Here is a 110,570-nt window from a genome sequence, read left to right as displayed (position 1 = left end):
GGGCAGCTCCCCACCACCACCTACTGTTCCTCCAGCCTGGCCCAGCCCTGCCTGGGGAGGGGGATCTCAGTCCATGTGGTGGTGCATCTCTGGTGCAAGCACCAGGAGCCAGCCTGGCTGCCCCCAGATCATTCCATACAGGCTCCTAACGAGTCCTGACCGGGTGCTTTCATCACAACTGCCCTGGTCTGGATTCAAACAGGGAAACGAGAGGGGAAGGGCTCCGTACCCAAAGGGATTGTCAGCCACCTAGTGTGCTAAGTGGCTTTGGAAATCTGCCCCCACCCCCTTCCCACGTCTAGATGACAATGGAGTGGCTGGGGTGGGTGCATGTGAGACAGACAGACCACTGCCCCCTAGTGGATGGAGTTGGAACTGCCCCCACCTGGTGGCGGCCCCACACTGATTCACCATAGCCCAGGGCAGGGCCTGTGCTAGGGGAGCAAGAGTGTCTGTGCTCCAGCCCTGCTGCAGCTGTGACATTCCCCTTGCCCTGCTGTGCCACACAGGGACAACCCTGGGGGCCACAGATTGGTTCCAGTCTCTCTGTGTTCCTGCGTGGCCAGTACCTAAGCACCATGGCCCATTCCCACCCCCTGAGCCTGCATCCCTTGGTGTGGGGGGAGGTGTGTACCTGAGATTCCCCAGAGTGTGGAGTTCACACTGTGGGCCCAGAGAGCAGGGCTCCAGCTCAGAAATCTCTGGGGGAGCCCGGCTTCCTGGGGGAACGTCAGTGCCCAATCCCAGCCTGGCTGCCCCTGCCCTGCGCAGGCCCCGGTGCCCAATCCCAGCCTGGCTGCCCCTGCCCTGCGCAGGCCCCGGTGCCCAATCCCAGCCTGGCTGCCCTTCCCTGGGCAGGCCCCGGTGCCCAATCCCAGCCTGGCTCCCCCTGCCCTGCACAGGCCCCGGTGCCCAATCCCAGCCTGGCTGCCCTTCCCTGGGCAGGCCCCGGTGCCCAATCCCAGCCTGGCTGCCCTTCCCTGCGCAGGCCCCAGTGCCCAATCCCAGCCTGGCTCCCCCTGTCCTGCGCAGGCCCCAGTGCCCAATCCCAGCCTGGCTCCCCCTGCCCTGCGCAGGCCCCGGTGCCCAATCCCCGCCTGGCTCCCCCTGCCCTGCGCAGGCCCCGGTGCCCAATCCCAGCCTGGCTCCCCCTGCCCTGCGCAGGCCCCGGTGCCCAATCCCAGCCTGGCTCCCCCTGCCCTGCGCAGGCCCCGGTGCCCAATCCCAGCCTGGCTCCCCCTGCCCTGGGTAAGTCCCAGTGCCCGGCCCAGCCTGGGCTGGGGGAACTGAACCAGTCTGACCTCATTCCTGAGCCGGGGAGGGAGTTCCCGGAGTTTCACACTCTATGAGCCAAGAGCAACGGAAGTTCAGTGCCAGTGGGTGCTGGACTCTGCCAGGTGCAGGAGGCTGGGATGGGGGGACTGAAAGCCCATGACTGGAGACAGCCAAATACCCCTCTCTCAGACTGCCAGGCTTGGCCTGGCACTGCCCCCAGTCCAGCTTCCCACAAGGGTCTGTGACTGGGGAGTGCCCAGGGGACAAGCAGGGCCGACTTCTCAGCCCTAGGACATTAAGGTAATGGGTGTCGGGCAAGGCTTTCCACCCCTCAGACTGGGCTGAGTTTGAACGGGAGTCTGCGAGCCCCAGAATGTGTGTGTGTGTGTCACCCCCGGAGACTGTGTGTGAGCCCGTGTGTGTGTGTCAGCCCCAGTGTGTGTGTGTGTCAGCCCCAGTGTGTTACCTCTCAGGGGCTACTCAGGACACACTGTCCCCATGTGCCCAAGGTCCTCTCCCTGGCTGCTCTCACCTCCCTCACCCTCCAGCTGCTCCCCTGTCCCTTTACCCCCCCACCCCAACTACTCTCCCCCACCCTTCCCTGCTGCTCCTGGCCTTCACTCCTTGAAGTTCAAAGTTCAAATTCCACCCAGGCTGTGAAATAAATCAATCTGAATCTGTCTGTGCGGACGCTGCTGGGGAGGGAGCAGAGTCCTAGCCTGCGGGGAGCCTGGGAGCCAGCCCCCCACCTGCTCCCAGCTACACACCCCCAACCCACACCATCGGTGAGTGGGCACATGGGATGTGGGGGGGGTGGCAGCTATGCTGAGGGGCTGGGGTGGCACAGGGTCTTCACCTGTGTTTCCATGCGTCACGAAGGGACAGAGACAGGGAGCTGGAGCTAATGTCCCCTCTTGATTCAGGGCCAGCCAGGCAAGGTCCCCGGGTCTTCACACCAATGGGGGCCCCCTGGCTGGGCTCAATACTGCTCAGGAGAGTGAGGGACTGGGGCCAACGTGAGTGAGCAGCTGGGGAGACGGATAAGGCAGGTCTCTGGCAGGGAGAGGGGGCTTTGAACAAGTGATTGCAGGGGAATCATGAGAGCTCCGCAGCTGCCCCTGCCCCACTGCAACCGGGGGAGCCACCCAGCCCCAGCCTCAGGCCTTCAGCCTCCTCCCTGCCCCCTTTGTCCCCCTCTGGGTGCCGATCTCTGCCTGGTCCCCCCAGCCCTGGACAGCTGCCCATTTCTAATGAACTTTGCCTTCTCCAGGCTGGCTAATCTCCCCCCACGCTGAGTTAACTTCCCCGGCTCAGGCCCCGGACTGACCCTGTCGGGGAGGCGACCACGGGGCCAGCTCCTCACAGCCAGGCAGGTCACCTTGGCTCCCAGAGCAGCCTGCTTCCCCTTGACGAGGGGGCAGGCAGGGGGACCAAGCGCAACAGGCCCTGGGGTGACACCCTCACGCAGGGCATCAAGAGGTTGGGCTCCTCCTGACTCCAGCAGGGCAGGGCAGGTCCAGCCCGAGACACAAAACCTGCCCCTGTGGGGCAGGCACAGAGTGTTGCACACACACTGCAGTGATGCCTGGCTTGGGCTAGGAGGGAACTTGAACCCAGGTCAGCCAGGTCCTAGGCAAGTGCTCTACCCACTGGGCTAGTGTGAACAAAACAGCTGCTGTTGCTGCCCCTCCTCCTTGGATGCTTTGCTGTGGAGCGAGGCACCTGCCTCCCTCATTCTCACCAGAAAGGCCCGAGGCGCCAGGCGCCATGCGAGGGGCTCCTGGGTGACTCGCTAGCAGCTGAGCACCTCCTTGCAGCCAGGGCTTAGGTGCTTAGCTCGGTGAGGGGGCGGGGCTTAGCTCACACCCCTCCGGTCGGCATCTCCCATTGGCTGACTTAGGCGGTTCCCCCCAGTGTGCTGGAGTGTGGGTGGCAGCAGTGACAGATGCCCCTCCCCCCCTTCAGTGTACGGGAGCCCAGGCCCCTGGCTCTGGCTGTGTGGGTCACAGTGTCAGGCCCCTCTCGCCCCATTCAGTGTATGGGAGCCCAGGCCCCTGGCTCTGGCTGTGTGGGTCACAGTGTCAGGTGCCCCTCCCCATTCAGTGTGCTGTGTGGGTCACAGTGTCAGGCACCTCTCGCCCCATTCAGTGTATGGGAGCCCAGGCCCCTAGCTCTGGCTGTGTGGGTCGCAGTGTCAGGCATCTCTCGCCCCATTTAGTGTATGGGAGCCCAGGCCCCTAGCTCTGGCTGTGTGGGTCACAGTGTCAGGTGCCCCTCCCCCCATTCAGTGTACGGGAGCCCAGGCCCCTGGCTCTGGCTGTGTGGGTCACAGTGTCAGGTGCCCCTCCCCCCATTCAGTGTACGGGAGCCCAGGCCCCTGGCTCTGGCTGTGTGGGTCACAGTGTCAGGCCCCTCTCGCCCCATTCAGTGTACGGGAGCCCAGGCCCCTGGCTCTGGCTGTGTGGGTCGCAGTGTCAGGCGCCCCTCCCCCCATTCAGTGTACGGGAGCCCAGGCCCCTGGCTCTGGCTGTGTGGGTCACAGTGTCAGGTGCCCCTCCCCCCATTCAGTGTACGGGAGCCCAGGCCCCTGGCTGTGTGGGTCGCAGGGTGTTCCTGTGATTTGCTAAGTGCTTAAAAGTTAGTGCTGCCCCAGGCTCAGCATCACAGCATCTCAGCCCCTCTTGGGGCTCCCTACCCATCTGTAAAGTGAGGAGCAAACATCCCCACTCCCCAGGGGCTGAGAGGAGACAACCCATGAACCATTGTGATGGGGCTTGGATATAGCAGTGAGCAGGACCAGCTATGTACTGAGAGAGCTAGGTCACTAGGTAGCTAGAGGGATAGATGGGGGTCTACGGGGTTAGAAGGGTGTGGGGGGATAGATGGGTATGTATGGGGACAGAAGGGGGTGTATCGGGATAGATGGGGCTGTATGGGGATACATACTGGGGTGTATGGGGATAATAGAGGGGTGTATGGGGATAGATCAGGGGTGGGCAAATTTTTTGGCCTGAGGGCCACATCAGGGTTGCAAAACTGTATGGAGGGCCGGGTAGGGAAGGCTGTGCCTCCCCAAACAGCCTGGCCCCCGCCCTCTATCCGACCCCTCCCACTTCCCACCCCTGACTGCCCCCCTCAGAACCCCTCAACCCCCCCGTTCCTTGTCCCCTGACCACCCCCTCCTGGGACCCCTCACCCCTCATCCAACCCCCAGGACCCCACCCCATATCCAACCCCCGGCTCCTGACTGCTCTGACCCCTATCCACACCCCGCCCCTGACAGGCCCCGGGACTCCCATGCTTATCCAACCCCCAGTTCCCACTCCCCGATCGCCCCCCCGAACCTCTGCCCCATCCAACTGTCCCCTGCTCCCTGTCCCCTGACTGCCCCCTGGGACCTCCTGCCCCTTAATCCAACCCCCTGGCCCCCACTCCCTAACCATGACACGCTGCCGCACTGCCCTGCAGGAGCGCACCGCTCTGCTTGCCCAGAGTGCTGCCCACGTGGCAGCGTGGCTGCGGGGGAGGGGAGACAGCGGGGGAGGGGCCGGGGGCTAGCCTCCCCGGCCGGGAACTCAAGGGCCGGACAGGACGGCCCAGCAGGCCGAATGTGGCCTGCAGGCCATAGTTTGCCCACCTCTGGGATAGATGGTGGGGTGTGTGTATGGGGATAGAAAGGGGATGTATGGGGGAGATGGGGATAGATGGTGGGTGTATGGGGATAGAAGAGGGTATATGGGGATAGATGGAGAGTATGGGGATAGCCAGAGGGATGTCTGACGATAGATGGGGGTGTCTGGGGATAGCCAGAGGGGTGTATGGGGATAGAAGAGGGTGTATGGGGATAGATGGGGTGTCTGGGGATAGCCAGAGGGGTGTATGGGGATAGATGGGGGTGTATGAGGATAGAAGAGGGTGTATGGGGATAGATGGGGGGTATGGGGATAGCCAGAGGGGGGTATGGGGGTAGCTGGGGTGTATGGGGATAGGCAGAGGGGTGCATGGGTGTAGCTGGGGGACAAAAGATTGATTCCCTGCAGAACATGCTCAGCTGTGGGAGGGGGAGCTGGCCACTAGCCAGGCTCATGCGTTGGCAGCAGTGTTCCAGAGGCAGCAACACACAGTGCACTGGGGCTGCACTGCAGAGGTGGGGGCCGGTGGAGCTGCCGGAGGGTAACTGGGGGCAGAGAAATGCTGTAACTGAGAGTGTTGCTCCCTGCTGGCACGTCCTGCCTGTTCTGTAGCCCCCGTGGCGGGAGATGGCCCTTGAGAGGCCCAGGTTCACTTGGTAGAAGATCCCCCACGGGTAGGTGACAGGCGGTGGGGCCATCTGACCACTGCCATCTGCTGCCTCCCTTGCTGGCGTTGGCACAGTTCCGGTGACTCCCGGCCCAGTGGCACAGAGGAAAGCTCCCCCTAGCATGCTGCGGGGCATGGGGGATGGGCTCCCTGGCCCAGCGGGTGGGGGATGGGCTCCCTGGCCCAGCTCCCAGGGACCCTGGCAAATGCTGGACGCAGTCCTAGTAGAACTTGATACGGGGTCTCCCCAAACCCACTCGTCCAGGCTTTGAGAGAAACAACATCCGTGCGTGTGTCTGCACGAATCAGGGGTTATCCTACCACCCATTACCGCAGTACAACCGACAGCAACAGCTAATTTGTCGTGTGACTGCACAATGCCTGCAGGAGCATAAACAACGGGCTCCACTGGGATCTGCGGGGGGGCTGTCCCTCGGGAAGGGAGGGTGGAGGAGGAATGGGGCCCACGGATGGGGAGCCGTCTCCTGGGGGAGGGCCAGGAGACCAGGCTGGACTGGTCCCTATGGAAGGACCACATGGCATGGTCTGACCTGGGCCGTCCCTGTGCTGGAGCCTGGGCCTGTCGCTGACTCTCCTCTCCCCACAGCAGCTTGCCCGTGGGTGCCTGGGGGCCAGGAGCTGCCATGCTCAGCCCCTCTGATAGGGAGAGCAGCAGCAGCAGCAGCGGCAGCCCCAGCGTGCTGAGCCTCGGGGCCGGGAGCAGGGAAGACGGGGAGCCAGAGGGAGAGGAGAAAATCTGTGCCGTGTGCGGCGACCGAGCCACCGGCTACCACTTCCATGTCATGACCTGTGAGGGCTGCAAGGGCTTCTTCAGGTGAGAGCCCCCCTGGCGCCATCGTCCTGCCAACCTCCAACCCCCTGTCCTGGGCCTTTCCGTCCCATGGGGCTGGCAAGGGTAAACACTGCCTCCTATTGGCGCTGCGCAGGCAGGGCACTGCCCTGGGTCACACCCAACACCCCTCAGAACAGGGAGGGTTAGGGTGGGGGGGGTGTGCACTCGTGTGTGTGGGTGTGCACAGGGTATGTGTAGTGTGTAATGGTGTTCTTATGTGCTTGTGTTGGGGGGAGGTGTGCAATGAGATGTGGGTGCGTGGAGGGGTTTGACCGATATTGCAACCGCATGCAGCGCCTCAGGGGACCGTGCTGGATCCAGTTTATGAATGGTTGCTGTAGCTTTGTGCCCAGGGATTGGAGCAGCTCCATGGGGGAAGGTTACCCAGGAACTAAAAACAGCGGTGGGGGGAGGTGATTCCTACAGCCCCGCGACTGTAAACAGCTCTGGAGAGGCACCTCCCTGGGGTGGTTTGCAGAGACTGGTTTAGGCCAGGGCAGTCACAGAGGACAAAGGAAGAGGGTGCGTTGTAAAGGCTGGTTCGGGTCTGGCTGGAAAGGCAGCCGGCCAAGCAAGCCTGCCTGGTTAGTGCATGTGCACAGCTCTTTCTCCCCGTTACCCTTCCTCTGGGATGCTTTTGTCCTTCAGATACATGCGCTCTGCTGGGGAAGGGCTGCGGGGGTCACTGGTAACACTGTCTTTGGAGAGGAAGCCTGATGCGGGTGCTGCCTTGCTGGGGATTTCACATTGTAAGGCAGGGGGCTGCCGTCTTAAAGCGCTGCTCAGGACGGAGTGAGCCGGGTCTCGGCCCACGTGAGGTGATGGGCTGGGAGCTGGAAGCCTCAAGAAGGTGCCCTCGAGGGGCCACAAAGGGGGAATACAGGTGCAGTTACCCTCAACTGTGACGGGATGGAATGTGCAAGGTGTGTGTGTGTGTAAACTGGTGTGTCTATAAGGGATGTGTGAGTAGGTTGTGGATGTGCATATTCAGGGTGCGCATTGGGATGTCTATGTGGGTGTGTACAGGGTGTGTCTGTGCGGGGGGGGGTATGAGGGGAGTGTGCGTTTGTGATGTGGGGGTGTCCGTATACTGGGGTGTGCAGGAGTGTGTTGTGCACTGGCGTGTGTATATCGGGAGTGCACATTGGGATGTATATGTGGGTGTGTACACAGGTATGCGTATGCATTGGGGGAGGGCATGTGTGCATAGCATGTCTGTGCGTTGGGATGTGGGGGTGTGTGTGTGCGGTGTGTGTTTGTGTGCACACAGGCAATGCCCTGGCTCAGTGGCTGTTGTGTCCAGCCCTCATGGCAGCTGCCCAGTGGCTGTGCCGTCCTGTGGCTCAGAGCCGGCCATGTGCTCGTCTCCACGAGCGGTTGCTGCTGCCAACCCCAGGTTTATCTCAGCTGATGCCCAGGCGAGTACAGCCGTGGCAGTGACGCAGGGTGCAGCTGCGATGCTCTGCCAGGCGCGACTCCCATCCCAGAGTTTCAGGGAGCTGGAGCTAATACCCCTCTTGATTCAGGGCCAGCCAGGTGAGGTCCCCGGGTCTTCACCCTGAACTGGGGGGCCTCACCTGCTGCCTCCTGCAGCTGCCAGCCTGAGACACGTGCCAGGCCTGATGGGCAGCAGCATCCCTGCACAGCTAACCAGGGTAACTCCCTGCTGCACAGTACTGCCGGGACCTGACACCCACACAGCACTCCCTACTGTGCCTCCACCCTGCTCCCTGCAGCACAGTGCCAGCTGGCTGTGCAAGGCGAGTGCCCCTTCTGCTCCCTGCAGCACCGTGCCCCCAGTGCCATGCTGAGCTACTTGCACCATTTCCTGCAGCATGCTGCACATTTCTTTGGGGTCTCCCATCCCTCTGCCCCAGAGTGACTCTGTTTCATTGTGAGGCTTATTCTCAGAGAAAGGTGTTGGGGTTTCAGGGCTTTGGGGCATTTTTAATGCTTGTGGCTTCTCCTCCATGCAGGGAAGAAACAGTTCTAGACACCCTGGTTCAGCCAGATGGGCTTGTCCTGGGCATTGCAACTGACCGGGACAACCAATGCCTGAGATGGCTACTGGGGACAGGGCCCAACGCCTCTTCACCATGGCTTCTTGCAGCACCATTTACCACTCAGTGTGCGTGTGTGTGTGCGCGCGCGCAGGCATAGCCATCTGTCTGTTTGTGTGTGCTGGAATAACCATCTGTGTGTGTGACAGCAAGCATAGGAGGTGTGGGCCTACCCATCTGCATAGGGGGCAGATCTCAGGGAGGGGGCAGAGAGCTGGCACAGCCCGACATGTTGGCATGTTACATGTCTGTGTTGCTCAGTGCCTGGGCCAGCACCTCTCACCCAGGCACACAGGGGAAGCGTAGCTGGGACGGTTTGGTGGAGAGGAAGTCAGGAGCCGGCTCCCCCAGCTCTATCCCACAATGCAGTGCCTTGCAGCTGGAAATGACCCAGAAGCCCCTGCTCCTAGCAAGGGTGCTGGGCATTGGGTTGGGCGTCCCTGTACCTGGATGGGAGGGGAGCAGGAGCAGCAAGCTGTGTTGTGCCTGGGAGGGATGCAATGCTGCATGGAGCAGGCTGGGGATGAAGCCTACAGAAGGCTGGGAGGGGATGGCGGGTTGCTGAGGAGTGCCGGGGCCGCCTGCCTGAGTTGCTCTCAGCCTTGCGGTGCCAAGTTCCAACAGGTTGCTCGCTTGGGGCTCTCACTGTGGCGGGGAGGGGAGGGTCTCCGTCCCTTTCCCAAGGCAGGGGGAGTGTCTCCTGCCCCCCAAACCCTGCCCCTCTTTTGCAGAAGGTCGATCAGCAAGAGCGTGTGCTTCACCTGCCCCTTCTCCCGCAACTGTACCATCACCAAAGCCAAGCGCCGGCAGTGCCAAGCCTGCCGCCTCCAGAAGTGCCTGGCCGTGGGCATGAGGAAGGACAGTAAGTAAGGGCTCGGCTCCCCACCCTCCTGCAGCTGGTGTCTGGCCCTGGGGAGGTTGGCAGGGGAAGTGCAAGGTCTGCTCTCCCCAGGACATCGGCACTCAGGGATATCTGTGCTGCAGCCTTGTCAGCCTGGGGGTGCTCCTCACTGGGCTCAGGCACCTTCTATTGATGAACTCCCCAGCAAGGGGGAAGCCAGGCTAGAGGGGTGCAGGGCTGGTGCTGTGTGGGGATCACAGCTAGCAGGGTGCTGGGCTGGTGCCGTGCAGGGGGTCCCAGCTGGCAGGGCCCTGGGCTGGGCTGGTTCCGTGCAGGGGGTCCCAGCTGGCAGGGCGCTGGGCTGGTGCCGTGCAGGGGGTCCCGGCTGGCAGGGCCCTGGGCTGGGCTGGTGCCGTGCAGGGGGTCCCGGCTGGCAGGGCCCTGGGCTGGGCTGGTGCCGTGCAGGGGGTCCCAGCTGGCAGGGCCCTGGGCTGGGCTGGTGCCGTGTGAGGTGTTCCAGGTCACTGTTGCCTAGTACTCGCCCCTTGTTGCCCCGCAGCAGCATCCCTGCTGGTAACAGCAGAGCCACCCAGCCACTCGCTGCTGCATCCGCTCTGTCCCCATCCCCACCAGCACCTGGCAGGCAGGGAGAAGAGGATCAAGCCATCAGTAATGTGGGGGCACGCAGGGCCCTTGGAGTGTCACCCAGAGGAGTAGCCCCTGTGTCGCTGGGTGCTGGGCAGATAACCTGCTGGGGGGACTGGGCAGACAGCTCGTCGGGGGACTGCGTGGATAGCTCGCTGCGGGGGCTGGGCAGATAGCTCGCTGGGGGCTGGGTGGATAGCTCGCTGGGGGCTGGGTGGATAGCTCCCTGGGGGGTCTGGGGGCTGCGTGGATAGCTCGCTGGGGGGGCTGGGTGGATAGCTCCCTGGGGGGGCTGGGCAGATAGCTCCCTGGGGGGGCTGGGGGCTGCGTGGATAGCTCGCTGGGGGGCAGGGACTGCGTGGATAGCTCGCTGGGGGCTGGGTGGATAGCTTGCTGGGGGGGCTGGGGGCTGCATGGATAGCTCACTGGGGGGGCTGGGGGCTGCGTGGATAGCTCGCTGGGCTGCTTTGTGCTTTCCCTGTGGAGCAGCCAAGGTCTCTGATTTGCAGCGAGTATCCGCTGTCTGAATCCAGTAATGGCTCTGGACAGTCTGCCTGCCTGGCCCCGAGCCCCCTGCCCGTGCAGCCCCAGCTCAGAGAAGGTGGCTGGTGCCCCTGATGTGTCTGGTGGGGGCAGCATTGGCCTCCTGGAGAACTGTCCTGTAGCACTGGGGGATGGGCGGGGGGAGCTCCTGGTGGAAGTGACTCTCCTGTCCTTACTCCGGTCACTCCTGAGCACCTGGCTCACACACGCTGCCTGCAAATGCCAGGAGCACCCAGGTTTGTAAGGCCACAAGGCCACACCCCTTCTTCCGGGACTCCCAGTGCCCCAGCATGCTGCAGTTTAAACACATCAGGGGCACCTGCTGAGAGCTGGAACCCAGGAGTCTGGACTCCCAGGCACCTGCTCTGCCCACTAGACCCCTCTCCGTCCCAGAGCCAGGAAGAGAACCCTGGCAGCCTAGTTTCAGCCTCCCTTTTTACCCACTAGACTCCTGTCCTTTTCTGGCTGACAGCAGGGGCTGGTTGGGGTTTCTTCCTGGCTCTAGGATGAACCCAGGAGTCCTGACTCAGCCCTGCTCCTCCACCACTCTCCCCTCTAGACCCCTCTCCAGCCCAGAGCTGGGATTAGAACGCAGGAGGCCTGGCTCCCAGTCCCTGCTCTCCCACTAGGCCCCGCTCCCTTCAGCTGGTTTGGTCATGGAGCAAAGGCAGATAGTGGAGGCCACGGCCGGGGCAGCGCCATATTGAGCTCCTCAGGCTCTCGGGCGGGGCTGAGGGAGAGGAAGCTGGGAGGCGTCTGTCAGCGTGGGCCTGGGGAGCTGTTGCTGGGGCCAAGCCCCTCACCCCTGCCTCTTGGCCCGGCAGTGATCATGTCAGAGGAGGCTCTGCAGATGCGCCGGGTCCTGCGGAAGCAGAGGAAGCAGGAGCGGGAGCCGGCGGGGGAGCCGGCAGAGCTGACAGAGGAGCAGGAGCAGCTCATCAGCATCCTCATCGAGGCCCACAAGAGGCACTTCGACTCCGGCTTCTCCCAGTTCGTGCATTGCCGGGTAAGAGCCTCAACCCCGGCACCCCCTGCAGGCACCAGGGCAGCCACTGCCCCCCCCCGAGCCACACCCCCGCTGGAACCAGCCCCCCCATACACCAACCCAGCTCATCCCAGCCGTCCTCCCGCCTCGCAGGCACTGGGGCAGCCACTGCCCCCCGAGCCACACCCCCGCTGGAACCAGCCCCCCCCCAACCCCATTGGGCTGGCCACACCCCCACTGGACTCACACCCCGCACACTGATCCAGCTCAACCCCAGCCTCTGCCTGCCCTGCCCCATCAGGAGAGCCTAGGCAAGTAGGGGGGTGGGGGCTGTTCAGGCCCTTCCCCGCTGCTGGTTGGAAGCAAAACAGCTGGGGCAGAACAGCTGCCATTGGCTACCTGAGTCACATGCTGGGATTCCTGCTCCCTGATTGGATCGGGCTGGTTACTGGGCCATGCCCTTGCCAGGGGCAGGTTTCACACCTGCCAGGGCTTGAGTCTGTTCTCTCCATAGGGTGCTCGCCTGTCCCCCCACCCCATCCCTCCTGCCCCCCAGCCCCTCCCTCCACTCCTGCCTCCCCAGCCCACCTCTTCCCCAGTACTCTGCCCCACCCCACCCTATCCCTCCCTCCTGCCCCCAGGCCCTCCACCTCCCCTCTTCCCCCTCCCTCCTGCCCCCCAGCCCACCTCTCCCCCAGTGCTCTGCCCCACCCCAGCCCCTCTGCCTCACCCCTCCTTCCTGCCCCCCAGCCCACCTCTGCCCCACCCCACCTCTCCCTCCCCTCTGCCCCACCCTTCCTTGCCTCCAGCCCCACATCCCCTCCCTGCCACCCCACCCCAACCCGCCCTCCAGTCCACATCCCCTACCACTACCCCATCCCAGCCAGGGGTGGGCTCAGGCTGCCCTGGGCAGAGCCTGCCTGCAATTCCTGTCTGTGGGAAGGGAAGACGAACAGAGACACGGCCTGGACTGCTCTGATCCCAGCAGGGCTCCCAACCCTGCCGGAGCAGCCACGCGTCTGCACTGTCCTTGCTCCGGCCCAACTGCGCCTGCATCTGCAGTGTCTGTACTTGTGGATCCTGGGCATGCGGTTCTGACCCCCAGGTCCCAGCTCAGCCCCAAGGGGGTGGGGATTGGGGCAGGTGTACCCAGCAGTCCAAAGCTCAGCTGTATGGCAGGGCAATGCACCAGGGGCTCGCCACACCCCAGAGCCAGCCGCCTCTCCACAGGGCCAGGGCCACTGACACCAGCAGCATTAAGGTTCTGACTGGGGCCTCTGTCTCCCCAGCCCCCGGTGCGATTGTACATCCACAGCCTGAGCCCTCAGAGCCCCCAGGAGCCCAGGGTTCCCCATGTCCTGCAGGGGCTCTCCCAGCCTGAGGAGGGCGGCCCTCTGGCCCCCTTGCAGAGCCTGCCAGGGGACATGCTGCCTGATGTCTTCTCCATGCTGCCCCACTTCGCTGACCTCAGCACGGTCCTCATCCAGCAAGTGATCAAATTCGCCAAGGAGATCCCAGCCTTCAGGTCAGCACGGCTGGGCTCCCGCACCCCGGGGACACGGGTGGGCGTGGGGGGCAGCTGGGGTCAGGTGGCTCAAACTGCCTGGCTGGAGGGGGAGTGGGAAACGGGAGCTGAGACCCTGAGAGTGACAGGCCCAGCTCAGCACGGCTAGCACCTGCTTTACCCCGCTCCTACCCCCTGCACCTCCGATAGCCCCACCTTGCTGCATCCCTCCTGTACCCCTCGGCCCTGCCCTGCCGCATCCCCGCTCCCCCACCCCCTCAGCCCTGCCCTGCCGCATCCCTCCTGCACCCCTCAGCCCTGCCCTGCCCTGCCGCATCCCTGGTCCCCCACCCCCCCTCAGCCCCGCCCTGCCGCATCCCTCCTGTACCCCTCAGCCCTGCCCTGCGGCATCCCTGCTCTCGCACCCCCTCAGCCCTGCCCTGCCGCATCCCTCCTGCATCCCTCAGCCCTGCCCTGCGGCATCCCTGCTCTCGCACCCCCCTCAGCCCTGCCCTGCGGCATCCCTGCTCTCGCACCCCCCTCAGCCCTGCCCTGCGGCATCCCTGCTCTCGCACCCCCTCAGCCCTGCCCTGCGGCATCCCTCCTGCACCCCTCAGCCCTGCCCTGCGGCATTCCTTCACTCGGACCCCCCTCAGCCCTGCCCTGCCGCATCCCTCCTGCACCCCTCAGCCCTGCCCTGCCACAGCCCGCCTGCGCCCGCCCCCCCCGCAGCCCTGCCCGGCCACGTCCCTGCTCTCGCACCCCCCGCAGCCCTGCCCTGCCCGGCCGCATCCCTGACCCCCTGCACTCCCCAGCCCCACCCTGCCGCATCCCTGCTGCCTCCTGCACCCCCAGCCCTGCCCTGCTACATTCATGCTCCCTCCCCCCACCTCCAAGCCCTGCCCTGCCTCATCCCTGAGGTCCCCAGTCCCTGCTCCCCCTGTACCCCAGTGTACCCCCACCCCCCCGAAGCCCGCTAAGCCCAGCCCCCGCAGGGTCCCTCCCCCTCCCCCATTTTGCACATGGCCTATGGCCCTGGGCTGCTCTGTGCAGCTGCTCCTGGCCTGGCTCCCCGGCCTGCTCTCATGCTCTCTCTTGCTCTCTCCGGGAAGGAGTTTGCCGATCGATGACCAGATCTCGCTTCTCAAAGGCGCCACTTTGGAGATCTGCCAGATCCAGTTCAACACAGTCTTCAACGAGGAGACCAAGGCCTGGGAGTGCGGCCAGCACTGCTACACCATCCAAGACGGCGCCCTGGGTGAGTCCCTCTGGCGCAAGGGGCTGGCCCAACTCGCCCGCGTTCTCTCTGCTCCTAGCCCCCAGTGTCCCCCACAGGGGCTCCCACGGCCCGGGCTAGGGGAGTCCTGGAAGGGAACGTGGGCTGCCCTGCCCAGAATCCCCTGACAAGAACCGTGGTTCCCCCTGCGCCCCATCGCAGCGCTGTGCCCTTGCCTATGGGGAACCCACCCCCAGGCTGGCAGGAGGGGCTGGAATAGAGACTGACACAGCTACAGCCCTGCACCGCACAGCGCCAAGCAGTGATTGGCTGAGCACCGACACTGTGGAAATGCTACACGTGCAGCCCCCGAGGAACTCGCTGCCGCAGGACATACGGGGCACAGGATCGCTGCCCGCTGCGACGTGGGTGAGATCAGGTGGTCCGAGGACGTTTCCCAGGGCAGGGCCAGGCTAGGAGCCCTGGGGCCCGTCTCCCAGGCAGAGGTGGCAGAGCCACACTCAGTCTTGGTGTGCTGTGAGATGCCTGCTTCTCTCTGCGCTTCCCGGGCTGGGAGGCTGCAGTCCCCGAGGAGCCGGGCCTTCGCCGTCCTGTCCTGTCCTGCAGTGTAATGCACCTCTCCTAGCCGCCCCCCCCCCCGACTTCCCCGGGCCCTGGCATGCTGGCAGCTGAGCTCAGAGCCGTGGCCCCACTGGGGAGCCCTGGGCCAGCCAGCGCAGCTCCCCCATCACCCCCCATCTCTGTCTCCAGCCGGGTTCCAGCAGATCTACCTGGAGCCGCTGCTCAAGTTCCACATCAGTCTGAGGAAACTGAGGCTGCACGAAGCTGAATATGTCCTGCTGCTGGCCATCGCCCTGTTCTCACCTGGTGAGCCCTCCCCCAGCCCCCACCACGGGCTCCGAGCCCTCCCCCCCCGAACCTGGCCACCACGATGGGCACTGAGCTCCCCAGCCCCCACCACGGGCTCCGAGGCCCCAACCTGGCCACCACGATAGGCACTGAGCTCCCCAGCCCCACCACGGGCTCCAAGGCCCCTCCCCCAACCTGGCAACCACGATGGGCACTGAGCTCCCCAGCCCCCACCACGGGCTCGAGCCCCAGAACCTGGCCACCACGATGGGCACTGAGCTCCCCCGCCCCCACCACGGGCTCCGAGCCCCACCTCCCCGAACCTGGCCACCACGATGGGCACTGAGCTCCCAGCCCCACCACGGGCTCCAGGCCCCGAACCTGGCCACCACAATGGGCACTGAGCCCCCGCATCTCCCTCAGGCTCGAGCCCCCACAACTTGCCGCACACACCGGCCCCCACCACGGGCTCTGAGCCCCCACAAACCTGTCCCCACCATGGGCACTGACCCCCGGCCGGCCCCCACCATGGGCATTGAGCTCCCCTGCCCAGCCCCCACCATGGGCACCAAGCACCTTCCCAGCCTGAAGGGCTCAGAGCCCCCCCAGCCTTTACTGCAGACCCTGAGCTCCTACCCAGCCCCAAAACAGGCACTGAGTCCCATATCCAGCCTCCCATCCTGCTCCTCCTATGGGCACTAACAAGGTGGGGTGCCGAGCCCCCTGCCCAGCCCTCCCGCCCTGCACCACCCCAGTGGGCCAGTGCGATGGCACATACGGGCATATCCATGGCCCCATCATTTGACCAGTGGAAGTCACCGTGCCTGTGAGCAGGGGGTGGGCACTGAGCCCCCGCAACCCCAGGGCTTGCTCTGTCTGCACAACAGGGTAACTCCCGCCCCTGGGCTTCCTGCACTGAGCCCCCACATACACGCAGGTGCCCCCGACCCCAGGGTACATGGCCCCTGCTCTGCCTGCACACTCATGCCAGGGCTGCCTTCCCCCAGACCACCCTGGCATCACCCAGCGCCACACGGTCGACCAGCTGCAGGAGAAGATGGCCCTGACGCTGAAGAGCTACATTGACCAACGGCACCCGCTGCCCGAAGGCAGGTGAGCAAGGGACCCCCTGTCCTGGGTCCACAGGCTGGGTGCCACCTCCCGGCTTTTTACCAGTCCTTGGGGGTGCCAGTCAGTGTGCCAGACCCCCCACCTCTGAGACTGAGCCCCAGGCCCCCTGCTCCACCCTGGGAGCTCTGCCCAGCTGGTCCAGCTGAGCCAGGCTCCTGGGCACCTTCCTCAGGGAGCTGGGCACCTCGGCAACACCCAGAGCCTCTTCCAGCCAGAGCAGGTTTATTGGTACCCTGGAGCATGGAACGGGGAGGCCTTAGGTAGCCCAGAGCGACCCAGGGGAAGAGACAGGCCACGTGGGCCAGCACCAGGCTCTGCTCCCTGTGCCTGTGTGTGACCCCGGGCCCAGTTCTTCTTCCCAGTCACCTCCTGCTGTCTCCCCCATTGTCTTCCTGCTGAGTTCACGCCTCCACTGCCTGCTGGGAGCCACTCACTGACAATGGCAGGGGTTTCCATTGTCTCTCCAGGGTCCCAGCCAGCCCTTAATTACCCACCTATGTCACCCCAGGCAGCTTCCTCATGGCTCGTGCTCTTTACATTCAGGGCAGAGCAACACCACGCCTGGAGGGAAACTGAGGCACATAGTGGAATTATAAAAATTTTACCAAAATTCCCATATTCTTCCCCTCTCAACCCTTCAAGGGCAGGTGAGTGAGAGCCCCTCACTAGCTTGCCTAGCAAAGCTGGGGCAGGAGGGGGCTGCTGGTGGGAACAGGGCCCAAAGCACTGAGCAGCCCAGCAGGGGGCGCTCACTACCATGGCCCAGAGAAGGGTGGGGAGAGCCCTTCCTGGAGCCTAGCCAGGTACCTGGCCCATCTCTGGGATGTCTGGGTGGGCTTTATCCTCACTCAGCCCCGGGAGAGATCTTCCCCCTGTAGGGCTGGGGACTGAGGGATTTGGAGGGCAGATGAGGGGACCTAGGGCCCTGATGCAGGGTCACGTGGCTGAGCTGGGAATTGAACCCAGCTGTCCTGGGGCCCAGCCACATGCCCCGCCCGCTAGCCCTTGCAGTGTCCCGCTGGTGGGGTGGGATCAGAGCGAGCCCGTGTGTCCTGGGCCCAGCGGGTGCAGCGAGCAGCCCAGGGAGGGAGGCCAGAGGCAAAGCCTCTGCCCATTGCCTGGATGTCCAGGCTCTCCCGGGAGCCGGGGGCAGCTGGCACCTGCAGGGGTCACACTGATATGTGGGGGCAGCGGGAGCTGAGCCCTGGCGGGGGCTCCAGGGTGTGCTGAGGCCAGGGGCCCAGGGCCACAGGGACTGATTGCTCAGAGCTCCTGTGCCCTTGGCGCCATGTTCCCCAGGGACCCGGGACCTGGCAGTGACACCCACCCATTCAGCGGGCTGGGAGGCAGCAGGCAGCCAGAGATGGCCAGGGCCAGGGCAGAGGGTCCCACCGTGCCCTCTGGGGCTAGGGAGCAGAGCTGAGCGCTCGGGAGGTCCAGGCAGAGAGGATTGTGGGAACCGTCACTGTGAGGTGGCTGGGTTCACTACATCGCCGATGGCTCCGGTCTCCCCAAGCGCCTGCACCCCCAGGGGTCTGGCCGCGCTACCTTCTCCTCTTGGGGGGGATCCCCCCCCCTCAGCCCGGAGCCCTAGGTCCCAGCAGGCCCCACTGGGGCCGGCCCCTGCTGCCACCCCCCTCCGGGAGCTGTGACCGGGGATTGCTAGGGCCATCAGAGCTTCCTTAGCAGAACCCAGCAGAGAAACGGACCCTAAACCATGGAAGAGTCTGTGCAGGCCTGTGTTGCACAGAGATCTGGGGCAGCCCTGGCTTGCTGCACCCCGCCCCCCAAATCTGGGGGAGATGGGGCAGCCCTGGCTTGCCCTCTCCCTCCCCTCCCTCCAGCCCTGAGTCTGGGGGAGCTGGGGCAGGCCTGGCTTGTCCCCTAGTCCTGAGGCTGTGGGAGCTTATTCCTGTGCAGTCCCTCGCAAGGTCCTGTCTCTGTGCTCTGAGCCGCTCCAAAGCGCTGGGGGTGGTTCTCATGCCCAGCTCTGGAGTCTCTCTCCCAGGAGTCAGTCCCCCAGCTGCTCCCCCAGGACAGGGAAAACTTTGACCGCTCTGTGATCAGACACTGCACCCCGATGCAGCCACACACATCCATGCCCAGCACCCGGAAATCTCACACACACACACACACACACCTACTTACACTTGCACTCTACACACACATACACACATCACACAGCTACTTACTCTTGCACTCACAACTTAACACAACTGTACAGACACACACACACACACACATATCACAGCCACTTAAGAGTACATCTCCCATGGCCATCTGTGTGCAGCTGTTCACATGACACACCCTGCAACTTGTGTAACCCTCTTGGCAGGTGGAGCCGGCAGCAACCAGGGCTGGGTTCAATATCTAGGGGTTTCTTTTCAACAATAGAACATAGAACCAGCTCGAACCCCCACCCAGTATCACCACCCCATGGTCACCTTTACTTCCCCACTTACAAGCACAGAGTCTGTGTGTAGAAAAGAAACTTTTAATGACCGGAGGAAAGTCACCCGGCATTAAGTAGGGAAAATGCCACAAGCAGGATTCATAACCATAAAACTGGGAGCAGGACACTCACCCCAGAGTGTGTGGGGCAGAGCCTTCCACCTCATGTCCTTGAGTTCTACAACCAACAGTTCCTTTTCTGTGCCCCACTCTGCTCCCTCCCCAGACCCCACTCACAGGGGTGTTGTCCCTGGTCAGTGAGGACTCAGGGTTCAGAGGGGCATCTTGCTGCTCTGCTATCAGCCGCTTCTGCCAGCTACCAAACTGCTGCCATCTGCCTCTCTGCTGTGACCTCTGTAGGTTAGTCCCATAGTGATTTTTTAGCTCTCAGCAGGCTGGGTAGAAACACTGCTCCACCCTAAGGGATGTCTGCTCTTCTTGGGTACTTAAAATAACAAAAGGCTCCTAATGGAGCCTAGTGAGCTCTGTCTTTGAACACTGAGGAGAAACACCAGACCATAAACCCTTAAGAAGACACCGCATCTCCTAGCTAAAACACCTGGCCTCACCCCTCTGACTTTCCCAGGGCTCAGGCCTTCCAGCCCCTGGCTTAGCGAGTTCCTTTCAGCTGAGGGTGACCTCTCCATCGGGACAAGCTCAGCACAGTTCTGCTCCCCTTTAGTCATACAATGAAGATAACAACATTGACCAACAACATTTCACTAGGTAACCCAACACCAGCCACAGCTGGTCACTTGGAGCTCCACAACTCTCTGCTGGACACCTACGCACAGTAGGTGTGTCCATGGAAATACAGTTTGCTCCTGAAGTCTTTCCCCCTCCCCAGCTAGCAGTCAGGGGAGGGCTCATTCAGACCCTGCTTACACTTGTGTGCACAAGGCCTTATCACTACTAGCCAGCCCCCGCTCTGCCCCAGCCAGCCAGAGGTTGCTTTGCCTTTGGGCAGCTGGAAGCAAAAGGGCCCTTGTCAGGGGGTGGGGTGGGGGGTCGCTCTCCCTAGCTAGGGAAGGGGTGGGCTCAGCCTGGGAGCCCCTCTCCCCAGTGGGGCCAGCCAGCTCCCACCCAAGGGGCAGCTGCTTAGCCCAAGGGTTTTCAGTCTAGCCTCCTGCCCCTCTGTGTTCCAGCCACATGCACCTCCTGTGAAACAGCCCTTTGGGGTGGGGGGATGGGAGTCGGGTCAGGACTCCTGAGCTCTAGTTCCAGCTCTGGAGGGGAGGGGGGGTCTAGTGGGTTCATAGCAGAGGGGATGGGAGTCAGGGCTCCTAGGTTCTGTTCCTGACCCTGTGCATAGATAGGTCCTGTCCCCCTCACGTGCCTCAGTTTCCCCTATCTCCTACCCAGGCTGTGTGGAATGGAGTCCTGGGGGGGGGGCAGGGGGGGAGCTGTTTCTGGCATGGCGCAGAGCCACTGCTGGGGCAGGCAGGCGCCATGGCCACAGGCGGGGCTGACACTCAGCTCCTTCTGCCCCAGGCTCCTCTACGCAAAACTGCTCTTGCTGCTGACCGAGCTGCGGACGCTCAAGGTGGAGAACACACGGCAGATCCTGCACATCCAGGACCTGACCGCCATGACGCCGCTGCTCTCCGAGATCATCAGCTAGAGCCCGGAGTCAGGACCTGCTGGCTGCCCCCCTGGCTGGGGCCAGGATCCCCCTGGACCAGGGGCCCCCTCGCTGGGGTGGGTACCCTACTGGACAGGGCCTCCCTTCACTGGGGCTGGGACCCCACTGGACCAGGGTCCCCCTCACCGGGGCCAGGACCCCACTGGACCGGGTCCCCCCTGTCACTGGGGCTAGGACCTCACTGGACCAGGGTCCCACCTTGCTGGGGCCAGGACCCTACTGGACTGGGAACCTTCCCCCCAGCTACTTTCCAGGCCCGTCTGCTGCCCCCCAGGAGCTCCAGGACTCCTCGGCTGAGCCCTGCTGCCGGACCCAGCTGCCCGAGCCTGTTGCTCCTGGCTCGTTGCTCCTCTCCCCTCCACTCAGCGACTCCAACCCGCTCTCAGCTCCGGGGGCCTGGGCCGGCTGTGGCTCTGAGGAATCAAAGCCGACCCCTTGGCTCAGCTGCGCCCCTGCCCAGGGACACGGCTGAAACGGGCCAGAACCAGCCTGCGTCTGGACCAGATACGAGCCTGACGTGTGAGCCCAGGCAGGCCCAGATGCTGGATGCTGCAGCCAGGCAGGGGTGGGGCTGGGCATGTGGCCATTCGGTTCCACCTGCGGCCTCGGGGGCTCTAGCCCATCTGCCCAGCGTCACCTTGGGCCAGCGGCTGCACCAGAGCCTAGCCAGGCCCAGCGCTGCGAGCAGGAGCACTGGGTATGGCTGAGAGTGAGACACCAGGTGGGAAGGGGAGTCACACCCACGAGTGGGGCAGGCCCTGTGATTCTCCAGGGCCTGCTCTGGGCCCAGCAGGCAGCATGGGGCTGCCCACTGCCGCTCACATGCCTGGAGCAGCACCCAGCCCAGGATGTGCCAGCACCTGCAGCCAGCCTGGCAAGAGAGCCTGGCACAAGGCCTGCATCCCCCAGCCCTGTGTGGGGCCTGCCCCCCGGTCCAGAGCCTGTGCCTTGGCACTGCCCCACCCCAGCACTGCCTCCCGCCCCATACAGAGCCTACCTCCCTTCGTACAGGGCCTGGCCCTCAGCCCTGCCCCATTCCACAGGGAATGCCCCCCTCAGTCCTGCCCCCCCAATTCAGGGCCTGCCCCTTGACCCTGCCCCACCCTAGCACAGGATCGGCGCCCTCCCAGCCCGCTGGCCACACAGGATTGACCCTTTTAAACAGGGAAACTGAGGCACCAAGCAGTGCTGTGACTTGAGCCTCTGGCTGTTGGGTTCTCAGCCTGGCTCTGCTCCCAGGGGCCGTGGCTCTAGCTGCCAGGAGCCCAAAAGTGCTGCCAGCGTAGCCGAGAGGGGCCCAGCCGGGGGGCCAAGGAGATCGTGCCCACTTGCCCGGCTGCCCTTGTAGGGTGGACAAGGGCTTATTGGCTGGGTCCCTCGTGGCCCTGGACATGGGGAGGGTGTTTGTTTGAGGCCTGTCGCTGGAGTTGTGAGTGCTCAGCGTAGGCCAGTGCCCAGGGGCCCTGGGGTCAGAGGGCACAGAGCCCAGGTGTCCTACCTGTCCCAGGTGCGGCCGTTTACTCCAGCGAGACGCTCCCAGTGGGGGGGGGGGGGCAGCGCCAGCTTTACCCGGGCCTCAATACCCCCCCTTCACCGTGCGCGGCGATGTTGTGTCACCCCAGCCGCAGGCACTTTCCCCTCCCTCGGCCACGCACACCTGGGCCACAGCTCCATGGCTGTGTCTGGGGGCTCCCGAGGGGCTGGGCTGCGGGCAGGGTGGGCAGGGACGTGGCACTGTGGCTCCTGGGGGCATAGCTCGGGGGGGCACATGAGGGGTTGGGCTGCTGGGGGTGGGGGTAGGGCCATGGTGCCTGGGACACGTCTGTCACTAGCACACTTTAGGGGCCAAATTAAAGCCTCATTTATTTATTCACTCTCCTTGTATCTCTAATGGGGGGCAGCCCCCCCATCGCTCCCAGGGCCCACCTACACCTGACAGCCACTCCTGTGGGGCAGTGACTTGGTGCAAGCCAGGCGCCTGCTTGGGGGGCACGGGTGGGGGAGGCATTGAAAATATGGTCTACTCCTGGCACACTATCAGGCCCCCCACCCAGTGCAGGGTCATTCTCCCCATTCTACAGGGAGAAACTGAGGCACGGGAACGGGACCTGCCCAAGGGCACCCACAGAGACAGTGGGAGGGGAACCCAGGTGTCCTGGCTCCCTGGGCCAGGATTCAATTGGTCTGTTAGTGTCACGGTCTCCCCCCACACCCACTCCCAGGGCCAGGGACACCCTCCTCACCCCCAACTCTGTCTCCTTCCCTCCTCAGTTCCAAGGCCTCCCTCTCCGTAAGCACCTTTCCCTGGCAGCTTCCCCACCCCCACTGGCTCGCTGTCCTTGGTCACTGCCCTCCTGATTTCTGTCCCTGACCCCCCCTGCTCTCCCCTCCCACTCCCCTCCAGTCACTGACGCCCACCCAGCTCCACTCTGCTGAGCCCAGGCTGCCTCGCCAAGGTGCCGGATGCTGGTCCCAGAGCCAGGCCTGCAGGGGCTGCCGTTTGGCCCTGGGGGAAGGAAGCCCGAGACATTGAGCAGAGCCCGGCCCTGCCCCTGGGCAGCTCTTGAGCCAGTCAGGGCAGGAGGGGAGCGCAAGTAGTGCCCAGCTGGCAGGGGTGCATGCTGGGCGCCATGTGGCTGTGCAGTGGGGTGGGGTTGTGGTTGTGTGGCGTTGTGCAGCTGGAGGGGGGGTCCATGGATGTGTGTGTAGTGGGGGGGTTATCCTGTGGCGGGGGGGCTGGCACTGTCCCTGCCATGCCCGGCTCCCTCCCAGCCTGGGCACTGGCCAGCTGCATGTGACAGCTTCTCCCCAGGGCAGCCGGGCCCAGCTCCCTCCCAGGGGGCTGGGCTGGCTCCGTCTGCTTCCACCCACGTGCACAGCCGGGCACTCGCCCAGCAATTGCCCATGGGGACACACACCGGGGCCCTGGCCCTGGGTTCACTGCCCCCGCAACACACACACACAAAGTGGGCACACAGCCCAGGCTGGAGGGAGCCAATGCTGCCGCCTGCCACTGGGGGCCAGCCGTGCCAGCTGAGCCATGGTGCCTGGTGCAGCTGGAGCGGGATGTGGGGACAAGGCCTTCCCCGGCATCCGGTGGGGATGTAGGAGGCCACGCAGGTGGGAGCTGGGGCACGTGGCCAGGGCGTGACCAACACATGGCCAGGAGCAAGGGTCAGAGTGAGTGAGCCCAGGAGCATTGCAGGTGTGTGTCTGTGGGTGGGTGTTAATGGCAGGGTGTGTGTGTGTGAGGATTTGTGTGTGTGTGTCAGGGTGGGTGGGTGTGCTAGTGGCAAGATGTGTGTCTGTGTGTGTGATAGTTACAGGGTGTATGTGTGATAGTGGTAGGGGGTGTGGGTGTGTGTTAACAGCAGGGTATGTGTGTGTTAGTGGCAGTCTGTGAGTGGGTGGGTGTTAATTGCAGGGTGTGTGTGTGTTAGTGGCAGGCTGTGTCTGTGTATGTCAGGGTGGGTCTGTGGGAGGGTGTTAATTGCAGGGTGTGTGTGTGTTACTGGCAGGCTGTGTCTGTGGGTTAATGGCAGGGTTTGTGTGTGTGTGTGTGTGTCAATATCTCTGTGTGTCACTTAGAGGTGGGTGAATTTTTTTCAGCTGACTAGTTGACCTGAGTCTATCTGGTAATTCACTGTGACCTCACCAGCCAGTTATGGCTAAAATACTTGGGGGGGGGGGGCAGGAAGATAGGGGCCAGTTACACACCAGGGTGGAACCTCCCTTACAGCCAGCAGTTAGTGCACTTACCTGGGGTGGAGGGAGCCAGGTTCAATCCCCCTGCCTGGTGGGGAAAAGGGCTTTGGGTTTCACCCCTCCCAGGTGAGGGCTCCTCTTGCCACTCTGCATAAATCAGAGAGTCCTTGGGCCAGGGACACTAGCCAGGTGGGGGGTTGTGTGTGCGCGGGTGGGCACAAGGAGACCAACATTCATGTCCCTGCTCCAATGACTTTGTGTCGATGTGGCAGTGTGTGCTGCATGTCTGTGTCCATGCACAATGCGTGTTGTGGGGTCAAGTGCAGTGTGTGTTGTGTGTACTGTCTCCATGTGCATGGTGTGTGACGCTGCTGTTTGCTGGGCCTGTCCCGTGGGTACCTGGTATGTCACCAGTGAGTACTGGCCATGGGGAGCACTAGCCTTCCTGGCAGCTGCCTCCCCCATGGACGTGGCCGTGTCCCTGCCAGCCCGTTGGCAGTGGGACAAGAGGCCTGGTGCCTTCTCCCCTGGGCTGAAGCCTCGTGCAGATGCTCCCTCCCCCTGTGCACGTGCTGCTGCCTTAGAGTGGGGCTGAGCAGCGGGCACTGCCCCCAGCTGCAAGCTGGGGCCTCCCTATTGGTTCCCATGGTCTCTGGAGCTCAGCGGCGGCTCCAAGCATGTGCCTGGGGCGGCAAGCGGCAGGGGGTGCCCTGCCGGTCCCTGCAAGGGCAGCAGTCAGGCAGCCTTCGGCGACACGCCTGCAGGAGGTCCACTGGTCCCGCGGATTCGGTGGCAATTCGGCGGCGGGTACGCCGAAGCCGCAGGACCGGTGGACCTCCCACAGGCAAGCCGCCAAAGCCGCAGGACCGGTGGACCACCCGCAGGCAAGCCGCCGAATCCGCAGGACCGAAGGCTGCCTGACTGCCGTGCTTGGGGCAGCAGAAAAGCTAGAGCCACCCCTGCTGGAGCTGGGTAAATCCCAGGGGATGCCCTGCAGGCATTGGGGGAACGTGTTCAGCTCCCACTCGCTCGTCACCAGTTGTGGCTCCAAACAGCCAACTTCTGGGCTGAGATCAGCTGGGGCCCGAGGGGGCAGAGGCTCTGCCAACCCCACAGAGGCCTATCAGTGAGGTCCCAGCCCTAGTGCCTGCTGCACCCAGGTGCCACAGGGAGCCAGGCCCTACGGCTACACACAGACATGAGAGCAGAGCAGAGCTCTGCCCCTGCAGGTCACAGGAGCTGCCACGAGGGGCAGAGGCTGGAGCTTAATCCTCCTTTGCAGGGCAATGACCCCGGAGCAAACACTGCAGCAGGGATGCCTGGTCTGGGACACTGGGACAGCGAAAACTGTGCAGCAGCCGCAGGGCACACAAAGTGGGGGTGTTTGACTGGGGCTAAAGATGGAAACAAGAGAGCCAACCCGCTCCCTCCTCCCAAAGCAACCTGCCTCTTGTGGGTGGAGGGGCTGGTTTGGGGGGAGGGGAGAGGAAGGTGGGGAGAAGGGGGGGCTGGTCCCTGGGGAGGGAAATTGGGATTACGAGAAGTACCGCTAAAATGAGCAGTGGTGAGAGAGTTAGCAGCGCTGCTGGCATTTGAGCAGACATCATTAGGTTTCAGAGTTAATGCCTCTTCACCATGAATAGGGCGGGTCACACCGTCCCCAGCACTCTGCATTCAGGCTCCCCTAGGAGCCAGGCAGCCATCTCTGCAGCCATTACCCTCGCGGCACATTTCCAAAGGTTTCTGTGTAACCAGGGCTAAAAAACAGTTTTATATTAAAGCCAAGATTCTGGAGGCCGATTCTGGGCCTAGAGGTGGGGAAGCTATCGGGGAGAAGGTAGCAGCTTCTGGGGTGAGGGGTGGATTCTGGGGGAGGGGAGCAGATTCTGAGGCAAGGGGTGGAAGCAGCTTCTGGGGCAAGGGGTGGATTCTGGGGGAGGAGGGAGCAGATTCTGGGGCAAGGGGTGGATTCTGGGGGAGGAGGGAGCAGATTCTGGGGCAAGGGGTGGATTCCAGGGGAGAAGCAGTTTCTGGCGTGATGGGTGGATTCCGGGGGGGTGGGTGGAGCAGATTCTGGGGTGGGGGGTGGATTTGGGAGGGAAGCAGATTCTGGAAGTGGAAGCAGATTCTGGGGGTGAGGGGCAGATTCCAGGGGGGAAGCAGATTCTGGGGCGAGGGGTGGATTCTGGGGGGTGAAAAGCAGATTCTGGGGTGAAGGGTGGATTCCAGGGGGGAGCAGATTCCAGGGCAAGGGGTGGATTCTGGGGGGTGAAAAGCAGATTCTGGGGTGAAGGGTGGATTCCAGGGGGGAGCAGATTCTGGATTCTGTAGCTGCAGTTCGCCTGGCGTCTTGGCGATGGCTCTACGGTGGAGCCAGGGGGATGTGAAGTGACACCAGGAACAACTCCTATGGGGAAGAATATCAAATTCATTGAAATGCGTGAGAGCTGCTGGGAGCTGAGGGGAAACCTGCCCTCTGGGCCCATGGGGAACCTCACGGACATGCACAACCCTGAAGCTACAGTTGCCCAGGCAGAGTCTATGCCCATCTCATCGCCCTGCCCCTGGCCAGGGCCCTGCAGCGTCTCTCCCCAGCACTGCCAGACGGTGTGATGCCACCACAAGGCTCCAGGCACATCCCCCCCCCCCACATGCTACTTGGCCCCTGTCCCACCCAGCTGGTGAGGTGTCCATGGAGCACAGCTCTGCCAGTACCCAGGGCCCTCAGGGAAGTGGGGCCGAGCCACACGCCAAGGGATTTATGCCCCAAACCCCGCTTGGCTGCCCCCTAACCCTGGTGGCGCTGCTGGGACACAAAGCCAGCAACATGCAGCACCTCACTTCTGCTGAAGCCCTGCTGGACTCACAAACTAGGCGCTCCCCTGCCCAGCCCCCGGCAGAGCACAATCAGGCAGAGTCATTGGTGCAGGGCCTAGACCCACATCCCGGGTGAGTGCCCTGAGCACCGGCCTCATGCTCTCCTGCCCCCAAGAGTTAATTATTGACACCCCGTGGAACAGCTCCAAAGAGCTGGCACGAGCCCTGGCCCAGGATCCGCTGCAGCCTGAGGGTTTGGGCACTCACCAGGGAGGGGGGGAGACCTGCTTTCACCTCCCTGCTCTGAATCAGGTCGAGTGGGGATTTGCCCTTATTAGCAAAGGCCTCAGACCTCAGGGGAAACTGTCTGCCACGTGCCCTGCCTGCCACATGCTAATTGAACGAGCGTGAGTCCATAAACTGCAGCCTACAGTCAGCACCCAGCCTCCCCGGGGCAGGGCCGGAGCTGCACTTGTGGGTAGGGTGCTGTTGGGGCAGGTGAGTGCTGGTGCGGGGGCAGGATGTCCAGGACAGCGCTCTGGGGCTGGCCGGCTGCAGGAGCCTGGGGCAATCCTATCCCTTCCTCTCTGCGCTACAACCATCCTGAAAGCAGAGGGGCGGGGCCAGGAGCAGGTGCGTGGAGCTTGGCCCCTCCCCTCTACTTTTGGTGGGGGGGGGGGGGCGGCACAGGGTGCTGCTCCAGGGGCAGAGACCAGCTGTCCATCAGCACCTGGAGCGGCTCTGCTTAGCCAGGGCCAAATAGCAGGAGCCTCCCCAGCTGCCAGTGCTGCACTGGGCACATACATCCAAGTCCTGCCCCCAGCTGTGCTGCTGAGCTGTAACCCACGGGCAGAATGCGTGTGTGAACCTGCACCTGCACCTCCCTCCACAGGCTGCTGCATGTAGGGGATAACAACCTACTTATGCTGCCAGCGACTGCTTTAGGGGCAGAGGGCCAGGCCTTGGGTCTGCAGCTCCTGAGAGCCACACAGGAAAATTCAGTACATGACCTTGTCATTAAAGAGGCAGCATGCAGGAGCCTGTGTGCGCAAGCCTGGGGCAGGGGGACACCTCACTGCATCAGCCCCCCATGGGCCAGCACTTCCACTGCTACCTTCCAGACCCAGCCACGTTGGTGCTGATAGGGCCTGATGCTGCGTTGCAGAGCCTGTCCTCTGCAGCTCCCCAGTGCAAATCCAGCCCAGCGCAGCAGGGATCAAAGCTGCTTCTCTCCCATGGCTGGCTGGTGGCCACAGTATGCGATGAGTTTGGTGGGTCTCAGCTCCAGCCCCCCACCTCACTGCTGGCCAGGCTCAGTGCAGAGGCCAAGAGCTGCCCAGGCCATGGAGACCTGTCCCCATCCTGGCTGTGCCATGGGGGCAGGGCCACATGGGTATCGGGGGGATGGCCCTGCAGATCCACCAAGGGCCCCACTTTGCAGGGTTTCAAGCCCAGTCCTCCCCAGCCCTGCATCTACCTACTGGTTTCAAGCTGAAATATATTCCATGCAAATTATCAGTGACTATGCAGATTCGCTCACTGGAAATTTGCAATGAGCATCCCTGCTGGGGTCAGACAAAACTAGATAGGCCCTGAGCCCCTCATCTCTGGCCCCCAGCTGGAGCCCTCACACCAACCCTCTGCTCCCTGAGCCCCCATGAATTTTGTTATGTACACCAATATGGAGGTGATGTGTGACACAGCCGGCCCCAAGGCCCCTGGGACAGGCTGAGGGGACCTGGCCCAGCTGCAGGGGAAGGACCAGAAGGGGAAGGTCATTTCCATCCTGCACCAGAGCCTCACTGTGCTCCCCCCCAGCAAGGAGGCTGCACTCTCCTGGCCCAGAAGCCCAGCAGCATTTTGGGGACTAGCTGCAGGTGCGAGGGTTAGGCCAGAGGTGCAGGATGGGTGAGGCCATAAGCCACCAGGGGGTGAACTGGGGGCAAATGGCTCCTTACACAGGATAGTTGACGGGGCCTCTCCAACCCGGACCCTGTGAGATCAGCCAAGGATCCAAGCGCTCAGCCCCACAGGCAGCACTCCCAGCTTGGGGGGCAGGGAGCAAACCTGCAGTACAGGGGGGCGGGGCGTGAGAATCAGAGTCTCTGCTCCAGGCTGGGAGGAAACGTACAACCCCCCTGTTCTATGAGTGGGTTAGTGGTGCTGGGCTCCAGTGCACCTGGTCTCCTGGCTCCGTGGGGTGGGCTGTGCCAGGGGAGGGGGGATGGCGCCCCCAGCTGGATGAGGCTGGAAGGAACAGAAATCGAATGAGTGGGAGAGAGGACAGGGTGGCGGCCAGGCTGGGTTTTATGTGAAGCCCAACAGGAGTGCCCAGCGTGCTGGGGAAAGACGCCTCCCGCCCATGGGGGAGGGGAGGGCAGGGGGGGGTTAAGGTTAACATGGGCATGTGTGGGCAGAGGGGATGTTCTAGGCCCAAGGGGGGGGAATGTGAGCTGTGGGGGGAGCTCCTGCACTGTGCCCAGCCCCCCAGGCATCCCAAGCACATCACCCCCCACTCATGTCCCTGCCCATCCTCCCTGGCCCTGCCAGCTCTCTGGGAAATCACCACGCTTCCTTAGGCTCCTGCCCTTCCAGCCGGCCGAGGAGCACGGTGCAGCCCCAACCGAGATGCCTTGCATGGGCTGGAGCCTACGTGGCGTAGTGCTGCTGCCCTCTAGGGGTAGGCTCAGTGCATCCAGCTGTGTATCCAAGGCCCCATACTGCTCACAGCTCAGGGGGAGTCCCCCTCACTTTTAAAGGTGCTTCATGCAATAACGCCCTGAGCAGTGGGGCAGACCTGGGCATGGAGAGGGTCTCACCCCATCTGTACTTTTCTCACTGAACCTCTCCCAACCTGCAGCAAGGGCTCCTCCGGAAGCAGAGAGCTCCCAGCCCAGCCCTAAACAGCCCTACAGAACTAGCTTGGGGAGCGAGATCCCAGGGAGTATCCAGCCCAGCCAAGCCCCAGCAGAAGCCGGGGGACAGAATAGGGGCAGCAGGATGGAGCAGCTGGGGGTGGTGGGGGGTGTCCGAGTCCTATCCCTCAGCCACTGACTCCAGCCACCCCTCAACTCAAACACTTTAATCAGGTTCCAAGCCATCGTACACGGAGTGAGAACATCAGACAAAGGGGCGGCCCCCCGAACTCCCCCACAGCACAGTGCCCCCCCCCACCCAGGGCACAGAGCAGGAGGAGATGCAGCACCTCCACCGCGCAGCCCCGGGGGGGACTCGGCCAGCTGCCCGGGGAGGGGAGGGAGATGCCCATGTGACGTCCCCTCCCCAGCTCAGCCGCCTGCAGAGAAGGGCTTGGTGGGGGGAGGGGAAGAGGTGCCCCCCAGGGCACCAGGTATCAGATGCCCTCTGAACACAAGAGCAGCCACTCAGGGCAGGCTGAGCTGCAGGCCGGCCCCAGCAGGGCACTGGCTCCATGGCACAAAGGCTCCCTGAGGCAGGAAGGCGGCGGGCAGGCCCCCGCCCCACGCACACGGCTGGGATCCTGCTCCCGCCCGAGCAAACCAGTCAGAATCCACTTGGCGCCAGGCTCTGTCCTGCCCCCACCGGCTGGGGCGAGAGCAGGGAGCCCCGCAAGGGCACTGCCCCCTCAGCCCACGATGACGCTGAAGCCGCAGTGGAAACGGTTCTTCCAGTGGTTGAGGAAGGCGCCCAGGGCCAGGGTGACGGGCAGAGGCGGCAGCTTCTTCTCCAGGACGCCCCCCACGCACCAGTTACTGTCCAGGAGACCTGCAGGGGAAGGGACAGGAGCCACTGGGCAGCTGGACGCATCCCCACCCCCAGCAGCCGAGAGAGACCATGCCCCGGAGCCCAGCCCCCACAGCTCAGACCCCCCTGCCCCCCATTCCCAGCTGGAGAAACCTCGTCTGGGTCCCACACTCATCCTGCTCCACTCCAAAGCCCAGCACAGGGCTGCTCCTGGCCCCGCGTCCTGGGGCTCCGGCCAGCTGCCATGGACTTGTAGCCCCGCTCAGTGCTCAACAATCACAGCATGTCCCGCCCTGGGCAGTGGAGCCTGCTGGGAGCCCCAACAGCGCAGCGGGTGCCTTGGGGCCATGAGCAGATCCCCAGCATGACGTCTGCCTGAGCCTCGGGAACCAGGGCACCGGCTTCTCCTCCCTGATCCCAGCTCCTCTGGGGCCGTTGCTGAATCAGGGGGGCCAAGGGCTGGGAAGCCCAGGCCAGAGGAGCTGCCGATGGAGCAGGAGGCGCCGGCCAGAGTGCAGAGAGCTGGGCTGGGGAGCAGCCAGGCAGCCCTGAGCGCACTTGGGGCACACAGACAGGGAGCTCTCCCGGGGCGAGGCTGCATGTCAATCAGCTGCTGCCCCCTGGCAGTCTCTGGGCCAAGTCACAGGGCAGCTGGCTGCAGTCTCCACCCCTTGTGCTCCCAGCACTCAGTGCAGTTGGGGGTTGGCCCCACACAGCCAGATCTGTGCTCCGCTCCTGCAGGAGAAAACCCTGCCTCAGGCATCCTTGGGGAGAGAGCAGCGCTGGCTTGGGAACACGGCCTTTCCCCTCTAGGGGGCGCCAGCTCCAATCCAGCCCAAGGGCAAAGGGATTGACATGGGGGATATGGGGCCTTTCTCCTCTAGGGGGCGCTGGCTCTGATCTGGCCCCAGGGAAAGGGAAGTGACTGGTGACAGGCTTTTCCCCTCTGGGGGCACTGGCTCTGATCTGGCCCAAGGGCAAAGGAACTGACCTGGGGGATGTGGGGCCTTTCCCCTCTAGGGGGCGCCAGCTATGGTCCGGCCCCAAAGCAGGAGTGCTTACTGGCTCAGAGGGAGATGGGATATGGGGCTTTTCCCCTCTAGGGGATGCTGGCTCTGGTGCAGCTCTGGGGGTGGGGGACTGGCTGGCTTGGTGTGGGGGATGGGAGATTTCACAAACCCTGGGCAGAAGTTTCTAGCCCTTTTCACTAATACTACAGCCTTACGCACAATGAACAGGCAGATGGGTCGCTACTGCCCCCTACTGGATAGGATACGAACAGCTCTGTGGTGTGCAATAGGCCCTATACTGCTCATGAACAGGGAGATTCCCCTGTAGCTCAGCGACTCTAGGCCTGCGCTGTGGTAGCTGGAGGGTCTGCTTCCATGCTTGATGGTGCTGGGAGCTGGACAGAGAAGCTGGGACGTTCCCACATGGCACAGAGGAGCGAAGGGAGAGCAGGTACAGGACAGGCTCCAGGCCCAGGCCAGCCCTCAGCAAGCGGGTGGAGGGGATCAGAGGCCAAAACACCTGAGCGGTGTTGGGAAGACCCCAGCTATGAACATCCTCAGTCCAAGTACCAGTCGGCTCCCGCCAGGACCACGCAGCCATGTTGGGGGAGGCGTGATCTTGCACCTTCTGGCACTGTGAGCGCAGGGAGTCTGTGGGTCCAATGGCCCTGGAGATGCCCTGCCCCCTGGGCGAGGCTGGCACAGCCCTGGGCAGCCCCCTGCCTGAGTGGGGGCTGGCCCAGCTCCACACTCACCTCGGAAGACCATGTTGGCCTGGGGCAGGTTGAGCTGGTAGCCAAAGGCGAAGGTTGTGTCCTGCAGTCGGGTGTTGGCCTCCAACTCCACCCCGACCTGCACCTGCAGGGGAGGAAGCACAGGGTGAGGGGCGCCCCACGGCTGGCCTGGAGGATGGGGGCAGCGCCTGGGGGGGGGCTCACCTGCTCACTGGCTCTGTGGTAGTAGCTGGCATGGGCCCCGCCATAACCAATGTTCAGTGTCGCCACCCACTTGAGAGCTGCAGAGATACAGAGGGAGTGAAGCTGGCATGGGGGGCAGGGCTGGCGAGGGGCTGGGCACGGCCTTTAACTCACTCAGAAGCGTGCTGGGGCGGAAGCCTGGCCGGGAGGGGACAACTCGGGTAGGCGCTGTACAGGCTTCACCTGCGATGCCCCACTGTGCTGACCCACAGCCCCTGCTATCCCAGCCAATGCTTCCCAGTCCCACCCCTGCCCCCCACGATGCCTCCCACCCCAGGGTCTCTAAGCAGGGGTACCAGCTGTGCCATCCCGTGACACTTCTGTGCTCCAGGGCTGGGACATCCTCCCTCCCTTTCCCCAAGGCTCAGCTCTGGTGCAGGAAGGGCTGGAGCAGTGACCAAGCCAGGCTCGTACCCATGTACTTCCCTGCCAGGGTGACGATGGCGCCCTCCTCGCCCGGGCGCCGGTGATACACCATCTCCCCGCCCAGCACCAGCCGCGAGGTCACGCTCTGCAGGAAGTGCGCCACCACAATGACTGCAGGGAGGGAGAGACCGTTAGCACTGGACCCCGCAACCACCAGCCAACGGGAAACTGAGGCACTGAGCAGGGAGGGGCCTGCCCAAGGTCACAGCGACTTGGTGCCAGAACCCAGGAGTCCTGACTCCCAGCCCTGCACACTAGCCAACGCTCCCCTCCCCATCTGACATGGGTGGGGGCTCACCAGCCCCGCCACTAGCCCCAGAGCAGCATGGCCATGGGGCTGGGCACCAGGCTGTCCACACCTGGTAGGGGAGGAGGGGCTGCTCCGTGCCGAGCCCTGGGCTGCGGGTCTCGGGCAGGAAGGGAGTGGAAGGAGCCAGTGGCAGGAGAGTTTAGGACAGGAAGTGAGGCAGGACAACAGGGCCCACGGGCTGGGGCTCACCTGATTGGCTGAGCACATCGGGGTTGCCCAGGGTCAGTGTGGCCGTGTAATCATCGCCACGGAGCTCCCCGTCGAACTGCCATGTAACAAACCGGGCCTGTTGTGTCTGCAGTGAGCAGCGGGGGCTTAGCCGGGGGTGCAGCACCTCCTGCCCCACATTCCCCTGCCCTCCCCATTACCCCACTTCCCTACCGCATGCCCTGCCTCACCCTATCATAGCCCCACACTCTGCCCTGTCCCACACCTCACCCATTGACCCCATCTCATCACAGCCCCAGGCCTCGCCCCACAGCCCCACCATCATCCCTGCCCAATGCCCCAACCCATCACAGCCCCTTGGCCCCACCCTGCCCCACACCTTGCCCCATGTCCTCATGAGGCCTCACCTGGGGAGCAGCCAGTAAATCTCACTTCTATCCACTCTCCCTCAGCAGCTGGGGCCGTGACCTGACTGTGTCCCCCCCTCCAGCCCCTTCGAGGGCCCTTGCTAGAGCTCCAGGTACAGCTTGGCACACGGGAAAGGTCCCCACCCAACCCAGGGCAGCTCCCCCTACCTCACTATGATCATGGGGGGCATTGCTGCTCCACCCAGCCTTCCCCTGGCCCCGTCCCGGGAGCTCCATCCAGCCTTCCCCACCCCTACCCCTCAGCACTGGGGTGCTCTGCCCCCCCACCGGTGATGCACCCAGATTTCCCCACAACTATCCCTGCATTTACAGCCTCCCCAGGGAGTTCCAATTAGCAGGGATTAAGCCCCGCAGGACTGGTGCACACTGGGACACACCCAGCACCCAGGGGTGCGTTGGGTAAACTCTGCTCAAGGCGGGAGGGGAAGCTGGGCACCAGAGGGGATTTGATCCCTTCCCAAGCACAATGCCCCCATGATGGGGGCAGGTGAGCAGGGTCTGGCTACAGCCACAGCTGGAGACACACAACCTGTGGCACCACGTAGGGGCTGTGAGGGGCCCAGACAGGCACTGGGAGAGAACACTTGGCCCCTCCCCTGCAGACTGCCAGAGGCAGTCCCCATATGCCCCCCAGGGGAAGGGTGCTGGGCCGTGTCATCATCCCCACTACAGAGAGGGAAACTGAGGCACAGCAACCGCCAGGCAGTGTTAGAACAGGCAAGGGGAACCCAGAGTCCTGGTTCCCACCCCTGCTCTAGCCACTAGTCCATGCTGCCCTCATTGCTCCGGCGCTTCTGCATGGAGCTGAGAACCTGGAGCCCCTCCCCCAGCCTTCATTCCAGCCCAGGGCACCTGAGGCAGCACAGGGCCTGGCTGGGCTCCAGCCCCCCATGGGTCTAGGGGGTCAGTGCGGCCAGATTAGCAGCTGGGAGAGTGCAGCAACTGCCAAGGTCCTAGAGCTTAACTCTCAGCGTCAGCACTTTGAACACACACACACACAGCCAGCCTCTGCCACTCCGCCCCACGCCCTGCCCCTCCCCATCTCCACACACACACACACACGCGCAGCCTCCCTCTGCCACACACCCTGCTCCCCCCACCTCCACACACACACACAGCCCCCCTCCGCCACACACACACACAGCTCCCCTCCGCCCCACGCCCTGCCCCTCCCCATCTCCACACACACACACAGCCCCCCTCTGCCACATACCCTGCTCCCCCCTCGGCCACACACACACACAGCTCCCCTCCGCCACACACCCTGCTCCCCCCACCTCCACACACACGCCCAGCCCTCCGCACACACCCTGCTCCCCACCTCCACACACGCCCAGCCCCCTCCGCCACACATCCTGCTCCCCACCTCCACACGCCCAGCCCCCTCCACACACCCTGCTCCCCACCTCCACACACACCCAGCCCCGTCTGCCACACACTCCCCACCTCCACACACACAGCCCCACCACACACTCTGCTCCCGATCTCCACACATGCCCAGCCCCTCCGCCCCACACCCTGCTCCCCACCTCCACACACACGCCCAGCCCCCTCTGCCACACACACACAGCTCCCCTCCGCCCACGCCCTGCCCCTCCCCATCTCCACACACACACCCAGCCCCCCCCGGCCACCTACCCGGCTCCCCCCTCCGCCACACACCCACACCGCTCCCCTCCGCCACACCCCCTGCTCCCCCCACCTCCACACACACGCCCAGCCCCCCTCCGCCACACACCCTGCTCCCCCCTCCGCCACACACACACACAGCTCCCCTCCGCCACACACCCTGCTCCCCCCACCTCCACACACACGCCCAGCCCCCCTCCGCCACACACCCTGCTCCCCCACCTCCACACACACGCCCAGCCCCTGTCTGCCACACACCCTGCTCCCCACCTCCACACACACGCCCAGCCCCACCTCCTCCCCACACCCTGCTCCCCACCTCCACACACGCCCAGCCCCACCTCCTCCCACACCCTGCTCCCCTCCTCCCACAACCCCCAGTCCCCCCTCTCCTCCCCACACTCTGCTCCCCGCTCCCCTCCCCACACTCTGCTCCCCACTCCCCTCCCCACAACCCCCCAATCTCCCCTCCTCCCTACACTTTGCTCCCCCCACCTCCACAACCCCAAGCTCCCTCACCTCACAGCCCCTGTGCCAGGCCCCCATTCCTCCACACATGCCCGGCACCCCCCACTGCCATGCCATGCCCTCTCCCCCACACCATGCATTGCCCGCCTCTCCTCCAACACACCCTGGCCCCCACTCCACCCATGCCACACCCTGCCTCCCCATGCCACACCCACAGCCCTTCCCCCTACATGCCCTGCCCCACACCCGTCTTCCCCGCTACTCTGCAGGCCCAGGGCAGGGCCTCACCTGGAAGACGGCCTTGGTGCGGATCCGCTCTGCCACCAGGTGCAGCACCTGAGCGTTGAGGCTCCCGCAGCTGTCGATGTCCCCGACAAGCATGGGGAAGGTCTGCAGGGAGAAGGGGCATGGCGCTGGGATGGGCTATGCCGGGAGGCACTCGGTCTCCTCGGGGGAGCCCCACACCAGCTGCACACACCCCAGGGATGGTGCAGTCAGCAACCCCCCACCCCACCCCACCCCAGGCTATGGCAGGGGAGCCACCTACCTAGGGAGCCTTTCCTCCTGCCGTGCTCCCAGTCTGCTTGGGGGCGGGATGCAGCAAGTCTGCAGGGTCTCCTCATCCTGGCTTCTGGGAGCACTAGCTGTGCTGGGGGCCTCCACACCCCTCCCCACAGCTGGAGCTCTGCCCCCATCCCATGCCTCACACACGCCTCCCTCGCCCTGTCTCCTGTGCACCCAGGCCCTAGCATCGACTGAGCACAGGCTGGGCTCTCTGGCTCCCCCTGGTGGCACCTTCCAAGCTAAGCGCTTCCAAAAGGCGAGAGCGGACAGGGACTAAGCCCCAACACTTCAGCCTGACCCCCATTCCCACCCCTCCGTCCAACAGCCTCAGGAACACGCCCCCCACGGACCGACACACAAACACACCCAGCCCAGGCCCAGCCTCCAAGCCAGAGCCCTGGCCCACACACACGGCCATGCCAATCCCATGGGGGGCGGCTGCCGTGCCAGTGGGCTGCTGCCAGCCCTCAATGTTCAAATATCCTGAGTCAGGCTCCAAAGCACCCTGCGATGGCTTCAGAATGAGGGGAGCACTGGCTCCTTTCCCTCGCCTGAGGTGCTGCGGCCTTTGGGGTGCACTCAGGTTCTGGGCAGGAAGATCATTCAGCACTGGGCCCTGGAGGCAGGTCGGCTGGGGGGCCCTGCAGCGTGACTGCAAGGAGCCCCCCGCCCCTCTGCAAGGAGGGCCACTCAGAGCCAGCTTGTGGCCACAGGCCCTGTCTGAAGGGGATGAGGGGAGCGTGCTGCTGCTGCCATGGGTCATAAGCCCCTCAGGCGCCTGCTTTGCCCAGCACTCCCTGTAAGAGCCTGGAAGATGGTGCCAGCTGGATGCCCACATGAGCAGGATCTGGGGATTCTAACCCAAACGGGGGGTGAGCGGCAGGGCTGGCTCCCTGAGGCTACTGGTGGCAGGTCACACATCCACCCGGCAGGCAGAGGAAATCTCCCACTGCAGCTCAGTCACTCACCTGCCAGGGAACGCAGCCTATGTGGGGATCCCATACATCCCTCAGCAGGGGACCCCTCCCAGTGCTGGGGCAGAAGCACCAGGGTCCCAACCCTCACCCAGCTCCCTGTGAAGAGGCTGAGGCCTTGACCACCACTAGCATCTCTCCCAGCTCGGCTCCTCCCTAGCACCAGAGCGAGCCCCCAGCGTTCACGGACATGCTTCATACACCCTCTGCCTGCTCAGGGAGCTCCGGATCAAACTTGCTGCAGAGATGGGGGAAGGGATCCAAGTCAGTCAGAGGGGGAGGATAGAACCCAGGAGTCCTGGTCACAGCCCCCTGCTTTCATGGGGAGATTTTCTAGCATGCTCAGTTGGCACCAAGTACACTGGAGGATCCCCACCCCCCACTGAGAACAAGGGGAGCTGTGGGGTGCTGAGATCTGGGCATCTCAGACCCCACTCCATCCTGGCGCTGGGAGCTGAGCTTGGACGTCTGGCTCCCAGCCCCTGCTTCAGCCCCCAGCACATTTGGATCCCAGCTCACCTCGGTGGGGCTAAGCTGCCGGTCTCCTACATAGGTGGTGTTGAAGTGGTAGCTGGACTGGCCGACTGTGCTCATGTGAATGGTGTGGGTGACCTGGGGAGGACACAAGGGGGTCAGGCTGTGCTGGGGTAGGATGCTGTGTGCAACCCTCAAGGGCTCCAGCTCTTTCCAGCCCAGCCAGCGTGGACAGTGCCACCTAATCACTGCCCCTCCCAGCCCAGCCGCGGCTCCCCTCCTCCAGGGCCTCCTCCATCTCTCTGAGGCTGCAGAGCCCAGAGAACACAGCCCCCCATCAGCGACCCAGTGTGAACCTGACTGGTTGCACTGCACACTGGGATGCGTAGTCTCCACAGGCCGCACCTCCAGAGTAGACATTAGGGTGTACGTGTCCTTACACCGCTCAGAAGAGGGGTGGGGGAGGTGACAAAGCCCCGGCTTATTGTGCCAACCCCTTGCCCAGATCCCGGCAGCATCTTCACCTCGACACCCCAGCCAATCCAGCCACCGGGCGGTGTTTCCCAAACAGCCTGTCGGTGGGTACCCAGCTGGTGGGTTTGAGCCCAGCTCCGAGAGGGAACATGCCCAGATCCCCCATCTCCATCCCTCCTGACTCTCCTGGCTGCCAGCCCCTGAAGAGGCCCCAAGGCATGCACTGGAAGGGGCCCTCCAGCTCCACGGGGGAAGCAGGTGCTAAGCCAAGCCTGGAGGGTCCCGGGGGGGAGGGAAAGCAGTTGGAGGCACAAGCTGCAACTGACCTGGAAATGGCTGCTCAGGGCCTTGTTGATGATCAGTTTCACCCCTTCCATCTGCTGGGGGAAGACTTCTGCAAGGAGACGGAGCGGAGAGGGACTTAGACACACAGCGCTAGGGCCATGGAGCCAGAGACAGGCAGACGGCTCCTCTGTGCTTCAGGTCCCACAGCCAGGGCTGAGCTCAACAAGGATGAGTCGGAGAAATGGAAACTTGGTTTAGGGAGGATGGGGATGAAGACCCCGTTACTAGTCCAGGGCTCGGACCTCAGCTTCCCCAGCCATCTAACACAAGTTAACTCCCTCCCGTCTGCACACGGTCACTCGTAGTGCTGCCAGTCACAGAACAGGACCCCAGAAACACAGCACCCCTGCTATGGGAGGCTAGAGCAGCTGGGAGCTCCCCGCACAGCCAGCACCCCTGCCCTGGTCCCTGCAGCACCCCCTGCTGGCAGAAGAGCACACTCCAATCCCCTCAGCGTGCCTCTGTCCCAGGAGGGGTGGCCCAGACTCACCTTTGCATTTCCGGTGGAGCTCATCGAAGCTGCCTGGGTTGGTAAGCGGCTCCTCCCGGCGCAAAGGTCTGTGCAAGTTGAGCACTGGTGCCAGCACGTTCCCCATCACCCCGCAGGCCGTGCCGCCTGGCCCGGGGATGCAGGGGTGTAACCGCCCTCTAACCCACCCTCAAATCCCTGCCTCCAGTCTGAGGAGGAAAGACCCGGAGAGTTTGGGATCAGCACATGCCCGCGGGTTCCCCAGTCAGAGCACACCCAGCTGCCCCCTGCCCCGGGGACCCTACGCACATGACACCCAGCAGGGTCTGACACCTGCACGGAGCTGGGCTGAGCTCGTGTCCCCACGCCCCAGCCCTTTGGGCCAGCACCCCACAGCACAGCTGGGAGCCCGGGAGGGGGGCTGGCTGCCCACAGGAGCTGGGGGGCACGGGGGGGGCGTGACGGGGAGAGAGGGGGTAACTGCCCACAAGGCAAGGGGGAAGAGGGAACGGGGGGCCAGTTGTTGGGGGCAGAGGCTGCCCTAGGTGGGGGATGGAGGGCTAGTGGTTAGGATGGGGCAGTGGGGTTGGGGGGCTGGTGTAGAAGGAACTCCCCAGGCAGGAGTTGGGGGGCTGGATGCAGGGGGCTCCCTGGCCAGGGGTTGGGGGGGCTCCCCAGCTTGGGGGCTGCCCCGCACGGTGCCTCTGGGCTCTGCCCGCCCCGGCCGCCTCGCGCCCGGCGCTCACACGGCCCGGGCCCCGTGCTGGGCTCCGCTCACCCTGAGCTTGCTGGGCGCGGCCATCTTGCGCCCGGGCACCTCCCCCGCAGGAAGTGGCTTCACGGGAGCGGCCGCCGCCCCGGACGCCATGTTGGAAGCGGGCACCCCGCCCCCCAAGTGCCGTCGGGTTCCTGGGGGGCACAGGGTGAGCGGAGCGGCTGTTTGCCGGCTCACTTCTTTGTACCGCTTGTTCTCGTTAATTATCCCTCGTGTTGCCAAGCGCCCCTCACCCTGGTATCCCGGCCGCGCCCCGGCAATGCCTTGGGGTTTGCCCCCCTCTGCCCCATTGCTGTGCTTCAGCAGGCCCGGGCGGGCCACGGAGGGACCAGGTGCCAGAGCCAGGCTTGGGTGTCAGGGGCCCTTGTGGCACCTGTGACTCTGGACAGCTCCCGTTGCCCCTCTCTGCCTCCGTTTCCCCATGTGTACAATGGGGCAGTGATCCTGACCCCCTGGCTGTTGTGGGGCCGAGATCACTAGTGTCTGTGAAGCGCCTGATGGTCATTAGCCCTCCCCCGCTGTTTTTGGTTAAGGGGGAGGGGCCCCTGGAGGCCTGCACAAACCCCAAACCAGGCAGCCCCCCACACACTCTCTGTAGGACATTCCCTCTTCCGAGCCATTGGCACTGTTGCTGTGCGCTGTTAGCCCCCCCACCCCCCGGTGGCTGCATTTTCAGGGGGCTCAGTGATCCCTCTGTATCTGGTTTGATGACTGTGTCTGGCTAGGACCCCCCCAGGGACAGGGAGGTTCCTGCAGGAGGGTGGAGGCTCATCAGTGTGTATTAAAGCAGAATGTGAACTCTCCTGGGTCCGGTCGGAGCAGGGCCTATGACAGGGCGATGGTTGTCCCTCACTCCCGACCCCTGGCTTCTCCCTGCCGGCGCTGGGGTCTGGGAGCCATGCTGAGCTCTTCCCACCTTCCCCCTCCACCCTCCACCCATTGACGGGCTGCAGGACCCATGGGGGTGGGCCACAGACTTGTACCTCAGCAGGGACCATCGTGATCATCTAGTCTGATCTGCTGCACATTACAGGCCACAGAACCTCCTGCACCCACTCTTGTAATAGACCCCTAACCTCTGGCTGAGTTACTGACGTCCTCAGGGCCAGCGCTTCCATTTAGGTGACCGGTCGCCTAGGGCGCCAGGATTTGGGGGGGCGGCAATTCGGCGGCGGGGGGTCCTTCTGCGCTCTGGGTCTTCGGCGGCAATTCTGCGGTGGGTCCTTCACTCGCTCCGGGACCCGCCGCCGAAGTGCCCCAAATACTGGGAGGGCGGAAGGACCCCCCCGCCGCAGAATTGCCGCCAACGACCGGGAGCACGGAAGGACCCCCCGCCAAAAACCCTGGTGCCGCTCCTGGACGTCCTCAAATCATGAGTTAAAGACTTCAAGTTACAGAGAATCCATGGCCCTGGGGCTTCCCAGCAGCGGGTCTGAGCAGCTGCAGTTTCCTGCCCCTGGGCTGGGTTTGGGGGTGTTTCCAAGCTGGGGGGCTGGAACTGGCTGGAGCGCAGCATTGTGGGAGCTGGCTGCTGAATGAGGGAGCAGATGAACTGGGGGGGCAGGGGAAGTTGTAGGGTGCTGTACATCAGCGGGGGTAAGGGGGACCTGTTTTCTCCCTGCTCCAGCTCTCTATTCTGATGGGGGAGGGAGCCCCTTTCTCATCCCTTTCTCCCCAGAACCTCCTCTCATGACCCCCAATCACAGGGCCCAGATTGACCAGGTGATTCCCCTGCAGGGTGGGGTCCTGGCCATGTCGCCCCAGGCCAAGCATGTTAGTGACCCCCCCACTCCGCTTAAAGGAGAGGAGCCCTCTGCACCCTGTGACCCAGCTGGAGCAGGGCCCTCGCTGGCAACTCCCAGCCCCTGCTTGCTCTCCAGGGTCCACTGCCTCCCCGCTGTCAACACAGGGCTTTCCTAGAAACAGAATCAAACAAACAAAGTGACCAAGCCGTGGGGGAGGGAGCCTGGCAGAGCCTCTGCGCTGCCCTCCTGCTATCTGGCTGTGAGGGCAGGAGTCCAGCAGGGCCTGCCCCCTTGCATCCCCCTAGGGCCTGCGACCTGCCTGTCCTGGGTGTGTCTGCCCCAGTGCTGCCTGTGTGGGGGTGACACTTACATAACTGGCCCTTTGCACAGAGGAACACTGGGCCTCTCTCAACATGGGGCCACTCCCTGTGTCAGGGAAGCAGCCAGGCATGGGAGCTGCCATGCAGCACTTTGGCAGTGCCCCCTGACCAGGATGGTTTGTGCCGGACTGCAGAAAATGGGGTAGCCCAAACTGAGCCCCGGACACCTTTGGGCTTTAGGAGAGTTCCTGCCTGGGCCCCGTTTTAGTGGGGCAGGTGGAGTAGGCCCATCTGTGTTGGAAGGTGGCCCTAACCCAGAGGGCAGGGAGTGGGGCTGTGCCAACACAGAGCTGTTTGCGACCCAGGGCAATGCTTGGGTTACAGACGCCAGGGTTAAGTCAGGAAATGCTGGTGCTAAGATGATCTGGGTAACTCGGACTGGGCCCTACGGGTGTGGGCGGGGGGAAGGCTGCAGGCTCTTTGGTTGACTGGGACTCCGCTGTACACAAGGAGCGAGTGGCAGATTTTCACCCACCAATGATTTTCATTTTAAATGAAGAAAGACCAGAGCAAGAAAGATGCAACACGTGGGTGAGAGCACAGTGTGTGTTTCCTCTAACAGTCTGCAGCGCGTCTGAGCAAATGGCTGGAGGAGAGGGATGAGGAACGTCATGTTGCCACCCACAGAGGACACCATGCTGCCCAGTTAGGAGCTCCAGACACTGCAGCGAGCATGTCCCAGGGTTTTGTCTACACACACGTCCTCTGGGCCTGGATGGGACCCTGGCCTGGCCTCTGCTCTTGGTTACAGCTGCGGGAATCCCCAGGAGCTGCGTCAACACCAGCAGGTGACTCCAGCTTCGCACTGATGTTAGCAAGATTCTGATCTGGGTGGGTGACCCTGTGTGCGTCCCCCAAGAGCCCAGTCGTCCTGCCAACATCGGGCCAAACCTAGGCAGTGACCCAAACCCATGGTCATTGCAAGCTCCAGTGGAAAAGCAAATGGTTTGGCACCTCTGGGTTTGGGGCTGTGGATCTGTAGGCACAGCGGCATGGGGGGCTCACCCTGCGCCCTAGCGCTGTCCGCCAGGCCAGGCCAGCTGCAGAACTCCAGCCCACACCCGACCTGCATAGAGGGGGGGCTGCCAAACTGGGCCATTCCCTCCCTCCAAGGCCCCGCACCAGCCGAGCCTTCCCCCTGCCAGGGCTGCCCTGGCACATGCAGCTGGAGGGCTCAGGGATCCATGCAGCCCCTGCAGAGGGCCGCACGCTTGGGCCAGTGAGGGCTGCGGATCTGTCCTGCCCTTCTGGGCTCAGGGATTTGCTAGCCCCGTTGCCGGCTGCCCCAAGGCCTTGTCTCCCCATAATTCCATGGCCGGTGAAGCCACAGGGCCCTTAGTACTGGGCCAGCTCCAGGGATCTGCCATGTGACAACAGGAAGAGCCAGCAAGCCACTTTCTGCTGCTACAGACTAAGGAGCTTTGGCTGAGTCAGGGAAACCTTACAGCTGCTCTCCCTCTCTGCGGCTGCACCAGCCAGGCTCCTCACGCGGCTGGGCGCTGACCTGTGGCAGGGGCAGTCAAACACCCCTCCTAGGTGCTCTGTGGAGTGGTTAGGCACAGGAGGGGGAGTGCTGCTCCTGGATCTCTTGGGCAGGTCACACTTTGGCTCTGTGCCTCAGTTTCCCCAGGGGCTGCGGGCCTGATAAATAAATGCTGCTCGAGGGCTTTGAGATCCTCCAAGGACAGGGGCTGGAGAGCAATGAATGCTCTTCCGCCCCCCTGCACTGCACAGCTTAACCTGGAATGTCCCATGGGGCCACCTCCGCCCCCGCCCTGCCCTGCTGACTCATCCTGACATGTTGGAGGTTAACGGTCAGTGAGTGATAAGATTAAGTCACACTGTCCTTCACCCTGGGGCTCAGAACTGGCCCTGGGCTCACAGATGGTGTGGGTGCGTTAGACTAGTCCAGGCAGGACAGCTCTGAGGGACAGCAGGGGCTAGTGGGGTGCAGGGAGCCAGGAGACTTCTCCCCCCAGCCTGCACCCAGCTTTCCCCTGCAGGGCTCCAGGTCAGCTAGCAAATCAGCAGCCCCAGCCCCAGGCATCAGACACCCCTGGGGGGCTCCAGCCCCGTGCCCTCCTGCCAAGCCCTTTCCCATGGCAAATGCTGGCTAAGCCCCTAGGAACTGGCTCCGGTGGGAGGTACTAGTGAGGGTCAGGGAGGCAGGCTGGCTCTGGGCTCCTTCCTGGATCGAGGCCCCAGCAGCTGGAATCTCTCCCTGCTCGCTGGCCTGTGCGCCCCACACAGGCTGTAAGGGTTAATGCTCTCCCTGTGGGGCACATGACAGGCAGGGCTGAGTCACTGCCCTGTCCAGCTCCACTAGCCCCACGCTTGCCCTCTCCAGGCCCCCATTCACAGGGGAATAGGAGATAGCCGTGAGCCCTACCAGCTCAGCCCACAGCCCTGGGACCCACCCAGCCTGCCCCATCTGCTTCCTGGGGCAGCCCGTCTGCTCCAGCTAATCTAGAGCTCTTACCCGTGATGGCCAATTCCTGCTGCAGCACCTAGCACATCTGGCCAGGTGTACAGTGCTACCTGGGGAGGGTGGTTCAGGTCAGGGATTCCTTCCTGACCCTTGCAGCGACCTGTCCTGAAGCCTGATACCTGCTCTACCTTATGGTGAGGCCCAGCCCCAGAGCTCACTCTTGGTCAGACACATCCAGGGCTGTGCTAAACTCTGACTCCTTGCAGCAGATCCACTGTGCAATCCCCTTTCCTAACGTGTAGGCACTATGGGGGGAAGAGACAATGCCAGCGGGGTGGGTGCCAGCCCAGAGCACGTCCTTTGTGGCACAGCCTGGCACGCCACTGCCTTGCTCCTCCCCTGTATCTCATTCACAGACACCTTCCTGGTACATTCCCCTGCCCAAACCCTTCCCCTGTGCCAGGATTCCACCACCCTCCACCCTGGGTCTGCTTCCCCAGCCCACCCGCAGCCAGGCTCCAGCCCTGCTTCCAGGAGCTCCCTGCTCCTAGGGTCACCCCACATCCAGGCTTTCACCAGCTCCCTGATTAACACCTGGCCCCATTCCCCAGGTTGTCTGCTGTTGCCCTAAACACGTTTCCTTAAAGGGGGGATTTTAGCGGGACAGTGACCGCTGGCCCTGGGCACCACTACCCCTTGCAGGGGACAGAGCGTGCTGCTTGCAGTGCCCGTAGCAGTACTGCCCGTGGCGCCCAGCAGCCCCTAGCCAGTGCCTCAGACACTGCCTGATGACACTGGTGTTTGTCCTGCTGGCCCCATGCACTGTGCACCCCCACCGCGCGACCCTTAGCCCCGGCCTATTTACCAGGGATTTGTCAGTGAGTGATTGTACAGCACGACATCAGCACATTCCCCTCCCCAGCACAGCAGTGAACCCCCGGCCTGGGGACCAATGAGTGGGCAGCGCGGGCTGGCCCAGCAGGCCGGGGGATATAAGCGCCTGCAGCCCCAGCCAAGGCACCCGCTGTTCCTGACCAGTTTCTAGCCCAGGCCTCAGGTGAGCAGCCCGGCAGGTCTGTCTGCAGAGCAGAGCGGGGCGGGGGCGGGTTTACAGGGAAACAATGAGCTTGTTTGAGATTTTGAATGAACACTGGCTTTTTTAACTGCGATTTGCCCTCCCTGGGTGGTTGAGAGCTGCCCCCCGCCTGCCTCGTCAGAGCCCGGCTGGCTCATGGGCGTGAGAGAGCCTCTGCCCAGGACTGGATTAGTTGGGGGGTTGGTGCCACTTCTGCCACCCAACAGCAAGAGCCACCCTGGAGCTGGTCCCGGGGGGTGAGGGGGCACCAGGTGAGGCTGAGCCGCACATGCCCCTCTCTAGGCCTCCCACGGGACTCAGATCCCCTGACCCCATCACCCTCACCCGCCAAGGGCTCCCCAGGCTACAGGGCAGAGAATGAGCCGGGGATCCACTCTAAGGCAGAGGGAGCCAGGCAAATCCCACCCTCCTGTCCGGGGGGCCCAGGGGAGCAAGGGTCAGAGAATCCCCTGTTGCAGCCCTCCCTGCCCTCTGGAAATGCATGGGGGCCCGGCCCAAAGGACCCAGAGGCTGGGGGGAAGAGATGGGGGCGGTGGGGAGCTGAGAAATGGGGTGGAAGCGTGGGAGACCAGGGACATGGCACAGCAGGACTGAGCAGGACAGTGGGGTGCCTGGGGACATGCAGGGCTGGGGCAGAGCTGAGCGGGGAAGCAGGGGGCAGCGGGGCTGTGGGGCAGGGAGAGGGGACCAGGGAGGGACATGGCTGGGCAGGGCAGCTGACCCCATGAACCCTGCTCTCAGCATCACAGACCCTTGAATTATTTCCTTCCTCTTCCTAGTGTCTTTCCATGGGGCCCCACCAGCCCTGAGCTGCTCCCTGGGCCGCTGGCACTGATCATGGGGCTCGCAGCCCCTTTGCCTCCCCCTCCCAGAGGCTGCTCGGCTCCTCTGGGCCTAGCGCCGCGCTGGCCCATGGCTGGGCGGCCGTGGCAGTGGGAGAGGGCAATTAGCGATTCATTTTATAAACAGAAATTGCCCTGGAAATGCTCCTTGGGGGGCGGGGAGACCCGGGAGCGTGTCCAACACCCCTTGGGAGCATCGGTGGGGTTAGGGCCACTTACACCATCCAGGCTCCGGCCCAGTGCCCCTCCCCTGGCAGAGGTGGGAAATGCTGTCCCTCAGGAGCACGGGTGGGCACCGTGGGCACGGGTGGGCACTGTGGTGTGGACAGGACCCGGTCGGACAAGGCTGGCTGGCAGGGTGGGATAAGTGCCCGCTTGCCCTCAGCTTCCCCCGGCTCCCTGTGAAGTGCCCCGGGGGGAGTCCTGTGTGGGTCCCCTGCAGCCGCTGCTGGAGGAGTCTCACTGCCTGGCCACCAGCGGAGCTGGGCTACCAGGCAGCCCTTGCCATGCCCACAACTACCCCCTGCCTCCTCCCCGTCCCAAGGTGGAAGAGCCTTTGTCTCCCCGCTCAGCCTGCGCTGCTGTCTGTGGCCTCCCAGGGACTCGGCCTAGGCGGGTGGGGAGGCAGGGATCAGCTGTGCAGAGCCCCCACCAAGGCCTGGCCGAGCTGAGTGCCAGGGCAGAGGGCCATTGTCACGCTGGGGAGATCGACAGCCTGATCCCCACAGCTCTCAGTGGTGCTCACGTTAGGGGGTTCTCCTGTGCACGGCCTGCTCAGAGCCCTTCTGTCCTACAGACACCGCCCGGCCGTTACGCCCCGCGTTCCCCTCCGCCTTGCACTCCAGAGCACCTGTGCTGTTACCCAGCATTCCTGGCCCTTCCCTAAAGGGGGTGCACCTCCCTGCCCCCGCCCCCGACACAACCTTCCTGGGCTCCTGTGGCTGGTCTCCTTGTTAATGGGGTAATTAGCCCCCATCTGCCCCTCTCCATAATCAGGCCCTCCCCGGCGGCCTGACTGGTGAGCCAGGGACAAGGGGGCTGGCTGGGGCAGCTGCTGATTCCCAGCCCCCTCTGCCTGCAGGTCCCAGAGCGCAGCGCCTGTCACGATGAAGGTGTTGGTCTTGGCCGTGGTGCTACTCTGCGTGTGCAGCTTGGAAGGTAAGAGCCTCGCCAGGGCTATCATCTCCACCCCCGGCACAGTCCATCCGCGCTGGCCCCGGGATCATTGTGGGATGGGCCCCGCACCTCCAGCCCTCAGCAGCTCCCTGTGGGCCATGCCGCACGCTTGGCAGGAGCCGAATTCACTGGTGGGTGAGGTTCTTCCCTGTACGCTCCCGATCTCACCCCCCTCGCCACCCAATGCCAGCCTCTTCAGGGAGGGAGGGGCTAGGTTAGAGGGTAGCAGCGAGTCAGGACTCCTGGGTTCTATTCCCAGCTCTGGGAGGGGGTGTGGCCTAGTGGGTTAGCGCAGGGAACTGGGCACAATCTTTGGGGCCCTTCCCACTGGGGCTGAGGGATCTCCTCACTCCCTCCTGCCCCATGGGGCTAACGGATCTCCTCCTGGACTCCCTGGGGCTGATGGATTGCTCCAGCCCCACAGTTTGCATGAGGCAGGGGCCTAACCCAGCTCTCCGGGCCACCCAGGTGCTGTGGTGAAGCGCAACGCAGAAACCCCAAGCCTCTCGGATGTCTTCTCCCAGTACTTCCAGACGGTGTCTGAATACTTGAGCAAGCAGTTGCCGGAGAAGGCGAAGACTGAGGAGCTAAAGACCCAGGCAAAGTACGGGCTGCTGTAGGGAGTGTGGAGGGGGGGGGTGCTGCCATCTGGGTGTGGGGGCACCTGGAAGGAGAGGGGCAATGGGGAGTGCAGAATGGGCAGAGTCTGCTGGGTGCACACAAGCAGCTGAGGAGCCTCCGCATTTCGACGCGGCAGTGTTGGGAGAGCAGATCGCCCCTGCTCCAGGCCCTCTGACATGCCACCCGCGCCCGTAGTAGCAAGGCAGGGCGGGTGGAGTGGGAAGAACAGAAAAGCCACAGTAGCAGAGTCCCAGGCTGCAGTGAGGATCATTTCCAGCATGGTCTGAGGCTGAGCATGGGGCCAGGAGCCACTGAGTGCTGTGTGAGCCTGGGCAGGACACAGGCCTGCTCTGTGCCTCAGTTTCCCCACATGGTATAGCGTGCAGTCCCCATGCCCAGTAGGCAGGCAGGGCCCCGGCTGCTGCATCTCCCCAGCCAAGTCCTGCCCGTCTCTAAGGAACCGGGTGTCTGTCACTCTAGGGCTTATCTGGAGCAGGCTCATGAGCAGCTTTCGCCTATCGCCAAGCAGCTGCACACCGAATTCATGGACCTCATCACTCAGCTGGTGGAGACTGGGAAGAAGGCTGTGAAGCAGTGAGTGAGTGGCCGGCTCCCAACAGCCCCGGGGCAGCTGCTGAGCAGGGCTGGGCGCTTTCCATGGCAGCGAGAGGAGGAGACTCGTGGGCCGATTGTGGCACTAAAGAGCTGGTGATATCACCTGACGGGGGGTGGGAAGGGGGTCCCAGGAGCAATAAATCTGATGAGACTACGCACAGCGTGACGCGTGGTGCAAAGCCCGGAGCAGAGGGAGAGCGTGTGAGCATGCGGCCAGTGGGGTGGGTGTGCAAGGGGTGTGCGATGCAGGCAGAGCAGGGTCCTTGTCCCTCAGGCTCCCAGTCAGCACCGCCTGGTGTGTTTGGATCAGCATGTGTGTCGGTGTGTGCGCGTCACTGCCCCCTGCTGGAGGGGACTGAACTCTTCAGCTCTGTGGTTATACTGCCCTCCAGTGGCTGGACGTTTGAAAGGCCCAAAGTCCTCAGCAGTCCCCATGGAGAACAATGGAGTCTCCCTCCCTTCACAGAGAACAATGAAGGGTCCCCCTTTCCCTCCCCCGCATGGAGGACAAAGGAGAGGTTCCCCCACCTGCATCACAGCTGTAGTTGAGCCCCACCCTCTTGGTCACTTATCGGTGTACTGTGAGGTGATCCAATCTCTGAATCCCCAGTATGTCCTCCTCCCCCACCCCCCCACGTCTGAACAGAGTCCAGGGATTGCCCCAGTCTCAGGGCACACTCCTGGGGCACAAATCTATCTAGCACCCACTCCTGAGAGCTGCAACCACATGGCCGCTGCCCAGCCCAGGGATGGCCCCTCAGATGACCCCCTGTTGCTTAAACACACCTGTGATGGGGTTCGGGGGCAATCCAGACCAGTGCAGGGCTGTGTCAGCGTTTGCTGTGCAACCTTGGGTGCCTCACAGTGCTTTGCTGCTGTAGCTCCCAACCCGGGACACTCACAATCAGCCAAACAGCATGCAGGTCACACCCTGAGCCAGGGTCTGTGTGCTAGACAGTCCCAGGTCAGCCGCTCTGACCCCAGCAGCCTGTCCATAGCCCCACTCTGGGCTTCCACTAGCTTTGCGTACACCCAGCAAGGGTATGTGATATAAATATATGAACAACAGGACCCAGGTTAAGTGATGCCAAATTAAAGGAGTAAAGTTATAAGGAGTTACAAGCAAATAACAATGAAAAAGCATCTAAGAGTCTAAAACTTAACCTAGCAAGATACAGGCTTGGGTCCAGGTGGTTTCTCACCAATATTAAGATCCCAGAGACCTTAAACACGCCCCTTGGTTGAAGGACCCCTCTTTCTCAGCGTGTAGGAGCTCCTCGTTTGTCTCGGTCTAATGATGGATGCCAAAGACGGCTTCCGTCCTTGCTTATATCTTCCTAAGTTCAATGAGCTTGTTTCACGATGCAGGCTGACCTCATGTGGGTTCGTATGGGAACGGGGCTTCCATTGCTTTGAGTCCACCATGCTTAATTAACACAGGAGACAAGTAAATAGCTGTGACATTCCCTCCTGTCTCCCCATTTGCTCACAGGCTTGAAAACATAATATTATGAAGTATCCGCATTTCCTCCTATGGTGTTTACTACAGATATTTCACAATGAAAAGACCTCATGCTATACACTTCTACAATACAACATCTTTGTATAGTCAGAGTCAGGTTTGCCCCCACCCCTTGTTAGCTTGAAGGGTCTGTTTACATGATATGTGAACACATTCTCATTGTCTTTCAAAGTACTTAGGAAATAACTCCCAGGTGGGGACAACACATTCCTTTGTCTACTGCAGCCCTGGTTACCAACTCCTCCCGGACATGCCTGGTTTAAACACACTTTAGTCATAATTCTAGCATATATCCATAACTCTTACAACCCACCATGTACATACATCATGCAAGAACAGTGATGATCAATGTGTTATTAGTTTTCAAATGACACCTCACAAGGCATATTCTGTATAAAGATAATTACAATAATGCGTAGGGTGTGAATACAGGGGTGCTCCGGTGACACAACACCCTCTCCCAGAACTCCACCCAAAGGTATGAGCCTGTTGGGTAACCTCTTCGAGGGGCATGTGACTGGTGTAACATGCAGACACTTTGCACAGGATTCTCACCCCATTGCTCTGTACTTAATCACATGAGAAATACACAGATCTAGACAAAAAGAACAAACCCTCCATGCTATTTCCTGCCTCCGTTTCCACAGCACTCCAGAGCATTCTTTGGGCTGGGGGCAGAGTCCTCTGGGGCATCCGGGGACCTTCTGCTGCAGTGCACAGCTTGGGTTCTGAAACACAGCGCCCGCTCCCCCAGCTGCTTCCTTCTCCTATGAGTCCTTTTTTACAGGCTAACATCACCACCTAGGTGTCCTTGTTCTTCTGCTGGGACCTTTCCACTCTGCAAACCCTCGGCTCCCTGCTGAAGGAAGTTAGAGGGAACTGGTTCCCTTAGGATGCGGTTACTCTTTCTAGCCTATCCACTGTCCAGTCAAAGCACAGTCATTCATCTCCATTGTCCCTAGTTTAGGAGGTATGGGCTAGGTCCTGTCAGCCCATGGTGAACACACATTGACAGCAGGACATTCCACAATACAGCAATGGTCATAGCAACAACGTAATCGTGTCACCCAGAATTTAAAAATTGTACAGATTTCCCCACTCACCACTGTGATCCTTTCGGGGTGACATGGTGAATTGCTACTGGCTGTTTTTAGCACCAGGGAGCCTTGTCTCTGCCCACCAAGGAAAGTTTGCCCCAAACTACCAAGTGCTGGCACCACGAGTGCCCCACTCCAGGCTCTGCAAGCCCAGCTCTTCCCTCCTCAGGCTGGCAATTTGCACCCCGCAGCCCTTCGGCTCCCTGAGCGAGTCCTTGGGGCAGAGCAGAGAGAACGTGTGGCTAAATCTCTGGCAATAGTTACCCCAGTGTTTTGCTCTATCCCCAGGCACTGGTCCCTCCAACCTGTCTGTACGCCCTCACTTCATCGCACTCAGCCCCTCGATTTCTGGTCAGTCCATACAGGCCTTGTCTAGTCAAGAGAGCTGGGATCCACTTTTCAAGAGACACCCCCGCTGGCAGAGGGTTGCCCCCTTTCTTTCTCCTTTCATACAGTTCCAGCCCTTTTGTCTCTTGTCATAACTAGGACATTTTGTTGACTTCAGCTCCCCCCGATGCTCCCCACTGTCCAACAGCTGCTTGGGCTCTTCTGTGTCTTGTATCGGCCCAAGCCCGCACCTTGTCTAGACTATAAATACTGGGCGGGGCTGGGGTGAAAGCTGTTTTCTCCTGGTGAGCTCTGAGAACCACCCTGCCCCAGCCCCCTGCTTCCCCTCCAGCAGCTTTGGACACAATATCCTGCATGCTACATAACTCTGACATCCCGAACATCCAACCCGCAATAACCATGGCACCCAGCGAGTTCCTAGCGATCAGCAGAGACCGCTCATCACAGCCCCCTTCGGAGGAATACTGTGAAGATGGCACTAGGCACCGGAACAGAGGGGCCAGGAGGACATGGCTATGCCCTCCCGCTTTTTACGGGTTGTAAGGGCGAGTGATGGGAGGGAGGGGGGAGAGAGGAGCAAGCAGAGGGCAGGGCCTCAGGGGGAATGGGTGGTGCAAGGGCAGGCGCTTGGGGAAGGGGCGGAGCCTCAGGGGAAGGGGTGCCGTGGTGGTGAGGCCATAATTTGGGCACCTGTGGGAGTCCCCCCCCCCCCCCACTTCTAGGGACCTTCAGTTGTCCCTGGATGGTGATCACAGGGGAAATATGCCTGTCTGGGCATGTTCCTGGGTATAGACTTGGAACTGTGTCTGATGCCAACATGGGGCGCCTGGGTCACAGTCACCCCCAGCCACAGGGAACAATGGAGAATCCCCTCCCCCATCGAGAACAATAGAGAATCCCTCTTTGCCCTCCATAGAGACTAACTGGCTCTTTCTGCAGTCTCTGTTGGCTCCAGTGCCTAGTTGTCCTGCCAAGAGGAGGTAAACTGCACCAAACGGCCCAGCAAACGGGAGTTCTCCTGGCGATCTAGGGTGAGACTCCTGGGCTTTGGGCACTCTGGGCCTGGCTCTGAGTGCCAGTGCTGCAGCCAAGTTGGGTTTGGTCCTGCTTTGAGCAGGGGGTTGGACTAGATACCTCCTGAGGTCCCTTCCAACCCTGAGATTCTATGATTCATGCTGGCCCGGAGACCCCTTACGCTGGCCTAGCAAGTGAGCGTGGTGCATCGGAGAGGAGCTAACACTCAGTCCCAGCTGGCCTCGTTCATGATGCCACTAAAGTGAGTGAGGGGCCCGAATCTCTGCTCACCCGCAGGTCTGTAAACCCAGAGGCAGTGCAGTGAGCTCTGGGCTCCACCCCACAGGTGTCAGTCATGTTGCTCAGTGCATGACTGGAAGGTGCTCAGAGGCTCTGGTGACAAGCGCGGGATAAGAACTTTTAGAACAGGCTAGACTCTCTGCCATGGCTCTCTGTTGTCGTACACCCCGGGCAGAGTGGGGTGAAATGCTACCAGGCCAGCATCGCTTTGTAAATGACAGCAGGAGGTGCCAGGCTGGGGAGACACGCCTGGGACTTGCAGGGTCTTCTCCTGCCTTTGCCTCAGTATCCTCAGCTGTCCAGGGGTATACATCCCCGAATCCCCTCCCCCCTTCCCAGGAGGCTGTGGTCCTCACAATTGTGAACTGACAATGAAAAGTGCTATCCAATGGCCCAGCACCCATTGAAGCCAGCACTGACTAAGTACGTTTCCTGAATAAGCAGCAAATTCAGCCCACAGGCTGCCCTGGACCAGAGCTGTATTCACCCAAAGAAATTAGAGTCCTGAGATGGCAGAGCCCCAGGTACCGAGAGAGGGTGATCAGGATGCAGTCTGCACGGTTAGAGAGCAGCTCAGCCACATAGGGACTTGTAGGATCTCATCAGGGATCCCAACCCCAGCAGGGCTAAGGAACATTAGATTCCACAGGAAATATTGTTCATGACTCAGTCGAGAGCATGTCCCTCAGTAGAGACCCCAATGTCTCAGCATGGTGCTAGGGGGTCCTGTGCTGCAGAGATCGGTGTGGGGGCTCACTGTCACCTTCGCCTCTGTATCAGTGCTCACCCCAATGCCCCAGCGTAGTGCTGGTGAGTGCTGTGCCATAGGGCTGGGGCTCAGTAAGAGGCGTTCTCCCCAGTGGCTCAGCACAGACCCCAGGCCCCAGTGCAGGGCTGGACGAACTCTGTAGGACCCATGAATCTTGACAGATGTGTTGTGGGGGGCTGTTGACCACTGTAGCAGTGGAGCTATGTCTGCAGGTTTTGTATCTTTTGTTCTGGCAGGGTCTGGTGCTCAGGGTCGGCTCCAGGGTTTTTGCCGCCCCAAATCCCATGCACTGTTACAGACTAGGGACTGAATGGCTGGGCAGCAGTTCTGCAGAAAAGGACCTAGGGGTTACGGTGGACGAAAAGCTGAATATGAGTCAACAGTGTGCCCTTGTTGCCAAGAAGGCTAATGGCATTTTGGGTTGTATAAGTAGGGGCATTGCCAGCAGATCGAGGGATGTGATCATTCCCCTCTACTCAGCACTGGTGAGGCCTCATCTGGAGTACTCTGTCCAGTTTTGGGCCTCACACTACAAGAAGGATGTGGATAAATTGGAGAGAGTCCAGCGGAGGGCAACAAAAATGATTAGGGGGCTGGAGCACATGACTTATGAGGAGAGGCTGAGGGAACTGGGATTGTTTAGTCTGCAGAAGAGAAGAATGAGGGGGGATTTGATAGCTGCTTTCAACTACCTGAAAGGGGGTTCCAAAGAGGATGGATCTAGACTGTTCTCAGTGGTAGAAGATGACAGAACAAGGAGTAATGGTCTCAAGTTGCAGAGGGGGAGGTTTAGGTTGGACATTAGGAAAAACTTTTTCACTAGTAGGGTGGTGAAGAACTGGAATGGGTTCCCTAGGGAGGTGGTGGAATCTCCTTCCTTAGAGGTTTTTAAGGTCAGGCTTGACAAAGCCCTGGCTGGGATGATTTAGTTGGGTTTGGTCCTGCTTTGAGCAGGGGGTTGGACTTCATATCTCCTGAGATTCTATGATTCTATGAAGCAGCAAAAAAAAAGAAAAGAAAAAAAAGCCGTGATCATGATCAGCGGCACTTCGGCGGCAGCTCCACCGCGCCACTTTCTTCTTTGGCAGCAATTTGGCATCCAGTCCTTCCCTCTGAGAGGGACCGAGGGACCCGCTACCAAAGAGCCCAACGTGCCGCCCCTTCCCTTTGGCCACCCCAAGCACCTGCTTGCTGAGCTGGTGCCTGGAGCCGGCCCTGCTGGTGCTGCTTTGAGTTGGTGAGTACTGGTCTGTGAGGAGCTTGCTTCTGATGACAAGCTTGGTGAAGTTGGGGGGGAGTTGCTTGAAGGCTAGAGTAGTGGGTTCAGGAAAGATTTGTTTCAGGGTGATACCCATCAAGCATGGTTTGTAACTGTTTAATGATACTCTGTATGGGTTCCAGTGTGGGGTGGTAGGTGATGACTAAAGGTGTGTGGGCAGAGGTGGGTTTATCTCTGTATTGAAGCAGATTCTTACGGCGTATTTGGGTGGTCTGTTCCATGATGTGATCTGCTTCTTTGGTGGAGTGTACATGTTTGGCAAAGGCGGTTTTAAGTGTGTTAAGGTGTGTATCCTGGACTTCCTCCTCAGAGCAGAGTTTGTGGTATCTGAGTGCCCGGCTGTAGATAACAGGTTTCTTGGTGCATTTGGATTACTGGATCTCTGAAGGCAGGCGTGGTGATCTGAGGGCTTCTTGTATATAGTCATCTGGAGGGTTTCATCGTTGAAGTTGATTATGGTGTCCAGGAAGCTGATGCAGCAATGTTCTAGAGAGAGTTTAATGGATACCTGTTGGTCAAATCTATGCAGGAGTTCAGGTTGTTTATCGAGATGATGAAAATATCATTGATGTATCTCAGGTATTTATGGTGCATTTGTCCAGAAATTCTTCAAGGTGGCCCATGAAGAGGTTGGCATAATGGGGAGCCACCCTAGTACCCCAGGGCTGTTCCCATTGCTTGGACAAAGTGTTGGTTGAATGTAAAATTGTTGTGGGTGAGGATGACATGGCCGCGTTTGGCGATGTGATTGGGGTGGCTATCTGAGGGTCACCCATTGGCTGCAGGCAGGCAGCAATGCTGTCAATGTAGGGATATTAAAGAAGGTTTATATTAAACATGGTTTATATGAGAAATGATTTATTGATTTATTGTTAATTAATACTTTATAACTTAAGGTTTATGTTAGAAGTAAATTTGTGATTCCCAACATTTAGCTTCTAACCTGCAAGCCACCAGCTGTGTCTGTGTAAAGCCTGCTCAAAGAGATACTTGGTATAAAACTTGTTAAGCTCAAAGAAATACTTTGTATAAAACTTGTTAAACATTAATTATCTCTAAGTAAGCCAAAACAGTAGCTGTTATAGTGTATAGATAGAGACCCCCACCCTCTGTAAGTGTTCAGCTCACTTTATCTTTGCTTGTTAAAAGACAGGGAGTCTCACATAAATTGGTAACACCCCAAAAGGTAAAGAGACAGTGAAATAGATGTGATTAAGATAGAGAATGTATGTGAATGCATGCCTAGTTTAAACAATGAATGAATGGTTAGGGAGTCACCAGCCTGAAGAATTCAGTGTCGGCTGAAGAAGGTGTCAAGTGGGATCAACCAGATGACCCCCGGAGGGCAAACTGGAATCCACCCACCACACCTCAAAGGAAGGAAAAACAAAACATCTAATAACATGGAGCCAGCCACCTGCTGATTGATTTAGCAACAGCAAAATGAAGCAACTCTCATGAACTGACATAGGAATAAAGTCCTATAAAACTGGACTCTAAAGACTGAGGACTTTGAGTCTATGGTTCTTCTGCCAGCCTCCAGGAGCATCAGATGCATCTGACACAGACTCGGCTCCATCCTCATGACCAAGATACCTGGCCAGTAACTTGGCATGAGCAACATCTAGGCTGGTAACTATAACATCTATACAGAACCTGAATGAATAATTGTGTGAATGAATGTGTGTGTATGTATGTATAAGGAATAAGTAGTGATAGAAATAAGTAGTATAACAACGTTGTTTACTGTTGTCTTTTGTTTTGTTATGGTATTTACAATAAATGTGGCATCTTTGCCTTATCCCTCTTAATAAGATCCTGCTGGTTTTTATTATATTGGTACAACATCAATTTAGAGTAAATTTAATAAAACTCCAGTTTTCAAACGGTTCCTGGTCTGGGAGTGTAACGGGGAAGGCAGCGGCAGCGGGGAGGGGGCCTGCGGAGCCCAGCATATGGGGGGATCAGGGGCAGCGGGAGGGGGCCTGCGGAGCCCAGCATATGGGGATCTGGGCAGCGGGAGGGGGCCTGCAGAGCCCAGCATATGGGGATCGGGGGCAGCGGGGAGGGGCCTGCGGAGCCCAGCATATGGGGATCGGGGCAGCGGGAGGGGGCCTGCAGAGCCCAGCATATAGGGGATCGGGGCAGCGGCTGCGGGGAGGGGGCCTGCGGAGCCCAGCATATGGGGGGATCAGGGGCAGCAGCAGCGGGAGGGGGCCTGTGGAGCCCAGCATATGGGGGATCGGGGCAGCGCGGAGGGGGCCTGCGGAGCCCAGCATATGGGGATCGGGGCAGCGGGAGGGCCTGCGGAGCCCAGCATATGGGGATCGGGGCAGCGGGAGGGGGCCTGCAGCCCAGCATATGGGGATCGGGGCAGCGGGAGGGGCCTGCGGAGCCCAGCATATGGGGATCGGGGCAGCGGAGCCCAGCATATGGGGATCAGGGGCAGCGGGAGGGCCTGCGGAGCCCAGCATATGGGGATCGGGGCAGAGGGAGGGCCTGCGGAGCCCAGCATATGGGGATCGGGGCAGCGGGAGGGGCCTGCGGAGCCCAGCATATGGGGATAAGGGCAGCGGGAGGGGGCCTGCGGAGTCCAGCATATGGGGATGGGGGCAGCGGGGCGGGGGCCTGCGGAGCCCAGCATATGGGGGATCGGGGGCAGCGGAGCCCAGCATATGGGGGATCGGGGCAGCGGGAGGGCTGCGGAGCCCAGCATATGAGGGATTGGGGGCAGAGGGGAGGGGGCCTGCGCAGCCCAGCATATGGGGGATAAGGGCAGCGGGGAGGGGCCTGCGGAGCCCAGCATATGGGGATCAGGGGCAGCGGGAGGGGGCCTGCGGAGCCCAGCACATGGGGGATCAGAGGCAGCGGGGAGGGGGCCTGCGGAGCCCAGCACATGGGGGGATCGGGGGCAGCGGGGAGGGGGCCTGCGGAGCCCAGCATAGGGGGGGATCGGGGGTAGCGAGGAGGGGGCCTGCGGAGCCCAGCATAGGGGGGGATCGGGGGCAGCGGGGAGGGGGCCTGCGGAGCCCAGCATATGGGGGATCGGTGCAGCGGGGAGGGGGCCTGCGGAGCCCAGCATAGGGGGGGATCGGGGGCAGCGGGGAGGGGGCCTGCGGAGCCCAGCATAGCGGGGGATCGGGGCAGCGCGGACATTCCTGGCAGTGGCAAGTTACCGCCTGGGCTGGGCACTGAAGGGGAAGGGCAGGGGGCGGGGCGCGGGGCCCGGCAGGGGCCCGGCCAGCTCAGCACGGATTGGTCAGGGCTTCCTCAGCCCCGCCCCCAAGCCATCCCTGCCATCAACAAACATGGCGCCTCTGCCCAGCCCGAGCCTTGCTGTGACACCACTTCCGGTCCTTCTCCCCCCAGTAAAGATGGCGGACGAGGCGACCCGGCGGGTGGTGGCGGAGTTGCCGCTGCTGAAGACGAACGCGGGGCCCCGGGACCGGGAGCTGTGGGTGCAGCGGTTGAAGGAGGAATACCAGGCGCTCATCAAGGTTACGCTCTTCCGCTTCCGGGAAGGGTGTCACCGGCAAAGGGGCCGGGCGGAAACCGCTTCCTGTCAGCGCTATGCTACCGGCGTCTCTGGTGCGGGGAACAGGCCGCCCTTTCCCCTGGGGCCACCCGGTGTCCGGACCGGGAGGCCGCACTGTGGGGAGCACGCGCCCCTCTCGTACTGACGTGGCCCTTCCCAGACGGTGGCCAGAGAGAGTCACACTCAAATGTGCTCCCCCATCTCTCTACAGGGGACATGGGCTGCCCCTTCTCCTCCCCCTGGGTCTGCCCCTTCCCCGCATCTCTGCAGCGGACCTGGGGCTGCCCCCCCCCCGGTCTCTGGAGCATTAGCCAGGCCCCAGTGGGGTTCCCTGTGCTCCAGGGGGTGCAGACTGCCCTGCTCCTAAGGTATCTGGGGCTGCAGGGGCCCCACAGTGCAGGGATCTGTGGGGAGAGTATAGCTGGCTCCCAGGCCCAGAGTGAAGCACGTCCCCTGGAGGGACAGTGGGGTGCCCCATGGCACCTACCTTGCCTTAAACTCTCCATTTAGTGTAGCCTAAAGGACAGGACACCTGGAAACCAGCAACATTCTTCCCCTGTGGTGCCCGGCCAGGCCTGTGTACTAAGGGCATCCCATGAGCAGCAACCGGACCCAGGAATCCTGCCGTCTGCCCCATGCCCAGTACCTCAGGGCTTGACAGCATCTGCTTTTGGTGGCTCTGTGCGATGCTAGTGCCAGTCTTGTGTTGCTGGCTGTGGGGCTTTTATAGCTGGTGTTCACCAAAGCAGTAATAGATCTTTCTGCCTTGTGAGGAACATCCCTACACTGTAAACATGTCCAGAGAGATCTCCATTACCTACGTAGATTTTGGGAACAGGAATTTTGGTTTCTGTGCAAGCTTCTGATGGATTGGGAGGCTAGACACAAACTGCATGGTATGGGGGTTCTGATTTTGTGGGGTTGCCTGTATCCACTCACTGCCTTTGTTTTTCCCTTCCCAGTATGTGGAAAACAACAAGAACGCTGACAATGACTGGTTCAGGTTGGAGTCCAACAAGGAAGGGACGAGGTAGGCATGTTTGTGGCTGCCATGGCTCCAGGCCCTCCTGTCTCTCTGATGGGCTTCCTCTGCGATAGCCCGCTCTCTAGGCTTTGAGGAATTGTGAGCATACCAAGTCCCAGTCCTGTGGGATCCCTTGCGTCTGCACTGGGAGCTGTTGTGGCCCTTCACTGAAAAAGGAGCAGAAGGCTGAGTCTCTGGCAAACAGGTCTTGCCTTCCGATAGCTGCTGGAGTTAGAGGCATGAGCAAGAAAGGGAATTCTGAACAGTCCTTTCTCACATCTGTGTCACATCCTTCCTATCCTAATCCTGCTAGCTCTCTGGTTGGCCAGAGACCCCTCTGGGGTTGTGGGGAACTGAACGTCTACTGTGCAAAGCGTGCAGAACCCTGCCCGTCTCCCACCTCTCCATCCATCCACAAGGAGCAGGGAAGGCCTCAAACCCTTTTTCCCTTTGCAGGTCCCCCAGGTTGTGCCCTAATCTATCTCTTGGTGGAATAAAGTATAATAATCTCAGACCCTTGGTCCCTGGAGGCCATTTCTCATCCCTGCATAATAAATATGGACATGTTCCCATGCAAGGTGATTAGTGATTAGTGATCCAGTCTGCACTGTGCTTCCTGTGGCAGGAGGCACTGAAATGCCACCCCTCCCTGGGCTGTGTGGTACCTCACCAGGAGCTCAGGGGCCATCCCCAATGTGTATACGAGGGAGCAGACTGCAGCTGCCCTTTTCAGTAGCAGGGAGATGGAAGCTAGGGACCTGCAGGCAATGTGGCTTGACTGCATGGGTCAGGATGGAGCACTGCATGCTGGGAGCTGTAGTCTCCATTTGGCTGCATCCACTGCAAGAGTGTTGGGGTACCCGGTGTGATCCAGTGGTGTCGAGCAGTTGGAGTTGGTACTGCCCAGCAGGAGGGAGTACAGTGCAGCTGGGTGCCCCACGTGTCCATAGGCTGCCAGTCGTAGCTTGTCCAGCTGGTCTTCTTGGAGTTGTGACCTATTGCCAGGTGAGCTAATGGCTTCATAGTGCTCCCCGTGCTGCACCTGCCTTCCACCCATGCCTCCTCAGGGGCTAGGATAGGCATTGATCCCCTATGTGCCACTCTGCCATTCTCGTAAAGGTCTCGGCTTGGGCCCAGCTGTTATTGTCACTGCAGAGAGATGCCTGCCCCTGTGCTCTTGCTACCAGCCACCAAGCCCAGGGCTGTGAATGGACCCCCGCTTGCCTGTCTGCTGCATGTGGTGCTCCCACGTCCCAGGTTTTGTCAACATCAGAGAGGCCTTGGCCTGCAGCATCACTCTGTTGGGTGTGCGGTGCCCCATGTGCCCACACACAAAGGGACTCATTAGTTTGATGGGATGGAGCCTGGATCAACTGAGTGCCATGGAGAACGGGTCCAGGCTGCAGCAGCCAGAGCAGAGCTTTTAGCAAAACATCCCGTCTTAAGTCAGACCTGGCCAGCGATGGAGAATCCCCCACGACCTTGGTTCCAACGGTTAAACTTCAGCTTCCAGCAATTGGGTCTAGTTAGACCTTTGCTGCACTGAAGAGTCCTCACTTGTCAGATTTCTGTTCCCCACATCACCCCTTATCCGCCTCTTTGTTAAGCTGAACAGACGGAGCTCCTGGGGTCTCTCCCTGCCCCCTCCTTCCTATCTCTCTCTCTTGCAGGTGGTTCGGGAAGTGCTGGTACATCCACGATCTGCTCAAGTATGAGTTTGCCCTCGAGTTTGACGTGAGTGTCTCTGGGGCGGGGGTGTCTGAGGGAGGAGAGCCCGCCTGCTCTGCTCCAAGGCTGGGGAAGGGAGGGGTTTCTCGTCCACTCCCTGCAGCGCTGGAGGGAGCAGGTGGGAGCTGGCCCTGGCTAGGTTCGCAGCATCGCTGTTCCCCTGGGCCACAGGAGCTAGGGGCTGAGGAAGGGAACACACTGAGGATGTTAACCGGGAAGGGACAGAGAATCGCCCGCCCTGTAGGGTGAGAGCGAGCAGGAAGGAGTCTTGTGGGACTTGGCTAGTGCAGCCCAGCTGCTGAGCGAGCCGGGAGCTGAGAGCAGGGAGCCCTTTACACAGCGCTTTGCAATGGGATTGTGTCGGGGAACTTTGTGTAACTTGGGGCTAGCAAAGGGCTCTGCTTCAATGGGGCCCTGCCCCGTCCTGCCCCTCCTAAACTAGGGCACCCCCCCTCCCGCCTACCCACGAGCTTCCACTTCAGCATCTGGGGTGTAAACACAGTAGGGAGCTCACAAGGGGCATAGACTCAGTGCTCCCAGCTGTGTGGCTGAGCAGAGAGAGCAGCAGCTGGAACTCGGGGTACGCATACTGCTCCCTGTTCATGGGGTGAGAGAGGGTTGGCGTGGCCATGGGCCCACTGAGCGGGTTTTGGGGGTTTTCTTTGCAGATTCCTGTTACGTACCCATCCACCGCCCCCGAAATCGCCATTCCAGAGCTGGATGGGAAAACGGCCAAGATGTACAGGTCAGGCAACCCTGGCGCGCTCCCACCTCCGCTCTCTGCAGGCCCTAGGGACCAGAGCTCCTGACTCAGATCCCAGGCTTTGGTTGGGTCTGTCTTTATATCGCTTCTTCCATCCCACTGATGTGTATAGGCTGTGGGAGGAGTCGCAGCTGTTGGTAAATGCAGCTGCCTCTGGGGTGGAACGTGGCAGCTGTTGCTCAAAGCACAGGAAAGCGGCCCCTTGATGCAGGACAGGAAGTGGAGGAGATGCCATGTCTGAGTTGATCCCCAGGCGTCCTGGTGAGGCAGAGGAAGCTGCCTTGGGTCGGGATGGGGCCAGGCCTGTGAGAGCTGCAGCTCCGTTCTGGGGCTGATTGGGCTTGACACGCCTATGGCAGTGCCTCCGTGTCTCCCGTGGTCCCATGAGGCTGGGCTCTGTCTCCTCTTCCCATCTCCCCTGGTCCCACGACACCAGGCTCTGTCTCCTCTCCCCATCTCCCATGATCCCATGAGGCTGGGCTCTGGGCTCTGTCTTCCCTCAGTGTCTCCTGTGGCTGGGGCTTCTCCCTCACGTCTGTTTTGTCTCTTGCAGGGGAGGGAAGATCTGCCTGACTGACCACTTCAAGCCCCTGTGGGCCAGGAACGTGCCCAAGTTCGGGCTGGCCCATCTCATGGCCCTGGGGGTGCGTTTCCATCAGTGGGGGGTTGGGGGAGTCTGTGTCTGAGCCGTGCTCACAGCCCCCTGTGCTCTTTGCCTTGCAGCTGGGCCCGTGGCTGGCAGTGGAGATCCCGGACCTGATCGCCAAGGGGCTCATCGAGCACAAGGAGAAGTGAGGGGTCCAGGCTGTCAGAGGCCGGCATGGTGGCTCCAGATGCTCCGGCGTCAGACCGTGTCCTTCCACGCAAACACAGCAGCCAACTGGCCCCGCAGCCCTGCCCTCAGTGTGGGGCAGTGGACCCACTGTGCTGGGGACTCACGATTCCTGTCCGCTCCAATTCCATGTAACCCCTGCCCAGTTCCTGTAGGGGGGAGCTGCCCAATCTCCCTCCAAAAATCCCCCAATAAAAACTGTAGCCTGACTAAGGCCTGCCTGGCTGCTGCCGTGCCTGGGGGCTCTTGCCAGGGGTTGCGTCCTGCTCAGGTAGCTGTGCTCTAGCCGTCTCCGCTGAGTCTCTGCTGCCACTGCACCAACTGCAACATCCTGATGCTTCCTGGTCCCTCCTGCTTAAAGAGACGGCTTGTAACTGAACCGGTTTCCAATTCACCATACCAGTGAGTGGGGGGCTGGCCCCTGCGAGTGAGGCTCCGTCCAGTTCTCCTAAAGGACTCCCTAAGCTGGCCCCCTGGGTGTAAGAGATCCCCCTCCCCTGCTGTGCTGCCCAGGGCTTCTCCCATGCAGGGGCTGAGATATGGCCCCTGGAGCCCTCAGTAACTTCAGTAGGCGGCTCACTTCTTGTCACTCGTCCACCTAGCTTCTACCTGCACAGAATCGCACAAGAGGGTGTCAGCTGGGGCTAGATCAATGGTTTGCGCGGCACCTAGCATGGGGGGTGGGGGAGGGAGAGGTCCATGGCTGAGGGTCCTAGGTGCTACTGTAATACACCTAATAAATAATAAGAATGTAGAGTACTTGTGGCACCTAAGAGACTAACACATTTATTTGGGCATAAGCTTTCATGGGCTAAAGCCCACTTCATCAGATGCATGGAGTGGAAAATACAGTAGGAAGACACACACCACACACACACCCCCCATGAAAAAATGGGTGTTGCCATACCAACTGTAATGAGACTAATCAATTAAGGTGGGCTATTATCAGCAGGAGAAAAAAACTTGTAGTGACAATCAGGATGGCCCATTTCCAACAATTGACAAGAAGGTGTGAGTAACAGTAGGGGGAAAATTAGCATGGGGAAATAGTTTTTACTTTGTGTAATGACCCATCCACTCCCAGTCCTTATTCAAGCCTAATTTAATGGTGTCCGCAAATTAATTCCAGTTCTGCAGTTTCTTGTTGGAGAATTGCGACTTTTAGGTTTGTAATTGAGTGACCAGGGAGGTTGAACTGTTCTCCAACTGGTTTTTTAATTTTATAATTCTTGACATCTGATTTGTGTCCATTTATTCTTTTGCGTAGAGACTCTCTGATTTGGCCAATGTACATAGCAGAGGGGCATTGCTGGCACATGATGGCATATATCACATTGGTAGATGCACAGGTGAACAAGCCCCTGATGGTGTGGCTGATGTGATTAGGTCCTATGATGGTGTCCATTGAATAGATATGTGAACAAAGTTGGCATCGGGCTTTGTTGCAAGGATAGGTTCCTGAGTTAATGTTTTTGTTGTGTGGTGTGTAGTTGCTGGCGAGTATTTGCTTCAGGTTGGGGGGCTGTCTGTAAGCGAGGATGGGCCTGTCTCCCAAGTTCTGTGAGAGAGTGAAGGACCTTATCAAAGGCTTTCTGAAAATCCAAGTACACTGTATCCATTGGATCCCCCTTGTCTCCCTGCTCGTTGACACCCTCAAAGAATTCCAATAGATTGGTGAGGCACGATTGTCCTTTACAAAAGCCGTGTTGACTCTTCCCCAACATATTGTGTTCCCGTGTGTGTCTGATAATTCTGTTCTTTCTATAGTTTCAACCAGTTTGCCTGGTACTGAAGTTAAGCTTACAGGCTTGTGATTGCCAGGATCTCCTCTGGAGCCTTTTTAAAAATCGGAATCACATTAGTTATCCTCCAGTCATCTGCTTCAGAGGCTGAGTTAAGTGATAGTTACTATCACGGTTAGCAGTTCTGCAATTTCATATCTAAGTTCCTTCAGCACTCTTGGGTGATACCATCTGCTCCTGGTGACTGTTTAATGTATCTACCTAACAATAATACCCAGTGCCTGGCACAGGCTGGGGCTCCTAGGAGTTACTGTAATACCCCTAATAAATAATCCTGGCTGTTAGCTAAGGCTGTAGAGCAGACTCATTTTGTCTCTCTCTCTAAGGGGTCCCGGTGCCACTAGATAGGACAGAACAGCACATCCGGAAGGTGCGTGGGTTACAGCAGCACCACACCGCCTGAGGTGCCGTACCAGCACAAACGCTGTGTGCGGAGCAGGCCATCAGCTCCTTTGCAAACATCACTAATGCCTCTAGCCTCTGTCAAAAGGAGGCTGACGGGTGAGACGAGACTGAGCAAGAGAGATCAGGGGGGTGATGACGTCTTTGGAGTAATGATGTCACTGGACTGATGTCACCGGAAATGACGACATCCCGACTGCGATGTTACAACCTCACTCTTTCCCTTCTGGGGCCTGACCTAACCCTGTGTGCCCTGAGTGGGCGGCTCACCTCGCCTAGGGAGGGAGGTGATTACAGGTAGTGTGAGGCTCAGGACTGCAAAACCATGGCTGGTAAGTAGCACCAGCCCCAGGGAGGGGAAAGAAACACGGGGCGGGGAAGGGTGAGAAAGTGAAAATGGAGAGAGAGAGAAATGTGTTTTAAATGATGTGCAAATAAACATTATGGGGCGAAGTGCCTGTTTGTAAATGGTAACAAATCTCTCCAGTGCGCTTTCCCTCATGAATAACTGGAGATGGGCCTGATCCGGTCCTCTAGGGCAGCAGTTCTCAAACTGGGGGTCGTGCCTCCATTTTAATGGGGTCGCCAGGGCTGGTGTTAGACTTGCCGGGGCCTGGAGCTGAAGCCCGAGCCTCACCGCTTGGGGCTGAAGCTGAAGCCTGAGGGCTTTCGCCCTGGGCGGTGGGACTCAGGTTACAGGCCCCTTGTGTGGGGCTGAAGTCCTTGGGCTTCGGCCCTTCTGCCATCTAGGGGCGGTGAGGCTCCGGTGGGTTCAGGCTTCGGTCTCCCCTCCAGAGGTAGTGTAGTAATTTTTGTTGTCGGAAGGGGGTCACGGTGCAATGAAGTTTGAGAACCCCTGCTCTAGAGTCTACCCTCCCTACCTAGAGAGGCATTTGGGGTATGGCCCAGCACCCTACCCCCATGAGTGATGCATAGCACTATCCCTAGAAGTGATAAAGAACTGCAGAGAAAACAGGGAGAAAAGCTCCAATGTAAAAAAAAAACAAAACAAAAGAGTGGGGAGTCTTAAAATACTTGCAAAGAGCCCAATAAAGGAAAAAGGCACAGGGGTAGATTAGGCGTTACCAAAACCTCCCCAGTATGTTTCGCCACATGAATATTTGAAAAGAAAGTAAAAGGCCGCCCTGAGATGTTGTAAAAGGGGTTTTTAATAATCTGTGAGATAAGTGTTATATTTTTATTATACATTTTTTCTTAGAAAGCAAAGGGTGGGCTTTGTATTGAAAGATAAACCGAAGTGTTGGCATCCTTAAGTATAAAAAGAGAGGAAACCAATACAACAAATAGGAAATATGGCAGCACGGAGGTGCTGTAGTTGTGTGTTCAAGTAGATACTCACAGGGATTTGTAAAAGTTCTGTCAATCAATTTTTTAAATCAGATCATCCCATTTTCCCCATCTTTCCTCAAACAGGTCAACTGCTCATCTAATACAGGCAGTAGATCACTCCATTTCTTTTGGTTCTGGTATTCTCCCTCTGTAGATGGTTTATGTTTTTGCAATCAGAGTGTTAACATGCATGTGGTGGGTGCAGCCACAAACATTCCAAACAGGTGCCCGTCTTTAGTTCATTTCAGACACAGCAGGATAATGTTTCTAGCCCTTTGGCCACAGGAACTTGAGGGATGTGGGTCCTGAAAGGACTTTTGTATCAATTTTCTCACATCAGACCAGTGCTTTATACCTGATTTTAAAGCCAAAACGAAAGCACACGTATTGTCAACGTATATATGCTTTTTTATGTTCCAATTAACCCCATATACCCATTGATGGAGAAAGCACTTGTAATACAGCTACATTTTAAATTGTTACAGTTAAAAGCCACGCAAACAGGATAATGTTATTAAAATCATTTTATTTTTACTGGTGCAAAATAAACATCACTACGTGTATGCAGGTGCTCACCCTGTCTAAGGGGGAGGGAATTGGAGAAAATGTCCAGGTTTTCACATGACACTAGTTAGCTTACTTTTAAAGCCATAAACACACACACATGCCACCAACCCATACCCCAGTGGTTCTCAACCTGGGATATGCAGAGGTCTTCCGGGGGTACATCAACTTATCTAGATATTTGCCTAGTTTTACAACAGGCAACATTTCATTTCATACAGACAATGACTTGTTTATACTGCTCTGTATACTATATACTGAAATGTAAGTACAATATTTATATTCCAATTGATTTATAATTATATGGTAGAAGTGAGAAAGTTGGCAATTTGTCAGTACTAGTGTGGCTGTGACACTTGTATTTTGTCTGATTTTGTAAGCAAGTAGTTTTTAAGTCAGGTGAAACTTGGGGGTACGCAAGACAAATCAGACTCCTGAAAGGGGTACAGTAGTCTGGAAAGGTTAAGAGCCACTGCTGTACCCCATTCCTCTCCCTTCCTAAATCAGCTAAACAGATATTCAAAGTAACTGAGATTCTTGGTTTAAGACCAGAAGGGACCATTGTGATCATCTAGCCTGACCTCCAGCACTAGCAGAACACAGGCCAGAGAACTTCCCTCAACATGGATCCTATTACACAGATAAGCCACTTGAAGCATAGATACATTCAAACCAGCCAGTGTTTTATTGCAAAGCTACATCATGCACCCAAACATACTGGAAATACGGGAACCTGATTGTGTGGCTGCAAACTAACAAATGGGAAAGACAATGGCAAATTGTCAGTTTATTTAACTAGCACAAACTCCTAAGAAAAGTTCCTTGAAGAAGCAGTTGGTTTTTCTATGGCATCTTCAGCTGTGTCTGGGATCACCAAGCAGGAGTTCTCCATGGTAACATACAGACCCGTTTTCATGGATTTATAGATTCCAAGGCCAGAAGGGACCACGGTGATCATCTAGTCTGCCCTCCTGGATAACACAGGCCAGAGACCTGCCCCAAAATAACATATTTTGAACTAGAGCACGTGTTGTTTTTTTTAAAAAAACAATCAATCATTTAAAAATGGCCAGTGATGGAGAATCCACTACAAATCTTGGTACACTGTTCCAATGGTTAATTACTCACACTGTTAAAAATGTACGGCTTATTTCCATCTGAATTTGTCTAGCTTCAGCTTCCAGCCACTGAAGTTGTGTGTATAAAACAGAGAAAAAGCATTACATCCATTCTGAATGGCTGCATTATGGATCACCTCCTCCCCTGCAATACACCCCCTTCCCACAGCACACCCCCTCCTCCTTGTTACAGAAAGTGCTGATAGTGTTAAAATCTCACAATAATGGGGATAACTGTCTGCAGGGCAGTGTTTGTGGAACGGGGGAAAGGCTTTTCACCAATTTCACAGCCCCCATATGCTGCTGTTTCAGTGTGGTACAAAGGGATATTGATTGGGGGGGGGGAGCAGCATGAGCTCTTTAGAATTATAACACACAGAAATATGAAACAGCATTGATCAGCATCAGAAGTTTGCACTGTAACCGACATGTGTGACTGTTGCTTGGTCTTTCCTTCTCTGCCCAGAAGGAGAAGCATGTGCAGAGGAGTCTTGTTTTCATAGGCTTTCTTTTAAATGTTATTTTATGGTTACTATTATTACCATTTATAACTATACCTGTTGCCATGTGTTTCTGTTAGAGAAGGCGGGGCAAAGAAATATGCCTCGCACTTGGAGTGGAAAGTGACATGATTTGTGACGGTTCTTAGTTCTCAGGGTAATTAATTCACAGTCTCAGGCCAGCCCAGGAGAAAGTTCTGTCTCCCGCCTAGACAGGCTTTACTCTTATAGTTGAGAGTTCCACTGAGCCAGAGGAGTGAAGCTGTTGACCACGGTCTTCGTCCTGGAGCTCTTAACAATCTGTAAGTATCCTGGGCCCAGGGAATGGAGCGCTTTGAAGATAAAAGACCGCAACCTTGAACTTGGTCTGTTATTCTGTGGCAGCCGGCATAGGGAGCAGAGGATGGATCTGATGTGCTTGTAGCAGCCTGTGCTGCTGAAGAGACGTGGCTGCAATGTTCTGTACCAGTTGGAGTTTCCTGAGTGCCAAAGGCTTCATGCCCAGCCTATCACATGTCTGCCATACAGCTGAGAGGTGATGAAGACCTGAATAATTTAGGTCAGGTCATCATCTGCCAAGGTGGGACAGAGTGTCCCAGCCAACCAGAGATGGTGGAAAGTGTTACTTGGGCAGTTGCTAGGTGAGGGCTCAGCATCAGCAAGGAACCCAAGAGTATTCCTAACATGACAGATGGAATTAGCCAATTGCAGATGTGACCCTTCAGTCAAAGGAGACTGCACCATGGCTGCAAACTCTGCAAAACAGTGTCCTCTGCACCAGCACCACCTCTGTCCTCCTTGAATTCAGCTTCAGCCAGCTCTTTTTCAGCCATGAGCGGATCTCAGCCACGCACACATTTAGTGTAATATTTCCCCACGTATCCCTGGGGACCCCTGCATTTGGGAGGGGGTACAGGATATGCCAATGTACCCTATAGGTATGCTAAGAGACGTCCCCAGTGGGCAGGCTGGCTTAACCCTTGTACTTACACATCTAGTGCTGCATCTCCCAACCCTGGTAGCATAGATGTGGTGTGTCCCGTACCTCCCAGCACAGGGGGCCCCACAGGATGTGGTATGTCCAGTACCCCAGCACAGGGGTCCCCAGGGCACATGGTTAGGGTTAGCACCGTGCTGTGTCCCCTACCCCCAAGAACAGGGGTCCCCACCAGGGGATGTGCTATGTCCCCTACCCTGCCCCCGCCAGCCCAGGCGTCCCCCCAGTGGGTGTGGTATATCCCGTGCCCCCCAGCCCAGGCGTCCCCCCAGTGGGTGTGGTATATCCCGTGCCCCCCAGCCCAGGCGTCCCCCCAGTGGGTGTGGTATATCCCGTGCCCCCAGCACAGATAATCGGGTGCCAAAGTCCCCTTGAACAGCAGCAGCCGGAGCCTCGGCTTTCCTACAGTAACTTTCCCTGTTGGTGCTACTGTCTCTTTAACGGGGGGGGGGGGGGACGCCTCTCTGCCTCCATGGCGACGGGGATGTGTCACTAGAGCAGGACGGTGACGCACGCGCAAACTGGGCCTAGAAGGAGAAGGCTGCGGATGGCAGCACATGCGCCATGAGCCGACCGAAGTAACTCGTAGCCGGGCAGCGGGGACAGAAACAAAGATGGCGGCTTGTGGTGCGGGAGTTGTTGCTATGGCGTCCTGCAGGAGGTAGGGTCCGACCCACCCCCCAGGGCCTCGGAGGGGGTGGGCACCCTCCATGGTATGTGGGGTTACGGGGGTTTCCTCGGGCTGTAGGGATGGGGGTGAGGTATATAGGGGGGCCGTATATGGGGGTTACTCTCCTGGGGCTGTGGCCTGCATAGAGGGTGTAATGTGTATATGGGAGTTACTCTATAGGGGCTTGGGGCCTGCATATAAGGGATAATGTATGTATGGGAGGCTGTATATAGGGGGTTACTCTAGGGGATTGGAGCCTGCATATAGGGGATAATGTGTATATATAGGGGGCTGTATATAGGGGATTGAGGTTTGGGGCCTCCATATGGGGGTGTAATATATATATATATATATATATATATATAATGGGTGATTGCTCTCTCTAGGGGCTGTGGGATGATGGATAGATGCCTCTGCATAGGGTTATGGAATGGTGTATAGGGGGCTGGGGCTGTAGGGGGTCTCTAGGGAGCTGGAGGTCACATAGAGTAGATGTGGTTTGGGGGGCAGGGTGAGGGAAGGCTGGAATGATCAGTAGCTGGGCTCTGCACAAGGACACTGCCCTGCCCCTTGTACTTGGGTTCTCTCCCTTCAGGCAAGGGGCAGGCTGGCTGGCTGGCAACAAGGGGTGTGTGAACTGGGTAGGATGAGGAATGACGGAGGTGAGTGTGGCAGGTGGGGAAGCACCACAGAAAGTTTTGAAAATAAGTTTTCTTTATTTGAGTGATCCGTACAGAGATTGCCTCTGGAGATGAAAAGTCCTTGCTGTCTGGGAAAAGTCTTTGCTGTCTGGCGCTGTCCGTGGAAGTGCTGCCTGAAGAGACTACTGGTCCCAGCCAGCCATGCAGCATGGCTGCTTAGATTGAAAGGGAGCACTGCATGCTGGGATCTGTAGTCGCTGTGGGCTGCACCTCTAGGTATAAGATGGAAGGTGGATGCAGCTTTCTCCATTTTACACAAATTTGGGGCAGCCCTTGGGCTCCTGGCAACTTGACCAATGCCATGCTTGGATGGGCAGAATCTGCACACTGTGCCATCCTACTTGCAAGGGGAAGTGTCACATGACTTGGCTTTGACTGGCCAGCTGCTCTGAAGCCCTGGCCTGGTGTCCCAGTTCATAGCACTCCCCTGTGCTTTCCCTTTCTGAAATGCCACATACTCTGTCTTGAGGCCATTGAGCAGTAGCAGGGGCCTGTGCTGATTTTCCTGAAGCAAATCGCAAATGAATCGTGCTCCTCTTATCTCAATATGTATTGCGGGGATTTGCTATTGTGACACGTTTGTGGCTTCCCAATTGCCATTATGCTGGACCGGTAGGAACTTCATGATGACATCAGGGATAGAAAAAACACTGATTCTCCTGCTCCAAAAGCATAGACCTCTGTTGTTTGAGTTAAAAGGGAATCCCCATTAGCTTTTAGAAATGTCGGACTTATGACACACAGCTGAGTAGGTCTGATTCCATCCAGAAGATGGTAGCATTATGCATACAGATTAGCCAGTTAATGACAGTGTACAGGATGGTGCTGATGGACCCTAATTAAGGCTTCTAGCTCTCTTCGATCCGGTATGCCAGGTATTGGCTGGCTTCATTGTGTGGGGTCTGTGCCCTCTCCACTGTTGTGTGCTGGATGCCAGAAGGCAGGAATGGGCCAGGGCCCCTGTTCTAGAGAGCGGGGGTGGGGAATCAGTAAGTTTCTTTGCCAGATATGAGCACTGTTTCTGGTTATGAGCTCTGCAGTGGCAAAGCCCAGCCCCTGCCAGAGGCGGTTGGTGGGAGTAACTGGCAACCCGCGTCCTGACTAGAGGCTCAGTGACTCACCCTAATCACCTCTGTAGTTCAGCGTGAGAAGTGAGAGGGTTTGACAGCAGCACCCTGTGGGGAAAGGTCTGACTGGAGAGCCTGGGAACCAGGTGGCAGGGGAGCAAACTGGGACCTCTGACGTGCCTTAGCCATGCCATGGAGAGACCCCTGCGGTCTGGTCACCAGGGCCCATTCAGCCCTTGGCCTCTCTGTCAGACTGACACAAGGCACCCACTGATCCTCCTCGTGGTGCAGTGGCTCCTTCTGCACAGACCACCTAGCTGCAGTTAGCGGCATGGCCGCGGAGGGTATGTCGGCACTGTGATTAGACACGCGTGGCTGGCCGTGCCAGCTGACTTGAGCTCAGAGGGCTCGGTCTAAGTGCTTGTTAACTGCGGTGTAGATATTTGGGCTTGGGCTGCAGCCTCAGCTCTGGGTCCCTCTCACCTCGCAGGGTCCTAGAGCCAGGGCTCCAGCCCGAGCCTGAACATCTACGCTGCAATTAAACAGCCCCTTAGCCTGAGTCAGCTGGCACAGGCCGGCTGGTTCTGCCGCCTGGTTCCCCCGGCCGGGGGTTTTCATTGCAGCATCAACATACCCTTAGTTACACCTGCCTGGAGCTTGGTGGTCTTGGCTGGAAGGCACCAGAGCCCATTAACTCTCTCCCTTGAAAACCTGCTGAAAGGGGAGTAAAAGGCCGTCTCAGGAGACTGTCCTCGAAGCAGAGCAGAAAGGGGGGTAGATGGCGTGATGCTGCCTCTAGCTAGGAGCAGGCACTCCTGGCTCAGCTGTGTGATGGTGCTGGCGCATTGTGGGTTAGGGAGAGCCTGTGCCCAGCTTTCTCTCTTCACTAGCAGCACCACCTGTTGCCCTCCTGAGGATACTGCATCATTTCCTGCCCAGGTGTGCAGTATCCTACTCCGGTGGGTGGAGTCCGATGGGGCCTGTCTCACTGCAGACCCTTCCTCCCTTTCCCTTGTGACACGGACCAGAAGTCCTGGATGAAACCGCTATGGGAGCCTGTCCCTGGATCATCCTGTCTTGTGTTCTAGGGCCTCAGCCAATGGGAATCTCCACCTGGACAGCCACCGTGGAGGGGTGTGAGCTTGGTGCCGGAGGGGAAGAGACGCTCGCAGCTTGTGAGAGGTATGTCCAGTTGTGCTGCCTCAGAGCCCCAGGCCCTGCAGCCCAGCATCTGCGCCTCAGCCGTGGCCAGCACCTGATGCTGCAGAGGAAGGTTTCCGCTTCCCATAACGCAGCTAGCCAGCTTTGAATTACAGAGAATCCACCCAAGTTACACAGGGAGTCGGCGCTGGAATCCAGGAGCCTGGTCTCCCATTCCCTTGCTGAACCCGCTAGACCACACTGCCCTCCTGGAGCTGGGATTCGCAGCCTGGAGTCCTGCCTCCTGGTAGCTGGGCTCCATCTGAGTGACTCTGGCTTTGATCCGCCATGCTGACTTGTCTTTCTCCCTGTCTCCCCAGGGTTCTCCTCTCCGTCGTCTCTACGATGCCCCAGGCCTCTGAACACCGGGTCAGCCGGGCTAGAGAGCAGGTCATCACATCGCAGCCCAAGGCCACCACCAAGCTACTGAACGGACACCGGGCCGTGAGCCAGGAGCGCCACGCCTCAGTCTCCCCTGCACTGGCCAATGGGCTCTCCATGGCTCCCAAGCTTCGCCCGCTGCCTCCCCGGCCCAGCCCACTGGATGATCGGGGGAAGAAGCAGGAGCTTGAAAGGGGTCGTGCTTCGAAGCGCAGTGACCAGCTGCGGGGCTCGGTGCCCAGGCGAGGGCCAGTGAAGGCTGACCATGCGGTCAAGGTGCCCAACTCCCCACAGCCTGGCACCATGTCAGGCAGCGCCTCCTTCTCCCTCCCATCAGGAGTGTTGCTGGTGGAACGAGACTCTGAGCGCAGGAGGAACAACCTTGCCCGCTCCAAATCTATCAGCATTGGGGACCTGAGCCAAGCTGGGGGGCGAGGGGAGGAGCTGAGCATGGTGCTCAGCCGCCTGGTGCTCCGGGACCGCAGCCCATCCTGCAGCCAGAAGCTGGGCCTCGGGCCCTTGGCTCTCCAGCGGAGCTCCTCGCTCAGGAGGGTCAATGTGTCTCCTGGGCTGGATGGGAGGCCCACTGGCACGCTGCTTTCTGTCCGCACTGAGGGCTGCACCAGGACTCACACCCCTGATCCTCAGGTCTCCGAGTACGTGCACCCCCAGGATGTCCCAGCAGCTGGAAGCCCACCCCAGGGCAAGGTACCGCCTCCAGCTCCGAGCAGGCCCGACAAGAAGGTGTCTGCTGTAATTGTTGTTTGACATCTACTGAGCGTGGCGGGTAGCACTCTGAGTTGCCTTCCTCCCTGTGCTCTGCTCCCAGGCCTGCTGGGGTGGATGAGCCTCGTTACTGCAGACTGCTAGAGAGTGGCAGTGCCTGATCTGATGCAATCTGGGGCTTCCTCAAGGGGGAGGGGGGCTTTCTCCCATCTTGCCCCAGCCCTTACTTTCCATGGAGGAATCTAGGCCGAAGGCTCCCCATTGAGCCCTGGTGCTCTGTGGTTTTGCCCCAAGCTGCCCCCAGCCTCCTTGTTCCATGAGAACCCAGCACCTTGTGGGTGGGATCCTGGGAAAATGAGCTTGTGGTTGCTGTGATTCTGGCTTCAACCTGCTGAGCAGACAAGTCGAAAGCCAGCACCACCATGGACTCCCCCGCTCTGCCCATCCAGCTGAGCACTCTGCCTCCATAGAGCTAGCAACAGAGTTGCTGCTGTCAGAACAACGCTGCCAGGAGGCAGAATAGTCGGATGTGCTGGGTTGGCGGGAGGGTGATGTGCCTCAGCAAGGTTGGCGGGAGGGTGATGTGCCTTAGCAAGGCTGGCAGCTGGGACTTGGAGGTGGAGTGATTTTTGTGAGTCCCTTGTCTGACCATGCTTCCAGGAGCATCCTTCCAGCACACCATGCCTTCAGCGTCCTCCTATCTGCCCTCATGCACGTGTAAGCCTGTGGGGACTGGGCTGCATCAGAATTTAGTTGCCAGGCCTGCAGGAAGTCTGCGGGGGTCTCTGGCTCTGCTGAGCAGGAGCACTGCATGCCAGCAAGCAAGCAGTCCCAGCATGGATGATATCCCTGTGGGCCCTGACTTGGCTTGCAGCAGCGACTTTGGCTGCTCCAGGAACTGCATCAAGCGCTGGGGGGTGGGAGGGGTGGAGAACCAGCTGGTGGTTTCAGTGAAGACATCTAGCTAGTGGGATTGCATGTGAAGTTAACAGATGCCCTGAGGATTGTTAGATTGCTCATCCAGGAGACTCAGGGATGTGTGATGGGGGGCGGTGAGTGATATGCAAAACTACAAAGGTTAGCGATGGCCCCTCAATCTCTCTGGCTACTGCAGGAGTGTCCCCTACAACAGACGTGATATCAAAGGCTCTGCCCGAGGTGATCAAAGTGGCCAAAACTGTCCAAATGCTCACTCAAATGTTGAGCTACCAGCTTTGGGATTCCCCCATGGCCTGACCCAGACCTTCCCCTCAGCCCCTGCCTGCAGCTCCTCCTCTTCCCTAGTGTCGTGGAAAAATTGACCACGCCTTTATTTTGGGTCAGACACACTGAGGCACTTTTATTATAGTACAAGCATGCATGCAGGGAGAGGGTTAAAACTCCCCTCTGCCTGTTACAAATTTTACCGAGCTTATAAAGTTTAAAACCGCAAATTAGCATTTACTTAAAATACCCTTATTTGGGAGTATCAGTTGTGACATTTGCAAGCTACTTCAGTTTTTTTCATACATGGTGTTTCCTTTTATTGTTTCTGGGCAGTTTTCGTTGATAGTCTGCCTGCCTGTAAGACCCCTCCTTTGCGGTTGCATTGGATAAGGCTCAGCATTCTAGCTGAGCTTCCCTCAGTTCCCCTTTCTCTGGTTTCTTCATCACCCCCCCCCCCTCATGCCCCTGATATAGACAGACAAGAATTGCAGAAGTTAACCTTTGTTCTATATAGCAATTGGGTTTTGCTAACAGACCTGGGCCTGAAAGGCAGGGGTTAGGATGCAGTTTGCTTCTGACCCTATGGGTGGGGGTCTGGATCTTAATTGTTAATAATGCCTTATTGTTTACCAAATTGCCCAATACAACTACTTCCAATAGAGTTGCACAGCAAGCCCCCTCCCAACTACATGTGCGCCCACCTACGTGCGGCTACATTGTACAAGACTCTTTATTAATTTTCCATTGCTAATATGCTGTTATACTAGGCCATGTTTCACAATTATCAGTAGGCGTTGGTTCCCCTTTCTCCTGTTGGCCTTTCGATTATGCCATACCAGCTATCCTATGTCTTAATATCAAGCTGACCTATAATGGCCTAATGTTAATTATGCTCAGCTAATTCAACATGGGGCAAGCGGGACACAGTCTGGGGCAAGTGGGACCCCTTAAAATCCCTAACAATTCCCTCCTTTTGATGCCAAATCAATGGCATCAACTTCCTCAATGTGAATATTAATTAAGGCCTGGACCTCAAAACTTGTAGGCTCATTTTATAGGGTGCTTCCAGGGTTTCAGGCAGACAGGGATTTATTTCCCTCAAGGGAACAAGGGCCACTTAATAAAGTGGCATAAACAAAGCAAATATAGGGCAGGGACAACAAGCTTTACAACAACAATAACAAAAAACAAATATGCATGGACAACCCTCCTTTTGATAGTCCCCACTATATGTACCTAGAGGTATGGAGGGCTAGAGGGTTTTGATAATGTAATGGGCTAGGCATATCAGGTGGCTTGATTTCCCAAATGTCTTGGCGAATACCCAATCTCATATGCATGCTTCCCACGGGCCTGGCAGGATTCGGTATGTGGAAGCTCACACTTTCTTTAACTGGTCCATATGCTTGGAAGGAGTACTGTGAATGCACACGAATTACCCAGAGAATTTCCAATTATGCCTTCATGACCACAGGTCAGATGGTACTATTTAATACCACCTCTTAATACCTTTTGGGTCATAGAACTAAGGGCTGAAATAACGTGCAATCCACCCATTCCTGCCTACACCTGAGTTAACTGCGCCCCAGAAATAATACTGGGTATACTTTTCCAGTTGGCCTAATTTACCTTCAGGCTGTTGGGTTTCACAAATACTTGGACAAATAGCGGCAATTTGAAAGGGAGTTAACGGTAAAGTAAACCTGATAGTTCCTAACGTGGCATTAAGTATAATTTATTTGAATCCCTCTGGGTCTCTTTTCTATAGGGGCTATACCACAGCTATTGGTTATATACGTGGACAACTTCCTGCGATGCCTCTGGGTTTGTAGTACGAGAGGGAGAATACTGTAATAAGGTACAGGTGATGTTATCTGCTACAGGGATGGCCTCTAGGCAGGAAAACAGACTTTTCCATGAGTATTGTGGCAGATTCCAGAAACTAGCATTTTATCTACCTTGTCATAGAATGCATCTATGTCAAAGATTGTTTCCTTACACAGTTTGGCTAGTTTGTTTGCAAGTTCCCCTTTTCCCGTTCCACTGTCCCTACATACTGAGGGTGGTGAGCACAATGTAAATGCTGCTTAATGTGGAGAGTCTTGCAGACTTGCTGCATGTCCTGACCCATAAAGTGGATACCTCGGTTACTGTTTATAGAAACAGGGAGACCGAATCATGAATAAAAATCCCTAAACAATTTCTTTGCTACTGTGATGGAGGCAGCCTCTGCACAAGGCAAGGCTCCAATTTATCCAGAGACTATACAGACACATATTTATATGAGCAACCGTTTGGCATGTTGATAAAGTCAATCCAGATATTCACAGACAGGCCCCACAGAGTGGGGTGAGCTGCCGGTTAGTCCGGACTGGCTTACCACTATTGTGTACTACTAGTGTCGTGACACCAGTGTAATCATCCCTCCTTTGCTCACAAATACTTTACTAAAACTAACACATACTTACAATTACAACATTCAAACATAAAATTAATCTAAATAATTTTCCTTTATAAATACCCTTACTGATTGCAGGCAAAACTGAGGAATTACTCAAATTACTCCCCATATTTTCCTGTATTTGTTTTATAGACAGGTCAGGTTTTAATGGTTTCTATCTTTTAACTTCTGTTCTTAAATACATGTTGATTTTTAAATGGAAAACACAAGCCATTTTGGCTTTCCTTTGACAACATAACCGTTGATTGCATAGAGCCACCTTAAGGCTTAGTGTGGGGGTACTTACTACAGCTTTTATTTGCTATTTGTTACCAAAACAGATTTAAAATCTCTTACCAAATTTTTTTAACACATTAAATTACCTTAAGAATCAAATATTAAATACCAAAATTAATACTAGTTTCTTTTTGTTTGTTTTTACAACCCCAAAACAACACCAACTTATTATAAAAGAAAGATTGTACCCACCATACGTGTTTTTAACAAAATTGACTATCTTTTACAGTCAAATGATTTTTACTTATATAACCTCTTGCCTGGATTATTCACAGACACTCCCAAAGGAATGACTGCAAAGAAACCAAGATTTTTCTTTTCATAACACCTTCTTTTAATATTTATACATAGTTTTACTGCTTAATTTTCTCCAATAACTATAGAGTTAACTTTTAACTTTCCTTCTTTTAACTTCCTCAAACTGCGGTTGCCTGCTTGTATGGGCCCGATCCTTTTTCTTGCTACATTTTTTTCTTTTCATGGGCACAGGCATTGTTTCACTACCAATTTAACAAGGAGGGCGGGCTTTTGACTTAACCCCCCATCTATCTATTTACATACACACATCACATTTTGATGCATATTATTTATTAATAACATTTTTATATGTCTAGACTTAATACAATCCTTCTCTGAGCCGGTGACAACCCCTCAGCACTGAAAACAACAGCATGAACAGCACAGTAAAATTCCTCTCTCGGTCTAGTTTGAGAGAGGGTTTACTACACTTTGGGAAGTGGTCCTGCTGGGTTTAGACAAATTTCAGCCAGTTGGGCAGCCCCAATGTGCCCAACCCGGTTGGCATGATCGGCTCACAATGCCCACAGGGAGGGAGAGACTTTAACCAGCTGTTCCTGTTGCAACGAGGAAGGGCTGGGGTCAGTCTGCTCCTTCAGAGTGTCCTTCTGAAAACCTGCCAGGACCTCATTGTGAGCGGGATCAGACACATCCAGATACACACCATTTGGGGTACAACAGATTGCACAATTTAATTCACAAAGCAAATCTTTTGATATTTCTTCCCCTCGGCCAGTGGAGGCCGGGCAACAGCTCCCTGCCTACTTTCTAGGACCATAATATGAGTATATATACGTGGCAGGAGTGCCCTTCTCTGGCATGGGAATCTACCTAGATTCCCCTTTTGCCCCCATTACGGATACCGGGCAGACAATTACAACCTAGCTGACAGGCATCCCCAAAGGGCTAACTATAAAACACTTAACAGACATGCTAGCACAGTGGACAAAACATACAACAAAACACATCACACCTTTGCCTCTCTCACCAGCAGTCAGGGTGTAACGCTCAATTATTTCAGCATTCACTGGCACATCTACGGGCTGTTAGCTTCAATTACTGACAGCTAGTTTTACGGCCCCTCCACTGTCTGCCTATTGCTGACGGGAGCCTTGGCCAACCTTATTCTCTAGGACCACTCCGGGTTACTCACTTCCCAGGGTTCATAGCGACTTCTACCTCGGGGTTCTAACCCCAAACCTATAACCGACACAAAACAACCTTCACAATACAGGCATGGCGTTGACAAGGAGTGCACCCCTGAGGTGTACAATCCCGTCAAGGTCAAAACTTCCCTTCAGGGGAAATTGCAGTTTTGGATCATTTCTGGTATACCAATTCCATTTTTCTAAATATTTACACGTCGACGACCTATAATGTACGTACATATAAGCAGCAGGCGTGCCTTGGGGTGGGACCGGCAGGACTTTCGATCCTTTGGCCCCCATGCTCACCACAGCACACTTCACTCAAGCCAATCACACCAGGATGCTAACTCGGGGGTTACCACAGTTCTACACTAATGGCCCAACTCGGCCTGCCCTTTTTTCATGGCAGGAACACAAGGGAGCAGGTTCCCAGGCATTTTCCCTCTAGCAAACCTGCAGGAAGGCGGACAAGGGGGGGCGGGCTAACAGAACAACCCGTGGTCCCCGTACGTCTCTCTCCAGCCCTGGGCACCAGCCTTCAAGCCAACGGTGCTGCAGTAGCTTTTGAGCTGACGGTACGGTTTCCTGGGGCTTCCCTCCTCTCCGAGGAAGGGAAGGGAGCTTATGGCTCCGGGGGGAACAAAGAGGGACTCTGTGGCCTTTTACAAGGCAGTGCTCAAAGGGCGGTCACAGGGCCATGGGGATATGGAGGGGTAAGGGACACAGGATAGGGAACAACACAAGCACCCTGACTGGTTAGCCACTTACCAAAGCCTGCCAGTCAGGGAAGCTTTTCAATCTCTCTTCAAGCGGGTTGTGGAGCTTGCTTTCCACAACCAACAACACTCCGGCTGCTCGGCCTTATACACACACACAGGCCGCACGGCCTCACACACACAGGCACGTTTCCTGGCACAGCTCGCCAGGGCGGAAACTACCCCTGGTCCCTCCCAACCTAGTGGCTCCGGGACGCCGAACGCCCAGCTCTAATAGGCGATCAGTTTTCTCCGGACCCAAAGAGCATGGTCCGAGGGGCTGCCGGCACACCTCGCCTTGAGACTGAGACTGTAACTCAGCCTAATTCTGCCTTGCCTTGAGACTGACTGTAGCTCAGCCTACAGATCAGCCTATCTGCCTTGCCTTGAGACTGACTGCAGCTCAGCCTGCAGATCAGCCTAAATTCCCATTCCCTCCCAAACCCCAGCTCGAGTCTATTAAGGCCTTAGCAAGGGCCCCAGGTGCGTCTGACCATGTCCCAAGGTTGGATCCAGCTTATGACTTACCCCAGCCAGAGCCTACGGACCAGTTCTCCTCCAAGCCCCTAGCAGCAGAGATTTCAAAAGGTCTCTTACCTCTCAGATGGGCCCTGGGGTTGGAAGGGAACTGCCCGCGGTCCTCTGATCCAGGGATGTCATCTGTGGATCCCGGACGAGCCCCCAAATTGTTGTGGAAAAATTGACCACGCCTTTATTTTGGGTCAGACACACTGAGGCACTTTTATTATAGTACAAGCATGCATGCAGGGAGAGGGTTAAAACTCCCCTCTGCCTGTTACAAATTTTACCGAGCTTATAAAGTTTAAAACCGCAAATTAGCATTTACTTAAAATACCCTTATTTGGGAGTATCAGTTGTGACATTTGCAAGCTACTTCAGTTTTTTTCATACATGGTGTTTCCTTTTATTGTTTCTGGGCAGTTTTCGTTGATAGTCTGCCTGCCTGGGCCTGAAAGGCAGGGGTTAGGATGCAGTTTGCTTCTGACCCTATGGGTGGGGGTCTGGATCTTAATTGTTAATAATGCCTTATTGTTTACCAAATTGCCCAATACAACTACTTCCAATAGAGTTGCACAGCAAGCCCCCTCCCAACTACATGTGCGCCCACCTACGTGCGGCTACATTGTACAAGACTCTTTATTAATTTTCCATTGCTAATATGCTGTTATACTAGGCCATGTTTCACAATTATCAGTAGGCGTTGGTTCCCCTTTCTCCTGTTGGCCTTTCGATTATGCCATACCAGCTATCCTGGAGTTTCCGCCCGGTTTACTACACTTTGGGAAGTGGTTCTGCTGGGTTTAGACAAATTTTAGCCAGTTGGGCAGCCCCAATGTGCCCAACCCGGTTGGCATGATCGGCTTACAATGCCCACAGGGAGGGAGAGACTTTATAAGGAGATGTCTGTAAGGGCCGTGGGCCAAGCCTGGTGCTTAAGATCACTCTGAATGGCCAGTAGCTGGTCACTCAGGAAATCCCAAACATGCCAGATCCCACTGCAATGCCTTCCCAGCATCAGTGATATTTAATACCACCTCTTAATACCTTTTGGGTCATAGAACTAAGGGCTGAAATAACGTGCAATCCACCCATTCCTGCCTACACCTGAGTTAACTGCGCCCCAGAAATAATACTGGGTATACTTTTCCAGTTGGCCCAATTTACCTTCAGGCTGTTGGGTTTCACAAATACTTGGACAAATAGCGGCAATTTGAAAGGGAGTTAACGGTAAAGTAAACCTGATAGTTCCTAACGTGGCATTAAGTATAGTTCATTTGAATCCCTCTGGGTCTCTTTTCTATAGGGGCTATACCACAGCTATTGGTTATATACGTGGACAACTTCCTGCGATGCCTCTGGGTTTGTAGTACGAGAGGGAGAATACTGTAATAAGGTACAGGTGATGTTATCTGCTACAGGGATGGCCTCTAGGCAGGAAAACAGACTTTTCCATGAGTATCGTGGCAGATTCCAGAAACTAGCATTTTATCTACCTTGTCATAGAATGCATCTATGTCAAAGATTGTTTCCTTACACAGTTTGGCTAGTTTGTTTGCAAGTTCCCCTTTTCCCGTTCCACTGTCCCTACATACTGAGGGTGGTGAGCACAATGTAAATGCTGCTCAATGTGGAGAGTCTTGCAGACTTGCTGCATGTCCTGACCCGTAAAGTGGATACCTCGGTTACTGTTTATAGAAACAGGGAGACCGAATCATGAATAAAAATCCCTAAACAATTTCTTTGCTACTGTGATGGAGGCAGCCTCTGCACAAGGCAAGGCTCCAATCCATCCAGAGACTATACAGACACATATTCATATGAGCAACCGTTTGGCATGTTGATAAAGTCAATCCAGATATTCACAGACAGGCCTCACAGAGTGGGGTGAGCTGCCGGTTAGTCCGGACTGGCTTACCACTATTGTGTACTACTAGTGTCGTGACACCAGTGTAATCATCCCTCCTTTGCTCACGTGGGCCAAACCATGGGTCACATGAGCAAAGCAAGGCAACAAAGTCTTGGGCGCTACCGAGCGACCATCTAGCTGCTCCATCAGCCCCATCCCACCCTAAGTTCATTAAGGAGGAGAGTTTGAGGAACACTACAAGTTTCATTTTCAGGTAGTTTTGGCTAGCTTCCGCAAGCTATTCTTCGAGATTTCGTAGTCTTAATTCACTTAGCTGTCCGGCAGTGAGGCAGCAAGGGAGAGGTTGCTAGCACTATCACCTTGCTTGCTTGGAGGCTTTATTATGTCCTCAGGTGGAAAGGTTGTGTTCTTAGTAAGATTCAAAGGCTCAGTGGGTTTGTCAACAGACAAAGGAAAAGTTGCCACATCTTTACCCTGTCCTTTACTCCTGTTGTCTAGAAGGAGCAACAACGCCAGAAGGAAAGATAGACCGCTCATCAGTCGGAGAGCCATTACAGTGAGAAACATGGGCAGGTAGTCAGTTCTCGGCACTTCACAGCGGTGTTGGTAATTAATAGGATTTGATAAGGGTCTTTCAGAATGAGGCCAGAGTAGTTTCTCACTGGTGGACTTCCATGTAGATTCAGCCTTCTGGTTACAGCAAGCAGCAGAGCTATTATATATAAAAAGACCTAACACATTTCATTAGTCTCTTGCAATAATTAAGCATTGTGTTATTTATTAAATGAATGTCCATCTGAGCCAAAGCCAGCAGGGCACTGTTGATAGTTGCATTGGGTGCCCTGGTATAAATTTTATAAAAGCTTAATCTGGCCTTTCAATTGGGAGTGGCCTTCAAAAGGCATTTAACCATACTAGATCTATGAAGTTGCACAACTTGTTATAATTTTTTTTTCAGTACATTAAGTTCATAATCACTGTTGCTACTCACAGTTTTACAGTAGTTTTGGCATTTGTCTTTTCACAAGAGAATACTTTACTAAAACTAACACATACTTACAATTACAACATTCAAACATAAAATTAATCTAAATAATTTTCCTTACTGATTGCAGGCAAAACTGAGGAATTACTTAAATTACTCCCCATATTTCCTGTATTTGTTCTATAGACAGGTCAGGTTTTAATGGTTTCTACCTTTTAACTTCTGTTCTTAAATACATGTTGATTTTTAAATGGAAAACACAAGCCATTTTGGCTTTTCTTTGACAACATAACCGTTGATTGCATAGAGCCACCTTAAGGCTTAGTGTGGGGTTCTTACTACAGCTTCTATTTGCTATTTGTTACCAAACCAGATTCAAAATCTCTTACCAAAATTTTATAACACATTAAATTACCTTAAGGATCAAATATTAAATACCAAAATTAACACTAGTTTCTTTTTGTTTGTTTTTACAACCCCAAAACAACACCAATTTATTATAAAACAAAGATTGTACCCACCATACGTGTTTTTAACAAAATTGACTATCTTTTACAGTCAAATGATTTTACTTATATAACCTCTTGCCTGGATTATTCACAGACACTCCCAAAGGAATGACTGCAAAGAAACCAAGATTTTTCTTTTCATAACACCTTCTTTTGATATTTATACATAGTTTTACTGCTTAATTTTCTCCAATAACTATAGAGTTAACTTTTAACTTTCCTTCTTTTAACTTCCTCAAACTGCGGTTGCCTGCTTGTATGGGCCCGATCCTTTTTCTTGCTACATTTTTTCTTTTCATGGGCACAGGCATTGTTTCACTACCAATTTAGCAAGGAGGGCGGGCTTTTGAATTAACCCCCCATCTATCTATTTACATACACACATCACATTTTGATGCATATTATTTATTAATAACATTTTTATATGTCTAGACTTAATACAGTCCTTCTCTGAGCCGGTGACAACCCCTCAGCACTGAAAACAACAGCATGAACAGCACAGTAAAATTCCTCTCTCGGTCTAGTTTGAGAGAGGGTTTACTACACTTTGGGAAGTGGTCCTGCTGGGTTTAGACAAATTTCAGCCAGTTGGGCAGCCCCAATGTGCCCAACCCGGTTGGCATGATCGGCTCACAATGCCCACAGGGAGGGAGAGACTTTAACCAGCTGTTCCTGTTGCAACGAGGAAGGGCTGGGGTCAGTCTGCTCCTTCAGAGTGTCCTTCTGAAAACCTGCCAGGACCTCATTGTGAGCGGGATCAGACACATCCAGATACACACCATTTGGGGTACAACAGATTGCACAATTTAATTCATAAAGCAAATCTTTTGATATTTCTTCCCCTCGGGGCCAGTGGAGGCCGGGCAACAGCTCCCTGCCTACTTTCTAGGACCATAATATGAGTATATATACGTGGCAGGAGTGCCCTTCTCTGGCATGGGAATCTACCTAGATTCCCCATTTGCCATTACGGATACCGGGCAGACAATTACAACCTAGCTGACAGGCATCCCCAAAGGGCTAACTATAAAACACTTAACAGACATGCTAGCACAGTGGACAAAACATACAACAAAACACATCACACCCCTTTGCCTCTCTCACCAGCAGTCAGGGTGTAACGCTCAATTATTTCAGCATTCACTGGCACATCTACGGGCTGTTAGCTTCAATTACTGACAGCTAGTTTTACGGCCCCTCCACTGTCTGCCTATTGCTGACGGGAGCCTTGGCCAACCTTATTCTCTAGGACCACTCCGGGGTTACTCACTTCCCCAGGGTTCATAGCGACTTCTACCTCGGGGGTTCTAACCCCAAACCTATAACCGACACAAAACAACCTTCACAATACAGGCATGGCGTTGACAAGGAGTGCATCCCTGAGATGTACAATCCCGTCAAGGTCAAAACTTCCCTTCAGGGGAAATTGCAGTTTTGGATCATTTCTGGTATACCAATTCCATTTTTCTAAATATTTACACGTCGACGACCTATAATGTACGTACATATAAGCAGCAGGCGTGCCTTGGGGTGGGACCGGCAGGACTTTCGATCCTTTGGCCCCCATGCTCACCACAGCACACTTCACTCAAGCTAATCACACCAGGATGCTAACTCGGGGGTTACCACAGTTCTACACTAATGGCCCAACTCGGCCTGCCCTTGTTTCATGGCAGGAACACAAGGGAGCAGGTTCCCAGGCATTTTCCCTCTGGCGAACCTACAGGAAAGCGGACAAGGGGGGCGGGCTGACTGAACAACTCGTGGTCCCCGTACGTCCCTCTCCAGCCCTGGGCACCAGCCTTCAAGCCAACGGTGCTGCAGTAGCTTTTGAGCTGACGGTACGGTTTCCTGGGGCTTCCCTCCTCTCCGAGGAAGGGAAGGGAGCTTATGGCTCCGGGGGGAACAAAAGGGACTCTGCGGCCTCTTACAAGGCAGTGCTCAAAGAGCGGTCACAGGGCCATGGGGATATGGAGGGGTAAGGGACAACAGGATAGGGAACACACAAGCACCCTGACTGGTTAGCCACTTACCAAAGCCTGCCAGTCAGGGAAGCTTTTCAATCTCTCTTCAAGCGGGTTGTGGAGCGTTTTTTCACAACCGACACACTCCGGCCGCTTGGCCTTATACACACACACACAGGCCGCACGGCCTCACACACACAGGCACGTTTCCTGGCACAGCTCGCCAGGGCGGAAACTACCCCTGGTCCCTCCCAACCTAGTGGCTCCGGGACGCCGAACGCCCAGCTCTAATAGGCGATCAGTTTTCTCCGGACCCAAAGAGCGTGGTCCGAGGGGCTGCCGGCACACCTTGCCTTGAGACTGAGACTGTAGCTCAGCCTACAGTAGCTCAGCCTAACCTGACCTGACCTGACCTGACCTGACCTGACCTGACCTGACACGTTTCCCGTAATTCCCCTATCCCTCCCACACCCCAACTCGAGTCTAATAAGGCCTTAGCAAGGGCCTCAGGTGCGTCTGACCATGTCCCAAGGTTGGATCCAGCTTATGACTTACCCCAGCCAGAGCCTACGGACCAGTTCTCCTCCAAGCCCCTGATAGCAGAGATTTCAAAAGGTCTCTTACCTCTCAGATGGGCCCTGGGGTTGGAAGGGAACTGCCCGCGGTCCTCTGATCCAGGGATGTCATCTGTGGATCCCGGACGAGCCCCCAAATTGTCGTGGAAAAATTGACCACGCCTTTGATTTTGGGTCAGACACACTGAGGCACTTTTATTATAGTACAAGCATGCATGCAGGAGAGGGTTAAAACTCCCCTCTGCCTGTTACAAATTTTACCGAGCTTATAAAGTTTAAAACCGCAAATTAGCATTTACTTAAAATACCCTTATTTGGGAGTATCAGTTGTGACATTTGCAAGCTACTTCAGTTTTTTTCATACATGGTGTTTCCTTTTATTGTTTCTGGGCAGTTTTCGTTGGTAGTCTGCCTGCCTGTAAGACCCCTCCTTTGCGGTTGCATTGGATAAGGCTCAGCATTCTAGCTGAGCTTCCCTCAGTTCCCCTTTCTCTGGTTTCTTCATCACCCCCCCCCCCCGCATGCCCCGGATATAGACAGACAAGAATTGCAGAAGTTAACCTTTGTTCTATATAGCAATTGGGTTTTGCTAACAGACCTGGGCCTGAAAGGCAGGGGTTAGGATGCAGTTTGCTTCTGACCCTATGGGTGGGGGTCTGGATCTTAATTGTTAATAACGCCTTATTGTTTACCAAATTGCTCAATACAACTACTTCCAATAGAGTTGCACAGCAAGCCCCCTCCCAACTACATGTGCGCCCACCTACGTGCGGCTACATTGTACAAGACTCTTTATTAATTTTCCATTGCTAATATGCTGTTATACTAGGCCATGTTTCACAATTATCAGTAGGCGTTGGTTCCCCTTTCTCCTGTTGGCCTTTCGATTATGCCATACCAGCTATCCTATGTCTTAATATCAAGCTGACCTATAATGGCCTAATGTTAATTATGCTCAGCTAATTCAACATGGGGCAAGCGGGACACAGTCTGGGGCAAGTGGGACCCCTTAAAATCCCTAACAGTAGTCTGCCTGCCTGTAAGACCCCTCCTTTGCGGTTGCATTGGATAAGGCTCAGCATTCTAGCTGAGCTTCCCTCAGTTCCCCTTTCTCTGGTTTCTTCATCACCCCCCCCCCCCCTCATGCCCCTGATATAGACAGACAAGAATTGCAGAAGTTAACCTTTGTTCTATATAGCAATTGGGTTTTGCTAACAGACCTGGGCCTGAAAGGCAGGGGTTAGGATGCAGTTTGCTTCTGACCCTATGGGTGGGGGTCTGGATCTTAATTGTTAATAACGCCTTATTGTTTACCAAATTGCTCAATACAACTACTTCCAATAGAGTTGCACAGCAAGCCCCCTCCCAACTACATGTGCGCCCACCTACGTGCGGCTACATTGTACAAGACTCTTTATTAATTTTCCATTGCTAATATGCTGTTATACTAGGCCATGTTTCACAATTATCAGTAGGCGTTGGTTCCCCTTTCTCCTGTTGGCCTTCGATTATGCCATACCAGCTATCCTATGTCTTAATATCAAGCTGACCTATAATGGCCTAATGTTAATTATGCTCAGCTAATTCAACATGGGGCAAGCGGGACACAGTCTGGGGCAAGTGGGACCCCTTAAAATCCCTAACAATTCCCTCCTTTTGATGCCAAATCAATGGCATCAACTTCCTCAATGTGAATATTAATTAAGGCCTGGACCTCAAAACTTGTAGGCTCATTTTATAGGGTGCTTCCAGGGTTTCAGGCAGACAGGGATTTATTTCCCTCAAGGGAACAAGGGCCACTTAATAAAGTGGCATAAACAAAGCAAATATAGGGCAGGGACAACAAGCTTTACAACAACAATAACAAAAAACAAATATGCATGGACAACCCTCCTTTTGATAGTCCCCACTATATGTACCTAGAGGTATGGAGGGCTAGAGGGTTTTGATAATGTAATGGGCTAGGCATATCAGGTGGCTTGATTTCCCAAATGTCTTGGCGAATTACCCAATCTCATATGCATGCTTCCCACGGGCCTGGCAGGATTCGGTATGTGGAAGCTCACACTTTCTTTAACTGGTCCATATGCTTGGAAGGAGTACTGTGAATGCACACGAATTACCCAGAGAATTTCCAATTATGCCTTCATGACCACAGGTCAGATGGTACTCCTGAGATGTCTGTAAGGGCCGTGGGCCAAGCCTGGTGCTTAAGATCACTCTGAATGGCCAGTAGCTGGTCACTCAGGAAATCCCAAACATGCCAGATCCCACTGCAATGCCTTCCCAGCATCAGTGATATTTAATACCACCTCTTAATACCTTTTGGGTCATAGAACTAAGGGCTGAAATAACGTGCAATCCACCCATTCCTGCCTACACCTGAGTTAACTGCGCCAGAAATAATACTGGGTATACTTTTCCAGTTGGCCCAATTTACCTTCAGGCTGTTGGGTTTCACAAATACTTGGACAAATAGCGGCAATTTGAAAGGGAGTTAACGGTAAAGTAAACCTGATAGTTCCTAACGTGGCATTAAGTATAGTTCATTTGAATCCCTCTGGGTCTCTTTTCTATAGGGGCTATACCACAGCTATTGGTTATATACGTGGACAACTTCCTGCGATGCCTCTGGGTTTGTAGTACGAGAGGGAGAATACTGTAATAAGGTACAGGTGATGTTATCTGCTACAGGGATGGCCTCTAGGCAGGAAAACAGACTTTTCCATGAGTATCGTGGCAGATTCCAGAAACTAGCATTTTATCTACCTTGTCATAGAATGCATCTATGTCAAAGATTGTTTCCTTACACAGTTTGGCTAGTTTGTTTGCAAGTTCCCCTTTTCCCGTTCCACTGTCCCTACATACTGAGGGTGGTGAGCACAATGTAAATGCTGCTCAATGTGGAGAGTCTTGCAGACTTGCTGCATGTCCTGACCCATAAAGTGGATACCTCGGTTACTGTTTATAGAAACAGGGAGACCGAATCATGAATAAAAATCCCTAAACAATTTCTTTGCTACTGTGATGGAGGCAGCCTCTGCACAAGGCAAGGCTCCAATCCATCCAGAGACTATACAGACACATATTCATATGAGCAACCGTTTGGCATGTTGATAAAGTCAATCCAGATATTCACAGACAGGCCTCACAGAGTGGGGTGAGCTGCCGGTTAGTCCGGACTGGCTTACCACTATTGTGTACTACTAGTGTCGTGACACCAGTGTAATCATCCTCCTTTGCTCACGTGGCCAAACCATGGGTCACATGAGCAAAGCAAGGCAACAAAGTCTTGGGCGCTACCGGCGACCATCTAGCTGCTCCATCAGCCCCGTCCCACCCTAAGTTCATTAAGGAGGAGAGTTTGAGGAACACTACAAGTTTCATTTTCAGGTAGTTTTGGCTAGCTTCCGCAAGCTATTCTTCGAGATTTCGTAGTCTTAATTCACTTAGCTGTCCGGCAGTGAGGCAGCAAGGGAGAGGTTGCTAGCACTATCACCTTGCTTGCTTGGAGGCTTTATTATGTCCTCAGGTGGAAAGGTTGTGTTCTTAGTAAGATTCAAAGGCTCAGTGGGTTTGTCAACAGACAAAGGAAAAGTTGCCACATCTTTACCCTGTCCTTTACTCCTGTTGTCTAGAAGGAGCAACAACGCCAGAAGGAAAGATAGACCGCTCATCAGTCGGAGAGCCATTACAGTGAGAAACATGGGCAGGTAGTCAGTTCTCGGCACTTCACAGCGGTGTTGGTAATTAATAGGATTTGATAAGGGTCTTTCAGAATGAGGCCAGAGTAGTTTCTCACTGGTGGACTTCCATGTAGATTCAGCCTTCTGGTTACAGCAAGCAGCAGAGCTATTATATATAAAATACAAAAAACATTTCATTAGTCTCTTGCAATAATTAAGCATTGTGTTATTTATTAAATGAATGTCCATCTGAGCCAAAGCCAGCAGGGCACTGTTGATAGTTGCATTGGGTGCCCTGGTATAAATTTTATAAAAGCTTAATCTGGCCTTTCAATTGGGAGTGGCCTTCAAAAGGCATTTAACCATACTAGATCTATGAAGTTGCACAACTTGTTATAATTTTTTTTTCAGTACATTAAGTTCATAATCACTGTTGCTACTCACAGTTTTACAGTAGTTTTGGCATTTGTCTTTTCACAAGAGAATACTTTACTAAAACTAACACATACTTACAATTACAACATTCAAACATAAAATTAATCTAAATAATTTTCCTTACTGATTGCAGGCAAAACTGAGGAATTACTTAAATTACTCCCCATATTTCCTGTATTTGTTCTATAGACAGGTCAGGTTTTAATGGTTTCTACCTTTTAACTTCTGTTCTTAAATACATGTTGATTTTTAAATGGAAAACACAAGCCATTTTGGCTTTTCTTTGACAACATAACCGTTGATTGCATAGAGCCACCTTAAGGCTTAGTGTGGGGTTCTTACTACAGCTTCTATTTGCTATTTGTTACCAAACCAGATTCAAAATCTCTTACCAAAATTTTATAACACATTAAATTACCTTAAGGATCAAATATTAAATACCAAAATTAACACTAGTTTCTTTTTGTTTGTTTTTACAACCCCAAAACAACACCAATTTATTATAAAACAAAGATTGTACCCACCATACGTGTTTTAACAAAATTGACTATCTTTTACAGTCAAATGATTTTACTTATATAACCTCTTGCCTGGATTATTCACAGACACTCCCAAAGGAATGACTGCAAAGAAACCAAGATTTTTCTTTTCATAACACCTTCTTTTGATATTTATACATAGTTTTACTGCTTAATTTTCTCCAATAACTATAGAGTTAACTTTTAACTTTCCTTCTTTTAACTTCCTCAAACTGCGGTTGCCTGCTTGTATGGGCCCGATCCTTTTTCTTGCTACATTTTTTCTTTTCATGGGCACAGGCATTGTTTCACTACCAATTTAGCAAGGAGGGCGGGCTTTTGAATTAACCCCCCATCTATCTATTTACATACACACATCACATTTTGATGCATATTATTTATTAATAACATTTTTATATGTCTAGACTTAATACAGTCCTTCTCTGAGCCGGTGACAACCCCTCAGCACTGAAAACAACAGCATGAACAGCACAGTAAAATTCCTCTCTCGGTCTAGTTTGAGAGAGGGTTTACTACACTTTGGGAAGTGGTCCTGCTGGGTTTAGACAAATTTCAGCCAGTTGGGCAGCCCCAATGTGCCCAACCCGGTTGGCATGATCGGCTCACAATGCCCACAGGGAGGGAGAGACTTTAACCAGCTGTTCCTGTTGCAACGAGGAAGGGCTGGGGTCAGTCTGCTCCTTCAGAGTGTCCTTCTGAAAACCTGCCAGGACCTTATTGTGAGCGGGATCAGACACATTCAGATACACACCATTTGGGGTACAACAGATTGCACAATTTAATTTACAAAGCAAATTTTTTGATATTTCTTCCCCTCGGGGCCAGTGGAGGCCGGGCAACAGCTTTCTGCCTACTTTTTAGGACCATAATATGAGTATATATACGTGGCAGGAGTGCCCTTCTCTGGCATGGGAATTTACCTAGATTCCCCTTTTGCCCCCATTACGGATACCGGGCAGACAATTACAACCTAGCTGACAGGCATTCCCAAAGGGCTAACTATAAAACACTTAACAGACATGCTAGCACAGTGGACAAAACATACAACAAAACACATTACACCCCTTTGCCTTTCTTACCAGCAGTCAGGGTGTAACGCTCAATTATTTCAGCATTTACTGGCACATCTACGGGCTGTTAGCTTTAATTACTGACAGCTAGTTTTACGGCCCCTTTACTGTCTGCCTATTGCTGACGGGAGCCTTGGCCAACCTTATTTTTTAGGACCACTTCGGGGTTACTTACTTTCCCAGGGTTTATAGCGACTTCTCCCTCGGGGTTCTAACCCCAAACCTATAACCGACACAAAACAACCTTCACAATACAGGCATGGCGTTGACAAGGAGTGCACCCCTGAGGTGTACAATTCCGTTAAGGTCAAAACTTCCCTTCAGGGGAAATTGCAGTTTTGGATCATTTCTGGTATACTAATTTTATTTTTCTAAATATTTACACGTTGACGACCTATAATGTACGTACATATAAGCAGCAGGCGTGCCTTGGGGTGGGACCGGCAGGACTTTTGATTCTTTGGCCCCCATGCTTACCACAGCACACTTTACTTAAGCCAATTACATCAGGATGCTAACTCGGGGGTTACCACAGTTCTACACTAATGGCCCAACTCGGCCTGCCCTTTTTTTATGGCAGGAACACAAGGGAGCAGGTTTTCAGGCATTTTTCCTCTAGCAAACCTGCAGGAAGGCGGACAAGGGGGGCGGGCTGACAGAACAACCCGTGGTTTCCGTACGTCTCTCTTCAGCCCTGGGCACCAGCCTTTAAGCCAACGGTGCTGCAGTAGCTTTTGAGCTGACGGTACGGTTTTCTGGGGCTTCCCTCCTCTCCGAGGAAGGGAAGGGAGCTTATGGCTCCGGGGGGAACAAAAAGGGACTCTGCGGCCTCTTACAAGGCAGTGCTCAAAGAGCGGTCACAGGGCCATGGGGATATGGAGGGGTAAGGGACACAGGATAGGGAACAACACAAGCACCCTGACTGGTTAGCCACTTACCAAAGCCTGCCAGTCAGGGAAGCTTTTTAATCTTTTTTCAAGCGGGTTGTGGAGCTTGCTTTTCACAACCAACAACACTCCGGCTGCTCGGCCTTATACACACACACAGGCCGCACGGCCTTACACACACAGGCACGTTTCCTGGCACAGCTCGCCAGGGCGGAAACTACCCCTGGTCCCTCCCAACCTAGTGGCTCCGGGACGCCGAACGCCCAGCTCTAATAGGCGATCAGTTTTCTCCGGACCCAAAGAGCGTGGTCCGAGGGGCTGCCGGCACACCTTGCCTTGAGACTGAGACTGTAGCTTAGCCTACAGTAGCTCAGCCTAACCTGACCTGACCTGACCTGACCTGACCTGACCTGACCTGACCTGACACGTTTTCCGTAATTTCCCTATCCCTCCCACACCCCAACTCGAGTCTAATAAGGCCTTAGCAAGGGCCTCAGGTGCGTCTGACCATGTCCCAAGGTTGGATTCAGCTTATGACTTACCCCAACCAGAGCCTACGGACCAGTTCTTCTTTAAGCCCCTATTAGCAGAGATTTTAAAAGGTCTCTTACCTTTCAGATGGGCCCTGGGGTTGGAAAGGAACTGCCCGCGGTCCTCTGATCCAGGGATGTTATTTGTGGATCCCGGACGAGCCCCCAAATTGTCGTGGAAAAATTGACCACGCCTTTATTTTGGGTCAGACACACTGAGGCACTTTTATTATAGTACAAGCATGCATGCAGGGAGAGGGTTAAAACTCCCCTCTGCCTGTTACAAATTTTACCGAGCTTATAAAGTTTAAAACCGCAAATTAGCATTTACTTAAAATACCCTTATTTGGGAGTATCAGTTGTGACATTTGCAAGCTACTTCAGTTTTTTTTATACATGGTGTTTTCTTTTATTGTTTCTGGGCAGTTTTCGTTGGTAGTCTGCCTGCCTGTAAGACCCCTCCTTTGCGGTTGCATTGGATAAGGCTCAGCATTCTAGCTGAGCTTCCCTCAGTTCCCCTTTCTCTGGTTTCTTCATCACCCCCCCCCCCCTCATGCCCCTGATATAGACAGACAAGAATTGCAGAAGTTAACCTTTGTTCTATATAGCAATTGGGTTTTGCTAACAGACCTGGGCCTGAAAGGCAGGGGTTAGGATGCAGTTTGCTTCTGACCCTATGGGTGGGGGTCTGGATCTTAATTGTTAATAACGCCTTATTGTTTACCAAATTGCTCAATACAACTACTTCCAATAGAGTTGCACAGCAAGCCCCCTCCCAACTACATGTGCGCCCACCTACGTGCGGCTACATTGTACAAGACTTTTTATTAATTTTTCATTGCTAATATGCTGTTATACTAGGCCATGTTTCACAATTATCAGTAGGCGTTGGTTCCCCTTTCTTCTGTTGGCCTTTCGATTATGCCATATCAGCTATCCTATGTCTTAATATTAAGCTGACCTATAATGGCCTAATGTTAATTATGCTCAGCTAATTCAACATGGGGCAAGCGGGACACAGTCTGGGGCAAGTGGGACCCCTTAAAATCCCTAACACTAGCAAAAGAATCTCCCAGGTGTGTCTACCTGGCACCAGCTGGAAGTGCAATCAGTTCCTTCTAGGAAATCTCTTATGCAATCTGTCTGAGCACTGGCATGGGGCTGACCACTAGGCATGGCCTGCCACCCCAGGCAGGGCTAGCCGGCTGTGTGGAAGCTTGGCATGTGCCCACCTAGCAATCCAGTGGACTATGGCAGCCCTGAGACAGGTCGGCCCAGGGTAGCTGGTTTCTTCCCCACCCCCATTCCTTCTAGGAGTGCGCTTTGCCTGCTGCATGGTCGGTGAGTGTTTGGTTGTATTTTCCTTCTCTGTTCCATGGTTCTTCAAACACCCATTGTCCCCAAAGTAGCTCTCCTGGCTAATTAATCCCACAGAGATGAGCCTCGAGCAGGGCCCGGAATAGCCAGGGGAAATCGGATCAGCTAATGAGCTGATGGTTTATAGAGGCAGAGGGAGGGCCCTGTGGTTCCTTCAGTTGGTGCCGCAAGGCAAGCTCAGCGCTCCGGCTGCCCGCTCCTCCATGCGGCAGGAGCCATGCCAGGCCTGCAGGGAGCCACCCTGGTGGAGCTGCCTCGAAAGTTGCACCGCACATTGGCCACCAAACGAGAGCTGCAGGGCAAGGGGGCGGATATCTCGGAGTCGGTGGTGCACACGGCGGTGATGGGGCTGCTACTGATGACCAGTGAGGTAATGCACCATGCTCTTCCTTCTGCTGGCTGTAGGCAGCAGGACACCTCCAGCCTCTGGGGGCCATGAGCTGGCTGTGTGCATGTGTGTGTGTAGAGGGAATGGGTTGGACTGGCTGTGTGTATGGCTGGGCTGGCCATGTGTGGCCATTCTCCTGGGGAGACATAAGGCAGGGATCAACCTGTTTACAGTATTACGGCACGGACTCTTCCTGCTCATGCTTGAATTAGCTACTTCGCAGTCCCTTTCCCAGGTGTTCATCCTGTCTCTCTCTCATCTTCTCAGACACACCACACCCTCCTCCTGGGCTCTGGGCACATCGGACTCCGCAATCTTGGCAACACGGTAAGCACCTGGTCAGTGCTGGGGAGCCCTGGGCAGCGGGACCCCCTCCCCCCCCACACACGCTGGGGGACACTGGGGGGCAGGATGGCCCCTGTAGAAGGCTTTCTGAAAAGCCAAGAGCCTGTGTTTGATGGTGTCAAAAATATCAGTTGGTGCCTGGGAAAGTGTTTGACATGCAGAGGGGCTGGAATTGGGGAGACTTGAGGTAGCACATCCTCCCTGCATTGCACCCCCCTCTGCTGTGCCCAGTTCAGTCCTGATTCTCCCTGTGTAGACCTCACCATTGTTCACACCAGGGCAAGATGAGCGCAGCACCATGGTGTTTCACACCCGCTTTGCACTTGTGTCAGTGACACAACGTGCAGAGAATGGAGACCTGGGCTGCCTGGTTTCTACGTGACTAGGGCCATGATTCCCCGATGTGCCATGTGGGGGTGCCCCTTCCCTTGGGGGTGCCCCGCTAAGGAGATCTGAGATCGCTGAGTGCTTTAGTGTCTCACAAGTCTAATGTCATCATGGTCTATGTAACCTCGAGTCGTCCCTTCCTCGGGGTTCCCAGGTCTGTCCCTTCCCTGATGCGATGAGCACCCTTGGAATACTGCTCACCGGGGACTGTTCTCCCACTGCTGCCATCTCTGAGCCAGTGCCTGCCTGCTTTAATCCTTGTGGGATTGGGAGTGCAGCAGCCTTTCCCAGTGCACACAGGCTCCCAGAGCCCTTGGGCTGGGGCAGGTGGATGGGGATGGTGATCAGGGGCTGAGCCTGTTACTGCCAGCAGTGTGGTGGGCCGGAGCCTGCTCATGTGGATACAAAGACCCCGTTGAGTCCAATCAAAAGGCCATGCCTGTGTTGCATGGAGGAGCCAGCAGTTGTGCTGTGAGTGGAGCTGATTCACCTGCAGCCACCTTTTCCACCCAGCTGTGGTTCCCCTTGCGCCCCCTGGGCTTGTTGCCTCTGCGCTGTTCCCTGCAGCCCCAGTGCTGGAGGGCACTAAACCATCCCAGGCTGCTCGGGGGGCTTTCTGGCCCTCTGCCCAAACCCTGCTGTGTCTAGCACAGTGTCACTGCTGTGTGTCAGAGGCCCTGTGCTGCTGATGGAGATTCTCCTATAGCCCAGGTGGCAGGGGTTTGGCTGAGCCGAGTTCTGCCTGTGTTTGTCTGAGAGGCTCCGAGAGGCCTTGATGCAGCAATGAGTGGCAGCAGCTTGAGTCTAGCTGGGGAGGTGGTTGAGCAGCTGCACATGGCCAGTGACTCTGTCTTCCTGGTGGTGTTGGGGGGGTTTGATCTCTAGGGACCCTCCTCCCCATCACCAGCATCGATCCGCTTCACTGCGGGTGGCCCCCTCCTTTGGGAGCCCATTGGTGTCCCTGCTACCTCTGCTGCCAGCCGGGTCTCTGCACAGTGGCAAGAGATCTGTGGCTTCAAGAGCACCCTCTTGTGGCTGTCGGGATGGCTTGGAGCAGAGCTTGGCAGGGTGAGCTGGCTGAGAGGGGTAACGGTGGGTCCCAGTGCCCACGTGCTTGCACTGTGTGGGCTCGCCACTCTCCATGGCTCCTGGCCAGTAGGAACTACAGCCCCTCCTGGGCTGCCCAATCGCAGCTGCCCAGGTGCTGCATACAAACGGGTGGGGGAGCCAGTGCCCGGGGCGTGGGCCCGCTGTGACTGCCTGCCTGTGCCCCTCCAGTGCTTCATGAACGCTGTGCTCCAGTGCCTGAGCAGCACCAAGCCTCTGCGCGACTACTGCCTGCGCAAGGAGTTCCTCCAGGAGCAGCCCGGCGCCTCGCGGGCCCAGCAGGAGCTCACGGAAGGTAGGTGAGCCGGCCAGACGCCTCCCTGCTGCTCCCCAGCCCTGCACTCTCACAGCTGGCTCGCTTCCCAGGAGCTCCTGGGGCCTGGGTCTGGCTGCCGTGGGAGCTAATCCCCGCCCCAGTGAGCAGGGTTATGTAAGCACCCTGCTGAAGTGAGGCCAGCTGGAAAGTCTGTTACATAAGCAGCAGGGCCGAATTCCCTGCCGTGGCAGTACTGACACTGTGCCCAGCATGGCAGCGGGGTGGGCACAGGTGTATGAAGGATGGGCCCTTCTCCAGGCTCTGGAGTGCTGAGCGTGTCCGTATCGCTCTGGGCACCGCAGGGCAAGGGCAAGGCTGGAGGGCCGTCACAAAGCATGGGGGAGAGATCTTGGTGGCAGAGTCAGGAACAGGATCCAGGCATCCTGACGACTCCTGGGCTCCACTCACTGTCCTATGCTCCCTTTCACCCCATCTAGCTCATAGACTCATAGACTTTAAGGTCAGAAGGGACCATTATGATCATCTAGTCTGACCTCCTGCACAATGCAGGCCACAGAATCTCACCCACCCACTCCTGTAACAAACCCCTAACCTATGTCTGAGTTATTGAAGTCCTCAAATTGTGGTTTAAAGACCTCAAGCCGCAGAGAATCCTCCAGCAAGTGACCCGTGTCTCATGCTGCAGAGGAAGGCAAAAAACCTCCAGGGTTTCTGCCAATCTGCCCTAGAGGAAAATTCCTTCCCGACCCCAAATATGGCGATCAGTTAAACCCTGAGCATGTGGGCAAGACTCACCAGCCAGCACCCAGGAAAGAATTCTCTGTAGTTATACCGGTATAACTCTTCATGTGGACACACTTACTCCAGTACCAGAATGCCTTCTTGCAGTATAGTTAATATTGCTTTGGAAGAGGTTTAAAGTAAACAGAAAAACCCCACTCTTGTTCTGGAAGAGAAATCCCCGATAGGCAGTTAGAGTAGTTTACATATGGGTTTAATTACACCAGCATACTGACAAAACTTTCCCATACAGACAAGCCAAATCCAGTCTGTTCCTTCACCCCTCCCTGTGCCCCAGTCAGTGCCACACGCAGGGGTTTGGGGGTAGCAGTACCCTGTGGGTCTGGGGATATTTCCTGCTCTCCCACCCACCCCCAGGGCAGCTCCTGCAGGGTCCAGTTGGAGATTGGCCGCTCCCCAGAGGCAGGGAATCCCGCTCCCCCGCCCCATGGCTGCCATGCTAGCTGGGGTGAGTGAGCTGGCTGTGGGGCGGGGTAATGTGGTTGGTGGCTTGTCTCCCTTCAGCATTTGCAGATGTCATCAATTCCCTGTGGCACCCAGACTCCACCGAAGCTGTGAACCCCGGGCGCTTCAAAGCCGTCTTTCAGAAATACGTCCCGTCCTTCACAGGCTACAGGTGAGAGGGCTCCATGGGGCCCTGGACTCCTTCTCCCACAGCTATGGGGAGGGGCCATCCCAGAGCACCATGGGAATGCAGCCACCTCTGGGCAGAGTTCAGCAGCCAGCATAGTGTGCACCTGGGAGGAACCGGTCTGGCCAGGGCATGGGATCCCTGCGATCTCAGGTCTGTGCAGAGCAGCCAGGGCCTCCTCTGGGTCCTGCCTGACAGCCCCTTCCCGCAGAGGCCTGCCGGAGCGCTGCTCCTCTGCCCTTGCAGGGTGATGTGCTGAGTGAGGGGGGCCCACTGCAGCAGTGCTGGGTCAGAGCCCGGCTGCAGGGAAAGCCCCACTGCTGATGAACCCTGAGTGTGCAGAGCCGTGGGGCAACGGGAGGGGACCCTGAATGTGGACAGTCCTGGGTGGTAGAACTGAAGCCAGGGGAGGGACCCATTGTGTAGAGGGTCCTGGGGGGCAAGGCTGGGGAGGGGACCCAGTGTGTGGCAGGGGCTGGGGATGGGGCTGAGGCTGGGGGAGGGGACTGAGTGTGTGGAGGGTGCGGGGGCTGAAGCCGCAGTGTGTGGAGGGGGCTGGGGCTAGGGAAGGGGACTCAGTGTGTGGAGGGTTATGGGGGGCAGGGCTGGGGCTAAGGTGTGTGGAGGGAGCTGGGGCTGGGGCCCCAGTGTGTGGAGGATGTGGGTGTGGGGTAGGGGACACAGTATGTGGAAGCTCTTGAAGGGTGGGGTGGGGCTGACTGGCTGTTCCTGTCTCTAGCCAGCAGGATGCCCAGGAGTTCCTGAAGTTTTTCATGGACCGGCTGCACGTGGAGATCAACAGGAAGGGGCGCAAAACTCCCAGCATCCTCTCTGATACCAAATGGCCCTCGGTGCTAGAGGACTCGGACCCCCTGAGGTGAGCAGGCTGAGCTGGTCAGGGGCTGTGACTCCCAGGGACGCCACAAAATGTGGCTCGTGTTGTGAGCTGGTCCTTGTAGCCCTGCACTGAGGGTCTGAAAGCAGGACTGCCCCTGGCGACGACTCCGTTGCTGCGCAGCCGGGGCTGGGGGGCTCAAGGGGGTGGGAACCAGGCCAGTGTCCTGGCTGGGTCTGGTTAGTCTGACCTTGGCTTAGGCCCCGGGGACAGGAGCGGTGAGAGCCCTAGGGCCAGCAGGCAGCTCTCGGTGGATTTGGGGCGTAGGGTTCCCAGGCTCCCATCCCAGCAGCTGCATTGTCGCCCAGGGGGCAGGGAGCCTGCAGCGGGGGCAAGGGGGCAGGTGGGGAGGATATTGACAATAGAACGTGGGCTGCTGTCAGCCTCGGGGCTGCCTGCTCGGGGCCTGGGGAGGGAGGAGTTTGGGGTGTCTCAGCCCCGCCAGCAGGAGAGGAGCCCCCAAGGCACAACCCCACCCCTGGCTGCCTCAGCAAAGGGGCTGTGGAGAGCCCAGGCTGGTGTGTGGAGGGAGCTGCCCTTGGGGTTCCTCCCTCAGCAGCCCCCCACTATTGTCTCCCTCTTGGGTTTTTCCCAGTGATGACGAACGAGCCAACCAGATGTGGAAGCGCTACCTGGAGAGAGAGGACAGCAAGATCGTGGGTGAGCACGACTGCCCTGTCTGGCCCCAGGGCTGGGGGGTCTGATGGGCGTATGGCCTCCCCTCCCCCATAGGCAGCCTCTGGGGAGGCTGGGAGCCAGTGTCAGAAGTTCCCTAGAAGTGGGGGAGGGGAACGGCTGCTGGGTCTGTGGCCCCGCTTTCCACTCCGCCCCAAGGCCCCACCCCCGCTCCACCCCGAGGCCCCACCCCCGCTGGGCCTCTTCCTCCCAGCCCCCTCCCCCCCCCCCACCTGCCTTTGCGCCTGTCTGCTCCCTCCCCTGGAGAGGTGGGAGTGGCAGGGGGAGGGGGCTGGGGCTGGGGAAAGAGGTGAAGTGAGGGCAAGGCCTGTGGGGGGAGAGGCACAGTGCAGGTGAGGCCACAGGGGAAGAGGCCTCGGGGTGGAGTGTGGGTGGCCCTCCCACTTCTCCGGAGCTTCCGCTTTTATACCCACTGCCCATGCCCTCCCCCTCCTTGGGCCTGCGGCTGCGGGCTCTGATGGAGGTATGGCTCCATGCCCCCCTGCATCCCCTCTAGGCCCATGGCTGGGGGCTCTGATGGAGGTATGGCTCCATGCCCTCCCCCCTCCTTGGGCCCGTGGCTGGGGGCTCTGATGGAGGTATGGCTCCATGCCCTCCCACCTCCTTGGGCCCGCGGCTGGGGGCTCTGATGGAGGTATGGCTCCATGCCCTCCCCCCTCCTTGGGCCTGTGGCTGGGGGCTCTGATGGAGGTATGGCTCCATGCCCACCCCCCTCCTTGGGCCTGCGGCTGGGGGCTCTGATGGAGGTATGGCTCCATGCCCCCCCCCCGCACCCCTTCTGGGCCCACTGCTGGGGGCTGAGCCAGAGGAGAGCCCTGACTGGGACAGGCAGACTCTGCCAGGACTGTGTCTCCCTCCAGCCCCTTGTGCAAGAGGATGGGGCTTTGAGCTCGGCATGTGCCAGGGCTCTAAGTGCACAGCATCCTGCCCCTCCCTGGAGCAGGTTGATGGGCAGGGGAAGGCTGGGTCTAACCAAGCCAGTAAAAGTGCCCCAGATGGGCACAGACTCTGGAGTGTTGCCTCTTTCCCAGGTGGCATGGGCAGGATCTGAGCCCGTGTGGGGAGGGGAGAGCCACACACATTCCCTCTTCCATCTCTAGCACAGTCTGGTGTGGAGCGGCCGCGTGACAATCCCCATCAGTCACTGGTGACGGAGCCTGGCTGAGGCACTGGGCAGTGCTCCAGCCACTGACACCAGCGGTTTGGCTGGCGTCGGCAGGGTCTGGGCCCCTGGGTACGGCGGTGCTGGGTGACCCTCTGGGCACCGGCTCTCACAGCTGCCTTGGAGCGAGGGGAGGAGCTGCATGTCCCCTTGGCTCCTGTCAGGGGTGTGCTCAGTCCCAGGCCAAGCTGGGCTGGCAGCAGCCACTGAGCAGGGGACACGTGGGAGACACGTGCTCACCCCGTCCCGTCTCCCTCCCAGATCTCTTCGTCGGCCAGTTGAAAAGCTGCCTCAAGTGTCAGGCCTGTGGCTACCGCTCCACCACCTTCGAAGTCTTCTGTGACCTCTCCCTCCCCATCCCAAAGGTAGGGGCTGTGGGGGCTGGGCCAGCCCATCCTGGCTGGGGTGCACGGGGAGAGACCCGCTGCCCCCTCTGTTCTGGTTCATCCTCTCTTCGGCAGCTGGATGCACGGGCGGCTGGTGAACCGGCTGTTGGGGGAGGCTAGCTTTCGGCCCCTTCCCTTCTGCCCAAGGTGCCCCCCCCCCGTCCCCTCTCCCCCCGCAGGAGCCCAGAGCACCCTCACCCTGGCCTGCCCGAGTGCTCCCAGACCCAGAGCTCCGGGTGGGCCCCAGCTCCCTGGGCGGCGCAGTCCCAGCCCCCTAAGCATCAGGTGGGTGGGCCCCAGCCCTGGAGTGCCAAGTAGCACGATCCCAGCTCCAGTGCCAGCTGCCCCACATCCCAGCGGTCTGCCCCAGCCAGCCTGGGCTATGGGAGAGCGGGAAGGAACTGCAGGAAGGGGCCTGGGGGGAGAGCGTGGGTGGGGCCATGCCAGGCTAATTGGGGAGGCCCAGCCTCCTCTGGCCTATGATACTCGCTGCCCATGGCTGGATGCCATAGCACCACCCTGGCTTGAGGACTGTGGGGAGGCCGTGCTTCCTGCCCCCTCTTTGCCCATTCAGAGTGATGAGCTGAGCCAGCCTTGCGCAGACAGTGCTCCAGGCCTCCACGAGACTGGGGCTGAGCCTGCCCCCCTGCTCTGACTCCGCATGCCCCTCCCTGTCAGGGCTGAGCCCCCTCCCTTGCTCTGACCCCGTGCGCCCCTCCCCTGCTCTCCCTTGCAGAAAGGCTTTGCCGGTGGGAAGGTCTCTCTCCTTGACTGCTTCAGCCTTTTCACCAAGGAGGAGGAGCTGGATTCTGAGAACGCCCCGGTAAGGGAAGGGCCAGAGATCCCACCCCATTGAGTGCGTAGAGAGGGGCCCTCGCCCCGCTGTGCTTGGGGGGCCTTGACCTCTCCATCCCACAGGGCTGTGAGGAACATCCCATATGGGGTGGGGCGCTAGGAGCTGGACCGGATAGGCTGCAGAGGGCTCCAGCATCGCTACCACCTCTGTAGGGCAGTAACTGGTGCAGCACCAGCTCGGGTGCTTGGAGGCGGAGATCCAGGCACCAGGCGGAGGGGAGCGTGACGGGGGAGCAGGGAGGGACGGTAGGAGCCTGCTTGGAGCCTTGACAGAAAAGCACCAGGAGCCTGCAGCTCATGCAGGGACGTGGGAGGGCAGCTGGCACTGGTGTAACTGAGCCAGGAGGCTCTGGGCCTGGCTGTGCCAGCCACAGCGGGGCTGGAGCGTCAGCATAGCTTGGCCTCCTCCCCTGCACACTCTGAGCTGGGCTGTCCTGGGCGTTGGAGCAGGTCTGTGACAAATGCCGGCAGAGGACGAGAAGCACCAAGAAACTGACCATCCAGCGCTTCCCCCGCATCCTGGTGCTGCGTATCCTGTCTGCTGTGGTGTGGGAGTGCTCAGGGGGAGGGGAGGAAGGGGGCGAAGCCTTTTGCCTTTGGGCGCCCCATTCAGCGCTGGCTTGGCCCTGCTCAGCATCTGCGGATGTTGGGATTAGCTTGGGGTTTCCTGCTGGAGTGCGACTCCTTGGGTACAGGCCATTGCTGGCCCCATGGTCCACAGGCCTGGCCTTCCCCAGCACGTGCTGTTCTGCAGCCCTGCGTCTGGCTGGGCCTCCTGACAGCGTCCCAGCACTGGAGCGGTGGGGGCTCATAGCACAGGACACAGCAAACGTGGATGGTTCGGCAGCCTTGGTAGAGCCCGGGTGGCAGATGTCTGCCTGGTGCCTGGCCGGGATCTGTGGCCCAGGTAGCTTTGGGTGTGTCCCTGGCACTGGCAGCATGCAGTGTAGAGAGGGATGTGCCGGTTCCTGCAGGCTACGAGCCATCCTCCCCGTCAGGACAAAGGCCACCCCTACCTCTTGGTCCCCTTGCCTGTTACCTCCCTTAACCCTGCTGCTCCGCTGGCCAGACCTGAACAGGTTCTCCACCACCCGGTTCTCCATCAAGAAATGCTCTGTCTTCGTGGACTTCCCTCTGCAGCGACTCAACCTGAAGGAGTTTGCCAGTGAGAAGGCTGGTAGGTGTCCTGGCACCAGCCCACCCGGCATGTCCTGCGCTCTCCCCCTGAGCCAGGTCTTGCAGGGCGCTGGCTGGGGTGGGGAGCACACGGGCTCCTGACCTTGTTCTTGGGGAGGGAGATTCTCGCATTGCTCGACCAGCTGCTGCAGGCACCAAACCACCTTGGCCGGCAGGCCCCTGGGGTTGCTCCAATGGGGCGCAGAGCAGGGCTGAAAGGGCCCACAGCGAATAGCCCACACCTGGCCCATGCCCTTGGCTGGTGCTGTTGGCATGTGCAGTGGGCAGGGCCCTGGTAAGGAGGGAGGGGCTAAAGGGAGTGGGTGGGGCCCTAGTGGGGGGAGGGAGCAGGGGGGGATGGATGGGGCCCTTGTGAGGGGGGAGGGGCAGAAGAGAGTGGGGAGTAGGCAGGGCCCTGGTGAGGGGGAGGGAGGGGCCGAAGAGAACTGAGGGGCCGAGGAGAGGGGGAGGGAGGGGCCGAAGGGAACTGAGGGGCCGAGGAGAGGGGGAGCGTAGGGGGAGGCGGTTCAATGAAAGTGGTTGCCATGGAGCTCTGGGGGATGGACTCAGCTGCCCAGGCCAAATCCAGCCAGTTCAGCCCCACGATTTGAGGACTTCAGTAGCTCAGACATAGGTTAGGGGTTTGTTACAGGAGTGGGTGGGTGAGATTCTGTGGCCTGCATTGTGCAGGAGGTCAGACTAGATGATCATAATGGTCCCTTCTGACCTTAAAATCTATGAGTCTATTTCCTAGGAGCTGGGTGGGTTCTGGGGGAACCAGCTCCTGGACACTGAGCATCCTCCTTAGGGCTCTGCAGAACTCCCTGCAGCTCACTCTGGCAGCTCACTCTGGTTGTACCTGGACCGTGGCTCCTGCCACACGCTGGGAGTGGTGCTGAGCTGACAGGCAGTGCTCCCCACAGCACCCCCTAGAGGAGTGGAGCATCCTCATTCCCTTTCTGGAGGTGGGGAAACTAAGGCACGGGGACGCAGCTTACCCAAAGCTGCAGAAGAACTCTGTTGGAGCCAAGGTTAAAACCCAGATGTTCTGCCTCCCTGGCCTGTGCTCAGCCCACGCTCTTCCCAGAACCACCATCCTGGGCTGAGAATTTGGGACTGGAAGTGGGTGCAGCCGGGCATGGGGTAGAAGGGCAGTGTTAGCCAGGCTCAGAGGGGGGCAGGCTTGGCTGCCCCCAGAGCATGGTATCTTGACCCCTGCTGGCTCCACTAGCTAGGCCTAGCTTTGCAGAAGGCCGAGGCAGATCCTGTGCTAGGGAAGGGGATGCCAGACCTTCCACCTAGAGCGAGGCTGGAGCCCAGCCAGGAACCGCTCTACACACGCAGGGAGTTAGCAGGGGTGGCCTCTGTCCATGGCAAGGGCTCTGGGGGCAAGCAAGGGGTTCACTGCCTGGAAAGGGCTCTTGCAGGGGAGGAGGAAGTGTGTCAGGGGATGGCTGCGTGGAGAAGGCTGTGGAGGGTGGGGATGTAAATACTGTTTTGTAAGTTAACCATTTAAACTATTAAATTTTTTTGTTTAAATGGTTAACCGGTTAAGCGGCTGGGGCTGAGATCGATCTGGCCAGCGTGGCTGCGGCTGCTCTGGCCAGGCAGCCCGGGGTTAACTGTTAAGGGCGGTTAACCGGTAAGACTACTGCTTACTGGTTAATATTTTACATCCCTAGTGGTGTGTGTGTGTGTGGGGGAGTGCTGGGTGTGACTGCGTGGTGAGGGCTCTGGGGGCCTGGGGGAATGCCGGGGGCTGGGGGAGTGGTGAGGACTCTGGGGGAGTGATCAGGACTCGGGGTGGGGGGAGGAGAGGGGGGGGAGTGGTGAGGGCTCTGGGGGAATGCCCCGGGGGCTGTGTGGAGAAGGCTCTGGGGGAGTGGTCAGGACTCGGGGGGGGGGGAGCTGGGGGAGTCGTGAGGGCTCTGAGGGAGTGGTCAGGACGGGGGGCTGGGGGAATGCCCCAGGGGCTGCGTGCCAATGCCTGAGCCGTCGTGTGTTGCAGGGAGCCCGGTGTATAACCTCTACGCCCTGTGCAATCACTCGGGCAGCGTGCACTACGGTCACTACACCGCCTTCTGCAGGGACCAGTCTGGCTGGCGGGTCTACAACGATTCCCGGTATGTGGGGGGCAGGGCGCTCCTGCAGCCATGGCACTGGGGTGGGCGCAGGGTGAGACCCTGAACCCCCTAGAGGAGGCCAGTGGGCCTATAGCTGCGGGTCTGTGTCTGAGTGTGATACTGTGACGTGCTGCAAGGAGGGAGGGTCCAGCCCTGGCACAGTGGGGGCATTCCTAGGTCCTGCACCAGTGACAGGCATTCCTGGGAGGGGCTGCCCCTCACTTGCTGGCTGGCTCCAGTGAGCCAGTGCACCAGAGGCGGGGAGCCCTGAACTGCTCTGAAAGCTGAGAACCCCCTGCCCTGGGGCCAGCCAGGCCGCTCCCTGGTCAGTGATGGCACACAGTGCTGCTGGCAGCTGCTGCTGTGTGGCAGGAGCACTGCCGGGGTAGCGGCTGGGAATAGAGCTTGCACTGGCACTTTGGCTTAGCCTGCAGTGCATGGCCCTGGCCCTGGGGGGGCGCTGGCGGGCTGGGCTAGGCAGGCGGGGTGCGGAGCTAACGCCATCTCCTCCCTACAGCGTGTCCCCGCTCAGCGAGAACCAGGTGCCGTCTAGCGAGGGCTACGTGCTCTTTTACGAGCTGGACAACCATCACGGGAAGAAACAATGAAGTGTTGGACCCTGGCGCCTGCGCCGCAACCCTCTTACCTCAGAGACTGAACCCGGCTCTCGGGGATCCTCGGCCCCCCACGGGCCTGGAGGTGGTGTGGGGGATGGGCAGCCCACCTGCTCACCAGTGCCTGGGGGAAGATGAGACGTGCTGACCCACTGGACAGGGGCAAGGAGCCTGGCCTGCCCATCGCTGGGTGTGGTGGGGAGGGGCCTGGCGTGGCCCCCACCCCTGCTGTTCTGGCACAGTGGGGGGGCTTTGTGCACACAGTGAGGCTGTAAATAAACCCAAGAGCCACCCCCCAGGCAGGAACTTTTTGTGAATAAATTTACTAAGAAAAGTGCCCAGGCTGTCTGTGGGGGGAGAAGGGCCCTGCTGGGCGCTTGGGCTCAGCTCTCCCCCTTCCCCCCCGCCTGGCCTCGCCCTGTGTCTGCCTGGCGCCAGGACCAGCTGCTGCAGGCCGAGGTGGAGGAACCTGCAACTGCTGTCCTGGGCCCAGCGGCTTAGTGCCAAAGGGACGGGAGAGCCGGAGCATGCGCAGCCTGCATGTTACGCTGGGAAGGAAGCCTGGTCTCAGCGCACACGGCCAGCCCCGGGTGAGCTTGGCCTGGCCAGCAGACGGGGCCCAGAACACAATGCCGTTGGCATGAGAAACACTGAGAGCCTGGTACACCTGGGATATCTGCCTCTGGCCGGGATCCTGCCACAGCGAGGGCCACCCACCAGGACAGAGCTCCTCTGGGACAGGGATGCGGGGAGCAGGGACCGTTTTCTGTCTGTTTCCAGCGCTGAGATGGCTGAAGCCAGCAGCCCCAGGGGACTGATGGATCCAGACTAACCGTGGGGGTGAGTAAGGAGGTAGAGGGGAGGGCTGGGGACAGATCAGGAGCTCTGCTCCAGCCAGATGGTGCTTGAGCTGGTGGCCAGACACCCCCAAGGAGACAGCAGGGCCAGCTGGGTGGAAGGAGGCAGGGCTGGAGCCAAGCGTGGGGCTGGGAGGTGCTAGCAGAGGGGAGAGGGATAGCTCAGTGGTTTGAGCATTGGCCTGTTAAACCCAGGGTTGTGAGTTCACTCCTTGAGGAGGCCACTTAGGGATCTGGGGCAAAAATTGGTCCTGCTAGTGAAGGCAGGGGGCTGGACTCGATGACCTTTCGAGGTCCCTTCCAGTTCTAGGAGATTGGTATATCTCCAATTATTACCTATTACCAGAAAGCTGGTCCTTGAATTTGTTTGTGGATGAGATTTAACACCCCCTCGTACGTTCCCAGAACACCGGCAGCTCTGGCATGTCTCGGCACGGTGCAGGCCTGTCCCCGCCGGCCTGAGGGCGTGTGCGAGCTCACGCTGCACGGGCAGAGTAACCCCCGGTACCGTCTGGGGGACAAGCCTCAAGTGGCCCCTGCCACAAACGCCCAACAAGGGGGGGAGGGTGACCATTCAGCTGCTGCCTCCTCCCCATCAGCCCCAAGGCCTAGGGCTGGCAGGTTCCCCATGCTGCCGGGATCCCACTGCTCCGCAGCCACAGCCTGGGGAGGGCTCCTGAGGGCTGCGCTGTGTGTTGACAAACATGCCGTGCTGGTTGCCAGGAGTTAATTAGCCCTAGCTGGTGGGGAAGGGGAGGCTGCAATCTCAGGGGCCTGCGTCCCTCGGGCTGCCCCAGTTGCTAAAGCGCTGCAGCGTGTTTATAGAAAGCCTGGCTTCCCCACGGCCCTTCGGGCTGCTTATTTCGGGCTCTCACAAGTTAAAAGGGCAGCAGAGAGGCCTCGGGAGGGTGTGGGGCACCATTCCTGCCCACAGCACTTCACTGCCAGGCTGTGAGGGGAGCCAGGCCCGGGCAGGTGAACTCAGTGCCACTACATGTGCCAGCCCAGCGAGACGCCTTCCCCGCCAGGAGAGGCAGGAATGGTCAGTAGCCTTTTGCCACGAGAGCTGTTTCTATGGGCTGCCGCTGCTCCCTCGCATGGGGCAATTTAAACAGGCCAAAGCCCTGGAGGGGGCCTCTGGGGGCCCCCTCTCCAGCTCAGTTGCCTGGGATCCAGCCTCTACATTAATGTTACCCCAGAGTCTCAGGCATGACCTTGAAAAGCCTCATCAGCATCACCCCCAGGGCTGCTCAGACCGGTTCTCTGATGCAGCCTGCCAGGTGCGGAATGGGGTGTGTCATGGGCCCTGGCGCTGCCAGTAGCCGGGACTTCTGGGTTCTCTTCATAGTTACAGCAGGGTCCTACTCCTCCCCCACCCCCCCAAGGGAGGGTTTGGTTTCCTTGGTGGCCGTAAAGGTCCTTGGCATTAGGGTGCTGGAGACGTGCATGGCTCTGGGGGGTTCCTCCCATCTGGGGTGGCCCAGGGACTGAAATGGATGGGCCTGCTGCTCTCTGAGCAGGGCTCCTGGCCCAGGCTGCCAGATGGGATGGTGCAAGTCACACGTACCCGGGTCGTGTGAGCCCACAGCGGGGCAGGGGCTGTTGGCACCTGACAGCAACCAGCCGAGGGCCTTTCCCAGCACCCAGCTGGCCTTTAAATGGGCCCCAGAGCCTTGGCCACATGGGACTGCAAGGAAGGATTCTGAGAGCAGCGGGGCCTCGGAGCTCTGCCGTTACCTTTTGGGCCAGGCCTCACTTGCAGGCGATGCCTGGACAGCCCTGAGGCTGGCAGGTCGGGGCTAGGCTAGCCCTGAGCTGAGAGCGTGTAGTGCACCTCTGGCTGGGGCAGAGCTGGGTGGCTCAGGATTTAGGCGCCCTCTGCTCCAAGCGCCTGCCTGGTCACTAATTTGTTTGGCTGCTGAGGGGGGTCAGTTCCTCAAGCTGCTTGACTGAGCTCACTGGATTGGAAGCAGCGGCTTTTCTCTCCTCTGTAAGCCGCAGTCCAACCCCCCGTGCCCTGACTGAGGGTGGGGAATTGGAGTCATTTGATGTGTCCATATGTGTGACTGAGTTTTCCCGGGCACTGGGAGCCGCTACATACGGAGCGTACAAGGGAGCAGGTTGGGACGCAGCCCCTC

The 110,570-nt window shown here is 57.7% G+C and overlaps 5 protein-coding genes across 16 annotated transcripts; 4 read left to right on the top strand and 1 right to left on the bottom strand.

Annotated features, from left to right (window-relative positions):
• The first annotated feature begins 1,976 nt into the window (after window positions 1-1,976).
• On the top strand, window positions 1,977-21,469 carry NR1I3 (nuclear receptor subfamily 1 group I member 3). Of its 5 annotated transcripts, XR_005591125.1 has the most exons (10): window positions 1,977-2,060; window positions 6,182-6,409; window positions 9,219-9,349; window positions 11,341-11,522; window positions 12,791-13,026; window positions 14,118-14,263; window positions 14,993-15,109; window positions 16,099-16,200; window positions 16,766-16,869; window positions 20,165-20,282. XR_005591125.1 is itself a non-coding variant. In XM_039513573.1 (9 exons), exons 2-9 carry the CDS (start codon window positions 6,219-6,221, stop codon window positions 20,194-20,196), a joined length of 1,137 nt encoding a protein of 378 aa, XP_039369507.1. In that variant the 5' UTR covers window positions 1,979-2,060; window positions 6,182-6,218; the 3' UTR covers window positions 20,197-21,469. The 5 variants fall into 5 exon arrangements, 4 of the variants coding, with proteins under 4 accessions (XP_039369507.1, XP_039369505.1, XP_039369506.1 ...); XM_039513573.1 differs by lacking the exon at window positions 16,766-16,869 and having other exon boundaries at window positions 1,979-2,060; window positions 20,165-21,469; XM_039513571.1 differs by lacking the exon at window positions 16,766-16,869 and having other exon boundaries at window positions 1,985-2,060; window positions 16,099-16,204; window positions 20,165-21,469.
• Window positions 21,470-28,686: 7,217 nt separating this feature from the next.
• Window positions 28,687-40,166, bottom strand: TOMM40L (translocase of outer mitochondrial membrane 40 like). 3 transcript variants are annotated; one of them, XM_039513462.1, is made up of 9 exons: window positions 39,298-40,166; window positions 38,789-38,856; window positions 38,034-38,126; window positions 36,265-36,366; window positions 33,473-33,548; window positions 32,962-33,084; window positions 32,509-32,585; window positions 32,326-32,428; window positions 28,689-30,581 (listed from the first exon to the last, which is right to left on the bottom strand). In XM_039513462.1, the coding sequence occupies exons 1-9, from the start codon at window positions 39,401-39,403 to the stop codon at window positions 30,442-30,444; spliced, it is 888 nt and encodes a 295-aa protein (XP_039369396.1). In that variant the 5' UTR covers window positions 39,404-40,166; the 3' UTR covers window positions 28,689-30,441. The 3 variants fall into 3 exon arrangements, with proteins under 3 accessions (XP_039369397.1, XP_039369396.1, XP_039369395.1); XM_039513461.1 differs by having other exon boundaries at window positions 28,692-30,581; window positions 33,473-33,578; window positions 39,298-40,161; XM_039513463.1 differs by lacking the exon at window positions 32,962-33,084 and having other exon boundaries at window positions 28,687-30,581; window positions 33,473-33,578.
• A 5,392-nt stretch (window positions 40,167-45,558) lies between these two features.
• On the top strand, window positions 45,559-49,108 carry APOA2 (apolipoprotein A2). Of its 2 annotated transcripts, none has more exons than XM_039513464.1 (4): window positions 45,559-45,661; window positions 47,624-47,700; window positions 48,187-48,322; window positions 48,820-49,108. In XM_039513464.1, exons 2-4 carry the CDS (start codon window positions 47,649-47,651, stop codon window positions 48,935-48,937), a joined length of 306 nt encoding a protein of 101 aa, XP_039369398.1. In that variant the 5' UTR covers window positions 45,559-45,661; window positions 47,624-47,648; the 3' UTR covers window positions 48,938-49,108. The 2 variants fall into 2 exon arrangements, with proteins under 2 accessions (XP_039369398.1, XP_039369399.1); XM_039513465.1 differs by having other exon boundaries at window positions 45,655-45,677.
• Window positions 49,109-58,612: 9,504 nt separating this feature from the next.
• UFC1 (ubiquitin-fold modifier conjugating enzyme 1) lies at window positions 58,613-63,378 on the top strand. Its single transcript, XM_039512096.1, has 6 exons — window positions 58,613-58,780; window positions 59,781-59,848; window positions 61,513-61,576; window positions 62,239-62,315; window positions 62,887-62,977; window positions 63,057-63,378. The coding sequence occupies exons 1-6, from the start codon at window positions 58,658-58,660 to the stop codon at window positions 63,126-63,128; spliced, it is 495 nt and encodes a 164-aa protein (XP_039368030.1). The 5' UTR covers window positions 58,613-58,657; the 3' UTR covers window positions 63,129-63,378.
• A 7,024-nt stretch (window positions 63,379-70,402) lies between these two features.
• On the top strand, window positions 70,403-107,910 carry USP21 (ubiquitin specific peptidase 21). 5 transcript variants are annotated; one of them, XM_039513054.1, is made up of 14 exons: window positions 70,403-70,559; window positions 73,425-73,518; window positions 73,857-74,670; window positions 96,388-96,447; window positions 98,131-98,254; window positions 99,542-99,653; window positions 100,408-100,545; window positions 101,159-101,223; window positions 102,683-102,786; window positions 103,544-103,630; window positions 104,113-104,191; window positions 104,732-104,839; window positions 106,847-106,961; window positions 107,479-107,910. In XM_039513054.1, the coding sequence occupies exons 2-14, from the start codon at window positions 73,436-73,438 to the stop codon at window positions 107,567-107,569; spliced, it is 1,980 nt and encodes a 659-aa protein (XP_039368988.1). In that variant the 5' UTR covers window positions 70,403-70,559; window positions 73,425-73,435; the 3' UTR covers window positions 107,570-107,910. The 5 variants fall into 5 exon arrangements, with proteins under 5 accessions (XP_039368988.1, XP_039368987.1, XP_039368990.1 ...); XM_039513053.1 differs by having other exon boundaries at window positions 70,407-70,611; XM_039513056.1 differs by having other exon boundaries at window positions 70,408-70,611; window positions 73,857-74,625.
• The last annotated feature ends 2,660 nt before the right edge of the window (window positions 107,911-110,570 follow it).

This window comes from Mauremys reevesii, linkage group 24 (genome assembly GCF_016161935.1).
Source record: "Mauremys reevesii isolate NIE-2019 linkage group 24, ASM1616193v1, whole genome shotgun sequence".
Taxonomy (NCBI): Eukaryota; Metazoa; Chordata; order Testudines; family Geoemydidae; genus Mauremys; species Mauremys reevesii.
Note: the sequence above shows the minus strand (reverse complement) of the source record. Positions and strands in the feature narration are given on the sequence as shown.

Bases quoted from the DNA above. Each gene is read 5' to 3' on its own strand.
- NR1I3 (XM_039513571.1), top strand. From the start codon at position 6,219: ATGCTCAGCCCCTCTGATAGGGAGAGCAGCAGCAGCAGCAGCGGCAGC. The intron at 13,027-14,117 runs GTCAGCACGGCT...CTCTCCGGGAAG, and splicing joins AAGGAGATCCCAGCCTTCAG to GAGTTTGCCGATCGATGACC. The intron at 14,264-14,992 runs GTGAGTCCCTCT...CTCTGTCTCCAG, and splicing joins CATCCAAGACGGCGCCCTGG to CCGGGTTCCAGCAGATCTAC.
- TOMM40L (XM_039513461.1), bottom strand. From the start codon at position 39,403: ATGGGGAACGTGCTGGCACCAGTGCTCAACTTGCACAGACCTTTGCGC. The intron at 38,127-38,788 runs GTCAGTTGCAGC...TGTCCTCCCCAG, and splicing joins CCCTGAGCAGCCATTTCCAG to GTCACCCACACCATTCACAT. The intron at 32,586-32,961 runs GTACGAGCCTGG...GTATCTCTGCAG, and splicing joins CCTGGCAGGGAAGTACATGG to CTCTCAAGTGGGTGGCGACA.
- APOA2 (XM_039513464.1), top strand. From the start codon at position 47,649: ATGAAGGTGTTGGTCTTGGCCGTGGTGCTACTCTGCGTGTGCAGCTTG. The intron at 47,701-48,186 runs GTAAGAGCCTCG...CGGGCCACCCAG, and splicing joins CTGCGTGTGCAGCTTGGAAG to GTGCTGTGGTGAAGCGCAAC. The intron at 48,323-48,819 runs GTACGGGCTGCT...CTGTCACTCTAG, and splicing joins GAGCTAAAGACCCAGGCAAA to GGCTTATCTGGAGCAGGCTC.
- UFC1 (XM_039512096.1), top strand. From the start codon at position 58,658: ATGGCGGACGAGGCGACCCGGCGGGTGGTGGCGGAGTTGCCGCTGCTG. The intron at 61,577-62,238 runs GTGAGTGTCTCT...TTTTCTTTGCAG, and splicing joins AGTTTGCCCTCGAGTTTGAC to ATTCCTGTTACGTACCCATC. The intron at 62,978-63,056 runs GTGCGTTTCCAT...TTTGCCTTGCAG, and splicing joins CCCATCTCATGGCCCTGGGG to CTGGGCCCGTGGCTGGCAGT.
- USP21 (XM_039513052.1), top strand. From the start codon at position 73,385: ATGGGAGCCTGTCCCTGGATCATCCTGTCTTGTGTTCTAGGGCCTCAG. The intron at 96,448-98,130 runs GTAAGCACCTGG...GTGCCCCTCCAG, and splicing joins TCCGCAATCTTGGCAACACG to TGCTTCATGAACGCTGTGCT. The intron at 104,840-106,846 runs GTAGGTGTCCTG...CGTGTGTTGCAG, and splicing joins GTTTGCCAGTGAGAAGGCTG to GGAGCCCGGTGTATAACCTC.